This window comes from Hirundo rustica, chromosome 3, assembly GCF_015227805.2.
Source record: "Hirundo rustica isolate bHirRus1 chromosome 3, bHirRus1.pri.v3, whole genome shotgun sequence".
NCBI lineage: Eukaryota > Metazoa > Chordata > Aves > Passeriformes > Hirundinidae > Hirundo > Hirundo rustica.
Genome location: NC_053452.1, coordinates 78,849,009 through 78,990,934, shown reverse-complemented (window position 1 = coordinate 78,990,934; position 141,926 = coordinate 78,849,009). Strand labels below are relative to the sequence as shown.

Here is a 141,926-nt window from a genome sequence, read left to right as displayed (position 1 = left end):
TCATCCAGGATTTCTTGCAGTGTAAACGCTCTTATACGCTTGGTGGGTTTTTTTGTGGTTTTTTTTTGTTTGTTTGTTTTTTGGTTTTTTGGTTTTTTTTTGTTTTTTGTTGGGGTTTCCTGCTTTGTTTTTTGGCTTGTTTGTTTGCTTATGGCTGCTGGTAAGAATGCATTATCTATGATAGTACTACCTCTTGGCCATATTTGATGACACAATGTTCATATTTTTAGCCCAACTAAAAGAGATCACTGTAATGATTCAGGGACAATCAGGGAAAATGTTTTCAGAGTATGTTGGAATACCCACCTACACACAGACACACACATTTTTATATATAGCTCTCCCTCTATATACGAAGATTTTTGTCTTTTGACTGATTTGTCATAGTCCAGAATGCAAGAGCCATGGAGATAAGTATGCTATATTTTGACAATACTAGAGTAATGAAATAGCCAAACAAGCATTCCTTAGTCCTTCACTTCCTCAGCTATTATTCTTTGAATGCTGGAGATAAATGTCATTTGTAAATCCCACTCCTTGCTAACATTAGTACTATGCATATGCACTTCCTATGACAAGTAACCCTGCCAGTGAAATCTGTAAGGCAGCAAATTTTAAAGTTTTCTTTTAAGCGTGGATAATTACTGATTGGGGGCATCTGTCTCTGCTGAACACCCACACTCACTCTTCTTTAAGTGTTCCAGGTTGGTGACTTACAGTCAAAGAACCTTGAAACGTTTGACATCCTTTCTCCTAATTATGAACTTTGTTATCAACTTTCTCTGCTGGAGTGGCTTTTCCCTTTCCTTTCCTCTTTCCTTTTGGAGCACTAGCTAAGCCTATGGCCCTGGGCTATGCTCCTTTTCTCATCCAACCCAGCTAACTGAGCTGACCCACAGGTACAGGACAACTCTGAGCCTGTTGGCTCAGTCACTGCTTGGGCTCCTGCCAGCTCTCCAGCAGCACCATGCAGCAGAGAGCAGAGCCACTCTTGTACAATGCTGTCTCATGTCAGGAAATCTCAGGACCTCACTTGTGTATGGGGAATCATCCCTTCCTCACAAGAAAGATGCTGCTCCTCAGAAACCTCTTTTCTCCAGGTAGAAGTTTGTGTCTGGTTTTGTTACCATAAGAGGCACCTTGAGGGTTATGGCCCACAGAGATAAATCATCCAGTCCCGTGGGTAGACCTACTCTGTCCCTCAGCCCAGAGAGAAGAGTTGTGTTTTGTCCCTGTGCTCCTCTCCCTGGCTTTACCATATCAAGAGAGGGCTGATAAGTTGCCTCAAGCCAGCGTCACTTCTCTGCTGCTGTGCTGGAGCGAAAGGGCTCTGAGGAACCTTCCAGATCTGAAGTCTCTTAAGGCCCCATGAATTGTCTTCTGGAGCTGCCTGCCTTTCTCCATTGTCTCTGGACATGTCCTTGGGAAACTGGCCTCTGAAGTCAGCCCCAGAGAGGAGGCAAAACCTGGTACTTGTGAATACCTCTGCCCCTTGTCCTTCCTTGAGGAAAGGATGGAACCAGAGATTTTTGTGAAAATACGGATTGTTTTCTTACTCTATATGCTTTCCTCTTTATCTTCCACTGCTGTTGTGTTTTTGTTTTACCCTGTTCTATTTGCTGCAAGTTCATCTATGTTCCTTGTAATTTTTTCCTATCAAAAAGTTGTAGGTACTACCAGGAGGAGGGAAAGTGCTGAGCTGCTTTTGGGGTAGATAGAGAAATCCCTGCTGGGTATTTAACCTACATTTGTTTGCAATTTATAGAAGTGTTCAGGTTCTAAGTCTGCTGTTGAAATCAAGTAGTTCAAGTAGTTCAATAGGATTTGGCTGAATTACTATAAGAGCTATACTAACAAAATTTGTAGTGTCTTTTCACGGAGGTCATAAAGCCTTGTAATAGGGAGGAGATTACTGGACATCTTAAATTTCCTTGGAGTTGACAGCTTTACCTTTCCCCAGATAGCAGCTCATTTTAATTGTAAAGGAAGATATTCTCTGTTCAAAGCTCAGAATTTGACTGATGGATCCAACACCACAGTGGCAACATTAGTCCCTGGCAGCCCTAGGCAGGTTGATGAGAGAAGCAAATTCTGCAAAACATGGAAACAAAGGCAAGTGGGAAGCCACACAATGCATTTGTTGTCTGCATGTGTGTGAAGTCCATTGTCAGAAGCCATCCTTTCCTCCAACAGTAGGAGAAGGCTGCAATTGTGGAAAGTCCCAACAATGGTTTTGAAGTAACAGAGGCTCTAGCACATCTAGGCAGAAGTACTGCATGTTCAAGGAGACAAAAGGGAAGGGCTATTAAAGCCCAAGAAACTGCAGCAAGGAAGGATATACACATAATTTCTCTGTATAAAGCTGGCAATTGAGCAGCATCCCTTGTAACTCCCAGCACTCTTCTGGCAGATCAGCTGCATCTTAGATTCTGTGCTGTATCTCATAGTACAGAACTGGTTAAAGGCAGGGAAATCTCTTAAAGCTCTGCTAAAGGATTTTGATTAGAATTTATCTGTTTAAGAAATTTTTTCCTTATACCGTGCTGTCTGTGCTTTCGATGTGAATCTGTAGTTTCACATCTAGACTGCAAGTACAGAATGCCTGTAGAGCCATGTATAAACAGTCACATAAATAGTTGGCAGTGGACAAAGGAATCACTTTGTTGAAGCAGGTAATTGATGGGCAAGTTATCCAAAGGAAAAGCTCATTCTCCTTTCCGTAAAAAGCTGTAACAGGCCTTCTGGCATAAGGATTTTTTAGATATTAATGGAAGCATTTTTTTCTTCCAACCTAAGTAATTAGTATTTTCTCTTAAAAAAACATGCCAAGTTTATGCCCCAAAGATTTCTTGTTCATACTCCATTTACATATAATGATTCCTGGCTGGCTGGCTTTATAACATCTCAACATCCAACATCTCAGCATTTTTATTGCAACAGGAACTTTGCTGCAGTGGTCATTTCCTTTGCCCATTGCTTAGACTACCTAATCATCACTTTTTCTTTGCTGGCTCCTTTCTCTCTGTGGTGATCACATCCCTGTGCTGGCTCGCCTCTCTTTGTGATATCAGGCAGAAATAATTTATCTTTGCTTGCAAGCTCTAATAGAACCTGTCCCCACCCTGCCCATAAACCTTCATTCACTGTCAGGAGGCTGACTTCCACCTTCATCAGCTACAAGCAAGCACCTCTGCTATTTTCTCCTCGGGCTTGGGTGGAACTCCTGATTAAAGATGTGTAATGCTCTCTCCCTTTCTTCCAGCTCTTGTTCTCAGAAGGATTCTCCTTTGAGCACTGCAGGCCAAAATCTTGTCTGTAGTTTGCTGGACCTGCAGGATGGCTGAAATTGTCCTGTGGTTTGTTGTGTCTCTGGATCTAGTTTTTCGTGTTTGTGTTGTAAGCAAGGATTGTGCTCTTGTGCACTGAATAGTACCGTGGGGATCCCAAGGCTGGGACAACCACCAGTGACTCATTGCATGGGAGCGTGCTTGGGCAGAAAGAGAGGAAGGGAGGAGAAGGTACACAGGGATTTTAAGAAGCTCCTTTCCCTCCCTTTAAACGCTCCCTTTGATACACCTCAGCACCGTCCCTTCGGGGGGAATGATGCACAAACCTCACAGACCTTTACTTCAGCCTCCAGCTCTGGCCTGGCTTTCTCCAGGAATGCAGGGAGCTACACAGAATGCTTCCAGATATTGCATTACAGTCTGAAACCAAGGCAGTGCTTTTGAGTGGAAAACCCAGGTCAGCCTCAAAGAACTGGGGATTTGGTCGGTAGCCAACTTCTTCTATGTAACTCTGCTTTTCACATCACCCTGCCCTCCCTTTTCCTTTAGGCTTAGTGCTGAGGAGAGTTAGGTTCTTGCTCTCTCCGGGAGTTTTGCTATTCTGAAGAGTGCAGGATTTTACTGTCAGGTGCATCCTCGCTCTGCAGCTATCCCTATGAGGAGAAGCAGCACACGCAAGGGAGAAAAGGGTGTTGAGAAGGACTGTTTATAAATTACTTCAGCGAGGCAGAGTGATGTGTCATTCTGGCAGAGAGCCCATTAAAGAGGAAACACTACTCTTGAATGCATTCAGCTGGGGTTTCTGAGAACTCCTTTATACCCACTCATTATTCATTTCACATTCTGGAAGTGGATGGTCATGTTTGCCTATGTGACGCAGATCTTAATAGTTTTCTGCAGTACTACATCATTTAGCTCTCAGCTAATACAAACCCAAGCTAGTAATTAACATTAAATGCTGAGAAATGGATCTGATGTGATGAACACTCAGCACATAATGAGAATGCTGTGATTTCTTACTTGGAAGCCACCGTGGTCTTACAACATAACCAGTTGTTACAGATGCCCAAACAAAATTGGGATTAACAATAGGATCTGGTTCCACTTGCAAACCTAATTGCTGCTAGTCTGGTAGAAGTTGCAATCTCGGGCTCCACTTTGACAGATAACAGCTCGGGCATCTGTTGTCATTTCATAATGGTGTAATGCTATTTATGCCACAGAAATCCCAGCTGAGCCATGAATTACACGTAGATCAGGCACACCACAAAAAAATGCAGCTGTGTTGGGGGACGAGGCTTGCAAGCAACAGCTCTGCAAGGCCAATGTGTACACTGTGGAGTGGGACAACGTAAATTAATCATAATAATTATTAATAAAGTTATTAAAGTGCCTGCAAAACTGCGACCTGAGCATGCCAGGCATGGCAAAAACAGCAGCTGGTTTCTGCTGGACAGATAGACAGCCAGGAAAATAAAAAAAAACCCTTAACAATGGGTAGGCTGGAGACTTTGTCCTTGATTACCCCTAAGAAGACAGGTGCCAGGAGGGGGTAAATACACTTCAGCCCTTCTGTCTTCTGATGCTGTCAGGATGCTGGTGGTGGTAGTGACTGTGAGGGCTCCTGTGGGACCGTGGCCTTCTCTGGGTTAAGGATGAGGGTACCAAATGTTCTGGGATGAGCTCTGAATACAAAGCCATGTTCCCAGCATCCCTGTTTTTCAGATTAAGCTGTAGAGGGGGGAGGCACGGTTTCTTGCCCCATGCAACGTGGCTGCAGAGCTCCAACCTCTCCACACTGTGGGGTCCAGGCCCTGAAAAGGCACCCAGGGGAACACTTGTGATGGAGAAATGCAGAGAAAAGCTGTCCCTTGCTGTAAGAGCATGACCTTAGATAGAGACCTCAGCTTCCCTGATTCAGCTGCCCCTGCTGTTGCTGCATTTCTCCCTAAGAGGGGAGAAACTCAGTGGGGCTGAGGCACTGAGGGGACATGGCCCCCAGCCCATGGATTGCCCCATTCCCTGTGTTTCTCCAGCCTGAACGCTCAGTGCTTGTGGTGGGGGAGAAGGGACACAAAGCAGTGCTTAAAAAGAAAACGAGAGTAGGGTGACCTCAGCTGACAAAGTGCCTTCGTCTAGTTCTCAGTCCAGGAAGAAGTAGGCTGCTATGTTTAAGCACAGCAAATAATGTGATGGCAGCAAATACAAGACTACCTGCATGCTTCTGGTGTGATTTATGCCTTGGTTTTGCTTTTGGGGGGGAATTCCTCTCTAGGGCTGTATCTCCAGCTGGAAAGCTGCAATGCAAGAGGAAATAAAAGACAAACGGGAGAAGGGGTAAGGAATGAGAACGGGAGAAATCGGATAAAAGCAGAGGGCGAACCCAAAGTGAACAGATCACAAGGAGTTTGCAAAGACTTGAAGCAAAGATTTGATCGATGCATGCCAGAGAAAAGCCAGCCTGCAGTGTGGAAAATTTTGAGTGCACTGTATCAGACTTTAGCCTCACCCTGACCAAAATATTCCACATCCATATCAGGCAGATAACAAAGAAAGTTCTCATGAAAATTCACACGCAGTAGCAGCTCGGAAAATACAGTGATGTGAATCCTAATGGTGTGAATACAGATAGAACACTGATAGGAATTCACTGAGTTTACCCTGGAAAAATTAAACATTGAATGGATTCCACTAAAATTGGAACTTTTCTCAAGCCCAAAGGCTGAATCACAAAACTTGCCTTCCTGGTGAGTGCAAAGCAATTCCTTGCATATAGTCATTAATCATGTGGCTTACCCTGAAATATCTTATTTTTCTTTTCCTTCCCTGTTGAAAATACATTGTTTAAACTGTTGTAAACTGGGCTGAATAGAAACTTTTGCACCAGATACAGGGTGATCAAAAATACTACTTCAAAGCCTCCTCTCTTGGGCTTATGGCTTTGCTTTGTGTATTTTTAAGATTTTGTGTATTTTTAAGATTCTGTTTGCTTACAATAGCCTTCAGTTGAAACAGCAGTCATTGTAATTGTATCCACAGTCCCCTTCTTGACTAAATTAATCCCCAAAGACATAGAAACAGGTTCTCAAAGGGAAATCCTTCATGTATCCTTTCAGTCAGTCCTTCTTTTCTCTGTGCTTTTATTTTTCAGGTTTTTTAGTGCAGAAATGTCATAGTCATGATCTGTCTTGTTTTCAGGCTGGTAATTCCATTTCTCAGCTTTGTTCAGTTTTCCCTGAGCTGTTGGATCCGAAATGCACAAAGGAAAAAATAAAAATGTTTGAGTCCAGTGGGGTAGCTGAGGTCGGCTTTGGGCCCGCAGTATGAATGGGGAAAGGATGATCTCTTGCAACGTGCCTTCATGCACATTCTACAATGGCATACATTAATTTTTAATCTATTAATTTTCTAAATTATTCATGTCAGAGAGATAGAATAAAAGGAGGAAAAGAAATGGCAGACTACCTAAAAACAGCATTCCTGTGCAGCCAGTGATATCTTTCCTCTCTTGGCATGCTCTAAATCTCCTTCTCTCCCTCCCGATCCTCTTGTGGACACAGCTGTGATTGGACATATGCTACCTGGCAGCTGTGGGGGTACCCAGACCCGATGCTCCTGAGGCTGAGCTTTGCAGACACCCCAGTGCTGGTGTCAGTTCAAATCGGGGACCTCCACCTCACCCTCAGCCACTCTTTTCCCCCCTGCAGGGATTTCTTCCCCATACCTGTGCTGACAATGTTGCTTGTGTGCCCCACTGTAAATTATGTCAGGCATCTCTTCTGTGTGAAGAAAGATGCAAATGTATATTTTTGGTGTTCCTAGGTCAAAATCCATTTAAAATCACTCTCAGAATGGATACAGTGCATGGGCAGCTCTATGATTTGATGAATCTTTTCTTTGATGAAGCTTTTCTTTGACACCACCTTGTTTAATAGTGTCAGCGCGTGTGCCTGCAGATGACACCGTGCAGACCTGACCTCCGGCTCCTTCAGCCTCTGCTCATCTGTCTGCTGGGAGTTGCTGTTGCCTCACGGTGCTATACAGATCAACAGAAGCTAGTTAAATATGCCTACGGATTTTCAGACCTGCATCTACATCTCTCTGTGCATTTGGGTGACACACGGCACGACTGATGCTGATCTCGATTGCACCTTTTCTGCATTACCGTCAAACAAACAATGAAAGAGCCATGAGTGGAATCCTCCAAGGCATAGCTGTCTGCGTGCCATGCCCCCGCTTGAGTTCTTCAGGTCGGGAAGCCTGCGAGAGCAATCCTCTGCAGGAGCTTTTATTTTAAATTAAAGATGCTACAAGACTATTATGTCATGAGGCATCATGAAAAATACCCTTTCAGGAGATCAGACTGACACTTCCACCCTGCGAGCGCACAGCGCAGCAGCTACACACCTTGCTAATGTTTGTGTAGGCGCTGTGTAAGGTCCTCGAGGGCAGGCAGGGAGGCACCGCTTTGTTCTCTCACCTGCGCTGAATAAAGAGAGTTGTCGGTGCGCTGATAAATCCTGCCGCAGACCTTTTTGTTACGCTCGGAAGAAAAACAATGCCATGTGCTACAAAGCCCCCCCGCCCTCCCCCGCCACCCGTAGGTGATAAGAAAAAGTTTGCTTTGCTTTGTTTTTTAAATAGGGGTTGCTTTGTGCATAGGCATCTGCGTAAGGGGGTAGGCAGTGATGAGGATAGCCAATGAGGAGATTGACAGCTGCGTTTAGAGACCTGAATTTCAGCGTCTTACTTTGGGCTTTTCTCTTGAGCCATCGCCAGCATCTAGCCAACACAATCTAACTAAAGTGGCCCTGCTGGAGAATTCAGGGATGTTTTTTCTTCATTGCCTGGGTGCCCAGCTGCCAAAGCGGTGCGCACTTCAGTTAACATCTAGGCATGAAATCTGTAAGAAACCTGGCCTACTGTTTGCCCTCCACAGCATGCACTTTTGGAAAGATAGTGTTCTGCAATACCCTCTCTGGAGTTTGCTCTGAGTCCTGCATGGAGCCCCAAAGCTGTCAGAAAACGGACAGGACTGCACCTTCTCGCATTTGGCCTCCACAGAACCGCTGGGGCACGAACACAAGATGGATCCCTGTGTACGGCCTGTCTGGAATCCTGGCACACCTTTTCATGCTGAAAGAGTACGTACAGGATTGCTGCTTTGGAAAAGCCACCACTGCAAGGAGAAGGGAAGACCCTGAGGAGTAGCAATGCAGGTAAGCCTGAGGATGCTTGACAGGAGGAATGTGACGGCCAGGTCTTGACTCTGCACCACCTCGTACAAAACCATGCAGGCACAAGCCACAGTTATCCCCACACCTCCTCTGTGCATCAGGAGGAGTGTTAGCAGCTGGTGAGCCCAAGGGCTCTTTCTAGAGGCAGCCTCATTTGTGGGCCTTTGACTTCCAAGCCAGGCAAGTGAGCTGGCAGTGCTTCTCCAGGTTGGTAAAGGACAACATGAAAAATATGAACAGGACCCAGAGGAAGACCACCAAGATATTTTGTGGATTTTTCTACCCCTTTGGGTGATTTTGTTTTGTTGTTGTTGTTGTTGTTTTGGGGTTTTTTTTGGTTTTGTTTTTGTGTTTTTTTTTTTTTTTTTTTTTTTTTTTTTTTGTTGTTGTTGTTTTTTTTTGTATGGTAGGGTAGGGTAAACTGTCCTATCTCTGCTCTGATGATGGAAACAGATCCACTTTACCAAGAAGATGGATGGATAGCTCATAATCTGGATTTGACACCTGAGATAGTAAGTCAGAAAGGGCTAGTGGCTCTCATTCTTTATTTATTGAACTTCTTCAGACCCCAAGAAAGTGCTAAAAGGGCAGACTATATTTCTTACTTATTTTTAAGCTTTAGGTTGCATTACAATTTTATGCTTTGGGTTCTTCTACAGTGACCTATTCCAGTCATAAACCAGTGATGGCCTGGGCACATTTAGTCTGAGAGGATTCCAGATGGCTGTCGTAATGGAGAGTGACCAGTCTTTCAGTGTGGGGTCTGTGCTTTGTCTGAGCTGGCCCAAATTGAAAAAAAGAGTGATATGAAAATACCTTTATTATCTGTGCATTCCCCAGTGAGGAAGTCTGGAACTTTTGTAAAAGTTTAGTGTTGTTTTTAGTCATTACTGGTGCAGAGCTATTAAATGTGGACTGGTTTTGGGCTTACCCCTTGGCAGTAACCTCTCTGCAGGGGATCATTACAATTTTCTTGCATTAGAGAACAGAGATTTTTGCTTTTGACAATTGCAGAATAGTTTTGCACTCTACATCTGCTTATTATTTTGATTTAGGGCCTTGGGCAAACTCTCAGTTCATGCAGTGTCTTCCACCTCCTCTATGCAAAAAGAAGTGAGGGTCATGGTCTTGCCCTGAGGTTGACAGGTCTGAACTTGGTGGAAGAAGCCTCTAGAAATTTTCAGAGCTCCTGATGTAGGGAAGAGCAGTCTGCCTGGGGCTCTCTGTGTTTGATCCCAACACAAGTGAAGATATTTTACCCTTTTCCTAAAGGTCCCTCTCTGCTCACCCAAATCAGTCTGCCAGAGCACCGTGGTCAGTGGGAAGCTGAAGGCCTGCAGGGATTTGGATACCTAACATGTCTATAATTCCAGGGATTGGGATCAGAGGATATAAACATATCAGCTGTGGGGGTAGTGTGAGAATGACCCTTTGGGGTGGGTTGCATGGTTAGCCATATCCTTGATCTGATGGAGTGCCCTAGCAGCTTAGACTGTGGTTGTGGCCTTCAAGAGGAACCTCAACAAACCGTGTGGGTATTGCCTGAGCATTCTGGGCCCCTGTTGTGAGCATAATGGAAGATAACAACCCTTCCCTATCTCACAGAGAGATTGCATTTGCATTTGTAAGGTTTTTTACAATGACAGATAAGTAATTATCTAAGTAAGGGAAACTAAGTTCCTAACATAAGTGCACGAATCTTTTCATTTGCTTTGACTCATCTCTGGCTGGACTAACTCCAATTGCCAATTGTAATTCCCCTTCTCCTTATAAAATCAATATTCCACTAAATCATTTTCCTTTCCAACTCCAAACATGAACATTTTATTGCACAATGACATCTATTTCAAATCCAGGCAATCTGTCACCCTGAATGCCCATAAATTTTAGGGACCAATATTCAATGATGTTGAGCATAAGGTAAATGAGCCACATTAGATAATTTGGTTTACGGGTGCCGAAAATCACTGATAGACGTGAAAGAAATATTCTGTTAAATGTAGCACAGAGTGTGCTCTAATACAGCATGAGCACACCACCTGCACTCCCTGGAAATATGACGTGTTAATTTACTAGTCAAGCATGATGTCTCTGCACACAACCGGTCAGCCCGCACCGTATGGGCGTCACCTGGCCCTGTCTTAATCACACCTCATGGTCTGGCACCAGAGCCACCCTCAGCAGGCACCAGCAAGCAGCCCCCGTCCCAGTGCTGTCAGACCTTATCTACAGAATGGGGAGGAAGCCATGGGAAGCAATTGCTATGTTCTGGCAGGAAGGCTATAAAGCAGTGATGGGCACTCGTGGGTTTATCGCTGGCACGTTTCCAGTGCTCAGGGTGGATGTACCTAAGTGTGCTCCCACCATGTCACGAGGTGGGGCAGGGCGGGAGACTGATGTGAGCACCAGAAATGCATCAGAACTTGCAGGCTTGACCTGGGTTTTCATCTGCATCTGTGTGGCCACCACAGCTGCTTACGGCAGAGCCATCTGAGATTCACTGCAGGACTGCCATGACTAAAGGTCTGAGCTCAGCAGCACTGGTCACTGCCAGCGCTGGTCTGGTGGCCCACTTAGAGGGTCAACAAAGCCTCCTGCCTAAAAGCTATGTGACATGTCAGGACAATGGCTTGTTTGCATCTTTATCCATTTCTTTATGTGAAGATGACAAATTTATTGAGTCAAACTGTGAAGCTTTTGTCCAGAGCGGTGGTGTCTCTGCTTGACTTGAGGGGAGCTTTGCCAGAACAAATCCTGATTGAAAAAACAGGCAGGGCTTCAGGTTTTGTGGAGTTCTTTAACTGACACGCTAAGCTGAAACACATTTGCAAGGGGACTCTGACTGAAACAAAGTTTTTGTGGTAAATGTGGCAACTTGGGAATCAAAAGAAGTCGCACAATTGTTGCCATATGCGCTGAATCCTGTTCCATGCAGGAATCCTTCACATAGGCTTTGATTAGTAGAATGGGTGAGACTAATAAGGATTTGAATAATTTGTATCACAGAAATATTTTTTGTGGGGGTTTTGCTCTTCCTAAAGATGTCTCAGTTGGACTTTTAGCTGCAAGGTCTAACAATTTTGAATACATGATTACAAATGCTTGAGTGTTTAACAAGCGTGCAAGGCTTTTGCATGCTATTCATCCATTTCTAGACATCCAGCGTATTAAAACCTGACCAGGGCACAAGGCTTCCTTTCATGAGATCACCCATGTCAGTATCTCCTGAAAACAAAGGCATAGTGAAGGTATAATTGTTTTCACATCACCTGCACAAGTCACAGAGATGGAAAGAAGGGAAATTTTACCAAGTAAGGAGAAAAAGAAAGATTTTAAGTGGTTCCTGAGTGGGACTCTTTTCCAAATTGAACTTACTTGTCACAGTCTTAATACAGAAGGAGAGCAAAGACAAGATCTTGGGGCAACCCTGCCCCTGGGCATGTCGCAAATTAGAACCTGCACACGACAGCTTTGTGACTATGTGTACAGTGACAGGGGTGAAGGATGTGGCACCTGCAAGGCGTGGCCTGGAAAGGCCAGGAGAAAGCCTGTCAGCTGCTGACACTGTGCAATGTCCACTGATAACCCACTTGGTGGCATCACCTCGGTGCTGTGGGTCACACCCTCTTTCCTCTGGCCTCCTGCTCACAGGAAGCTGCCACTGTCTGCATCCTCACGCGCCTGCCGTGTTCACGTTACTGCCCATCAGACCTTTGAAAGAAGGATCTTCATTTGCTGCTGCAGGGGTGTAGTGTCTCATCAGGTTATGCTGGGGTTCTCATTGACACTTATAAATTTAGCTGTAATACAAGTAAATCTTCCTGCTGCTGTCGATAAGAACACCAGCACTGAGTCTGGAGTTGAAAAGGCAAAGGTGCATAAGTGCTGTTTCAGACATCAAAGAAGACCTAGATGAGAAGCCTCCTGCATCCTTGTGAGAGAGCCCTTGTTCCTTGCCATCATCGCTGTCTTGGCAAGACTGCAAGAAAGAGCTGTGTGAAAATGAGCAGACGTCATTAAAATTATCCAGTGAACTTCAGTAAAAATGTACTGAGTGGTCCTGACTGAGAGAAACATTTTTCACACTGTAATGGCCACACAGCTCCCTAAGTGGGAGAAGGAAGGTCATTTACTTCACAGAAGAAAAAAATAAAAAGTCTATGAGATCATTTATAACATTACTCACAACCATTATCTATCCCAAATCATTCTTATGCCTTGTCTGTGATATTGGCTGCTTTGCAGTGCTCTGAGTTGCTCTTCACATTAAACCCTTTCTTATTCCTTAATGGCATACCAGCTGAAATATTTAAAGCATTTGCAGACAAATGGATCTAATTGTATCCTAGATGCAGGAAGGCCCCGGGGACTGCTAACTGCTGCCACAGCCACATTTACCTGCCCTGGGGGAGGCTGTTGTTTCAGTAAAAACCCTGTTGAAAACTAGTTAGTTAATAAGAAAACGCTTTTCCAGAAATAGAGCATCTTTAGGCTCATATCCTGCACTGACCCACTCCTCTGAGTGACAACTTCTTCCTGACCTGATCCACAGCCTGCTGCTTCCATGGAAGCCTGGTGAAAAGGCTTCACTGGCTGTGAAGGAGAGTCGTGCACTGGGTTGTCCTCCCAGAGGCTTCTGCATTGAAAACAGGCTGTGAGCGTGGGATTAAATGCAGGTGCAGAAAGGAAGACCAAAAAACTCATTCAAGGCAATGAAAGTTTCTTTCTTGGTTTGTGTTCTAGTCCTGTTTCCCATCCCCATGTGAGATCCTGGTGTGTGTGGCAATAGTTTTTCAACATGACGCTAACAGATACCTCTGAGCTGCAGCCCACTGTGATGGCTGATCTAGTGAGTATCTTGAGGAGTTTCTTGTATGGTTTTTAGTGTCTTATTTGCTTAGTAGCAATTACAGGATGATGTCCTGTACTCATCAGGGCACACCTGTACAGTGAAGGACTGGTGAGGATCATTCACAATCTCCTGATTTTTTTTTTTTTTTTTTTTTTCTCACTCACTGTCTTTATTTGTCCATAAGTCCCATCCTGTATTTTCCAAAAACATAGATTTTGACTCTCCACGCTGCAGAGCTGCATTCATGAATTGCAGGACCCTGGGGGAGTATCTGGGTCGTCCCTCCAAATCACCATCATGTTTTCTTCAAGGATAGGGTGCAGTGTTTTCCTCTGCCTGGAGCTGGTGAATGGGTCTTATTTACTGTTGCCAGAAAAGTTAGAAATGACAATGTGCTTTTGTGAGGCAGTCAGGTGGGTCATCCAAAAAGAAAAACACTCTTTGATTACCCCAATGCTGAAGAAATCACAGCCATTGTTAAAGGTATCTGCAAACAGCCCACGAACCCTGCTTATTCCCTAACACAATGAAAATTACCACCCTTCGAGTAAGAAGCTATTTGAATAGCAGACAACTGTGGAAACATTTGGCAGGAAAGTGTGTGGGAAATAACAAAGCAGTTGTAAACTTGGACTGCCGTGGAGTGTTTGAAAATCCTGCCCAGAATGTCCTGAAGGGAAAATGTTACACTTGGTGCCCCAGACTATTTTGTATGAGACATTAATATTTGTGCTGGTAATGACTATCACTTTTCCCATGCTACTGGTGGTGCCCTAAACCAAATCAAGGGCAAAAATAGATTGCCTTGCCCAGATCTTATAACTGCGAAAAAGCGTGCCCTGTTTCCCAGAGTAAAAGTGGTTGAATGATCTACTCTGAGAAACATGACTCCAACTATTTAGTGGCTTCTATCTCAGGTCACCGTGGTGGAGTTCCAGTGAAAAAAAATAAAAGTTGAGAGGTGGGTGGAGAGCAGCTGAGAACACCAAGCATTCAATGAGCATGGATTAGTCCTAAACCTGGGTTAAGGCTTTCAGCCAAAGAATAAAAAAGCTGGTGAGATAGGGAACATGTTGTTCTCATTATCTGCCAGTGGTTGCACATCTGCACTAAACGTCAACAAAAGGGCATTTTTTTTTTTTGTACAATTGTACATTGTGTAATAAGATAAGAATAAAACTAATTCACATTTATCTAGAATTTCTCAGAATGGCTGTAGTCCCGGTAGACATAACTGACTTTATAAAATGTGAACGTCTGAGTCACACCAGCAGATTGTACATGGCAGGGAAATTAATCTGATGTAATAGAAATGTTTACAAGCCCAGTAACCCTTCTCCCTCCACCTTCCTCCGCTTTAAAAAGCCACGTAAGGCCACGGATCAAAGCAGTGCAGCAGCAGCAGCATGCTGAACACTGAAACAATAACAGCCCTGACTTCCTCAGACGTCAATAGCACCAGTTACCAGTGGATTTTTGCATTCACTGAAGAAGGAGGTAATATAATCATATGCATCAAAGGCTGGAAGTGGAGTTATCACTTATCACTAAAATATTGCTAAACATGATTAAACACGGTTCAGTGGAAATATCAGAAGCCGACTACCCAGCGGGATCAAAAAAGCAGCAAACAGTTCAGAAATGTGTGCTCAGTTAATGTTTACCAGATGCAATCAATTTAGATAGTTCCAGTACTGAATTCGTATCTTTATGGAATGAGTACAGATACACTCCTCCTATGTCTAATAGTTTTTCTGCCTTTACATTTCTCTTTCTTTTCCAAGCAACCCTGGCTTTTGTTTCTCAAGCTCCTTGCCACTCCCTAGGAAAGCTGTAGGTTCCTTTCAGATAGCAGGTTTGTTATTGCTTCCTGAGCAGATCTCAGGTTTGGTAAGGGGAAATGCGATGACACAACACATTTAGGGTTTTGTAAGACGTGATTTCACTGCGCACGTTGCTGTGAAAATAAATGAGAGCTACAAAGTCAAAAGAGCCCATTCTGAATAGATTAAATGTTACCCGTAAATGAGAATTTGTTCCCCTGGGGGCTGTTCCTTGCAGGGTCCCACAGGTTTTCTTTGTGGTCCTAGCTGAAGATCTGGAGATTAAAAAACAAAAACAAAAACAAAAACCCAAAACAAAAATGGTGAAGCATTAGGGATAGGTCAGCTAGAAAAATTGATCTGGATTACTTGTTAAAGGAAGGTCAGTTAAACAGTACACATTTTGACAGCCAAATGAAAGACCATGAAGCTAGGGATAAATAAAGGCAGCTTACCTACAGGAATAGGGGCTTTATCCTAGAAAGTGGCGGTTTAGCAAAGGATTTAGGTGAATAGGCTGCTAACCAAGCCTATGGGAGCTCTGGGGATAGTTCATAGCATAAAGACCGATTTGAATCTCAAAGAGCAGTGATATATTTAGCTGCCCTACTAACATGCTGGAGAAAGCTCAGACAAAAGCAACAAGAATGATTAGAGGTCTAGTAAATGTGAATTTGGGGGAAAAATTGAAAAATGAGACTGTATCTACTCTGGAAAAGAGAAGGAGACAGTCCTCAAATACGTAAAACACAGCTGCGACAGAGACTGTGATAAAACGTTGTCCATACCTAGTAACAATAGCACAATGTTTAACAAGTTTAATGTGCAGCCAGGAAGGTTTATTTTAGCCATGAGAAACATTTTCTAATGATAAGGACCATGGAGCACTGGAACATACTGCAGACTACCACAGGATTAAGAACTGGTTATGTCAGTGGTTTCCAATATTTATTTTGCCCCAAATTTCAGGTTCAGAGAAAACGGACAGTGTTCTGCCTCCTTTTGTTAAATGGCAAAATTGTTTGGGCATAAAGCAAAGAGCCTCAAAGGCTTTTAAATACTGGAAAGAATGATGGAGATGATGATGACACACGTAAAAGTTATCACACAGGGAACTCACCATCTCTATTAAAAACAAATGAAAAGTTGGTTTGGGAGTTGGGAGTTACTCATCTGTTTGTAATGGGAGTGGGAGAGTGCTTGAAAAGTTACTGGGATGTGACTGGGGTGTGAAGAAAATGGCACAGGGGTAGAAGTTGGGGGGGCTGTGTAAGAGGAGTCATTACAGACAACAGATGAGTCCATCTTCAAGCAAGCAAGAAACAAAGGTGTTTGGGATAAGTGGTGATGAAGGAACGCTAAGGACTCTTGTGGGTGGCCATGGGATTACTGGCGTTATTCAGGGCTGGGAGCAGAGAGGACCATTGAGAGAGACATGACATGATAGTAAGGCAAAAGGCACAGCTGGAGGCATTTGTGGCTGAGTTGCAGCAGCTTTTCCACAGCTGCTGCAACCCCCTGGTGCTCACCTCACTGGAGAGATTCCCAGCGGAAGCGGCTGTGCATCTCTGAGGGAGGCTCAGACCCAGTCTCAAGGTGATGTTATTCAAGCAGACCTTGTTATGATTGCAAGTACCATCTGAACAGTATTTGTCAGATATGTTGCCCTTGCCAAGCACACAGCTTTGACAGCAGAGATGCTGTCAAAGGAAAGGAGGGCATCTTTCTGCTTTTCTGTGCTTCTTGTGCTGTTTAAATGGTACCTTTCCGAAGCCTACAGAAATATATACTGATGTAAATATACACTTGAAATGCTCTGCTGGCTGTTGAGGGTCTGAGCAGATGGTGCCCTCAGTTATCCCTTTCCTGATGTGTTCTTGCACTCTTTCACTCCTACCTCCCCAGCTGAAATCCCATATTGCTCATATTTGGGAACTGGAGTCACGATCTCAAATGTCGTCACTATAGCTGAGTAGAGAAATGCCAAGCCTCCCACTGTGTTCGTGTGGGCAGAACCTTTTCTTTGATTAGCTCAGAATACTTTCTAATAGGAGTTAACCTTCATGACATCCTTGAGGGACTGGCCCACTGTGATTAATCTTAAGATCTCTATCTTACAAATAGGAAAATTAGTACCAAAACTTGCCTGACATCATCCTCTAAATCATTGCTTAAGCCTGGGAAAGATTCTGCTATCTCTCCTTTATTTATATATTTATTTGTCTTCTCCATGGGTTGTTTTAGCAATTAAAATGCACTATTGGCTATAGGGAAGAAGCCAATCTGAAACTCCTTAACAACATCTGTATGTTAGAGGAGGCCTTACTGCTATTGTAAGCCCTGTTTGGATCTCTACATCCTCTCAGTTCCTGACTAACAAGGACTTGAAATGAGTCTGGCTGAAGCCACAAGCCTCCAGTGAGGTCCCAGCACTGTATATAATGTGATTCCTCTTGCAGGGAGTCCCAGCCCATGCTCAGCATCCTGGGAATAAAAAATGCTCAGAACTGCAAAAACACAAATCGCAAAACAAGTTTGGTGAAGTTTGAAGAGCAGTTTTTGAATACCCCAGCATGGACGGTAAACCACAACAACAGTAACAGGAAAAGCAGCACCACAAACGAAAACCCAGTACTCCATTTGAAACTAAATTCATTTAATAAGCTAAAAAAATTGCTCAGAAATGAAAATCTCCAGCACCACCACCCTAACCACATAAGATACATGAGAATAAACAGACTTGTGGGCGCACCTCAAGCAAGCTTAAAACAGCAACCCCTTCCAAAACAGTCTCCACACTCACAAGGTGATCTCACCGTCTGGTAGAAATAATTCTTGTCGGCTAACTGTAATCAATCTATTTCACAGGACTGCTTGCTATATATAAAAACTGCGGTTGGTGACATGGGCAGGACCACTATTTTCAGACCCCAGGGAAGAACCAAACTGAAACTATTTCTCACGGAAACCAGTTTTAGGTTACAGGTCAGGTAATAATTTGGGAACTTCAGCAAAGGACAAGTCCTAACTCAGCTAAGTCCCCAGAAAACACTTGCAGTTATTTTAGATTTGGTACCAGAACACCAGCTGAGGTCTGCTTTTGCAGAGGTTTCCAGGAAATTAGTTTTATTCTTGTACTGGCAAAAACCCCCAAACTTTGAAGAGTGGATGATCCACGCTGGAGAGTCAGATGATAAAGGCCATGAATGTTTACTCACTGTAGTGGATGGCTGGTTACCAGGAGACCCTCTCTGATGCTCAGACACAGGACCAGATGATTGAGTAGGGTAAACATCAAATTCCTCTGATCATGAGCAAGACTGTATGCGTAGACACACAAGCGCCATATGAGAAAAAGGTAGAAGACAACATTTCTTAGAACTGATAGTTCTAGTATTAGTGTCAAGGAGTTGATGGGTGGAAGTGGAAAATCAATAAAAAGTACATAGATCAGATATTTAACCATTTTCTGTTAACAGACAAAAGCTTTGAATGTGCCTGGTGTTTAGTGGGGAAGGCTGGATAGACAAAGTAGCAAAAAAAAAAAAGAGTTTTGTACCTACATCTAATGGATGTATTAAATAAGGGAAGTAGTAACTGTGCTTAGTGAATGGACAGGCTGTTACTGGTCAGTATAAACTAGATATTTAAAGACATATAAAGATAGAGATGAGCTCTCTATGGCATTTTCCAAAGCATCTTGCTTGAAATTAGTGTCAGTTGTGTGAAGTGGGAACTGTACCTGCTTGAGATGCAGTTTGGAAAGTCTCACCCACATCCTTTATGTTTCTAAAATGAACATGTCTTGACCTTGCCCACCTGCTTCTAGTCACAGGCTGGAAGAGGAAATGAGCTTTACTGCTTCTTCCACTCCCAACTGATTTCTTAACTGTGAATGAATGAGTCTAAATGAAGAAAGTGCTCTTTTTCACACCCATTAGCTAAATTGAAACCAAAAGTCACTCTCCTAAACATGTTTCTGCATAACAGAAAACTAAAGTCTTTGCATTTAAAAAGGGAAAATACCAAACAAAAAATATCAATGACACATCATGGTTCAAAACAACCTTAAGAGTTGAAATTAGGCTCCTTTTATCCTGGGCCTTTGCATCTTGACTGTAAACTGGCAAATCAAGGGCAACAGTTGTCAGAGCTGAAGAGAGTGGTTTGTCTGAAACCTCTTCTCTGCATGACCTCTTCTGCTGGGCAGCCTGGACCACGTCCACAAAAGAACAGGGCTTGATGATGCTAGGCCTTCTTCCAGTGTACAAGATGTAATGGAGATTGCAGACGGAAAGGATGAAAACGAACAGAGAAAAGGAATGTGGTGGGAGCCTGGGTGCATTGTCTGAGGCCGCACAAGAAATTTGTGGCTTTCAGGTGAGCCAGCCATTGGCACCTGTGGAGGGGGTGTGCTGATTTCTGTGACTCTTCCCCAGGAAGCCAACTCAATGATATGTGAATTACCAGCTGTCACCCAAGTGTCCCTTCACAGTGACATTATCATTCATCAGCTCCTGGTAGAGTGTGTCCACAGTGACTTTTCAGGGAAAAAGACCCATCTTTTGTGATAAATGACATTCTGATGTATTTTGCACAAAGCAGGAGGTGTCAGACCATCTAGCAAAAAGGGAAGTGACGGAAAACCACTTAGTAATACTGCCAGGATACCTTCGATACCTAGCAAACCCCATTTGTCTCAGATTATTGACCAGTTCAGCCCAACCCAAGCAGATACAAGCAGCTGGGCTGCATCAGCCTGTTTGAGGTTGGCACTTACCATGGCAGGAAACTTAGCCTTTACAGTGGAGATGATTTGGCAGAAGACTGTAAACTACTGTATCTCATGGCAGACAGTGAGGATGGATTCTCTATTCTGACAGTAGCTCTGCTACCAAGAGAGGACACCATGAATACCAATGCAAGCCCAGATTACAACAAATAAATTGTCCTGAAGGAGTTTCACTTTTTATTCTTGGGAAATTATTATCATTAGCTGGGGAAAATGAGGAGGAGGGTTACCTGCCTTTGCTGAGGTCACAGAGGTAGGTAACAGTCTAACCAAATTGCCGTGCCTTGCAGATTCCCCTGGGTCTCTTTGTATCTCCTGCGCACATACTCCACGGCATGGAGGCTGGGGACTAGATGGATCCTATAGGAGAACTTGGCAAAATAGTGGCCATCAGGTATTAAATTATATCAGGCTGGGGAAGGAGAAACAAGGAATGGAAGAAAAACACTATATACTTTCCTCAAGAGCAGTAGGGCAGTGACTACAAATGGAAAATGGTGAATTTTCCTTTGCAACATCCATAAATCTGGACTCCCTTCCTTTACTCCCCACACCCTCCTGGGACTTTCTGCTGAATTGTAGCTCCCTTGACATGGCCTTCAGAGCAGTGTGTGGCTTTCAGCCACAGTGTTTCTAGCTCTCTTTGGGATGCAAACTTTGGGCTTCATTCAAGAAAGCACTTAGGCATGTGTAATTCTTTAAATTTCAATGTGACTATTCATGAGCATAGAGTTAGCACATATTTAATTGCCTTCCTGAATATGAGCCAAAATAGAGAGTATCCCAGGAGTGCGGGGGAAAAAACCCTTAGTTTTCATTGCTTTAATAGACATAGTTGCTCCACTTAGAAGCATTTGCAAATGGTTTGGGAAGGTTTGTGACTTCTGTCAGGCACATCTCTAGAGGGTAAAGCAGGCAGCCAACCTCACCCCCACCACAAATACGATGAGGATCGCTGGTGTCTGCAATCACCCCAAAGGGGAGGACTCACATGAGAATTGATACTTTTTCTCATTTTTTTTTCTGTCTGCCCAGCAAGTGCTCTTCTCCGATTCTCTCTCTATCTATTTTTGAATTTGTCAGTTTTTATTAATGTCCTTATGGAAAAAGCTCTGTATTTAAAGTATTCAATTGTGCAGGTAAAAATAGAAGAGAAAACTTTTCAGGTGCCTCATTTTTAAGACCCTGCTTTCCTTTTTAAAAATAACTAGAAAATGATCAGAAGAAAACTACTCTTTCTATGTTAACTGAAACGTGGTAACAAAACAGAAGTACAAGGCCAGTAAGGATGGTATATTTTCTCCTAAATCCCACAGACATCCTCTGCATTCAAATGAAATATTTATTGAGTGGGAAAACCCATCAAAATCTTTAGTATTTAGCACCAGTTCTTGGCCAAGTACCCCTTCTACTTTTCAAAACCAGCTCTAAAACCTGATGTGAGATGTCTGTGAGTACCAGGATTTTCCATCTGGCTTTTCAGCTGTAAACAGTGAACATCTGAAACACTGATGAAATTTAAAAGGTGAAGCATTTTTCCCAAGATCTACATCCATTGATATATCCGCCTATTATGGTGGATACCTCCCCATCTACGATGAGGATCATCTGGTCATAAAAATAGATGTCTCTTAGATGACTAATTGCGGCTGAGAAATCATTGCTTATTTTTTGGACTCCAGTTGACAACACTGGCAGCCAGCAAGAAAAATCTCCTTTCCTCAGGATCCCTTTGAGTGGTAGCTTGGCCCAGGCCAGCCGTGACCCACATCCGCACGTGCTGGGCCGGCTGAGCCACGCCGGAGACCAGCACAGTGACTGGGGTCTGGGGTGCAGTCGCGTGTGGCAAGGCTTCCCCCTTTATCACCAGGTTATTTTCACTGGCTCCCTGTGGAGGAGGTGGAGGAGGGAGGTTAATCAGGACACAGAGCGTGCGTGTCCTGCTTGTGGCAGCATCGGATGTGACTGCTCAGCACTTTGGGGTGGAGGGCGGGTGTCTGGCCTCTGCACTGGGCTGGAGAGGGCATGTGGTTAATGCCTTGATAGCATGAGACTCCCAGGCTGCAGAAAAGTCCTCTTCCTGTGGAGAGATTCACAGCCTCACAGGGATAGGGCTCTTCCTCTCCTACGGCATTGCCGAATGCGGGAGGTGACGACGGTGTGGAACGGCTGGGATGTGATGGGGTCTTGGCACAGTGCCTGCGAATCCCACCTCTCCTGCCCTCTCTGCAGATGTGCGGCCCTTCATAATGTAGAGGCTGCTCTTCATATTTTAAAAGCTCCTTCATCTAGAGGATCCTGGGCCATTCCCCATTCTGCAGGGGGCAGAGCTCTTTGGGCCATAAGGGTGAAAGCCGATGAAGCCGTGGTCCTTCTCGGTCCTGTAGGAAATGGGGTCAGTGTGCACAGGAGCGTGGGGCTGATGGTGCTACGCAGCAGAGCACACTGCTGATTTTGCAATGCGCTTCTCTGCCTGAGGTGACACGGGAATGTCTCCCTCATGGAGGTCAGAGGAGTGCTTTTGAAAGACGCGTGAGAGAATGCCAGAGGTGATTTCTACTTTAGCTGTTCCTGAGGAGGATGGCCCAGAAAGGGCAAAACACAAAGATGTGCTCACATTTACACACAAGTACATTTTGTTATGCTGTGTGTGAGGATGGCGATCGTGATGGAAAGAGGTAACAAAAAGTTTGCCCCTGAAAACGGCAATTCTAAAGCAAAGCTGTCCTGTACAAAGGACGTTTATTACAACTGAAAGGACTATTTCCAATTAGAAACCCTTGACAGTTCACCGTCTTTTTTTTTTAAAAAAAAACCCCATCTTATTTCTAAATATAAAGCCATGCTTATAGTGGCATCTAGTGGCTATTATGCTTTTGGCGTTCTCTCCAGGATGGGTGCAAGGGTAGGGCCCTTGGCAACACCAACCTTTGTATCCAAGGTTGACTTTCATGTATTTTTCATGTGCTGACACTTTTTATTAGAATATTGTCTGATGGACTAATGCAAAACTCAACACTGAAGTCAGAGGAGGCCCAGTCTTCAGGGTGAATGTTGGGTTAGAGCTCCTTAAAAAAATGAGGCGAAGTTCCAGACTCAGATTTTCACTTCATTTCAGAATTACGGAGGACAACTTTGAAAAGACAAAACTTTAGGGTTGTTCATATTGATGGAAACTGGTGGTAGCTCAGATCCAAGTTCCTATTTCATGTGAACTTTTAGCATGTCAGGAAAGGGAAGTCCACTTGGACAGGTTCACTAAAGGACTTGTGAGCTGGGTTCTGGCTGTGCCGCTCCTCACACTCCCTAGGGTCCACACAGTGGCACAGAGTCAGGGCATTTGTTGAGAGATGGGCTGTGCCTTCTCCAGCTAGTGATCACCCTTAGCAGGACCCTGGCAGCCAGGCTGCTGATAAAATGACCCAGTAAATGCCCTCAAGAGACTAATCTTGTAGGAGAAATCTTCCCACAAGACAGAAAGAAGAAAGAGAGAGGTCAGCTGTGGCCCAGTTGCCTGTCTCCTGCTCCTGTCCTCCATCTGCAGCCACCTGACGTGAAGGGGAGACTCTCCTGCCTCTCCTCCTGGCTGTCTGCTGGTCTTGCCTCCAGGGCAGCCTTCCCCTGACCCTTCTCAGGGGCTTCACCAGGGACCCCAGCTTCTCTGATCCCGTCACCCCAGCTCTCCTCCAGCCTCCAGCCTGCCAGCTCCTCACAGCTCCTGGCATTTCTTTACCCCCCTCTCAACCTGCTCCCCAGCTGTGTTTGTCTCTTTCCAGTTCTGTGGACACCACCAACAGAAATATTAGGGTTGTGCTGAGTTTCCCCAGTTTTCCCAGTTCAGGTTCCTCTTCTGTTTTATCTGTCTTTCCACCCTCACTGAGACCTATACCAGGAATTTCAGCTCCTCCTTTGGCCCAAGCTTATCTCTTCCCCTGTGGCACTTCCTGCTGTCCCTTTCTGCAGAGCTCAGCAGGGTTTGCTAAGAAAGCCAGTGAGCTCTGCTGTGACCTACCATCTCTCCTGTTTGACCCACTCTTCCTTTTACACAAGCACAGCTTTGACTAACACAGGTACAGCGTGGGGATTACAGCCTCTCCTCCTGTGAAGGTCAGACACAACAGCCATGCCTCTGCTACACAGCTCCAGCAGCCAAGGAGCAGGGCCCTGAGCAGGGGCAGGTCATGGTCTGTATGTTAATTAGCAAGGTCTTGGCACACCAGAACTCTCTCCTCAGTGCTGAGGTGTACTCCAGGAGTGTTCCTCGCAGACTGCAACTGCTGGACAAGGTTACCTGGGCGCTGTGAGGGGGTGGGTGTTGGACTCTGAAGGCAGTCTCAGGCACATTTTATTTACTAAGGTAGCTGTAATCAGCCTGATCAAAGCCGTTATGATGAATGACTCACTCATCAGCCAGAAGATGAAACAATTCCTCACTGAATAGCCCTCTGCTCCTTTCCTCTCCGCAAACAAGGGTTGTACTGGCATGGCTGTGCACATCCCATGAGACCTGCCCTTCCCTGACATGCCTGTCAAAAAGGTGTCACACATTTGGGGAAGCACTGGGATAAACTCACACCAGAAGGACCCACCGAGGAGCTTCAGGCACTTCATTCTTTCTTCAGCGATTCCCAGGTGGCTGTGAGGTGAGAGGAGGATCACCTCACACCCGCTCTGTCTCTGGCACGGTTCCCCAAGCATCCCCCACTGGCCAGTCTCAGAGTGAGGAGGTGCCCTCGATGGCTGCTCCCCTTTGCTGGCCCAGTATGCAGCCACAAAAGCAAGCCCAGGGACAAGAGCACTAAGGGAGATGTTTTCTTCGGTGTCAGGACAGATAGGATTATACACAGTAAATGTTAATGTTAAAACAAGTCAGGCAACAACACTGGGGAAGACTCAGAGAGCTCATGCGCTGCAAAAGCCCAAGGGAGTTTTTTCTTATGTGCATACCTTGTATTGTAAAGTATGAAATATTGTAGCTAATGAGCCCCATTTACCTGAGATGTTAATACATCCACATCCTGTGCCACTTTATCTTTTGACATTTTAGAGCTTCCTTTTTTTTTTTTTTTTTTTAATGGAAGCCATAATTTTCTTGAGTATATTATCATGAATTCATTTAAACACCTAAAAGCTCAGCTATACTTTAATTGTGACATAGATATTGGCAATGTGAATCCGATTTTGCAATGCAAATGCCTGTCTATTAGCAGAATATTGTAAATTTGATTTGGAGTCTGGAGCAGCAGCTGTTTATTCAGTTCGCAGGTTTCTTGTGGTTTGTGGTTTCTTGTGGTTTAAACATTTGCAGGGTGTAGACACTAACGAGAGCACTGAATTGTTTATGGTGATCTTTGAAGCAGAATTGCAGATTTGTTATGAATTTTTGCCAGGCCAGCAGAAACATATTAACCTCTCCTCATGCGAAGTCCCACATGCAGAGTAACCTCTCAAATCCAGCACTTTGGGACCATGACATCATGCAGGTCAGTGAGAGTTTATGCTGCTACCGTATGGCAGCTGGTCACGTCATTTCTGCAGATCTCTTATCTGCAGGATGGGCTTTTCCCCAGGATACACCACTCAGGCATTAAGCAAAATTCCCCAGAATTTTTAAGTGCTCACAGCAGAGCACTGGATAAGGCAGCAGGTTAGTGGTCATCTCAGCAACTCATAATCCAGCTTTGTAAAGACAGCCCTGCACTGGGGGTGCACTGGGGGTGCATGAAGGGATCCTCCTCATAGGAAACATGTAATTGTTGAAACAATATTGCCCTATGGAGGAATGGGAAAATTATTTTCACAAACCTTTCCTACCTAATTCTCGATGACATGCTGGCTTCCTGTAGGTACACGGCAAAAGGGAGCCCTCTAGAGTAAGTGTCATATGGGAAGATCTTGGTTTCCAGACGCTTTGCAGTGGGTTTCATTTTGTACTTCGGCAGCTGTTGAAGGTTCATGGAACATGGTGATTTATGTTGAAACCTCCAGCTCAAGGGAAGCACAAACTCATCACATGGGCCCAGGACATCCTGCCAGCAGAAAGATCTCATCATCTGTGCCCCGTTTCTCTAAGCGTCCATCAAAGACAGGCTGGAAGGGTTGGGGGACCTTTGTGCTGGCTCAGACTGGCCATTCTCATGCTCCCTAAAATGAACAGGTGAAGGAACGCTAGGGAGCAGACGCCCCTTTTTATCATGCTAGCTTTCACTTTTTGCACTTCTATGAATCTTTCACAGCTGCCGAAGTCCCATGTCAATGCAATGCCTCTCCTTTTCCCATTGTTATCCATAATCATGCATTGCTCCCAGTCCCACTAACCTATGTGCCAGTACTGCCAGGTGCCATGTCCTGTTTATTTCCTTTTTCTGTAATGACCATGCCTTTTCCTCCCCTGCTCTTGGACTCCTCCAGTAAACCAGCAAATCCAAGCTGCTTGGCTTGTGTCACCTGCAGTGAGGAGGAGAAGCAGAAGGGCAGGAAGAGAAGAATCCTCATGGTATTGGTGCAGTGCCAAGGAGAGACCTAAAGGAGGATAAAGGAACAGCTAGAAGGAGTGGGATGAAAATTGGAGGTAGAACTTTGGCCCTAGCAAATCAAGTGGCTTCTGGTTCATGTATGGTTTCTTCTTTGTTGTTGACTGAACGCCAGACTCACATCTGCTCTGCTCCTGTGACAGCAGCCCCAAGGGCAGGAGGGTGCAACAAGACCCTCAGTGTCCAGTAGAAGGGGCTTCAAAGGGGACAGGGCAGACCTCGGCCAGCTACAGCCCTCCTGAGCTGCCTCTCCATCCCGCCCATCCCAGAGGCACCACATCTGATGGGCCCCGCAGCTTCCTGACGTCTCCTCAGTACAGAACTACTGCAGTGCCAAGGCTAGCAATGCCCTCTCCATTCCCCCAGCCATTTTAGCTAAAGCACAGAGCAGCAGCTCAGGTAAATTACAGGCCTGCGCAAAAATTACAGGGTGTAACTCCCTGGCCTGAGTTGAAAGGATGATGGACCTGGGCATTGCAGAACATCCTTGTGAGCCTGGGAAACCATGAATCGCCTTGTGGGGCCTGTGGCTTTACACAGTATTGCAAAGTCGTCGCTTTTTCCAATCCCTTTTGTTTACAACCCCAGTGGCAGTCCTTTCTCTGTCTTGGGCAGCAGCTATGCTAAAGGCTTACATGTCTGTGTATTCCCTGGTCTTTCTTTCTAACCCCAAACCACCATAGAGGTAAGAAATTCTTGCTCAGAAATTACTGTCAGGGAGGCATTGTAATGCATTTTGATTTTAATGGGATTTCCCATTTCTTCTTTTTCAGCTCTCACATCAAAGTAACAGAAACAAGCAATTTTTCCTTGGGTGCCAGCCTGTGGTGTCTTCTCCAACACATGTGGCAGCTTGGCCTTAGGTTTCCACCAGGACTGAGTTCTCTGTGCAGTGTCTAACTTCAGGCAATGAAATACGTGAGAGAGTGAAGTTGTTTGGGTGAGAAAGACACCACAACTTTTGTTATTGCTGACCTTTTTAATATTGGACTAGAACAAGGGTAACAACAGCAAAATTAATTTCCGTTTCTGTCCTCATCAGATGCCATAGCAGAATCAGAGACTGTTATGTGAAAGCTTCCTCTCAGACTTCACTGCTGACCTCGAGTGGGCTTTAGATTTCAACATTTTAATTACTCTAAAACTTTTATCCTGTTTTGTACTGTCTTAACTCAGGAGGCATCCCTGTGCCAGTGTGCCCCTCTGCTCTGTGCTGGGGTGCCTGGTGGGTGCTGTGGGCTAAGCTCATCATGCTTCACCCTCTGCGGGGATGCATCTCCTGTCACCCCTCACTCTTCCATCTGACTGAATTTCTGAGCTGCAACACAGAGGGGCTCCAGGCACGGGGACATGGCTCACAGGAGCTGGAAGTGCTCCACTGGTATGGCTTATAATGAGATCCATCTGGAAGAGAAGGCAAAGGGAGCACTGACTGGCAGGGCAAAACATTTTCAGTTGTTGTCATCTGGCACTGTGCCCTTACCTTCCCCTGATGGGAACAGCCTGTCTTCATCAGAGAGGCACGAAGGCTTCGTCTTGAGTCACCAATGGCATCAGTCTCCAAAAATACCTTCCTGTTTTTGGCACAGACCTGGTTATTAGGTCAAGCATATTCAATACCCAGTAACTAATACAGGAGTTTGGCTGTGACACATGCTGATTGCAAAAGGCATCAGGCTTCACCTGATGAAGAATTGCTCAATTAGCTAATGAGTTGTTCTGAAGGAACGGAGAGTGTCAAAAGACCAGGTTTTGAGGTATTAGCTGCCGCTTCTGGAGCTACAAAAATCAGAGTATAAAATGGTGTACATAGACAAGTTACACTGTTTTCAACCAGAGTCCTTCTCTCTGGACCAGAGTGGGGGAGAGGGGGATCAGGTATGACTGTCTTTTCATTCAAAAAGGTCTTTCCATCCCAGAAAGTTCAATGTTCCCAGCACTTATGCTCCTTTTTATACAAACACTCTTTCTCTGGAAGAAAAGGCTTTAAAAAGAATTTGGCAAAAACCCACCAAAGAACCAAACACATCAGCAAGCAGAAACTTTGGGAGCTCCCTCAGGACAATTTTTCTACTGCCTGTTGAATTTGTGAGGCTTGTTTCCCATGGCAGTGGGACAGCACTGTAATGCTGATCTTGGTAGGGATGATGCCACTTGCAAATTAGCATCAATCACTGTATTACAAAAATTGGTTTGTCAGATGTTCATACAGATGTTGTAGCTCCAGAGCATTTAGAGACACAAAGCGTAACTCAACAGCTCCAAATTGGCTTTTAGAGGAGGAAGCACTGTGCTTAAGGTTTGCCAAGAAAAGCAGCATAAGCAACTCTTCTGAAAAAGCAATGCTGCTACACCTCGTGATGCTTTCGCCTCCCGCAGTGCCAGATGTAGCTAGTGTTTTACTATTTCTTTCTTCAAATAGCAGTGCTCAGGGGGGATAAACTTTACTTAACCTAATTAATTTTAATCACAGCTTTCAAATCTCATACTGTGCAAAGAATTACAAATTGGAATACATTAATAGAAGCCATGGTTTATGCTGCAAGCTAATCGGGAAGTGTGCATTTACATTTTCTGCATGAGTTTGCAATTACCATTAAAATAAAATTCAGTTATGTCCTTTTAAATTACTAAAATGTGAAGAACGGATTGAGCTGGTCCCATTTGTTGTAGAAAATTACTTGAAAATGGACTAGATTTTGAAGAATTAAGTGATTCTTAGTGAATAAGAGGTTTTAGAAAATGATTTCCAGCCATCTAGAGTTAAGGTACTTCCAGGCATTCTGGCTTAAATGATCTTTCTTTAAAAAGAATAGATTGCCTACCTACTTCAGTACGGGTTCATAGAAGGAACAAAGAGTTCTCCCATGAAGCCTTGGCTGTATCCTCCTTTAAGAGTTAACCAGAGAAGTATCTCAGATGACCACATGCAAAATCTAACTCCAAAAACCACAGTACTGAGCACCAGGTTAGGAAATTTTCTTCCCAGTGGGGAGCTTCCTTTTCATGTTTTGAAAGAGGGGTGGGTTGGGAATAAAGATACCTCCAAATACCACAGTGAAGAAGCTCTGTATTATTGTTATTGACATGAAACTCCTCCATATGTCTTTGAAATAGTAATTCTGGTAGGACCAAGTAAAAAATCTTACATACACCCAATGATTTGAGAGCCCTTGTCCCATTTTAGAAGAATAAATGTATGCTCATGGAAGAGATCCCTCTGGCCTCTGACGGTGACTGAGACCCATTCCCCAGTGCCTGGCTCTGGGATTGCTGGACCACTTTTCAGCCATGCTCACTCTTGTGGGAAGTTGGGAGTCAAACCTCTGTGATCTGTGTCACCCCAGGTCTGGGGGCACCAATGACCACAGAAGTAATAATACTGTGGTCCAGGCTTTGCTGATACATTTGCCAAAAGACCTGCATTTTTTAATGGGACTGTTACTCCGTATAAAAATGATTTGCCCAACTGACACTCATCTTCAAAAGCAGCTTGATCTTTTAGGAATGCAAGTCCCATCCACTTCAGCGAAACATAGGTTTCAGGATGCCAAACATCCTGCTGAGCATGCAGCTCAGATCCCTAAGTCATCTGGTTCTTTGAGAAAGTGTTATCTCATTAGAAATGGTCTCATTTGCTAGAAAAGTTGAATTGTTCTGAGGAGTGTATAGGCGTGCAGTCTGACAGTGTGCAAAACTGGTTTTAATATAAATCTTTACGTCATAGTGACGATGCTCAAGAGGGTACAGCAATGTTTGTATTTATTTTCTGGCATGAACTTGCTGCTGAAATTTTTATTTATTTTTAAATTCAAGATCATGTAAAATGAAGCAGTGCAAACTCTAGAGGGAAAACCACAATGTCATCATAGTTTGTACAGACACAGAAACATTTTATTCTTTTGTATAGCAAAAAGGTCAAAATGCACAACTTGGAGGAAAACACTAGCAGATATATCTATTATAGATGATAACCTTTAGCTAAGTTGTAAGCTCCATGCTTATTGAATAATTGATATTACATCACAACTTCAGGAAACCCTTGTTTAACATGCTGAGTTTAAATAAAATGTTTTGTCATAATACTTTTTTCTAAAATATAATATAAAGAACAAACACTCACACAGAGACCAACAGGATGAAACATTTCCATGTTATTAAACAGATCACTGTACCTAAAATAGCACTAAACCTCACTGAAATCCCTGGAAGAGGAAAATTAACCATGTTTTCATGGTGAAATATCACTTCAAACTTGTATTAGCAAGAGGAAGCTTGCCGAGGGTTTCTGCTCTTTAAAAATGGAGCCTAATGTTCTGTAGAGTGCTCATAACCACAGAATGATATAAGTAGCTTTAAAGGAAATGATGAGCTGATTCTTAACTGATGTAAATCGCCAGAGCTCTGCTAGAGTAAATGGAAATTTATTCAATGGACAATTTTAATTTTAAATAAGATACAGATTGCAGATCCACCAAAATAGTTTCCATATACTTTCTTGAAATTGCAATGAGAAAAGGAAAATTCACTTTTCCACCCCTCTACTTTCCATAGGTGACTGTGAGACTGTGTGCTCATTTGGCAGAAGGAAAGGTAAAAACACACCTCATTTTCCTCTCTGTCACACACTGGTAAATTGCTGGTAAATTTAAAATGTTGCAGTGCTGAAAAAAAGTAGTCAGAGGGAGCATGTAGTTAAAAGCAGAGATGCTTCACCTCCAAGTGATTCATCTGCATCTTTTATGCCAGGTTGGAGAGAGTGGTGCAAAAGTCCTATTTCTGCCTTCTAAAGAGCCCTGCCCACTGCTGAAACAGAAGCTGGACTCCAGCAAGCGCTTTTTTAACTTTTCAGGGTTAAAGGTAAGCAGCCACTATGGATATGGAGGCTTACACCAGGGTTTATGATGGAGCAGGAGAGCCCTGCACTTGTCCTTCTGCTCTTTGGCAGCTGCTGCAAATACTGCAAGCATCCTCTGGTCATTTCAGAGGATACTCTAATGAATCATCTTTGTGACTTAGGTACTGTGCTCTGGTTTGGTTGTTTTATTTTTTTAATGTGGAATTTTATAAACCAGAAGAAACACACAAAGTATTTATTAAAATAAATACAGGCTAATTTCAGATACTGCTGAGATTAATGCTTCTTACTGGCTATAATCCAACGGGGTTTTTTTTGAGTTCAAGCCTGTCCAACTGCAATCAAGGTCAGCCTAGATTTTAAGTAGGCTCTTTGCAGCAGCTGCAAAGCCCAGCCTCTCCCTGAGAGCACATTTTCCTTGTTCTTACATTATTAACAATGTCTGATTTCAGACACAAAAAAAACCCCAAACCATTTTGCACCCATTAGAGAGACTTTGTGCATTGAATAGGCTCCTTGTGATGTTCCTTCCCAACAATACTGGACCATAAGGAGGAAACAACTGCAATTCCCATTTCCAAGTGGTAAAGCAGCTTTCAGCACCACCAGCTTACTACTTAGTGTATTTTAATTAGCTTGAGAATGTTCCCAGGCCACTGTGCTGAAATGAAATGTGCACACAACTGAAGACTTGCTCATTGGCAATCAAATTTTTAAGTTACCAAGCCTGCCGGGTTCTCTTTGCAGAGCAAAGCTGCTTCTTCAGAAGCAGTGATATCCCTCTGGGGGCAAGGGGGAGAAAAAAAAAAAAAAAAGCCATATTTTTGCATAATCACAGCTTTCAGTAGTACAAAATTCACTGCTCTGTGGGAAATGGCAAGACAAAAAGTCTTAGTAACTATGAAGTCCTCAGTGCTCTGGCATGTTAATGCAAGGGAAAAATTGCGTTGCGCAGAATAGATTATGAGGGATATTTGGCACCACTTCTCTGTCCCTAGGTTATTTCTCAGGGTCTCATCACTGTTACAGAGCAGAATGCCATGGTTTGAAGGGCTCTGAGAGCAGTATAGCTCAGAAAAAAGGCTTTGTCCTGCTGCTCAGCTCTCCTTCTGCAAAAGTCTCTCACCTCCAGGAAATCCAGGTTATAGCACGATGTAATTTAGCCCCTGCAGGCAGTCTCAGTATTGTTTAATTATTTTTTTTTTTCAAATTTATTGCAGTTTCTTGCAGATCCAGCATAAATGCTGTGTCTTGGCTACTGCAAAGCTGACACCGAGAAATTTTGCAGAAAAACTACTTGCACTTACGAGCACTTACATAGTAAAAAAAATACTGCTTTTCTGTACTAGTGTGCTCAATTAAAAAAGAATAGCGATTTTTCTTTTTTACTTTTCCTGAATTGAGTGGCTAACATGTGTCTGTCATGTATTTATCTCTATGTATTGGCAAATAAGATCAATGATTAGCTAGTTTAAAACTCATGTGTGCCCATATCCAGTCTTACAACAAAGGCTACAGGTAGAGGGTGATGTGAAGACTCTGTATTCAGACAAGCTTCAGCGATGAAGAATATGGGAAAAAGAAATCAGAGCTGGGCATGAAGAAGACATTGATCAAAAAATTGACTTATCCTTTCAATCAGTTTATGGTATAGGTGGCAGAGTTTGTGAGCATGTTCCTCTGGACAGGCATTGGCCTTGGGTGGCTCCCTGGCCAGGAGTGCCTAGGACGAGTAACAGAACCCCAGGCTGAGCACGCACAAAAATTTCTGCAGGACTCAGAGAGGTCTTCCATGAGAGGTCAACTCTCCCAGCAAAAGATGATAAATCAGATCTTCACTAACACAGCAATGATACACTCTGAGTAAACACAGAACGATGCCGTTCTGTAGTGTGCTGGATTCTGGCCGTGCCTTCCTGAATTCAGCTGGGTGCTTTGAATTATTGTAAGAAACTCTGGCATTAATCTTTTATTTTTACTTTTTTTTTCCAAGTAGAGGGAGTTTGACCTGGTTTCTCAAGCCAAGTAGGCCACAGTTCTTTCAAAATGATGGGGCTCTAGGGAACAAAGTGTAACTGAGCTAAGTCAAGAGACTCCCACAATTTACTGTTCTGTAGAGCCCTAAAGGTTTTCTGCAGATGTAAGGGAAACATTTATTTATTTAATTTTGGTGTGCTCACCCACAAGCATCACAAGAAAGAATTGCATTTTTATTGACAGCTTTGCAATCACTGCTAGATTCTTAAAAGAAAGATGATCTTATGTTTCCTGTGTTCTAAATAGCAGAGAAGATAGAATTTGAGCTTGGTGAGAAATACTCTGTTCTTATGAGCACTGCATGTGGAAATACAGCTTTAGACACATTCTTTCCTAACTGCACAGCTTTTAAATGTAATTAAGCACAGTTACTTGTACCAACCAACGATCATGAAGTGTATAACAAATAAATCTCTGCTAACCTCTTCCATCAACAATAAATGATACCTTAATTTTAAAATTATTTTCAGAATTTTTAACAAGTAACAATGTGTTTGGTTTAGAATATTTTATTCTTTGAACTATAGAGTTCCTTGAAGCATTACCAGAAAGTTTTCTCTTAGGTTTTTTATTTCATTAACAGTTATGATCCTGAAAAAGATTAGGCACAGTCAGTTAGTTTGTAGCAAGCCCAAAAAATCATGGTCTTTTCTTAAACCCTTTAATATGTAGGAGACACCTTATCTCATACTAAGATGTAATTTCATCACCCACCCTGCTCTGCATACCCAAAAGATGTACTCATTCATTCACTGCTATCCCAGTTTCACAACAGCTGACCTGGTATGTAATTGGTTTATTTCCATTTGCATCAGCTTAATCAACTCAAACAGTCGAGTAATGAAAAACGTACCCAATCCTCGCTAGCTAAAATGATGTTTACTGGATCTAGACAAGCTAGATCCAGGAAACCTCTCCTGAACTGTGCTGCTTAACTGATAATTATTCAGTGACAGAATCACTGGAGCCCACCACATATGTTATCAGAATGACAGGCAGGAAACATGAATCTTATTCCCAAATCCTTATTGCTTTCTGGAAGGTCAGCTGCCTCCCATGGGCCTCTGTTTTCCTGTAATCCTGCTTTTTGGAAAGTGATTTGAAGCCTTCAGTTGAGAAATGTTCTGCAAGTGTTATAGATCAGTAATAAAAGTGGGCCTAACGACCACATATTTTCCCTTTAAATGCTTCCTGTGGAGCCAACATCAGCCGTGGATATGCTTCTGCAGGATTTTGCCGGTGTTTTTACTCTAGGAATCATTGCAAGATGGGCTCCAGTTACTGGTTTATCGTTATAAGCCTATGCTGAGACTTATACATCTAAATACTGGTGAAAATTCAATCACCAATGTAAATTTTCTTATTACTTCTGCTCTGTGCATTGCCAAACAAGCTTTTGCCTCCTGGTTGCTGCAATGACATTTTTTACAAGGCGCTGCTGCCTGTGAGACCAGATGACAGCACTAACGACCCATTTCCTTGTTCTCTGCTTCCCTTGCTTACGCCTCTTGTTTCTCCACACTCAATTAAGGAAAAGGAATTGAGGTTAATATCCCCGTCCTTGAAATTAATTCTACCCTTGCCCCACAGTGCAATTAATGAAAACAACTTGGATACAGAGCCTTTCATCTGTAGTTCACTGGTTTATTTAGTAGGAGTTGACAATGACTCATGCCATTAATTTGTCTGCTGAGTGGCAACCGCAGAGTGAATTAGTGACGGTAGCCTGGATTGTAGGCATAAACCTTGTAAAATCACTACCACGAGTTAACAGCCCTGCTGTTCTTGCAGGTGAGGAGTTCTGACGGCTCTGAGACTTTTCCTTGTGTCACAGGTCCTCCTGCAGCCTGCCTGCAGACACACAAAGGGTACACATGGCCTGTGCTGCTCTTGATAATACTAATTCTAGGGGTAATTAGATGAAAATGGCTTTTATACATCAATCATTAGCCTTGGTCCAAGTAACAGGGCAAGTAATGCTACGCACTCATACTATGAGAAGTGTTGGTGGATTATATATTTGGCTATTAAAAGATTTTAAGGTCCAAAATAATGTTCAGCAGTAGAAATACAACAGATGGGTCAAAATGAGCGTAGGTATCATCTCTGATTTTCCTCACTGGCAGATGTTGATGACTGGGGATTATCTACCTGTGTAGCCTCACTTGTAAGGCAGAGAGACCTATTTTCCTCACCATCCATTTCAGGACCCTGAATTATGCTCACAGCTTGACCTGCGAGGAGGAATATGTGTCTCCCTTGCCTGTGAAGCAAGTGGGAGAAAGTGTCTTTGTGAATACCTCTACCAGCCCTCCAGCTACCTCCTTCAATGCTGAGTTCTGGGAAAATGGTTGGAATGGGAAGAGTAGCCACATACTGAGTAGAGACAGCACCTTCCCTCTGTGACAGTGGAAAGGTCTTGGCCAGCCCTGGTTCTCTGGGAGAGCGACAGTATCTCAGACCAATTGACAGAGCAGGACAAAACCAAATGTTTTGGAGCACCATCTCTCTGCACAGGTGTGAGGGTAATACATGATTTACTTCCTTGCCATCCAGTTTCAGACATCTGGATTAACATGCCAAAGTGACTGCAAATTCATTTTCCTCATTGGCATTCTCTTCCCTTTTTCTTGTAAATCTTTGAGATTTCAGCATTTTGTTTGTTTTCAGAAGCAGACTAACTAGGTTTACTCTCTATGATCCGAAAGCTGTGCTTTCCCCCAGTAACTTAAATATCCAGACTTGGAGCAACTGTTCAGGCTAGGGAAGGCACAGTGCTGGTTAAAAACTTCCAACATCACCACCTGCCATGAGACTAGTGTCTTACCTGATAAAGACATCCTAAAAATCACTCACTTGTTGTGAAATCTGCCCTGAAATAAATCAAGTAAGGTCTAAACGTCACTAGAATCATCTTCTCCAAGATTATATTTTGTTACTTTCTTTAACAACTATCTAAACTCTGTACATAGAATCATAGAAGCATTTAAATTGGAAAAGACCTCAAAGATCAAGACCAACCATTAACCCAGCACTGCAAAGTCCAACATTAAACCATGTCCCTACGTGCCACATCTACACAGCTTTTAAATACCTCCAGGGATGGGGACCCAGCCGCTTTTCTGGGCAGCCTGTTCAATGCTTAACAACCCTTTTGGTGAAGAAATTTTCAATCTAAACCTCCCCTGGCTAATCTTGAGGGCATTTCCTCCTGTTACTTGGGAGAAGAGTCTGAACCCCATGTGGCTACACCCTCCTTTTCAGGGAATTGTAGAGGGCAATAAGGTTCCCCATGAGCCTCCTTTTCTCCAGGCTAATCACCCGCAGCTGCCTCAGCTGCTCCTCACAGGATTTGTGCTCCAGATCCCTCACTGAACCTCACTGACAGAGACTAAATTTTAGGAGCTGGAATACAGAAAAGCTGTGTACAATTGGTTACATTTGCATCTTTTCTCACTCTGGGACTTAGCACCAGGGAAAGGAAAAAAAAAAAAAAAATCACCAAAATCTGAGTTTTCAGATGATTTAAGCTGTAGTGGTGTAGGATGTGTTTTCGGTTTTATTGTATGTGCTGTTGATTTATGGTTTGTTCTATGTACCCCAGTTTGTTCCCCCCAATGGCCTTTCCCTGTTTTTCTCCCCTCCAACTGTTATGTGTCAACCCCCACTCCCCCTCCTCTGGGATCTACCTGTCATCTCAGGGCCTTCCCCTGGAGCTAGAAAGTTCTTCCAAGGGCATTGAGAGATAGGTCAGATCCAGAGGGGGTCCCTCCCCTTCAGTTATGCTTGGTTTATGAAAATATCGTTCATCCGTGTGACCCCTCCCTGGTGATCTCTGATTTGCTCACCCACTGCCTCTTCCCCTTGTTCCATCCCCAAATAAAAGCTGCTGGCAAGCAGCCTGGGGGGGGCTCTGCCTGGGCAGTTACCTGGAGGTCAGGGGGTCCCGCATTCGGGCTCCAATAAACTCTTGTGACTCACTCAGCAGAGTGCACCTTTCTATCTCCACCATCGCTGCCTGCACCACCTGTGCCTAGCACCGAGGTCGCGTGGAGCCAAGACCCCACAGGATCGGATTAGCTGGCACGAGAGCTGTCTGTACCTTTCCACGCCGTGGTGCCTGAGCTAGCCTGGGTGAACGTGGAGACCACGCTTAAGGCACCACAATGTAAACCCAAGTCAGGTTCTTAATGTTCATCACTTTTTGCACCATTCATGATTTACCACAATAGGATTTTATTGAAAAGATAGCAAGTTCTATACTTGAGGTCCTGTTCTAGGAATATTTAGATAAAAACTTCTGCTTTACAGAGGGGCAAATTCAGCTGTGAAAGGCCAGGTGAAGGCTGAGGTTTATCCAGGATGTGCAAATTACATGGTCCTAAACCCACTGAATTAAAGCAGCTGAGATTGAAAACTCAGTTTGACCTCTAGCACTTCTTGGGAGGATCATGGCATATGCAAAATTATCAATAAACCATCCACATTCAACTATCCAGCTGTGTTGTTAAGGCTTTCCCCTATTTTTCCTCTTCTTTCAGTTCTGAGAACTCAGAGCACTCAGGGAAGCAACCATGAAATCCTTTATCACTTGTTTCACCACATGGTTCTTTTGGTAGCATGCTCAAGAGAAGGGCTTGACCCAAGGCTATAGGTGTGCTTCCCTGATCTAGATGTGGGATACAGTGCTCTCAATGATCCTCATCCCAAATTTTTTTCTACTCAGAAACAAATAAACAAAACCCCTCCTCAGCCATCTCTTTGGAACCAGGGTTTTTGATACGCATACAGCTATCACCCCAAACCTCACACTTCACAGCAGCTTTGGTGTCTGCCAGCATGCAAGGACACCCAGAGGGGTGGCTAAAGCTGCTGAGGAAAAGCAGCAGCCTGCTCTCACCACCAGCGCTGTAACCTCAGCCATGACACTGTGCTCTGGTGCAAAACACAGCAGCACTGACCGAAGTGGCTCCTGGTGCTGACTCTTCTTCTGAGGTCCCATCTGGTCACTTCCCTGACAGAAGCAGATTGATCATGGCAGCCCGGCAGGCCCCAGGCAATCCTCAGAGGATGAGCTGAATTATCTACACTTCTACCTCATGAACAATTCCTGGCTGTGCCAGGAATTTGCTAATGATGAAGATGATGTAAGAAACTTGAGTAAGAATCTGATTCGCATGTACCAGGTTTAACTTTTTGGAGACATCTGTTCAGGGAGAACTCCAGTGACAGGCACAGGCAGGTTTCTCTGGTACCTTGGAGGACAAAAATGCTCACAGGAATACTTCTACAGCAGTGGCTTCGTAAATATGGATATGCTCAAATGATAGGATGATTTGTTTCCTCTTCTAGCCTAATCTTTGTAACTTTGCCTGGTTTTGGAAGCGGGTCTGACTAGTCTAAAGCATCTACTGCATAGGTACAGCTGCAAAGCTGCATGAACTGTTCTCCTTAAGCACCTTCTGGCCACCCCTCTTTCCACACTGCAGGAGCTACAAGGTCAGTCATGTGGCTTTGCACATCACTCAAAGATGGCCACAGCTGTACGTCCACACTGCTACTCTTAGTGAGAAAGAAGGGGAACAGACCCAGAGAGAGCTCTTTGCCTATCTACCTCATCACAGAATGGTTTGAGTTGGAAGGGGCTTTAAAGATCATCAAGCTGCAACCCCCTTGCCATGGGCACCTTTCAACCAGGTTGCTCACACTCTACCCAGCCTGGCCTTAAGCACTGCCAGGAATGGGACATACACAACTTCTCTGGGAAATCTTCTCCAGTGCCTCACCACCCTCTGAACAGAGAAAATGTAAAGATTATATAATCTTCAAGCTGCCTACAGATAGGAATTTTTTTCTAATTTTCTGGTATAAACTAAGATTTTGTTCTACAGCACATGCCAAGCCCATAGGTTATATGAATGCAAGTCACCACTTGGTCCTTTGCCTAATGACCACAGGAGAGCAGTTTATGTGCATTCATAATTGTATTCAAACATCATCTGAATATCTCCAGTGAAGGAGAGTCCACACTCTCTCTGGGCAATCTTTTCCAGTGCTCAGTCACCCACACACTAAAGTTCTTCCTCATGTTCAGGTGGAACTTCCTGTGCGTCAGTTTCTGCCCACTGCCAGATGGGCAGACACTCACGGACTGATTCTCAGTCACCTCTTCTCCAGGCTAAATACGCCCACCTACCTCAGCCTTTCCTCATGACAGAGATGCTCCGGTCCCATCATCATCTTCATTGCCCTCCACTGGACCTGCTCCAGTAGCTCCATGTTTCTTTTGTACTAGGAGCCCAGAACTGGACACAGCACATCACCAGGACTGAGTACAGAGGAGGAATCACGCCCCTAAATCTGCAATGCTTTTCCTAATGCACCCCAGGACACCGTGTGCCTTCTTGGCCACAAGGGCATTGCTGGTGCACAGCTTATTGTCCACCAGCTTCTTTCCAGTGTTAATGATTCTGTGATTCTATGATGTGCTCCTCTCCATCCATCTGCAAAAAGACATGATTCCCAAGTGCATGGCTGCCCTTATTCGAGTTAGAAGGGGAGTACTGATAAACTGTGGAATTATGCAGACACAAGCCTCTTGTACCCTTTGGAGTATCTCAAATTTTTAGCTACTTAATGTAAAGCACACAGCTATGAACAAAAATCCTTTCTTCATTAATGCTTGTCTATGCTAAAGCCCTAAGAATAGCAGTATTTTAAGTATTTTAAGACAGTATTTTATTAAAAATTAAAAACTATTTGATCTAAATTTGGTTTTGATCTTTCATTAAGTATACTGCTCCATGATCTGATAGACACAGGTTCAAAGTGAAAACATTTTTAGTAAACCTCTCTGTGGTGGTGTGTGATTTGTTTTATTTGTTTTATGTAAATTTATACAGATCTTATGTAGTGGTTCGTTCGATGTACCCCCCTGTTTCTGTAATGGTTCTGACTTGTTTACTGCTAAGTGGCCCCTGTTTGTTATATGTCAATCACCCCTTCCCTCTTGATCCCAGTTGTCAATCCCCTCTCTCTCCCCTTGGGCCCCTGTCTATCACTCCAGGACCCTTCCCTGGCTTCTAGAAAGCTCCAGGAAGGGCGTCAAGTGATAGGCTGGGGCCCTGGAAATCCCCTCCCATCATTTTGTGGTTGGTTCCTGGTTTTATGGTTCACACCCCCGGTTACCCCCTCAGTTTCTCTGACTGGCTGACCAGTTGTTGCCACCCCTGTTTCCACCCCCCCTTAAAAGCTCTTGCACGCCTGCTCTCGGGGTGTCTCCTGGGCAGCAGGTTGCAGCGTGCAGAGCCCCGCGCTCCCTCTGTCTCAATAAACCTACGTTACACCCTGCTCAGAGGAGTCTGCCTTTCATTCAGCTGCCACGGTTGCTTGCTACATCTACGTGCCCGTTGCTGGTGTTGGGATCCAAGTTCCCACAGGGAGGAGGTGGCTCCCCTGCCTGCCGCCCCGACCTTACCACGCTGCCGCAGTGAGAAACACTGAGCTAGCCTGTGGCCGCGCTGGTCAGCGCTTACCGGACACTGCGACACCTCTCCAAGTTCAGTGGGAGATGAGTTGTTTCTGCGAGAAGCAGGAAACTGCTACAGTGGCACAGAAAATAACTGACCCACTCTCACACCTCTATTTATCTGCCTCTAGAGAACGTGACCGTCACAGGCATAGAATATCACCAATCTAGTGACACTACTGAAGTAAATAAAAACTAAAGAAAGCTCTGATTTTGGGGGGAAAAAAAAAAAGACATCTATCAATTCTGATTGGATACGCAGCTCTCTACAGAATCACAGAATCAATGAGGCTGGAAAAGACCTCTGAGATCAAGTCCAACCTGTGACTGAACACCACCATGTCAAGCAGACCATGGCACCAAGTGCCACTTTCAGTCCTTCCTTAGGCATCGCCAGGGACAGTGATTCCATCACTTCCTGGGCAGCCCATTCCAATGTCTAATCACCCTTCTGTGAAAAAGTCCTCCTAATGTCCAAACTAAACCTCCGCTGGCACATCTTAAGACTGTGTCCCCTGGCCTGTTGCTGGACACCTGTGAGCAGAGGCCGATCCCTGCCTGGCTGCGCCCTCCTTTCAGGTAGGTAAGAACACGTGGGTATGTAACACTGTTTATATTTGCATATACATCTACGCGGGTTTACTTTCCTAAGACTGTCCTCGTCAACCAGCTCACCAGGGAAATCTGTATTCTGAAGGCTGGGTGTACCACACCTTTTTTCTTTCCCCTTGTTTTTTCAAACTTTCCTGGCAACTTACAGCAGGGCACCTGAAAGGGTCAAGTTGTTCAGAACAGTTAAGAACAGATCTGAAGCACAATTTTGTGTTCTTCACAAGCAATGAGACACTTCTGGGGGTTGTCTCTCTCTCTGGTATGGCAACAGCTCTCCAGCCATAAAATCCAGTATGAACAAGAGACAAGTTCTGGGGAATGGAATTTTTCTGAACTCAACAACAGAAGACAAGCACTTACGTTTGCAGAACATCCACAAGGAAGATGTGGCATTCTTAAAATATCTTTATACTCAGTTATGAGTAAGACTATTCATCCTACACACTAGTTCTGCATACAGGAAGGGACAAGCTCATAGCAGAAGAATTTTTTTCGGCAGTGGGAACAACTGCAAGATGATTATCTTCCACCCAGTGTGGGATTCCATGAGAGATCACGGATGCTCTGGCAAGTGCTGGGGCATTACTGCCATGTTTGCGGAAGTCTCTCAGCTTTTATTAATTAGACTCCTGACAAAGCAGTAAAACCCTGTAACAGAAAGCCACACTGCTCATTCCTGAGTCATATGAAATCATTCACCATTTTATGTACAAGTTTTGAATTACAATCTTCAACTCCTCATCAGAAAAAATAACAAACCAAAAAGCCTAAAAAAGCATTTTGGGAAGAACTGCACAGTATACAGAAGCATACTTCAATTACATAATATCTTACAGAACACAGAGTTTAACAAAAAGCAGAGCTTGTTACCTTTTCTGAGAAGGCAGTGCCCAGCCAAAACTAGATGTTTCATCTCCATTATTAGAGGAATAGCTTTAACTGAACAGAAGAGTACATGAAAAAAGTTCCTGAACAGTCCAAATAGTTTAACAGGAAAATAAAAGTACATTTGTAAACAACTTTAAAACAAGAGCCTTATGAAAACAATAAAGGTCACTGAAAGTTAAGCTGTTCAACTCTCTTCTTAGCCCAAACTGCTGTGTTTTACCCTTGTATGTTTTTTTTTTTTTCATGTGGAAAACCTCAGTGAGAAATCTGGGCGAGCATTTTTTAAATTTTTCATAAAATTCAGGAAAGGACAATTTGAAGGCAAAAAGTCAATCTCCAAATCCCCTCTGAAAATTAAAAGAGTGATAAAACCAAACTATTGATTGAAGCCAACAGTGGATGGTAGCACACCACTTATTTTATAATCTGAGACCCTTTTTAATGTAAACCCTGAAAAATCATAGGCAACTGCTAGAAATTACTTTTGTCTTATGTACCATTAATTTATCACTGCATTCACTTTCATTATTCAAACCTTGCCATAAAGTGACTTTTCACATGCAACACTGACTTATCTTAAGCATATCTCTTTTACTACACAGCAAAATGTAAAAACTGTCCTGGGGAATGATTTTGTATATGTAACTATCAATGCCTCTCAAGCTGAGCATCAGTATTTATGCTGTTACTACTTAATGCTTCTGCATATGTTAAGTAAGCTGCTGATCATTGTCTCCATTTTGGTAGATAGACAGATGTATGTGAACAGCAATGCTTTGGATAACTTGTGCTATTCCTAATACTAGAGTTATTTTCTCCCCCAATTACATTTTGCTATAAATATGTGTGCCCTTAGGTTGATCCCAATATCAGTTTCAGCTAACTAATCAAATTATCTGTTAAGGTTTTGGGAAATGAGAACCCTTGCTTTATTTAAATAAAATGAGGGATAGGTTCCTAACTCCCAAAGGTTTGCCAGCAATAGATTTATTTTCAAGACAAGATGTTTAGTAAGTTGTTCGTCCCCTTTGCTGTTCACAGATAAGCACAACAGTATTAATGGTTTTTATCAAGAGGGCAGAAAGAGAAAGAGAAAATAGTGTGAAAACCCTTATGGTTTTTCCAAGTTCTGCGCTCATGGGTATTAGCAACCATTCATTTGAAATAAGCGTAATTCAAATTTTAGATTACTTCTTTATTTATAGGGCTCAGCAGCTAAACTTCAATTTCCTATTTCAATTTTGCAAACAAGTGTTATTAAAACCCTGCCTGTAACTGAGAACACCAACACCTTATGTATTAATGTAAAGTGTTATTTATCATTTTATATAGAAGTGCCTCATTTTTGTACCAGTTGAAAGTTAATTCATAATCCAAATAATCAATCTGCAATGTAAACAAATAATTATTTTCTGCTACGTAATAATGGTAAATAATAACACTGAGCATCACATATTCCACTCAAGTTCATTAAATGCAATTCTCCAGTCACAAAGGGAGCAGGCATTCTGTGATGAATTTCCTTTGAGCAATGTTCAAATGAGTAGAATAACTGAGATTCTTGATAGAGATCTAAGCTATTTCCCTCATTTTCCTAATAATTTTCACTATTTGCATACTCAACTCCATTTTATAATTTGTTATTTAAAATAGTCATTTCCCAAAACTCTTCTCTCCCTATCTAAAACAGATTTATTTACATTTATAGTAAATGCTTTTCATCAAATAAGTTTTAAGGAAAAAATTCCTAAAACATAATCAGTAAGGGAGCAAAACCATAAAGGAAGCAAGTATTTCAAGGTATGTATTAATTTTCTCTCTGAATTTCCTTCCAAAGTTTCTACAGGGACGAAAATTTTAAAGGTTTAAAACACGCCTTTATATACTTTTTGATTATATCTCTTTTATACAAGGAACCAACTCTGTCCAGTGATCACCTTCCTAACTTTTGGCCAGCATTTAAATGAAACTACATGTCATTCATCCCAAGAAAGTAAACAAAATACAGCCTTTTACTTCAAATATTTTATGAACGCAAGATTACAAGAAATATATTAGTCAAAACGCAGGGCCATCAAGCACTGAACCAAGAATGTTGGCATCAGTTTGCCTACCATTTTGCATGTTGAAAAAATATACTATGTCTACAGGTGAAAGGCATCACTAATGCATCATGAATTACTCTGATCAGCCAACATCACCTCTGCAGCTTGGTGCATGTTTCAGTTTATTATGAAAATAATAATCATAATAAAAGTTTGAGATGAGACACTGGAACAAAACCATTCTTAAACAGGAAAGTTTTTTTTTTTTTTGCTCTTACTGAGGTTAACACCAAAAACTAAAGAAAAGTTCTCACAATTTGGCAGCCTCCTCAACATTTGTTAGGCTAGTCTTCACACAAGGAGCATGCAAACAGCCACTCTTCTTGCTCTAAATTGAGGGCTATTGGTTAATTCAAGTTTTTCACCCTATTCAATTAACCCGTTGAACTGGATTTCACCTAGGAAAAAGAAAATTAAATGATGTTAAGTGTAGCAGACAAGTACAGATCACACCAAGAAGCTAACACTCATGAGCTGTCATAATAAGGGATAATAATAATAAAAAAATCAGTCCTTTTCTGTGCATGTTTTTAATTTGAAAGGTCCCAGGAAATCATGATGTGCCTGGCCGTTTCTGTTGCTGATTTCTGATGACCTCTAATTGTTTTTTGCATTGCTGATAGTATGTTGAGAGACTTTTATTTTCATCTAACAGCTTTTTATGTTCTTGTACTAGACGGGATGTGTTTTGCTGGTCTTTTTCATCCTGGTCCAGTTCTGCTATTAGTTCTTGTCTGAAATAAAAAAAAAAAAAAGTCATTGTCATTTATATTCTATTTTCATTTCTGTGTAGATGACTCCATATGTTTCAAATCAGTACTCGATTATCAATCTTAACTCACAGCTGGTGATATTTTGTGCAAAAGAAGTTGACAAAAGAATGTTATTCTTTAACGTAGTCTGGGGAAAAATTCCCTTCCAAATCAAATCTACATTTAAACTTTAAAATAGCTGAAAGACTGAGCCTCAGTCTCTAAAACTGTCCTTTAGATAATGTCTTTCAGATGTAGTTTTACAGGTCAGAGTAAAATACCTAAGGAGCTACATAAAATTTCATAAATATATTCAACTCCAATTTTAGGTATCTACATGTACATTTTACATTTCTAAAAGGCAACTTAAAATACAAAATTGCAGTAATTTTTGTAACTTTTTAGTGAAATGCTATTTTCTATCTGGACTTGAACTTATTAAAGCAGTGGAAAAGCAGAATCAAGGAAATTACTTCTGTAACTGGTATTTCACATTATTTATGCTGTAAGTGTTCAGCATGTTTTTTAGCAAAGATTTTAGAGGCCCAAACACACAATAATCTTGTTATAATTTATTCTGCAAAACTGATGTGGCAGTTTGTTTTACTGTTGTGTTATGAGGTGACAAGAAGACAAGCTGACAGCAATATTTTTGCAACAGAATAGCAAAGGAGAAAGGTCATGTTAATTAATTGTTGCCATATGGTTTTTAATTACAGTTAAAGAAAACGTAGTAATTGTATGAGGATCGAACTAATAACTACCTTAACGAGCATTAAATTCATCTATAACAACATCTTTTTTTTGTTTTAAAATGACATTCTGACTAAGAAAAAAGTTTGGAAGAAATGTGAACAAAAACTTCCTAGAAAATAACAAACAACGAAACAGTAGGAATCTAAAAGTAGAGAATTAACAGTTTTGAAGCAAATATATTTTAAATAATTTCTTGACCATTAGTGACAACAAAAATAGAATCAAAATTAAGATTTTAACTCCAGCATAATTTTATCCTCATCAAATCTAAAAATTCTAGTCACATGGGAAAAAACCAATTTGTTCACAGAATAAGGCCAAAGTGATAGGAGTTCAACCTTACAGTAACGTTTTCCCCTCATTCTTGTATGCTATTTCTACTGTACAAAAGCCTTACACGCACACTTTGCTCATTAGCTAATCCACAAACACCAACGCAAGCTCCCTATTAACAGCTGCTTGCCGGCAGTGGCTCAGACACTGGTGGGTCACCAGCTGATTATTTGGTCTAGTGTGTGACTAAGACCTCTCTGAACTGGTCCCCAGCATCAGGAAACAGAACACAACAGAACTTGTTATGAACTCAAATTCTGAATCAGCAATAATTTTTGACCTAATACAACAATACGTGCAGCTGCTTTACTTATACGTGTAAACAATGCAAGAGGAAAGAGTTTATTCCCAGTGCACAAGGAGAAGGTACATAACAGATTTTAAGCATCAGGTCTTAAACCATGGCAGAAAAATATTAGATGAATGTTGATAATATTGTTGTAAATGCAGTGCTTGACAAAAGCCAGATATATGATTAAAACTAACTGCAAAACAAGTAACATTGAGATATTACCCAAAATTCTAGAATCTGTTAACTCAACAATTATCTATAAATTACAACTGAAAATATTTTAATGGACAGTGTAGCAAATAAAATTCCAAGATTCCTTAACAGTTCAGGCATTTCATTTGAGATGACACAAACAAGCATTGCCAGTTTGTCACATTCAGAGATTTGCAATGGCCTTATGTAGGACTTGCCCAGAAGAACAGTCTTGATATTGATTAGAACTTCCAATTACCTGCTCTAAACATTTCATCTGTACTGAGCAGCTCAGTATTTCTGAGTTTAAGGCTGGAAAATAATTATCCCCTATAAAATGTTACTTCATAAAGCCAGAAATAATAGCCACAGTGACTATCATTAACTTTTTATTGTGTATTTTTATTATTATACATGGACGTTGTGTATAGGAAACAAAGAGAAGAACAGAAAAGGTAAAACACATTTAGCTTACTTCCTCTGCAACAGCAATGCGATTTCTGTCTGAACTTTCATATATTCTTGTGCCATTTTGCAGTGCTGTTCAAACACAGCCATAGATTCTTTGGAGTTTGGGCACGGTGCTAGAGGCTGAAAATAAATCAGACATGTTAAAGACTAATGAACTGATATCTTAGTAAATAGTGTGTTAGAATGTCTCTGCAGTGTATTTATAACAGTCTTTTAAAAACCTGTAAGCCTTTAAAAATAAGTGTTAAACCATGCCCTGGAAAGTATTACTGTGATGTCAAAGTTTACTGAAATCTGAAGTTTTTAATCTGACACTTGTCACAAAAATCAAAGCAATGTTTAATCCCACACACAAAAAATAAAGAGTATACAACAATTTGATTCAGTAACACTCAAGCAAATAATGTCTTATTTTGACAGCCAAACTCAGCTTACATTTGGTTTTAGGGATCATGTTTCTCAGGGCTTGTTTTTAATAGCTTGATCAAACCTGAGTCAACCAATCTCAGATTACATAATATATTTTTTTTAGCCTTGGTCAAAAATTAGACAGAACATAAACCCAGGTAAATATATGGTACTATATTTTGCAGCCCCAAAGTCACATGTTAGAATGAAATGAAAACTTGAGAATCTAATAAACTGTATATTTATTACCTGTAACTGATGATCTAATGTGAGATATGCCATTGGGATGGAGTTATCTGACCCATTGGTCTCTGTAACAATACCAAGAAATCTTTAATGTATTTAAATAGAGTTAATTCTATTCTTACAGGACAAAAACAAGAAGTCTAAGTAATTTCACAATACACAATCTGAATGTGGATAAGCAGATGGAAATAGCAGCGTTCAAATCCCAAGGCAGATGAATCATTTTGTTTTTCTGATAGTTTAGAACATCAAAGGTATGGTCTATTACATCAAGAAAAAAAAAAAAAAAGGTTATCAACCTACATTTCTAGAAGCCATGTAACAGCACACAGATTTTAGAAATACTATTTTTGTACAGTTTGCAGTAATTTGTTATAAAAAATTTGCCATTTCATTCTTGTTTATGAAGGATCAGCCAGCCAGCCCATGCATCTAATGACTTTAAAATTAGAAGCTGTGCAAATCAGCTCTGCCAAAATAAAATAAGCACAACCTCCTGCTCAGTATTGAAACCTGCTCCTAGTGAGCTCTCTAAGTATCTTCCTCACAACATGCTCTAGGGCATCTTCTCTGCTCAGTATCGATACTTCGTGGGTAGCAAGGAACCCAATAACCAGTCTGTCTCCTGGGCATGGCTGCTCTCTTCTTACACTGCAGTTACTCTGGATTTCTCTGGAGCTTTCATTCCAGATTTAGTACGTTTCTGCATTCTTATCTTTCAGTAGCCCACAAGCTGGGGATCACAAGTTTACTGTTAAGCTTTAAGACACAGGAGTAAAGACACATGGAGAAACTACTGATTTTACAGCCGCATAATTGCTACTAGAGGATTATATGGAGGAGGGTAGGTGGGAAAAAAAAGGGGCTGCTTACCCATACCCCAAAAGCACCTGCCACAGAGTAGTCGTGGTAGAGAAACTAAGGTGTTGCCCTCAAAGACTATGCTATTTCCAAGAGCAGCTTCAAAAGGAAACAGAAATAAGAGGGTGGGAATGGAGAAAAAGTGGTTAAGTGTATGCTTGTAAGGAAACTGGAAGGTGGTAAAAACAAAAAGGAAAAAGAAAAAGAAAACAACCCTAAAACCAGAGACTTAATCACCACGGTATCTTAAATGCAATCAATATGAGAAGTCCTTCCCCACATTAGACTGTTGTCATATATGGACACTGAGACAATGAAGGAATCATTGCAATGCTTCAAAAATACATCAATACACGTAAATGTTTCAGGTGACACTCCTGAGAGTTTCAGCACTGCCTCACAGAACTGCAAATTTTCCTTGATTGACCAGATTCAGCTGCATCCTTGATTTTTAATCACTTTTCTTCATTAAATTAAAAATGTAGCATCTTTTACTGAAAACCAAAATTATTTCTCTTCAGAAATTTGAACAATTCTTTGTGCATGGCCTACATAAACCTAGCAAGAAAAAATACACATTATGGCACATTCTGTATTTACCAGAGTATAAGGTGAGCAATTTCTGTGGGCCAGAAGATATACTTGACTTTTAGCTCCAGTGCTGTGCTGCGTTTAAGACCAAAAACTTAGCACAAACTTTTGGTGCACTGGCTTACAATTTGCAGCTTTTAGTTCCCAATGAACTCTTGACTGGGTAAGAACTTGCTTCCAGTATGAGGCAGCAATTCCTGTTAGTGATCCCACTGCCTAAAACAACTCGGGTCCATACTGCACAAATGGGCCCAGGGTGGGCTGCAGCAGTGGGCATGGGCTTGGGGAAGTTATGAGTGACAAGGTTGTGGTCAGGCAAAGCAACAAAGAACAGAAAGAAGAAAACAGAGAAGCAAAACACAAGAGTGTGTTGTCCTCCCACTAACAAGGGGGGAAAAAAGGCACATCTTACATAATCACCTTTTATTAGGTAAAATGCAAGTGTGCAAATATACATACATACTTATGTATATGTACATATGCTTGTGCAAGAGTCAGTCATCACGAGTTTCCATTTTGCAGTTGGTTACAGGAAAAGAGTCTGATCATCCAGATGAAAAGATCACAAGAAAAAGATTATAGAATTTGAGGCACTGTGAAGTACCATCTTGAGACTAAGTTTAAGTCTGAACATGTACACTTTGGTAACAAAAATGTAATTTTTATTTATATTCTAAAATGGAATTTGTGGGGATCCATTTTTTTCCTGCAGTTCAGTACTGGTTCTTTTCATAACAGACTGCATTATGACTTTTAAAATTAAACTGAACTATTCAATTATCTTCATTCTTAATCCTGTTTCATAACAAAAGAACAGTGATGCTACAGTAGAAGTATTTACAATGTTTCTACAGACATGTGTTAATGCATTTAAAACCAGTGATTTTGTGGGCATATTTACACTCTGCATAAGCGAAATTCCAACAGAGATGGTAAACAGAAGTAACCTACTCCACCTGATACTCACCTACTTAACATTTAATTCCAGATGTCAAGGCAATGAAGTCTTAAAAAGTGTATTCAAAATACAAAGGGACAAGACTAAAACGTTCCAAGATGTCTATTCCCCTAACTCCTCAACACCACACTATAGTAAAAAACCACTGCTAACAAGATCCTCATTAGATATTACTATCACTGCAATTTACAGTACTTTCTTACAAGCAAAATGCTTACAAGTTCACATAATTTAACAATCTATAAAAAAGTATTCTAAAAGCATATGTGAAAAACAAGGCAGTAATGTAATGACTGGATTTAAGCAGAACTTAAAAGAATCATGATCTTAATTTCTTACTTTTATTAATGTCTGAGCACACACCCCATACCACAATCAAATAAATATTTAAATTTTTTTAGAGGCAAAAAGTTTACATAATAAACAAAGGTTTACCTGCATCATCTGGTGTCCATGGATTACGTGATGGTTTTTCAGAGGTTGGTCCCGAGGTAGTGATCATTCTCACACTAGGACTAGATGATCTACTGCTGTTTCTACTCTCCTGAAAGACAAAATAAAACAGCAAGTTAACAGATGATTTTTTGAGAAGTTCATTAAAAAGAAAAAAAAAAAAAAAATTGAAGAAATCAGAATCTATAATCCTCCAAAATACTCTCCCTCCACAAGCTTTTACCCTTAATGCTCTCCTGATGGTTTGGTCAACTTTACATGCTTTACAGGGATAATTTCATCCCCAGTTCCTTTTTATTGTGTAAAAGAAATTAATACAATTTTGCTATTCAGCATAACAAAAAGCAATGCTGAACAACGTGTTCAAGATCTTTATAAAAAATCATAACAATATGTCTAGTGATTTTCACATCACCATTCAGTGAAATCTAGAAGCTTGGTAACATAAAGAGGAAATAAAGTTTGTTTCCAACATTGAATCAATGAATGCAACTATGTTCAATTAAAGGAATACAGCTTAGTAACTGCACTAGACTACCATGTATTAATCTACAGTTTTCTTCTGGTTCTTTTGTTAACTCAAGAGGTTATGTGATTAATCTTCAGAAAACACGAAAAAAGAGCTTAATAAAAAAGGATCAGTCACTTGAAGCATATCAATCAGAAAATGAGTACATTCTCCCTTGTGAAGCAATCTAAAAACTAAACCAAAATTCTGAAGGATGCTTTTTCATCTCTCTGACTCCTTGACTCCTCAGATCCTTTTGTATACCAAAGCACAAAAACATAATACAGACTTCATTAATCTACTAAGCTGCTTTTTCAGAAATGTTATTTACAATGTATGTTTTTATTTCACATACCCCCTCAATGACATTGAATTAATACAGTAAAGGATTTAAGACTGTAAGACCCAGCAAGTTTCTCAGAAAAAAATGAAGTAAAAAGAAAAGATGCTATTAAAATACAACTATTTTCAAGATGGTGTATTTATCATAAAATGATTCATTAAATGACTCCAATTTTCCAAAAGAAGCAAGCAAATACACATTAACTAGAAACTGTATTTCTTTATGACTATGTCCAAATATCCTACTTCAAGTTTTAAAATTCAGGATTCCAGCCTACACACTGAACATCCATAATTTCAAATGCAAAGTCTTTCTTCTGTGATGTTTATTAAGCATTTTGTGTTTTATGTTAATGTCTAGAAACAAGGCAATAAAACTGTAGAAATAAACTGTTGGGTATGTTCAAGATGATGGCATCAGATATTTTGAAAAATCTTTTGTGTTGGAGTCTTTGTTGACATTAAGTAAGGTTTAAGTTGCTGAGCTTACAGTTAGTGTCCTCAGATATGAATGATAAACACACTCTGCTGATGTAAAAGATCAGAAGACAGAGAAAGCACTTGCAACAGTATAAAAGCCCTTTAAGCAAAAAGAGATTTGTTGAGTATCTATAGTGGATAGTGAAGGGCACCTGAGAAATACTCTAGTTACAGTAACTTCTCAGTGCTTTACCAGATTGTTTTGGTTCACCAACCAAAAAAAACATTTCCTTGATATCATTATTTACATGAAATTCAGTAGATATAGAAATGAAGGTATTACATCTGAAGCATATCTGAAAAGCACTACGAAGCTGAAGAGAAGTTTCCCAAACTGAACGCTGGTTAGAATACAGAGTTTGAGTGTGTGTTGAGTGAGATGCTTTAGGCCACCTAGACGGCAGCCCCTCTGACAGGTAAACCAGTGTCTGGACTTTAGCAATCAGTTTCCGCTACCCCTTCACCCTTGCTTCCTCCAGACCTGCTTAGCAGGTTTCTCTCAAATCATCTTTGCCAGGTGGTGAAACCCACATGGCATTCTTAGCTTCCATTTCTCAAAGACTTACAGTAGTCTTGAAAAGCTGGCATGCTCGGAGGAATAATCCTCCCTGAAGTTTAAATTAAACAGGCAACACAATTTAAAGAAATCATCATTACTAGTTCTGTTTCCTTATCTCATCTGTAAATTTTATCTTGCTGTGAAAGGGGAGGAAAAAACCCGAATGCGCATCTGTGACAAATTTCACAATCTCACGGACAGAATGATTCAGCTGTGTAATATCAGATCCCAAAATTATCTCACTTAGGTTGCATGCATGTGGGTACATACATTCTGACCTTGCTTCTCAACTGTTCATGTCAGTACATGGTTTTCTTTAATATAGTATTTTTTTTTCACTTCAAAGTAAACTGTAAGAGTTATGAAGGCCCAGCAAGTTATGACACGTCCCCCCCCCAAAAACCAACAATCCAAATCAAAACAAAAAAATGTTTAAAAGAGGAAGTAGGTAGTTTTGGTATTTATTATAGTACTGTGAAAGATGGGCACAAAACAACCAAACCAATAAAAGATACACAGGCAAGGAAATGGATACCACACTGGGCATCAGATCACAACCCAGGTTGTGATCACAGATCTTGGGTCACTATGCTAGATATATTTCTCAGCATCCATATAAAACATTAAATTTTGTAAAGACTGCATGCAGCATAAATAGCAATTTTCTGTGTTCCTTCAATCTCCGAAAGCATTAGCAGTTGCAGTTAAGAGACCGCACATCTGTTTCTATGTTACAAAGGTGTTTAGGCAAGAGCAATAGCACTAGACAGATGACACATTAAAATATTTTAAAGTGCATGTACAGGGAAATAGGCAGAAGAAACAATTCAGTTAAAAAAAAAAAATTAACAGAGCATCACAATATATGGACAGGAACTACTGAAAATGTAGCATTTGACTTTAGAAGGGACAGTTGCATCAGTGCTGCTCATGTCACTTGGAGTAAGGACCAGTCTAAGGTCACCAAGTGCTAAGATCTGTGAAAATTCAGACCTAAACATGTGTGCTCAACACCAAATCATTCTAACAGCTGATCCAAAGATGGAAAACCTTTGACCTAGCAAATTTTCCTGTCTAAACTGTTGATGCTGAGTAGTTAAACCCTCTGCAAAGCACTATTGCTGTTTGCTGTTGAGAACACCAGTTAAGAGCAATACCTGAAAGCGCCCTAAGTGTGTCTCAACAACAAAAACATAGTAATTGTCAGCCATACAAAAAATTCTTCTAAGAGCACACAGACATAAGATGGACATACAATCATAAAACATACAAATGAAAACAGACAAACAGGTACACAGGACCAAGAGTCTTGGTACACCCCTTTCAGGTGAGCACCCAAACTTTGGTATATGTATTATTAAGTATTTAATGCGTATGTATTTTTTAGATTGTATGTTATTATTATATATACATGTATTTGAGTATTTATATACAAGACTGGTGTTTTCCTTCACCTTAAGAAAAATTCCATTCTGAATTGGAAAAACCTTTCTAATTAAAATCAGTAATTGTACTAGAACCATTTTCTATTGACACAGCAGCAATTTTAAGGAAAAATATGTTCAATAAAAATATTTCTGATCAGCTTTACTCCATCAAATAGTTAAAAGTCAGAAAAGAGGCACCATGGCAATCCTTCAGTTTGGAGTGGGATAGGGCCTTTCACGGCCTGGGTGAGGGAGCAGAGGCACACGGGGCCATGGCTGCTTGGTGAAGAAGGCTGTGCTGCAGAGTGGGTGTAAGGGAGAATGGAATGCAGGGAAGAAGGATGTTTGCAATGAAGGGAGGGAGGGGGAAAGGGATTTTCACATTAGAAAGGATACCCTATATATGGTATGGTGCATATGGGGAGATTGGATAAACTGACCAGAGCTATGCCACTCAGATGTTTTTTCTGCTTTGGCTTGTAGATCGCTTATATAGATAGCAGTTCAAAATTTTTAATAAAACATCAAGGCACTGAGGTCCAGACCTATAGAAACCAATAAAGATTAATCTGAAGTATTTACCTGTAATTACATTGTGCTCTGTTTCTTGTATTCCAATTTTTTTAATATACAAGCATGAGTACATCAAAAGTTAGCATTAGTTTCAGCAGACTTTTCTCTCTCTCCTCACATCAAAAAGGGGATAAAAATTCATTATTTGTTTATATGGACAGTGCAAAAATGTCTTTGAAACTGCATTTTTTCATGCATGTTAAAATATTATGTTTTCCAGATTTTACTATAATATTTCCAAAGAAACTGCAGGATAGCAACAAATAATTGTAATTCTTCCACTTACATTTCCAATTTATCAGAAACAAGAAAGTAAAATGTGACTCTGGTACCTCTACGGACCCACAGGAGAAATTGACATAAAACAAAATTTCTGTATCCTTCTGCTCACAAGGACAATTTAGCTAAAATGCCCATACAAGCAGTAGAACAGCTTTCAAAAAAAGATTACAATAGTTATTAAGATATGAAGCAAATGATGAAAATCTGAAATATCAACCATTCATTAAAATGAACAGAATGAAAACTTTTAAATAAAAAAGCTATAATTAAATATATTCATACATCAATCAGCACAATTTTGTATAACTGATGTATTGTCACTTAATTTTTCCCCTGAGTCTTGCATAATTTTAATTCTACAATTAAATGAATAGGCTACATTAGTTCTTAAATTTTGCAGATTAATTTCTTTCTAACAAACCTGTCTTCTCTGAAGATATTAGAATGTATTATGTAGACTTGTTATTTTCTGATAGATGTACAGGGTGAATTTACTAATACCTACCTACAGGATTGATGAGGTTTCTGTGCCTATCACACTCCATGGAATTAACAAAAATCAAAGGTTATGTCTCTGATAATTACACCCCCAAGAATTACCAACTACTTTAGGTTATTGCAGTAGGTTGTTCAAGAAGAAAACCTGATTAACCTGATGAATATGCTAAGCACCACTACCCCACACTCAAGTAATAGCAGGGATCTCAAAATTGCCAATTCACACTATTAGCCTCTGTGAACTATGGAAGCAATTAAAACCACAAAATGAACACATCTGAATGACACATTAGCTGTACTTTTCTCATTTAAAACTGAACTCAAACTAGGAGCATGTTAAGTAACATACCACTGTTACTGTTACCATGGCATTTACAGTACCAGACAAATACCTATGTTATTATAAAATATCTTTTTGAGATATTATTTTTTAAACAAAACTTTGTTGCAACACCCTGCTGTAAACCTTTCACAAGAAACAGAGATATCCCTGTAATTTACTATTCAGGATTCAGAGACTGATAATAATCATTATTATACCATTTATTATATTGATGCACATGCTTTTTATTTTCATGCACAAAGTGAGTCTATATACAACTCTTACACAATAAGTAGTAATTCCAAACGTTTTCTACATACAGAGAGATGAAAAGATTTTCCTGTGTAACATGTGCCCTCAGCCAAATTAAGTGGTACACAAAAAAAGTGTACATGAAAGTGACAAATATTGCATAAGCTATACAGAAAATGCTTCTCATCTAGAGCTCATTCATAGCTACACTCACGGAATCTCATTTCAATGCAATACAAACAACACTATAGTCTGTCAAGCTTCCACATCATTTCTATGAATGCATCAAAGGTGAAGGTTTCCAGATCAGCTCCCCGGTACAGATTTGGTGCTGACTTTAGTGAAAGGCAAAGAAGAGATGAGAAGGACATTACCTGACTGGACTCTGTTCCAGCAACACTAAGATCTTGAATGGATCTGCGCCTCTGCTGTCCGTTTCCTGCTGGGAAAAAAACAAAACAAAAACAAACCAGTGAAATATATTCAGAACAAAATAAGAAGGGTGCGACTATTGCAGAGGAGCTTGGAATTTGTACAAATCCACAGAGACAAAGTGAGAGAGGGGGAGAGAGAGACAGCTGCAGAATTTTAACTCAAAACATGCTGGCCTGTCCACAAAAAGTATATCCTAATACAATAACCACTCCTACCACATGAATAGCTGCTGCACTCTACTCCACCATCTTCTGTCACATGTATTTGGTCAGGCTTAGTACTCGGGGCAGGAGCTGATGACGACATCTATTTCAAGTGCGTTACGTTATGGGGATTTCTAAAAGCTAAACCGCGAAGATAACAGGCTGCCAGCTTTAACCTGTTGCTCTTTGGCTTGCTGAAGGAACACAGCAAGGACTTCTGCTTGCATGCCACTCCCCTCAAGAAAACTAAGAAGCGAAAGCGCTTCCTTCTGGTCTCCTGTCTCCTTCAGAGGAACAAAACTATGTCCTGTTCTCATGCTCTTCGAAGTGTGAAAAGGGGACCATTCAGCTAAATCACATCTCACCATCAACCTACAAAGCACAATGCTGTAATCTTTTCCTCTTCTCCTTCCACCTGTTTGCAATTATCCACCAGTGACAGCTATATAAAACAGTTTAAATTTTAGCACTGACAAGCAATCAAAGGCATTTTCAGGAAACAAAATCTCCTTAAAAATAAAAGGAGATTATGCAACAGAATCTCCCTGGCTACTTTGATTTTTATTACAGTGATTGTTTATATTATCTCTTGAGAGCAGGTCAGCTGTCCAAAAGGAAACACCAAAATGTCCTGAGTAACAGCTGACAATGCTCAAAATTCTTGCTCTTAGCTCTGCATTACGTAACTCTGCTACTGGAGGGGAGCATCTGAAACATGTACTGCAGCCGTGGCAGCCCCTCGCCCAGCGGCCCCGCACTCAGCCACCAACACAGCTCACACAAAGCCCTGCAGAAGGCATCACATTGCTGACCTTTTAGATACTTCTCATTCAGCATCATTCCCACGACTCCAAGCCTATCCTGACACGTGTTTTGAATTGCAAGTTACTACAAAAATGTAAGACTACTTCATATTGATTATTTAATAAGCCTTTAAGTTTTTAAATATATGTACCATTATATGTAGGAACACATTACCACAAAAAAAAAAATACAAAATGTTTAGTATCATGTTATCCATTTGTCATGTTTTAAAATTTATAGAAGGTACTGTAAGAAACGAGCATGTAAGAAAATAAAGCAGGATTCTAAAATAGGAATATACTTTTTGCTCTGACTAAAAATCGATTTGAATTGCAACTGTTCTGTGGTCGTGATATTTTGCTTCTGAAATTCAGGGAAAGTACATACTTACCTAAGCAAGAACAGCTAACTTTGTTTAATACTTTGATACTAGGGATCTTGTGAATGACAAATCTATGTCAAAATGTTTGAACTTGTTCATTTGCAGTGAACTTTTTCACTATGTAATTATTTAACAAACAAGATTAGACATTTAATAGAATTCTGTGCTGGGGATACTTCATCTGGCTGCCACAGCTCATCTCAATATTCAACATATGTGCAATCCACCCACAACTGATACAAAATTATGTGCACATTTCATTCAACAACATTGTTATAAAATTAGCTCAGCTGAAATAGGCTTGCAAAAATATCTGAAATTCTCATTTCAGATTAGCAACATTTGTGAATTTAAAGAACCCAGCACATGTGTTGCTGAAATATTAGAACATGGCTGCCAAAATGTTAAAATAATCAGGGTGGGGTGCAAGAAAGAAAAGAAAATGCCTTGCGGGAAGTGAAGGGGTGGGGGGGAAAGAGGGGCCAAAACTACTGTTGTAAAAAATGAACACCTTTAAATGAAATATCTTCAAGTTAGTAGCATGAGGGAAGAGCAAGCTCTACCAGGCAATGCCATTTTAATTAGTATAATACTGCAGACATCTGGCAAATAGCTTCAACATGGCAGAAACAGACTACAAATCAACAAATACTTATTGCTCCAGATTCAAGATAAATTTCAACTGAAAAAATATACTATACAACACAACAAAAATATTTATTTGAAAAGATCATGGGTAGTTCCTTATGATTTCCTCTCCCAGTTTTGATCTTGTTCTTACCTCTATGTCCATTTAAAAATAAATTTTCCTCATTATAAAAACTAAGAGATTTGTACATGGACAGAAATCAATCCACAGTAACTTGATGATGTACAGTGCCAGACTTTTGGAGGTTTACAGGATTTTAAGATTAAAAAGCAAATGTCACAAATATACTTCATGGCCTCAGAAAAACCCATTTCACATAGTGTTGTTTATTTTCTAAAATTAAATTCTAAAGGAACAGGAAACTTCCATCATGTCCTGCCCCACATACTCCAGGCAAAAATAAATTGTACAGCTTATTAAGCTTTTGATCACCACCCCCACCCAGCCGCCAAATATCCAGACCAGCTATGACCTCTTCTCCCTGCCCTTTAGTAGATACTTGCATCTCCTTTTACACTTTCTTATTTACTCACAGTTCTCTCTCTTCCTTACACACCTACAGGGCTCAAGCCTCTCTCACAGTGCAGAATGGTAAGTGACTCTAACAGTGCTACAAAGACATTTTAAGTTAAAACACTGATCTGAATTCCAGAAGAATGAAGTGATCTGGGAAGTCAAGGGTGGAATTTTGGGCATACATTGATTTTAAAAGTAGACAGAAAAGCTACAGACCTACAGCATCCATAATTCCTACCCACCTTCTAAAGACCCTCTACAAAATGTGACTATCTTGAGTAATCATTTATGCAGTGTCAATGCTGTAAAAATTGTAATGCTGTGGCACAGTTTCAGAAGACAAAATTACAAAGCCAAATGCACACATGCTAAATGCACGAGATGGCTAACTTGCCAGTGAAGAGAAGCATACTTGTAGGTACATATACATATTTGCTAGATGCTGCTTGAATGGTTTCCATCAAAAAAGTATACAAACTAGAATTCAGATTTTTTTCTTTAAACAAAAGGATACTTAAACCTTTTGTACTTACTAGGGTTTTTATTTTTATATATAAATATGTATATTAAAAAAAAGTTGGTGCTTACAACCTCTACTATACATGCTAGAAATTAAAAAAAAGAATTGATACGTCACTAGGCTACCTGGTTGTCGGACTCCACCACTGCAAACTCATTTGCTAAATTGTTACACAAAGGAGGAATTATTTGACCCATTTTTCAAGCCAGTAACACAAAATAGCATCTTAAATGAGCAAATAGTTCTATTCACCCTTACTGTACTTACTTAGAAATAAGAGCAAATATATTCTAAAAGCTTCCCCTTCTGCCAATATTTTACCTTTAACTGATAAAAGTATGTATTTTACGGCCTTGGAAGCATAATCGGTTCATGGACGAAATGCGGTTGAGGCAACACATTACGAACACCCCCAATGATAGCAGATGTAGTACTCATACTTCCAAAATAGCCCTGCCCAAAGCAGCTGACTCACGGTAGCATGCCTGCCTGGTGCTTCCCCTCTCTGGGCAGCAGCTGTCCTACCATGTGCTCAGCACAACTCCAGGCAGCAGCACAGACCGGTGCTTGTGCGGCTCCAAAGACAGGGACAAGCTGCTCGCCCCACCAAGGGAAGTGCCCAGGGAAGTCCGGAGGAGCTGGGTCTGTGGCAGATGTAGAATGGAATATAACTGGGTGGGATTGAGATGGTGGTGACAGTTTGGGGGTGCTGGAAGCTTAGGGGTCTAGAAAGCAAAAAGAGTTCAAAGGCCAGAACTGAGAGCCTTGTGCTGAGAGAGTAAAAAAAGGAAAGAAGTGAGGAATACACAGATGAATATAATTAGTTTATTGGGCAGATGGTCACATTCTGTCATGTAATGGTTAATCTCATTTTTTTCTGGCTTTGGGATTGTTACCGGAAAGCCGTTCTGACGACTGGAAAACTTGCAATGTAAACCCCAGATTTATTTGCAGACAATTTACATATTTTTTCAGTAGTGCCAATACGTCTTTTAGCTTAAGTATTTATCTCTTCCTAATTTTTAACTGCAGATTCATCTATAGAAAATAATTATTCATTCTCAGCTTTCATTTTGTGAGCTAAAAAAAGCCATGCCTTCAGATTCGCTTTTATACTCTCTATACCCCTCTTATCCTAGTAACTCTTCTTCATATTATTTGAGTGCATGTATGTGTCTTTTATATGGCTGACCAGAACAGTACGTTCAATTCCTAATTCAAACTCAGCAAGGGCCAGTAATAGTGTCAGTGCTTCTTTATCTTTCCTGGAAATGAACCTTAAGATTTCACTGTTTTTCACAAGTGCATTAGATTCGTGGCTCATACTACCCGGGATAAATCTGCATGCATGTGCTATGGTCCCAAATCATCTTATTAATAGAAACTGCTGTTAGTGCATGACCCTGGATTTTACCCTGTTTCTATTCAGTCACAGCAAAATTCTCCATTTGTGATATTCTAATCCTCCCCTTAATGAATAGTTGCTTCTGATAAAGCATTAACAAGGAATTTTATTATCGCTCATTTGACTTATATACCTTAGGAGAAAATGTTGAGAAAACTCATTAATATGCTTGCTCCAACCCTATACTTTTTATTTTATTTCTATAGGTTTCTATTTCTTTCATACGTATTCCAAATTATCTTGAAATTCCCATCCTGCCAAGTTCAATTGGACCAGGTGAAGAATGTTTAATGACTGCCTCCTCCTAACTAAGAAATCACTAGACTGGTACAATCTGCTTTGTGGAAACAACATGCTATTTTATTTCACTGACTTCTTCATTATTGCCTAAAAGTTTCAAGGTTTCTTGGAACTTGGTTTCTTGGAAGTCTCAGTGTTGCTATGGGCAGTGTACAGAGACAAGAGGCACTCATTAGCTTCTAGAGGTTATTTACCAGGGTATCATCATGAGTTAACACTGAAACTGGACAGATGTCTTCACTTTCGCTTTCCTTGCTTTCTCAAAATTTAATTTCTGTCAGTGCAGGCCAGGACTGCTTGAAAGTTACAGCAAAAAGCTCCTCTAGCAAACTTTTTTGCCAATTTGTTAGACTTAGTGCCAAAGAGGTTTTCTTTTAATAGGTGCTATTTCTCTTTTAATAGGTGCTATTTCTCTTTTCACATTCTGTATTTTTACTGTAATCTTCAATAAAGTTATTTGAAAGAAACTTTTGTACAAAATTATCTTTTGCATTCAACTTGATAATACCTAACAATATAAAGATTTACTAGGAAACTTCCTCAGATGACAGGAATTTAGAATAGGAGGGCCACAGTTTTTAGTGGATTTCTAGATACTATCACTTGCATTTCCTGCCCCTGATATATCATTTTGAAGTGACTTATATACTGTTAATGGTATGCCTATCACAGTCTGGGTGGATTATACGTATTTTTAGGCTTTGAGAAGTATGAAATGAAAGAAAGAAAAACATCTTGCTACTAACTAAAAAAAGACTTGGGATACATAGGAATTGTTCATTAAAGTCTCAAATGATATTCCTATCCATGGCGCCTGATTATATTATTTTTTTTCCTATTAGAAGCCTCCTCTAGTAACTTTAGTCTGCATTAACTTAAATACAACAGCAATACCTTATGCACACACATTTTAGCCCTAGAAAAGTGTAGTCAAATATAAGAATTACAGAGGCTGTTAATGTTTTAATCACAAATATCACATGGATTTAGAGTTCTGTACATAATCTATCTTATTTTTCTGTTCTACTATTATCTGATTAAAAATGGGAGCCCAAACACAACAAAATCAGGGCAAAACAATTACCTAGACAGGAATTTTTCAATTAAGGTCTATTTTCACCAAATCATACAAGACTGCATATATAGTTTTCCTCTATAAGATGACTCTGAACATCAAGATCGTTAAGGGAAAAAGTACTTTATCAGTAGAAGTAAATTTGAATTAGAAGACTGAATAATCAATCTACTGATAAAAGTAAGTCTGTAATAAAATATCATGCTCCTCTTTACTGAAGCATTATGAAAAATTTAGTGGGATAATTTCTGGGCCTGTCCTAAAGCAACTGGAGCAAGAAGTATTTTAGCAGTCTGATCATTATTCCGGCATCTTAACCAATTGACCCGTTCACCTGGTCTGCGATACCTGGTATGATGATCTCAGGGACATCCAGAATGTTGCCAAATGAAGCAGTTTTACGATGGCCTCGTTTAGGCTTGGAATAGGCTGAAAAAATACACATATACAATACACATGCAAAACACTAAAATGGCAAGAGCAAAATTATTAAATTCCTAATACTGCATTGTTCATATACTTGGTTAAACTAGAGTTCATGCAAAAATGTGTCATGCAGAATAAACTGCATTGCCTTCCACTCATGCTTACACATAGTAAAGCAACTGTTAAAAAGCAAAAAATGCAGAACTAGCCATCATTACAACACGGTGTAATTAGTTATAGTTAGCAACACAAAAGTCAAACACAGAAAGCAGCATGGCAACACAGAAGGGAAAACCAAATGTAATTATCCGAACAGAGAACAAATTAAATTATTTCAATTCACCTGTATATTCAGAAAAAAATCTTGATTGCCTGAATTTAACTAATATTTTCTCTTTAGCACTGGGTACAAATTATTTTATTTAAAACTTATAGCTAGGTACTTCTGTTTCTTTAAATCACTTCCTTTCAAAGCAAATCTCATCTGCCTCTGAAAAAATGCTTACTTTTATTACATTTGACAATCAGTCCTGCCAGTTACTCTTTTGTCCTACTAGTGAAGATTTTTTGGTTTGAAAACTGAATATAACTACCAACTTTCTTATTTTTGAATAATGTTCAAGAAATGTTAAACACTTTGAAATAAAATCTAACAATACTTTTTAAATTTTTTTTATTTTACCACTTCTGTAGTTTAAGATAAATTGTCCCTATTTAGAGAAAAATCTGAATACGTCTCCCAAAGGTAAACGATGTAGTATACTCATCGCACTGAGTAATGGTGATGTGCATTACATGACTTACTCTTGCATTTGATCTAGAGGATGATGGAACAAGATTAAATAATTTTCAACCTGATTTAACAACAGCCAAATCCTCACCCAGCCATGCTTTTTTTTTTCAGGTTCACAGCATATTATTTCTGTCACACAGTTAAAAAGATTAAAAAAAGAAACCAAAACCAATAGAGTACTGTTTCATCTCTTTTTGAAAAAGTTACAGTCAGATGTGCTTGACCTCATTTCTCATAGTCCACTACTGCATGAAGTGATTTCGCAAAAAAATACTGAAAGAACCCCAAACCATAAACAGTATGTTCAATATTACCTTTATTTGAAGAAAAAGAAACCCTAAAGTCGTAACAAAAAAAAACCCCAAAAACAAACAACCCAAAGCCCTTAGATTATTCTGAATAATAATTATTATTTCAGAGCAATGTACTTAAAAAAGACAAACTCGGAAAATTAAAAACTCATACAAAGGGGGGTTATCTCTGCTAATGTCAGAAAGTTACATTAAGAATGTCAGTGACTAAAGTGAGCCCTGACACGTTTTAAAATAAAACCTGTATGGTGTTATTACCAGGTAAGTACACAGCTGCCTTCTGTATTAAGAAACCTTTAGAGATATTCTGGGTGAGATGTGCTACACAGTCATCCAGTCAAAGACTGACAATACAAAAGACAGAATTTGGAATAAAGCTTTCAAATAAAAACATGAAAGTAAAAAGAATTTAGGGAAAGATAAATATTATTTCAGTACCTTAGTATTTAATAAAATAAGATCCTCAAGTAATCATAACGCAATGGAGAATGAAAATGAAATAGCCATGGTGCACAAGAAAGCCAGAATTTTGATGTGTAATTCCTTATTAATTGCAGCTCCTCGCTTACCCTAATTTTCATATTGGTAGAAAAATACCCAAACAGCTAAATAACCCTGAACTAACCAAAGTAATTTTGTTTAATTATTTAAATCTGTGGTTATATGCCATAACACAAAAAACTTTCACACATGAAACTTAAAACCTGAAGTTTACATATATTAACAAGCAATATCTTTGATGAAGAAAAGAGACAAGAAAGTGTTTGCCAAGTGTACGCATTTTTATTAATTCACTCCTCAGAGATGAGTCAAAATTGCTTTCACCATAAAATTATATATGTATACTTACAGATGAATTCTAATTCTCTCAATGATTTAATGTTTAGAAATGACAGCTTATATCTGAAGGAAACCTGGCAAAACACCTGTAGCTGTTTTTTTAACAAAAGACAATGCTTTTTTAACCTGGTGAATAAAATCTAATTATGTTTCCCATTCTGAAATCTGTAAAAGTAGATTTTTAAACTTATTTGGGAACATGCTGAACTTTACACCTACCTCTTAATTTCAAAAGTATTACAGAGACAACCATGAAGAAAATGTTATTATATAAATAATTATGCTAGCAGAGATGCAATAACACTATTTCAAATAAAAAGGAGAAAGTTGTGCATTTGGAATAGGACTGATACTTAAAAGTCTCATAATGCAGTTTTTAAAAAGGTAAAAATCTCATTCACCAAAATCTCTAAAACCTTTAAAATACTCAAAATACTCAAGTCTTGCTGAGTGTATAACCATAAATAAAGGCAATTCCCTCCCACAATTAATAAGGGACAATCAAGAGTACAGGAATAGCTTAAGTATTTTCATATGGCTACTCTTGTCAACTTTCTGTAAGGCTATGCACGTTTTACAATTTCCTTCTTCCTTTTTTAATTTCCAACTCCTTAGTCTACTCCCCAAACATCATTAAATTTTACCTGTGATGGAAGCTATTCTTGCTTCTATTTCAGACATGTCAGCACTCATCCTTTTGGCTTCTCCGGAAACAAGGGCTGACGGTGGTCGTGCGCGAACCTCTGACAAGCTCTCAACACTGCTCCCACGAGATGGGGGTAAACTCAAACGGCCAGGATCACCCTGTTTAACAGTCACATTTTGTAAATAGAAAATTATTTCTTCAATGTGCATTTTCAAAGTGACAAGATTTAAAATTTGTAACACAATAAATGGCAATAATTTAGCTATTATTGGTATCTACAAATGAAATATCTGCAGCTTTGAAAATAATCTAACTTCACACAGATAAAAAGATCAGCAGAATTAGGCCAATACTGTCATAAGAGAATCTTTGTGTTTTTGCATTCTACTTGAAATAAACCAAGGTATTTTCAAAGTTCACCTAAGTGTTTAATCCTTTCACATCACACTAATATTTAGGTTATAAATTAAGGCAGCAATTTTCAAACATATCTTTTTAATGTAATAAATCCCTTTAAATACAATGAACTGTTCTTTACATTTCATTGGAGATCTTACTAGAGCCTTCCAGTTTACCTTTTTGGAATCATACAACATTTTTCCGTCTCCTTTCATATTCTTCTCCTATAACTAACTGGATCAAATTTTGCACTGTTTTGAATGAGGACACACATTTCAGAGAAGATACAACACTTATGTCTACCCATGTCCATTTTGTTACTGTGGTTCAAAATCGCACACATTGGCTTACCGGCTGCTTGGCCGTATTTTTGATTTGCTGCGCCAGTTTTGATTCCAAACGTTTAATAGTGTCATTGGTAGAAGCTCCTTGGAAGTCACTTGGTTCCATGTTGGCATCGCTCTTGTTACTTGTGTTTGTAGAAGTGATGTCCATGAATGAACCTAGAAACCAGTAACAAGAAAAAGCATTTAAGAATGTCCAATAAAAGTACTGAAGCACGTCTCTTCATAGGAAAGCTCTCAAAACTATAACTTGCCTTTAAAGCAACACTTCAAAACTTTTAATGAAAGACCAGTTGCAAGATTGCTACGGAGCAATTAGTGTAAGCAGCAAGAAGAGTGAAAAAAGAGTATGTAACTAACTATTATGATAACATTCTGAAGTCAATCTTTACCACTCTTTGAAATTGTTAGGGTAGCTGTTATATTAACAGCAACCTCATTCACAAAAAAATGACAAAGACCATCATTAACCACAGAGGAGCACAAATACCTGAAAATATCAGCCAATATATATTCACAGTTTGAAGTGATAAATTATGTCTTAAAATCACGTGCTGAGAGATGGAGAAAAACTAGTAAAATCAGTGAAATGCTAAAGCTGCAAAGGTTTTGTTAATATAAAGGTCACTAAGCTGCAAAGTAGCTAGTGAGGCTTTATCCAAAGTAGCAGCAATTTCTTTGGAGAGAGAAAATAATCAAACCAAGCAGAGGAAGCTGAAGACACGTAAGATTAAAAACCACTGGAAGCTGAAGACACACAAGATTAAAAACTACTTAAATGGAAAAAAATGTACTCTAAACAATGAGGAAAAGGAATAATCTTTTTCTTTTATTATTAAAGGATTTCTTTGAGGGCAAAACTACCTGAAAATCTAGCCTACATTTTGTTCCATCCACCCTTCTAGTGATTTTTCTTGCACTTATTTTAAATTACTGAGTTTACGACAACTTATAAAACAAATGCAAGCTTAAATTGTGGAGATTGCAACTTAAAGCAGTGCAGCTTTCAAGAACAGTGAAAAATTCTAAACTGACAACTCCTAAACATTACATATGAGTACAAGGGTGTCAATTGCAAGCAACGCTCATGGGGAAAAATGGAGACATTAAACATGGGCATTTGGAGACGGCTTTTATTATAAGCTTTTTCTTCATTACATGTACACTTCAGAAAAACCATTTGACTGAGGACACTAAATATGATGTGTTATGAGGTATTAACAAAATAAATAGGGTCTGCTGATGCTAAAGGTTTTGGAAATCTTTTCCATCTTGAGTTCAAAATCAATGTAAGAATGTGTTTTATAATCTATCTGCATCATTTCATGTTGCTGTTCTTTCTCTCTAACTTATACAAATGTACCTGTGCTAGTGGCAGAGTTGCTTTGGCCTTCGTCTGAATATTGGCAAGGATACTGCAGAGGTTCATCAGCTCCTGGAAAGTACTGTGAAAAAGCAGTAATTATTTGATAAAGTAATTAACAATAGTTTTTAAATTATTTAAATACTGCCTCATAATTTTTAAGTGTAAATTATATATTACATTTATAACAATTTATTTAGAAGAGAAATGAATACAATTATTTTTCATAATTTAATACATTCGATACACCTATGACTTTATTTTTTCAAATCTATTATGAGTTATTATACCCCTCCAAAGAGGGCATATCTATATATTTATACATATCTATATATAGATATAAAAGACAAATTATTTCCCTTCTCTACTACAATAATTTGACAATTTTTGTCAAAAAGAAAGAGGCGCAAAAGAAAATACACAGGCCCACCTTTGGAGTGGGATGAAAGGCATACCTTTTGTAAATCAATTTCTCAGCTCAATACTTTAAGAAATGATTAAAACACTTAAGCAAATTTTTATACCCGCATCAAGTGTGTCATTATTTTAACGATTTCCTCCATGGATGGCCGTTGTGAGGGATCCTTGGACCAACAGCGGGTCATTAAACTCTCAATTGGTTTAGGTAGATTTTTGATCAGTGGTGGCCGAGTACCTGCAATTGAAATTAGAAGACACCTTAAATTTTTTAAACAGACTCTGAAACAACTGAGAGTGTCTGATCTCTTTCCAGTATTGTGCTAAGTAAATAAAGGAAAATGCAGAGTTAATTGCAGTCTGGATGAACTGGCTTGTACTTAATTTTCTCTCTTACAAACAAAAACTGACAAGAAAAGTTCATTTGCACTACACAACAGCAGTAGAAAAAAATTAAACTTTTCCCTCAGTACAGGTTTGAATACATTCACTGACTGACCAAATATAGCATATTACAAAGGCTAAAGAAATGCTACTTCTTTCTGAAGAATGAAGTTCTTGGCCAAACTGGGAAACAAGTAGTAACAGTCTTTGGTTCCTAATGCTGTATTCACAAGGAAAAAAAACCCCAAACCAATCAACCAACCAACCAACATAACAACAAAAAAACCCAAAAAAATCCCAAACAAAAACCAAAACCACCACCAAAAATACAAAAAAAACCCCACAACCCCAAACCAAACCAAAAAACAAAAAGCCAAAAAAAAAAAAAAGAGAGAGAAAAAACCCCCAAAGTCTTGAAGTACTTTTGAAAGCTGATTTTGCTCCTAAGAACATCCAGAAAAATTATTAGGCACTGGAACTTCCAATTTTGTGTGACTTTTTCATGGTCTATACTAATTTTTAGTAACATTTTATTTCGACTAACGTATAACTATTCAGCTGGTTTTTGCTTCAAGTTCCTCCTCTTATTACAATTTCAATGAGAACAATTAATGGACAACGAGATGTGTTTGATATATGAGACACAGTGATGGTTTGCCAAGAAAGCAGTAAGTATTTAAGAATATATTCAAGAGAACAAGTAATACATGAAATAAGAATGCCACAACAGTTTTAAGTGAGATGAAGTGCACTAACACTTCCTTCTTAAGAAGGAAAAAGAAAATGGAAAAAATAAAAAGGGTAAAATTTTAAAGCAAAAGTAGGTAGAGATAGGGAATTTTAAAGTATACTCCCACACCTCACTGAGGCTTCCTGATTTACACTTAGTTTTACAGTTAATGCTTTTATGCAAGGCACTTATCACTCCTAATCTCAATGTCTAGTATCCTTGAAAAAGTGTAGGATCTCTTTCCTCATTCAAAAATGGTATTTGCAAACATCTCTCTGTGCATTTTTAAGACTATAATATTAATTGATTCTATCACTGTCTGTCCCATTCTCTTCTTTGAACAGGATATGCCTGTGCTCACCTTATGTTTCTATCATTTACTACTGAAGCAATGACATTCAGACAGAATACCAGCCTTCACTGCTTGTAAATTTTCTCTTCTAAAATGCTGGCGCTTGCTTTGATGTTGTCTCTCACAAATGGCAGAAACTCTTTGCAGACATTCACTGAACTATTTCACTATCATTACTTTATTACTCAAAAAATTGATCTGCCATGGTACCTAAAAACACAGCAGTAAAAAAGTTACACTTCTAGCATGAAGATACTACAGTCTACTACACTGACCAATGTTACACCACTGGTTGAAAGAAAGCTCCTGAAAATCTGTTCTGTATACTACTTAGCACAGTAGAGTGCAGGTACCTAGCTATAAAGATAAAACCATTCAAAAGCAGAATAAAAAAGAACAAAACAAAACACAAATCAAACTCCAAACCACTACAGATGAAAAACAAAAGTAACATTTTTAATGACTAGTGGCCCTGAATGAGGCCTCATAGCTTCTAACATTTCTAAACACACGTTAAATGACTTAAAATTACACATTTCTTGTAGATGGTTCAATTAAAAAAAAATATAAAAGAACAACAATGTAGCTCATAAAATTATCATTCAGCCAGGTAAGAGCTTTTTCTCAGATTACTTATAAAATGCAGTGTTGTAATAATGAGGACACAGCTCTTAATCTTTCTTTGTTCATAGACCAGTTACAAGCACTGTAGCAGTCAAGTAACCCAAAACCCACACTGACACAAAAGTGGCAGTGTCTAACTACGTCTTTGTGACAAAAATGCATATTTAATGAAGCAAAAACCAGAAACACTAGTAATTTACAACTGTATAGCTAAGGGTGTTTAGCAAATTTATAGGTCATATACACAACTTCAAACGCATTATTTTTCAATAAAGTAAAAGTTGAAAAGTATTTTCAACTCACCATTGTGAACTGCCCACATTATTCGGAAAGCGGGACCACCAATCTCATCAAAAGGTTTCCTGCGGGTGATTACCTCCCAGAGAATAATACCCCAACTGAAAACGTCACATTTTTCACTGTAATTGCTACCTGGAAGAAAGCCATCAATGTCATTTGACTCTTTTCTTTGTAACACATTAAAAAGAAATATAGTTTGAGCAGATAGAATCAGGTTGGAAAAGACCTCCAAGATCACTGAATCCAACCTTTGACTAAACACCACAATGTCAACTAATCAAGTGGCACTAAGTGCCACGATGAGTAGTTTCTTCAATGCTTCTAGGGATGGTGATTCCATGACTCCCCTGGGCAGCTTGTTCCAATAAATAAATAGCTTTACATACTTACTTTCACTTCACATTTATTATGCTGAAAAACCCCTGATTTCTAAAGCTGGCTGATTCATGCTAACTTAAGTCAGAAATCACATGACAGTATGACTGTTAAGAATGCCTCTCTCTGGGAATCCATCCTTGGAGTTATCTTGAAATGATAAAATTCATCAGTTTCCTTAATAATAAACCACAATTTATTAGGTCAAAAAACCCTGTTGCTTTCGTGATCAATTGATTATTTTTGTTTCCTCTAAATATTCTTCAATTCACTTCTTCCAGCCTTAGCGACAATATGCCAGCCCGTAATATCTGCCATCCATTACTCTTTATTAATTACAGGTCTTCAGAAGAACTAAGTTACCATATGAACAAGCTCAGGAGAGTCCTCAATTTCTCACAATCTGATTTCCTCCTAGTTTATTATTCTTATTCTTTTGTAATGTCACTACTTAATTAAAATTCTTTGACCAGAATTTCAGTATACCTAAGACTCCTAAGGTGCTGAAGGCAGCACCTTACGTGACATAAAATAATAAATAAAAATGTTCAGAGGCTACAAAGAAAGAATGTATGCTTTGTAACCGTAACTCGTGCAAACGCTAGTAAGATAGGTGAATGGCTAATGATATGAGAATAAATGTGTGAATATAACTTATAGGAGATTTGCTCATCTATCTTCAAACAAGGATTAAAATTGGCATACAGTGGCCAAGAGATTTTTTTTGTTTATACCTAATCAGAAAGCATTATTTAGACAAATCATCTCAGTGGAATTAAAGAAGTCTAGTTTCATGTGAATACCCATCATACAGCAACAGTTGCAAGAAGCTCCATCCACTACCTGTGAGCCAACTTCCTCTGCCCCCATACCTCTGACAAACCATGCAAGGCAAACAGCCTGTTCTCTGTCTGGCCAGTTCTTGCAGTCTAGCCAGTTTGCAAGACAAACACAAGAAAGAGGCTGCAGCATGAACCACAAGTCCTCTTTAAGTGAAGACACTAATTTGGACTTTACAAAACTCTCTAAGGATGTGGATCTCAAAAACTCTTTACACCTCTATCAAAGTAGCTGAAAGTGGCTAATGAGTTCAAAAGGTAAGAAGAAAAACAAAGTCAGCTTTATCAGTCGGCTTATTTTCAAAGATGCTGGGGGAAAAAAGTCATGTAAAAAATGGCAGATCACAAAGGGAAGCAAAACAGTCTCATCTATGCAGTCACAGCACTTCTGTAACACATAGCTTATGAAACTAAAGTAGTGCTTATTCCCCTATTTGAGCAATGAAATTCTACTTGGCGGCTGAGAAGTCTTGGATGAATTCTGAAAAGTGAGAGTCCAAAAGAAGTGAGACAGTATTCTGTATTGTTCCCTTATGTAAGAGACTTTGATTGGACAGACACATTAATTCCTCAAGTTATCCTATTTTATCAAAGTGATTTTATTTTTTTTTAATGGTTTCTTCTAATGGGAGTTCTGATATTGGAATTGCTCTCTTTTGCTTCATTCTGATCTATATCGTATTATTTTTGCTTAGATTATTTGAGCTGTACAAGGCTTTAGGCGCCCTAATATTTAAAATGGGGGGAAAATCTTTATATTACTGCAACTACTTCAATAAGCGCCATGTTCTGCAATGGATGCTTTTCATGCCTTTACTGTTCTCATCTAGAAACCTCAGTACTAGAACAGCACCAAGTTAATATTAGCCTTTACTCCATTGTTGAATTCTGATGCAGTAACACAAGCAAAGAATATTTTAACAACTTTGACATTTTTATAATGATTTGTCTATTTATCAGTAAATGCTTTCAGTTATAAGTACATAAAAACAACTGTAAACTGAAGGCTTCTTGCTGCTGTCCAACAATAACTGCAGTACAAGATTTCTTCATTCTACATTGCTGGATTCATACACCAGAGAAACTAGGACAGGAACTGTAAATCCCTACTACAATACACTTATTTACATCCATTTTAGATTAAGATTTTTCACCAAAAAAATCTAGCTTTAACACTGATTGTTCAATTGCTTATTGCTAAAAGGAAAAAAACCTCCTTTTTATTTTAATGTTCATAATGTTTAATTGTTTTAATAAACTAGTGTTAAGAAAAGAAACAGTCCTGGCTAAAAAAACAGAGAAAGTGCCTGAATATAAAATGACATAACAGAAAATTTCCAGCCATCAGAGTGAAACAAATAATCCTTGTTTTACTGGGTTGGTACTCTAAGCAATATGTGGAAGAAACTGGCATCTTCAGCAGAAAAGTTCCAAAGGTAATGTTTGGGAGGGATTCTAAAACTGTATATGGACAGTCTCTGGAATAAGGGCAGTAAAAGAAAAGAGGCCATTTGGATCCAGAATCTGGGAAACCACTGCTGCACATAGGCACTTGCCAAATATATCAAATCAAGGACACCAGCCTCCTGAAGAAGGAGGATGATTTTTCCAGATTATTGCTAAATTGCATTGATAATTAAGGTACAGACAGGTTAAACAGTGTTTAATCTGCAATTCAGCATCTATGGGATTTTTTTTTGATAATGCAGCAATTATAGGTATCTAATTATCAAGTATCATCAGTCTTCCCCAATTACACTCCAAGAAATAGCTTGTTTTCCTACTTAACCAAATTAACTGGTATTAACAAGTTCCTCAGTATGTAGGAAAGAGGAAGTACATCAAATCTCTAGATTACACAAAAAGCAGATGAAGATGAGAGTTACAAGAAAAATGGGGGATCAAAAAAAAAAGGCATTTATGTTCAATTTAGAGACTCTAATGGATATTCTAAAATTAAAAGCCGATCAGAGTAGGGAGGGAAAGTAATGGCAGTGTATTTAAATGACAGCAGAGTTTGAAATCATTTAAGAATCTTAGAAACAGGAAAATTGTGGGGAAAGAGCCCTCTGGCTATATTTTACTTACTTACAAAATAAGGAACTGAAGCTGTCTAAAGGTACTCCTTATGTAAATCTCAGCAATGACAAATAAAGGTTCAACATCTTCACGTACTAAATGTCTAATATTAACATGAGAGAGTTGGGTCAGTGCTGCTCTTCAAACCTCTGCACAATTATTTGACAACATACAGATTAAAAAAAACCTCATACAGATTAAAAAAAAAAAAAGTTAGACTTCTGCCAAAACTCTTTCCGTTGTTACCTCAAACTTTAGTAAACTTTATTTTAAAGACTACATGATGTTCTTATTCTTACATCACATTAATTCACATTTGCATCCCTATAAAGAAAACTTAACATTAACGCTGAATTTTTATTACCTTCAAAAACTTCAGGTGCCATCCAAGCAGCACTTCCTTTGTTGTTGGTCATGTGTGTTTGAATATCACAGGCTGTACCAAAGTCACAGATTTTTAGAACTGTCCCCCCAGCTACCAAAAGCAAACTGTCAAACAAAAAAAAAGGATATTAAAATTGTAGAATAAAATAGTCTGATAACAAACCACTGATTTTTTTTTTTAATCCCAACAACTATCATTCTAATACAGGTGAATCTCTTTAGCTTTCTATCTTGACAATTTGTTTTATAATATGGGAAATACAGAAGGTCATTTGTGTCTAATGTGAACATATTACATATTTTAAAGTAATCCAGTATATGCTGTAATTTGTTAATATTTCTACATGGTATATTTTAAATAAATACCTTTAGCCAAAGTAAACCACTAAGAATATATTGACAAAAGCAGACTTTCAGATACCAGGGGCTGAAAACCAACAAGTGCTGTAATAGTTTTACCAAAAGAAGAACAATCATGATTCCCACTAATGTTAGTCAATGTAGCTGTTTATTAAAATGGAAGCACTTGAAGTTACATGTGAACAACTCTCTAAATCAAAACTGGGGAATACAAGAAAGAACTAAAAATTTAAACTGTGGCTTCATGCTATAATTTTACCTGGTAATAACTGCAGATTACTACCAAAAGGGATGATTATGCTGATCCTTAAATATCTGTTTCTATCTAACCTGTGGAGCCAGATCTGAAGCTGTAAAATGAGTCAGATAACAAACTGACTGGGTAGAAAACTATTAAATTTTGTTTCAATGGAAAGTGATGGGAGCATCTTGCAGGGGTAGGAGAGCAGGCAGAATGAGGGGATAAAGGAAGATGGCCATGTGGCGAAAGAGCTCTAATGCAACAGATTAAATATGACATTAGAACCAATCAAGCCCCCACAATGCTCTCTTATCGACCACCACAACCATTCCAAAACTGGAAGATTCTAAATGCCTCTGATAAGAAGCCCTATTCCTAATAAAATCCTCTTCCACAATGCAGGGCAAGAACAGGGTATTTTTCCAGTTTAACAGAAAGTAACTGAATACAGTTAATTTTCTCTATCATAAAACATCATCCCGTAACTGAAGTTTCAAATGCACAGCTTTCATTTGGAACACAGTGCATCCAAAAGTTAGTACCACTCTTTTAAATGCAGTAAGATTATTATAAATGATCTTAAATACCAATTGTAAGAAAATATGAAAAATGAACTATAAACCTACTTTGGTGGTTTCAGGTCTCTGTGAATTAGAGCCTTTGGTTTCATACTGTGGAGATAGGCCACTCCTTGGGAACACTGCAGACACCAACTCATGGCATGTGCAGCAGTATAATGAGGCAGAGGTTCAGCACCATGCAGCACTGCAAAACAAAGGCACAAACTAAAAAGAACTTTATTGCATATTACAACAGATACAATGGAGTTAACAAAATACCAGTCAGAAAGCTCTATGGAATCTAAGTAATCACCAACACATCATTACTGCAACTAAAAATATCCTTCTGCAGGCTGTTAAAATAACAGAAATGTCAAAATATTTCCCATCTTTTTAGTACACTTTCCATAATCATTTATGTTAAAATTCAGTATGAAGTGTTGCTTGTTCTCATCTATCCCTGGTAAAAGCTTAAACAAATGCCCAGGGAATTTACAAATTAAGGAAGAATGTTTTCAGATATTCCACTGGAAAACCTTAAATTATTTGTATAAAATACAAGAAACTGCTATGAAGAACAAACTAGCGAACTGAAAAGAGCTTTTAAAAGGCACACTCCCTTCTCCTTAAAATTATTTTAAGAATTTCAAAGAACCACATAATAGTTGGAAGAGTTCTCTGGAAGTCCACCAAGCAGGTCATACAGGCCACCTCCAGCTAGTTTCCCAGGACTGTGTTCAGGTGGCTTCTGAATAGCTCCAAGAATGGAGACATATTTATGAAGCAACTTGTAGTTCAGATGATGTTTGCCCTAATACTAGCACTTTAACTCCAGGAAATTGAAATGATACTCACCATTGTACAGAGAACCTCCTTCAGCATACTCCATTACAAGACAAACCTTTGGGGGGAAGGGGACAAAAATAGGCATACTTTCAATGCAGAGGCAGAAAACAGCTTTTGTAAACTGAAAGAGAAGTTCTTTGAGAACAATTGAAAGGCCTCCATACCTAGGCTAATGGAAAATACATCAGTCAGTTTGAAGTGCGAGTATTTACATGTAAAAAAAATATCAGTTTTACAATTAGCTCGAGTTAGAAAATAAAAGAATTACCTCCCTCCTCCTTAGCCTTAAAAAGCAAATACTGTCTTCAAACTGTAGTTTAGTGTCTTTTACTTTATTCCTTTAGTGGCTTCCAAAAAAAATTAGTTAAATACCACGCCAAAAGAATTTCACTAGTACCAAGAAAGAAAAGGGATGCAGCACTATTTTAAGCAATTAGATAGCTCAAAGAAGAATTAGCTAAGGATACATCTGTCCTGTCACAGTACTCTCTCTTCTGCTTAGAGAATTTGTGAGACTGTTTGCAGCTGTGGCAGAAAGCAAGCAAATCCTGAAAACTGCATGTATGAAAATAGGAGCTGATTTACAAGACACAGTCATGTACTAATAATGCATTTCCTTTTTGTATTGATTTGCAATTAATATGACTGTAGATATGAATGTAACTACATATGTAAATTTTGAAAAACTGAAGTATAACTGGTGTTTAGGAACAGATTTGGGGTGTTCTTGAAAGAATTTATTTTTCATAGCAATAGAAAGGAAAAACAAATACCTGAAAATATCAGCCAACCTAGATATCTGTGTATTTCCTTATTATGGCTAAAACATGAAAAACATATAAAATAAACATTTTTTTATAAAATACATGTTCTGTGCTTGAATATGTTAAGCTAGTCACTTTTTGTAATACTGACATAAGCTGTAACTTACTGGGTTGAGACAGGCTCCATATAACTTGACAATATTGGGATGGTTTACTCGTGACAGTTGTCGAAGCTGCAATACAAATCATACAGTTTCAAACCATGGGGGAAAAAGGATAATGCTTTATTTTCATAGCTATAAATAATACACCGCAACAGCAAGTAAAGTTTTCTATGTCTGCATAACCTCAGATGCTGATTTTACAAATTACACAACTTATGTCACTCAGGATTTTAATTTATGTAATGAGGTTTGTGTCAAACTGGAACTGTTTTTAAGAGAAAGTTTGAAGAAATTACATTTAAAGCAAGTATTTTTGTCAGGCTATAGTAAAGTCACTCAGGTCACAAGCACTGTGCAACTATGACATCTATAGATTTGGTGCTCTTCCTGAAGCCCTCAGTTTTGGGGACTACATAAAAATGTCTCATTAAATAAAAAAAAAAAAAATCAGAATCATACTGTCTGATCATACTGTCTGTTTTGACATTATAGATGAGAAAAGTTCTAAAATCCTCAGGTCCGCAACTGTATAAAATAATTTAATATTAAAATGTCATAGTTCCAAGAACCTATTATTATTTGGACTGACAATTGCACTATTTTGCATTGTTTTTTTTACCACTATGTAATAGAAGCAAGCAAAAAGGAATTTTTTTCCCTTTACACAGACTGCTGAAATAGTTAATGCTGTCTATGGAGCAAATGCAATTATTTCTATACACTTCAGAAGACCTAAAAAATCAGAATGAAATAGTTCAACTGATGTTTGCACTGTGTAGGGTTTCCTGAATAGCAGTAATTACTGAAGCATTTCTGGAATTATCTACTCAGATCTCTTTCGAACATAAAAATCCCAAGAGACCAATCAGATCTACTCAGCATTAAACCAAACTCAGATGAATAACCTTAAAAACTTTTCCTCTTAATAAACAACATATAAATATTTACAGAAAGGCCTATTACAAAAATGCTTTTTCCAGCCCTTTAGCATGTCACATTTTACTAGAGTTAGTTCTAAATTTAAGAGTTTTATTTTTAATGTATTTTGTGTATCCTGAACAGCCTAAGTTATAACTGAATCAATACTAAGCAGCATGTGACAATATATCTCATTTAAATGAAACTTTTGATTCTAGAAAATATTATGTATCTTGGGACGTCTATCAATTTATCTGAACTACTCAAGACAATTTTAAAAAAGCAAATATTGAATGAAAACAGTGATTGCCTTTAAGGTAGCAATGTACTTATATAAAAGAAAAAAAAATTCAAATTATTAGAACTGATGAAAAAACTCAGAAGTAGTTTCAAATATCAAGCTGATTGTACCAGAGAACCTAAGCTGTGGCCCCTGGAAGTGTTAATCAGCTCCAAGGGTTTGGTGGGTATTCCAGCTACATCCTGGCTTCAGGTTGGGACAGAATTCAAGAACTGTTATTTTCCTACTTGTGTGCCCGTGTCTCTCCCACACTCTTGCTTTTCAGTTTTTATGAGAAGCAAACTAAAGCAGCTGTAATGTGTTCTGCAAGACAAGGGTCCAAGCCTGAACTGGGTACCACAGGCAGCATTTATCTTGTCTTGAAGACATAGCTTTTAGTACACTAAATGCACCCATGAATTCATAAAACAAACTCTACCAAACCCCATATTTTCCCATCAAACATACTGTACCTCTACAATGAAGGCTTTTCTTTCAGATTCACTTTCTATCTGTTTAATGGCTACATCTTTAGCTCGCCATTTTGCCTTGCAGACCACACCAAAGGCTCCTCTTCCAACAACCTAGAACAAAATATAAAACACTAGAGTTAAAACTTGAAATGGCTTCGATCCACTGTGTAGGAATTCACAAACAGAAATTTAATTTAGAAAACTGAAGATTAACAGGCTTGAGTTTTGTAGTAGGAATTGAATACTATGCCACCAAAGCATAACTGGTCTTAGCTAAGCTTGCTCAAGAGATCATGTACAGAAAAATTGGAAAACACACATACAAAACATTTTATTACTAATGTGCAGTGACACTACTTCAGAAAAGTATAATCTCAATTATTTAGAACAAGATTTGCACAGAAGAAAATTAGAAGAATGAGACCAATATTTTTTTTAGGTTTTGCCCATGAAATTTTAACTCTCTGCTGTATTTGCTTATTCTTGCTAAAAATAGGAATTAAGAGTTCTAAAATTTAAATGCATACACGACTGCACAGGACTATGATGAAATCATGACAAGATGGTCAATGTGCTCAAAGTTATCAGTTCATTTTCTCACAGATGATTCAAGAGTGTGATAGCAGTAAATTATCCTGCAAGTCCTCCAAAAAAGCATCATGACTATAAACAAAGCTTCCCCTTTTTCTATTGAAGTCTGCTTTCCAGCTTATTTAGAATTAACATTGCCTACAACTATGAAAAAAAACTAAACAAGAGTCTTTAACCTTTGCTGTGAAGAAGCTTTAACACCACCATTATTTAGAGTAGCTCTTTGAAATCAAGTCTAGAAATGAAAGCAGGATAGAAAGAAGGGCACTTTCAGTTACTAGTGAATTACACATGATGTTTTATTGAAAATTCACTTCTTTTAATTGTTCCTCAGAGGAAAAATGGGATAATAGTCCATTTTTGGAATAATGCAGGAATAATGACAAAACATGCACATGAGATGTAAAATTGAAATGAAGGTGTTTCCAACACAGTGACTGCAGCCACTACAGGAAAGTACAGACAAGTGTGTTGTTACTCAAAGGCTCAAAAGAAAATGCTGAGGAGGAGGAAACCTAGGGCACACATAGGCAAAGAAGGAAAAGGAGCTCCTTCAAATCCAAAAAATGTAAGGCAGGCAAGACGAGAAGTAGGAGAGGGGAGGAGAAAGAAGGGGGGACTGACTACCACTTATGTAATCCATTCTTGGTTAGATTCTTACTATGTGCTTTCCAAAAAAATAAATAGTGAAACTGATTTCCCCTGGGAATGGGATAGAAAAGGCTGCAGTGCATAACTCAAGACCTGCTAAACTGTCATGATGGATATGAGAAAGTCTGCAATCAAGGTCTCAATTTGAAGAGATGAAAAATATAAATTAAAAAAAAAAAACCCATCAAGATCTTTCATTAAGAAAGATCAAAAAAGGGAAATTATGCTTATTATTTCTTAAGTTTCATGTGGATGTAAGAGACAGCTGCCTGTGACAGCCATGGTGATCACAGGCACTTTCATCTTCTGGTTTCCTTATTACTATAAGAAATATTCTTCTCTTTTACATTACAGCATGCACTTAGCCTTCCCGGAGTTCCTGCCATCTCACCTTTACCTTCCACAACAGTGGTTCACAGACCGAGTCTGTGGTAAGATATGCACAGGAGATGCACAGAACATGCCCCATTCTGTTCCATTAAAGAACAGGACCTGCTGATTGTAACCTCATCCCCCAGCCAAAGTGCAGGGCCTTGACTCCTGTCCTGATGTAACACACACTATTTTCTTGCATTCCACAAGTGAGGTTGGAAACACCAAGCCATACGAATGACAGATGAGCAGCCTACAAAAATAGAACATATAAACAAATTGGAAACAATGAGTCACTGGAAGACATAAAAGTCCCAAACATTTTTCCTTGTTATTTCCTTTTCTCTCAGACCACATTTTGAATAAAATTACTCATTTTCTTGGGGTTAGCAGGTCCCCCACCTTCTACTGCTGCAAGAGTTGTCCATTACAAAGCCTCTACCCACGTTGCACAGCATATGACCAGACCTACAGAACAAGGAAAATGTCATCAATCAGTGTGTGTGCTTGTAAGCCTGCATTTCACAGAAATGGTGGTCAGTGAGCACATAAAAATCCACTGGGCAAGCACCTGGGAAATACTACAGAGAGTTAATGAGAGAAGGATGCCACAGAGCAACTTGTACAGGATGAAGTGTATTGACAGCAATACAGTTCCATATCTGCTGCTCCCCTACACTGTGAATGAATCCAAACAGGGTTACCCAAATGAGTGGAAAGAATTCTCCCTTCCACGTTGGTAAAAGGAGAGGGGAAAAAATGAATTCTCCTAGGTGGATACAGTTGGCCTTCTCATGGGTTAACACAGCTTGGTTTTTTAGTTAAAGTTTAGTTCCCTGTAAGGACCTATTAATTTCCTGTAGAAAGGACAGGGACCTATCAGAGGTCATTATATGACCACTGAGGAAGCTGGATGCAACTTTGGGAATACACATATAAAGCTGAGACTTTGTCCGAGCTGGCCTTTTTCCTTCTGGCTGGAGGAACAGGTAACAACCGGCCCCTGTGGCTACTCCGTGGAGCAGCCCAGGCCGGCCAGGCCCACTGCTCCTCCCTGTTGGGGGGAGCCAGCTCTGGCCTGGCTGTACCCTTGAGCCCCATCAGCTACCAGCGGGGGAAGGGCAGGCTGCAGCTACTAATATCTAGCCGACTTTAAAGCCTACCTCACTGCTGGCCTGGGCCGAGGGAAATGTTCCCCTAGGCCCCCGGGAGCAGCCCCGAGCCCGGGCTGGGCCACCCCTGATGAGACCAAGGGGTGGAGGGGAAGGCATCCATCAGCCTACCTAACTACTGAGATCCTGGCTGCCGTTTCTGAGCCTCCCCCATTGGCATAGCTTTGAAATCCTAGCGGCTGTCATCCGGCAGAGATCACATGACCACCTCAGGCCATGGGCAAGATGTTGGCTCTTTCCTTACAGAGATGAAACTTGCGGAGCACTGATCCTTCTCCGAGTGAGAGGAAACGGATAGAGTGAACCATGGAAAGACACTGTATGAGATGGAAGTCAGTGAAGAGAGAGAGTTAAGCCCTAAGTGGGAGAAAGGATTGAGGAGTTGCCTCATTTAGGCTGGACTTCTCTTATGAGGCCACGGAAAATGGACTAAAATTCCCCTGTAACATATAAAATGCTTTTTTGGGGGGATGCAGAGATCTAGTTATAGCTGTGGACTGATATAACTGAGATTTAATGGAGAATTTTGAACAGAGGAAGATAAAGTGATACGAAGCCCTTTGCTCCCAGGGAAAAAGAAACCTCTGCTCCTTGAGATGAAGATGATTTTGGAGATAGAAGAACTTTTTTTTTTAATACTAGAAGAGGCATCCTTAAACAGTACCCTAGATAAGCTGATATGGCCCATGAGGGCAGCTAATGGGAAAAGCTGCTAATGGGAGGGGAAATCACAGTCTGCAGAGTTTTATTCCCAGGTGGCTGCAAGATTCGTGACATGAGAGCCACCAGAGAACCGTTTTCTGGTGGCAATGTCTCCATGGAAGTTCTAAGAGAGACACCTATCCTTAAGAACCGATGAAAGACTATTTTAAGTGATGAAAACGACAGAAAATCACAGGTTTTGTCCCTTTATTTTGTTAGTGGGAAAGTGAACAGTGCTTTTGAAAGTTTCATTTTGATTCTCATTTTCTTCTTCTAGTGTGTCAAATCTATCTTTGCACCATTTAAGTTTGATCCTGCATTGCATTTTCTCCTAATCATATCACACAGTAGGAAAAAGAGTGAATGATTCTGGTAGACACTCAAACCACTACACAAATTGGTGCCCCGGCTGGAAAAGGTCAAAATTAGCGAACGTGAAACCACTACAGCCTTATGGTGCAAGCCTCTGTGAGACATATTTTAGAAGGTTCCTTTTCTTAATAAATCTTTTCTCATACTCTTTCACAGTTTTCAACTACAACTCTGTTACATTTAATCCAATGACAGAAACAAAAAGTTATTTGAAAACAGTGCATACACCTCAGTTAAAAGCTTGGTCTCAAAATTTAATGAAGTAATTTGACTTTTTTTTTTAAATAGTCTGAATAATTTACAACAGTTTGTGATGGGTCAGGCTCACTTTTTCTCTGGCTAGTCGTATGTTTCCCTGCTGAAAAGACTTGTATATGCCCATATGTACAAATAGACTACATGTATTATGTATATGTATATGATTTTAATATTATGCAATATATACTACATATATTTATATACATTAAATATAATTATTTTTCAGATTTATAACCAAAAAAAAAAAAAAAAAGAAAGCCCATGTATCTCTTCCATTTAATTCCACATGGTATTCAGCTCATAAGTCAATATAAATACATACTGTTTCCCTACAGATAAATTCATGACTATTTGCAAGTTTCATCCTGAGAACTGGTTGGTACATGTATTTCCAGTTCATACACCAAAGAAATTATTTGTCAATATTGTTGTATTTTTTAACAATGTTTCTATTAAATGAAGAAACTCACAGAAAACAAGTATATTGCCCAGTGTAGAGTTTTACATTGAGACACAAATGTCACAGTATTTGGGTTTTAGCTGAAAAGTGGAATAAATTTCAAGAATCAGATATACTTTAAGAAGTCCCACTGATGACTGAATAAATAAATAAATAAATAAAATCAGCATCAAGCACCAAGAGGAAGAGTTGACCAGGCAATCTAAATCTTAATTACATAATAGAAAGCTGTGAGACTATCAGGTATGTAAATTTTATTGTTGGTGAAAACAGTTTGATAAATGATTATGCAGTCAAGGTTTCATAACACTTTATCAGTGACTTGGTGCCTGCTTAGGCAGAGGGATGAACTTGAGAAGAGGACATGAATGCAGTGAATATTTACCTAGGATACAGGGAAAACAGAAGAGCAGATCCTCCATTAAAGCAGCTTAGGCTCTTGGATAACACATGAAAGGAGCAACCATCAGAAACAATGATGGATCCAATACAAATGGAACTTTCCCACATGTGAAAACTCAGTGTGTTTTTCCTACTTAACCTGGAGAAAGTACCTTACTTATAGCAAAAACCCCTTTATAATCAACAGAATGCAGCTTGTGGTGGAGTCCATTTACATATCATTTTCTTCCCTTAAATTTATTCTTTAAAGGAGTAAGTCTTAGATATTGTCAGAATGGTTTAAACGCTATGTAGTTTCCTTCAGCACCGTCTGCTGGAACGAAATAACTTAATAATGCAGGAGGGAGGCACTGCCTGAACTTTAGTTTCTTTCTTCATGCTCATTCCTCCTTGTTCCCTGTTTTTGGTGCCACACCATATGTTTGGGCAATACTGCATATTTGGAATTCTATGAAGCACAGTTAATGCAATTACTGACACAACAAATCAATAAACAGCAGTTGATCTGTTGCACTGTGTATATTTGGAAAATCATCTAAAAATAAACACATTATTTTGGTAAAAGATTCTGTTCCTTTAAATATCATCTGGAGAAAAAAGGAAAATATAGGGCAGATGAGACATTCAGAAATAGAGTAGGAACAATTCTGTGCCTACCTCTCCCACAGAAGAGAATTAATTTTGTAAAAAACCACATGACACAAAAACATTTTAAACTGGAAGTAATACTTACAGAAATTCAAAGATTGAAAAGAGTATTAAAATTTATTCTTCTACTTATAAAATACATACTAGTAAAAAGTTACATTTTACAATGTGACGAAGTGACATGGTGAAGGACAGTGCCATTGGCATATTTTCCAGATAATGTATTTAGAGTCTTATTTAAAGAATATGAACCATACAAGAACCCTGGAACAAGCATTACTTCTGTCTCTGTGTACAAATAGTATCAAATGCTGTACATAAACAAAGATACATGATACTGACTTGTAAGTATGTAGACTATACTGACTGTTAAGTTATGTAGACTAGAAATCATGCAGGAAATAGAGACTGCAGATATGTTAAGACTTTAAGGATGTATTTTGTCCTATGGGATGTGACCAAAAATTTCCCCTCCCCCCATAAAACAAGAAAAATGCATTTACCATTTATTTAGATACACCATAATCCCCCAACAAATGTCAAAACTTTGGAAGAAATAATTTCAACTTCGCATTAACTGCACATGTTTTCTATTCACTCAAAAACATAAAAATGCAAAGTTTTTCTCTCTATCCATAAAGTTTCCATGTAAGGTAGTTCTGCATGCTGGATACCTAGTGCTTTTCTTTCTAAAAAAAACCTTGCTGGATATATAAGACAGCAATAAAATATAATAGCTCCCTGGTTAGCAGACATAGTATTCTTTGGAGAACTGACTTCATAATTTGCAGTATCTACTGCATGACATGCTCATTTACAATTTTGGGAAGCAAGACAAACAGTTACAAAAATCCAAGAACAGAAACCCAACAAAGCCTATGCTTCCAAAATGACAACAGGCTTTAAATTATATTTAATATCTATGTTGCTTTTTTTACTGGCATATTTGCTAATGAAATGGTATGTATGCAAGCTGAACGTTTGGATCTCTCAAGCTCCAAAAACTCCAAAAGACAGACTGCAAAAAAATGTTCTATAATGTGTTATAAAATATAATAGAGAATCACACTTTAAAATTCAGTTGCTTCTACTCTCTCTGTCTACCAGAGATCCAGCAGTACTAATAAAGTATACTAATATTTTCAGTTTTTCACATATCTTGTCTGTATGGCACATGGAGTACAAATTAAAAAAAAAAAAAAAGAAAAAAAAGAAAAAAAAAAAAAGAAGCCATGAACAACAGTTTAGAGCTTCTAAAAATATATGCCTACACTTTCTAACATTCATTCAACTAGCCTCAAATTCCAGCATTGGTTCCTCTGTGTGTGCTATGCTTTATTAAGTAGGTTGAAGCAAACCGGCCCCGTGCCACAAATGACTGCGGCCAATACCCCAGCAGCACTTTTAGGAAGGAGTGTGGATCTATCTGCCATTTCTTACAGCTATGTTGTTTGACTGGTTAAGTTTATTTGTACTGGTGTCAGCACAACTCTAAATGCTGCTTTTCCTTTCTGGGATTCATACAGCAACGAAGAAACCTCCAAATCCTCTCCACTCCCCCACCCTGAAAACCCCTGTAAGCAATCCTACTAATTTGAAGTAAACTAAGTCATTTAGTCTACATTTAGTTTCCAAGTTTCAACTTGGAAGTTATGCAAAACACCACAGAGAAAAAATATTTCTTCCTGAAAGAAACTGGTTATTAAAACAACTTACATTCTTAATAAATACAGGCAAGTTCTGCTTGACAAACTCATACAGTTGGTCCCTATCTAGGGTTTCATCTGTTAGAGCTGTAAAACACTGTACAGTTTTCATTCAGTGTCTTGTCTATCTGAATTTAGTTCTGTTTTAAGAATTAATTATCTTTTCAGCTTCTTTAGAACATATTTATGAGGAATCAAAGTATCATCTTTCATGTTCCTGAAATAATAGAATCATAGAATGGTTTGAGTTGGAAGATCATCTAGTTCCAACCCCATTGTCATGGGCACAGACATCTTCCACTAGACCAGGTTCCTCAGAACCCTATCCAGCCTGCTCTTGAAAATTATGTTTCTAGAAATTCTTCCTTTGCCCTGAACATGCAACCAAACCTCCCCGCATTTTGACAGCTGAAGTCATTCCAAGAAATGCATGTATCTCAAAGATAACAGTTTATCAAGTTATACTTTCATTCTGGCTTATAACATACTGAAAAGCTTTTACACAGATACGAGTTTTATACATCTGTCCCAGGAACTGAACTCATTGTAATTACCAGCAATTTAAAAACACTAACAACACAACTGTCTGATGCTCTAGCATGAATCAATTTGTTCTGTTAGAGCAGCCCAGAGAGTGGATTATTGTTTTAAAAACAAGATGTTGGGTAAAGAGGAACTCAGGGTGCAGAACTCTAACATGAGCTTTCTGGGCTGGCACTGTCTAAAATTACTGCTCTTTGAAAAAAAAACCAAACAAGTATTCTGCAACCAGTAAAATACTGGTGACAATCCACTGGGTGGAACAAATAAGGGGTATGTGAAACTTGCTCTGTTGTTCTAGTTTTTTTTCTTAGGAAAAAGTATTAGATATAGAACTATCATTATCTCATAAATATGGAACTTGCTTTCAACACTGGAACAGGAAGACCTGTGAGGTTTCTTTCCTATGTGTTCTTCACAAGAGGGAAGTATGAGTCTCTTTTACAGGACGCAACCTGATTCACTGAATATATCTGCATGTGTAGGAATGAATGTAAAGTGCCACATTAAGAGTCTAACTAGCTTATTAGCCATCTTCTAACTCATCGCACAGTAAATTTCATCCACATGGAATTGGTGTTGCATAACTTCTGCTATAAATTCAACACCCCAGCTGACACTTCAGCTATTTTCTTATGTAAATGAATGAAGAGAATCTTCCATTGGTGTAACTAAACTACATTTAAGTAGTTATTTGAATCAATTCAGAAATATATTTAAAGTAAAATCAGAGAAAATACTGGCATATGTTTTCACCACGCACTTATTTTTTGCCTTTGTTTTTGAATACCCAGCTTTGCACCTTGAAGTCTTACTGAAAAAGGCTGAGAAATTCGACTGATTTCAAATGGATTTCTAACCGCCGCCCTTGGTTCTTGAGAACCAGTCCCTCTGTAATCATGTCAGATATCCAAGAATGCTGTTCAGATCTCAAATCATATCTGGTTCTCCAAAGTTCTTCCAATTTTTCAGATTGGTATTCTGTAACTGGGGATGATTCCCCAGAACACAGAAACAATGGAGGTAATAAACAGCCCCATGCTCAACAGCAGCTTACACAAATCTGCTTTACCTTGTAATGGACATAATCAGTCACTGCATCTCACTAACTTTTTAAAAGTTAACTATATGAAGGGGAGCAAAACCCAGTTGCCTTGCTGTACTGCTCATTCTCCTGCCTCTCAACTGCTTTGCTCCAGAATTGGAAGGAACACATATAGTTCTCAGCACACTAGTCAGTTAATGTAATTATTTAACTATTTCAAAAATATCTAAGGTGGAAATACTTTAAATTGCATCTCCTTAGTTGCTGGAACCTTAAGTAAATTTTCTAAAAGAAGTATTTATAAAGCTTACCTCTTAATCTCAAAGAAAACATTACCCTAATTCTCTTGGAATTAACTATTGCCCATATAGATTGTTGGAAATAAACTTCACTGTAAACTGCAATATGCCAGTAGAGCATTCAACAACAGCTTTCAAATAATTTACTTTCAGACCATCCAAAAGTAACTTGCAATTATGCAAATATGGGATTAGTTTTTTAACTTGTCTACATCAGGCAGTGACTGGGCAGGGTTGCAGTATACATGACCAGACATGTACCTCTGGCTGTGCAATCCAAGGATACACACATCATGTGATGAAGAGGTCTACATTTTGGTCACGTATGGGACTGTTACCCAGCTACCCCATGGACGAAAGCATGTGGAATTTTCAGGAAAGAGTGGCAGGGAGTAGGCTGCCACAACAATTAAAACCAAAGTCTGTTTGTTGCTTAGATGTGGAAATCCTTTTGTGAAGAAACAACAGGAGTGTTGTTCTAGATTTTAAAACAAGGCTATTAGGCTTTTTATTGTTGACTTAATTTCAGTTATATTAGCTGTTTGGGGTTTTTTTAAGTTTCTAATGATTTGTTTATCTAATACTAAAAACTTAAAACAGCCATTTTCAGAATCTAAAACTTGCATAGTAACTTGAATGTTCTGCTGAACACAAGTTTTATGTTGTTTTTTCCCTTACAGCTTTGAAGATGCTCCTGCTGTGTCACATCAATTTTGATTTGACTCCAACTCTTTCATAATAACTGTCTCTATGATTTACCTCATTTTAAGCCCTTGAAATAACAAAAAGGCAGACTGAAGCTGGAGACATGTTTGATTGGTGGGAAGTAACACTACAGTTAGTCATGTGCATGGTAGCTAAAGGGAAATATGGTACATTCTTGTTTTTATCTCAGTACAGTTCAGACAAACCTAAATGAAAGTGCACTTATAGATCTCACATTTATTAGCAAGGTCTCTGAGCCTGCAAGTATTCCAGAACTTCAATATCTATTAATAAACCAGTGGCAGAGTGGGACTGCTATCTGCTGACAAGACAGCCTTGATAATACAACAGCAAAGCTATGATTATAAAAGCACTTGAGTTTCCAGTGCAGATCTCTTAACACTCCATTTTGAAACATCTGAAGTTTGCCAAGCACAAATATGACCATTTTGAGATATTACAGCCACTTAAAATCCTTGAAAATTTCTGAGCCTAAAGTGAGAGCACAGAAAATCCTCAGTAAGGATGTGTGTTTTGTTATGATTACGAAGGTGACTATTCGTGCTGAAACTGCATCATGAGTAAGAGGTCAACACCCACAGCTCAGAAAAGCAAGGTCTAAGTATGATCTCCAATCCATCCGTTTTCTTGTAAAGTAGGTCTTATTTCTTCCTCTGTGCAAGGATATTTAGACTGTGTTCAGCACCAGGGTATCCCCATGGCCTATAAGAACTTCTGGGAGGACAGGGACATTTAAAATGCTATACCAGCTGTGACCAGATTTTTTTCATAGAAACAATATCAGAGTTCCCATGCTTATATCACATGAGTTTTTTTATCTCTACACAGATACTGTGTTGAGAATAATGCAACAACTGCATTAAACAAATTTCTACTTAGGCATTGTCTCTAGACACATTTTTGTGCTGACAGCCCTGTTTCTGCGAGTGCCAGGCACACACGTGTGGGACACAGTCAAGCTCTGAGCACTAAACCTTAGAATGCTAAACTCCAGTTACACCAATTACAAACTATGTAGCTCCACATTTCCTATATGTAAAACAGCAATACAATCCTTGCTAACAACCTCCCCAAGGGTGTTGTGAGGATTAAAGATTTGTATAGCACTTTATTCATTCAAAGGGCTATGTCTAACACAGCAGATGTGGTACTCACTTCTATGAGCCATCACTGGACACCTCTTACCATGGATTACACAATTAAACTTTCTTCATTGGGTGAGAAAAGCTATTTCTCCCAAAACATGTGATTTGATCCCCGGCTATTAGTAAGTGTTGTAAAAACAACAAAAATACCTTCACTTCAGAATACTTAAATGCATAAAGGGAGGCGGAACAACTAGACTTACAGAAAAAAAAATCTTTATGACTGCCAAATCATAGAAAGAGATGAAGGCAATCTTTTGAAAGATACTGTCTTCTGAAAATTTCCAGTGCCTGCTATGGTGAAAGCCAAAGTTATCACAATACTACCTGAATACAGCAGAAAGCATCCTGGTGTTCCATGGAAATATGGATTTTCAGGTCCCCAAACTATCCCCAGGAGACCCAAGCCCAGTAGGATAATTATGAACAGTATCTAGTGAACTACTCTAAAAACCTGAGACGCAGGTTGTCATACTACACTTCCACACAAACTTTTTAAGGAAAATAGGGTAGTAATTACTGAAAGAGAAAGATGGTAAACTACAAATAAAAGCACAGAGACTGTTTCAGCTGTCCTGGATGCCTGTTAGGTCCAGACTCTATAAACTGGCCTCATCAAATTTGTTATGGATCTACATGAAGCAACTTCATACCTGTAGAGAATTTAGCAGGGGACAAAGGCAAAACCAGCAGCAATATTTTTGTGTAATTCTGAGAGTCAAACAACACTGTAGTATATAGAGACTACTGAGCCTGTTATTAAAGCACGCAAGCCATCCTAGATCACACACCCCCTACTTTTACAGGAACCCCAGATGAAAGGTACACCTGAAATAATTTCACTATGTGATTTTCATAGAAGAAAAACTTGCTTCCAGCTTTGTTATAAAATAACTGAATGTCACTTCCTGGGTAACAGGCACAGGTCACAAATGAAATGTTACATATCCCTGAGTGCAACATCAACAGCCTTTGGGGAAAAAAAAAAAAAAAAAAAAGAAAAAAAAAAAAATCTGTTTACCCTTACAGCTCACAGGGCTGTAAATTTAGAAAATCATTAAGAGTGGTATGATCATTATATATACAATGGCTCAGTTTGGTGGCAGAAGGTGAAAGCAGGGGCAAACGGAAATAGAGAGCTGAAAGAAACATCAGAATTAAGTTCCCTCTTGACAAATACGTTTGCCACCCATACTAAAGTGAGTGGCAAAATGGGCGGCGAAACTTTAAAGTCCTGAATAAATCTATCCCGTTTAAACAAAACTCCACAGTAAGGCATCCAGGAGCAGGGCCGGCAGAAGTAAGCTGGCACCTCCGCTCCCACCTAGACGGCCTTGGTTCGCTGGTGCCAGCCGCTGTAGCATCCACGGGGAGCACAGAACGCCCGGTCAGGTAGGTACACTGCGGGGGTGCCAGCATCCCGCCGCACCCGGGACGCCTCCGCGGCCCCTTCCGCAGCGGAGGGACGGCGCCGGGGAGGAAAACCACGGGGGCGCTCGGGGTCTGCGTGGGGAGGGCCAGGCTGGGGGACGGCCGGACCCTCACTCACCTCTTCCACCTCGATCTCTTTGTAGTCGATTTCTTCGAAGTTGAGGACCGGGGGGTTTTCAATCATTTCAGCGGAGGCGGCAGCGGACATGCCTCCTCTTTCACCGCAGGGAGGAGAGGGGGCCTGGGCTACGCGAGGGTCCAACACCAGGCTGCCGAGGGCCGGGGCCGGGGCTACGCGGGCCTCGGCGGCGGTTCCCGGCGCAGGTCGAGGCGGGCCTGGCCGAGGCGCCGCCGGGGCCGCATCCGCGGCGGCCTCGGGCCTCACTGGCGGCGGGCACAGGCCCCGGCGCCGCCGCTGCGCATCCCGCGCCCTCCCGCAGCCCCGCGGGGCGCCGCGCCGACTCCCCTAGGCCGCGGCCTCTGCGCAGCTCGGGACCGCCTCGGCCACGCGAGCCCGGGCGAGAGAAGGCGGCACCCCCGGGGCCGCAGCCGGGCTCCTCCGCCAGCCCCAGCGGCGGCAGCGGGAGAGGGGGCCGCGGCGGGGGTGGGGGAGCCGCTCAGAGCCGCGCCGCGGCCGCCGCCGCTGACATCAGAGCCGCTTCCTGCTGCCCCGGCCGAGGAGGGTGGGACGGAGTCAGAGTAAGGGCGGGAGGGAGCGCCAGGCGGGGGCGGGCGGGGAAGCGCCGGCAGCGGCGGCCTCTCGGGCGGCCGCGGCGGGGCCACGGCCTGGCGGCGGCACCGCCCCCGCCCCGCCCCGCCCCGGCGCCCGCTGCCGCCAGGGGGAGCAGCGCGGCCCCGCGCCGGCCCCGCTTCCTGTTGGTGCCGCCGGCCGGGAGCGCGGGCCCGCCTGCGCGCCTCAGCTGCGGCTGGAGGGCAGCGTCCGCCGGGGATCGCCGCGCTCCGGGCCCATCCCCGGGCCGCGTGTTACCGCCGTGCGAGTGCGGGGCCGCAGGCCTTTTCCCTACACACACACGCGCACAGACACATATATGCTCATGCCTTTTCCCTGTATATATGCATGTATTTGTCCAGGGCAGGAGGTATCGTGTGGGGTCTTGGCGTGAGACCATGAGTCTTGTGCTCTTCAGCGGTTCTTTCTCGGGGTACGTGTGTGTAGGAGGTGGGGGGTAATCGAGCAGTTGATGTAAACACATAGTAATAAAGGGATGGGACTTGAACGTGTACCTTAACCGCTCCCTCTCCAAGGGAGTCTTGACCTACTCTTTGCCTGGGCTGGCTCCTGCTCCTGCTTTTGGCTGCAGCATCCACCCCATTAGTGTTTTGGTGGTAAATGTCTCAGACTGATGATTCAGGGCAGTACGTGGTGTGAAATCAGTGCTGAGATGAGTGAATAAAACTGCTGTGTTCCCCTGAAACAGCTGTGCTTCATTTTGATATGTTTAGCCTTTGGCCTATATATAAAAAGTTATGTTATTGTACAATATTATTAGTAGTATGTAATTTTAGTAGCTCTAGTAAGCTTTCCTAGATCTTCCTCTGCTAGCATGCTAGTGAATGTCTGTACCTCACAAAGAAGTCTCATAAATGTAGATAGATCTGGTTTACAGAGCTAGCCTGAGAAAGCCACTTAAACACTTAACTAGGAAAAAAAAATAAAAATCAAGGATGAATATGGGCAGTGACCTAATCTTATGGTGGCTTGGCTGTTAAAAAAGCCAAACTGAAAGTACCTCTATCAGAGCTGCTGCAGTTTGTGACAGATTACCATTATGGGTTGTTTGCTCCCCTCGTATTATTCTGTCAGCTTTTGTAATTTGTCCAGGATTTTCACATGTACACCAATCCAGAAATCCCAGCCAAGCAGTCACAGTATGTGTTGAGTCTGTTGCATGCAAGATGAAACTCGTATGCAGGGCTGGTTGGTGCAATGACATGCAGGTGCAATAAATGCAGGTGCAATTACATTGCCCAAGCAATCTATGTGCGTGGGGAGCAGACTTGTATGCTGAATGTGCAGAGTTTCTGTTGCTTTTTGATTTTCTGATATGGTTTGGTCTAGAAAGATCTAAATAGTCTGTTAGGCAGGGGAAGTTTCCAGGTACCACAAAATCTGGCTAATATCTACTTCATCCAGCAGGGGGGTTATTCAGAGCCCCTACTTTCTCAGGTTGTTTATAGGTTTGGATGGTCATACTGACCCTGGTACCCCCTTATATCCAGGAAAGCATTTGATTTTAATTTTCTCAAAAGCCACTGTTAGTGCACATCTTGGTCATGCTGTGACGAAGAACCAAGTAATAAAGAACTGTATTTATACCTGGACCTCACAACTTCTTACAGGAAAGTGTATCAATTGTGTAAGTGCATTACAACATGTAAGCAGCTGTTACTGTCTCAGCTGAATGTGCAATATATTGATTATTGGAAGATGAAGAATATGGATTTCTGAGGTATTGAGAAAACTGCAAGTCCAATGAAAACCAGACTCCTTTCAGTCTGGTTCATGCATCTTCACACTGGTTCATACTGGCTTTATACTGCTTGTAGATCAAGACAAGGAACATGTAAAATGAACTAAACCAAGGAAAAGGCGTGAATGAAAAGAAAGGGAGAAAATCTGTCACTGCTGGTCTTGATACCTAGTTGCAATCATGTGCATAGTCTCTGGCCAAAAGCTTAAAATTTTGTTTCTTTTTTTTTTTTTTTTTTTGATACATATGCATTGGGGAAGGTGAGCTACGTAAGTACCTTTTAGAAAGACGATTAAGTGTGTGGTTGTGCTTTCGGGAGTGGCAGTTGATGATCTCTGGTAAATGTAACTGAATATTTGGCATTTTGTTATGTTTCACAGACCTCTCTTGAGGATATGTATCAAGCAAATGGCAGTCGCAGTCTTCTATTTTTCAGTGGAGAGATTTTTCTGTTACCTTTGTTATATTTTGTTGATGGAGAGCAGAGGAGAGCATTCCAATTATAGTTGCTTGTAAGGTTCATTTCCTTTCAGAAATTGATGTGGAAATAAGTATCTCAAAAATAATGAGCTCTTTCTTTGTGAAGGCAGAGGCATCATCATTATCAAAATGTCACTGCTATGAAGATCAGGAGGGGTTTTAAGGATGTGGTAATTTTGATATTACTTTTTTTTTTTTTTTTTTTTTTTTTTTACCCTTCTTTCCTGACTGACAGAGTCTTAATTAGTTATGATTAGCTATTTTGTGGGCTGGATATTGGTTGTACAGCCCAAAATATTTATTCAACAAATACAGGAGAAAAAGGAAAAGAAAAACTGCCCCTGCTATGCCTATCTTGGAGGAAAGCTGCTCTTGTGTTTAGAAGAAACACCTAGAACCTGGGAAGTCCACATTCTGGGTCTTAGTAGCCTCTCTCTAACGTTGGAAAGTGGTTACAATGCTTGGAAAGCGATCACTTGAAGATTGTTGGAAACATCTGGGTACCATGGCCTGAGTGTGCGCAAACACTCAAACCTGAGACAGCTGCTGTGGAGCTCTTTGTCACACCTGTGCTAGAGTGCAGGGCTCTGTTTTTTTCAGAAGAAACAGCTGTGTGTCTGATGCAAAATATAACCAAAATCCACCTGGATAGCTTAACAGAACTGAGATTTAGGTCTAATATCTGCATATCCTAATGAAAATTTGTCCGATATAATATAGAATTGTACAGCTTAGAATTTGGATGCATTTTCATGAATACAGACAAAGGCACAGATACATTATCCTGGCTACCCTTCATCCAGCTCCCTTAAAATTACTCTGACATTTTTTTAAGAGGAGTGAACAAGCATTGTTTTCTACTAACTTAATTTAGAAAAAAGCTAAGTGATTTCTTCTTTCAAAAGGCTCTAACTTGTGTTGTTTTTTCAGTATATGCCATTTTTTAAAAAGTTGGTTAAAATGTCTCACTTTAGGTGATTGAAGATTGATACTAGAAAGTAGTGGTGTAACATACTGGATGGTATCTACAGCTGGAATGTGTACCATAAAAAAAGGTTCCCTTCTAGATTAAGCACAGGAATATGTTTCTGCCAAGTCTGACTCTATTTTGTCCCTGTTAAATATTGTCCTTTAAATATGAAGTTATGTTATTTCAGTTTGTGGGAACCCTTTGTGATTAAACAGCAGGTTCCTGGTGACATGAGTATGAAGAACAATATGAAACACATGTGCCCGACAAATTCATGTCCCAGCTGGGAGGCACCCCAGAGGAGCTCACTGCTTGTTCCAGTACAGGTACAGTGGAAATATCTCATGAGGACAAATCACTGTGACGATATTGAGAGATTTCTGTTTCTCAGCATGGCTGAGTTGTTACCCAATCCACTCTTCTCACACTACTCCTTTGGCTTGTTCATTATTATTTTCCAAAAGCAGGTTGTGATATTATGTGTGTCAGATGCCACTTTGAATCACAATGATTTCTTCAATTAAGTCCTGCATTAACGGTTTGCAACGTCTTGGAAAACGGCACAAGGGTGTCTTCTGCCAAATACACTGAGACAGCAACCCCAGCATACTCCATGTATTTTTATTACTTTTGCTTTCTGGGAAGACTTCCCCACAGTATGCAAAATCTTCTAAATAGCTATTAATTCCTTCAGTGGTGGTGTTCCCTATTATTTGTGATAAAATGCATATATTAAACAAACAAACAAACAATTAAAAAGGCTTGCAAAATAAATGCACAAGCCGCTTTGCTAAATAGCAAGCTCAGCTGCATGCAAGGAATTTTATTGACTTTGGTAAAAGGAAAAGTTCTATTGTATGAGTACTACAGAAACTCAAATGGTCACAGTTGTTTCTGAACCTCCTAATCTGAGGTGTGTTAGATTTCCCAGGGTTTTCCAGCAGTCTAAACCACCAAAAGAGCCAGGAAAGACAAGTAATGAAGCCACTGTACAGTAAGGGCAAAGTAAAGGTGAGAGACTGTCTAGATTCAGTCCTGTAACCAAACACATTTTCTCTGTTGCAGCTGTCAGCAGCTAGGCTTGGCTAAGTGGCCACGGGAAAAAAGATAGTAACAAATTTAGCACAGAGAAGAAAGACATAGATGGCTGCAGACTGGCTGATCTTGAACTGAGAGGTCTGAAAGATACTTCAAACATGAAATTGCTGCTAGATAATGCGTTAGAGAGAGGCGTAAATGTATAAAGTAGCAGAGATATTTTAGAAAGATACATAAACAGATCGAGACGTCTAAATGTCTTTTGCTCTGCTCTCAGTAGGCTTTAAAATAAAATGTGATGGAGAGAATAATAAAGAGCATGGAGGTAAATGGTATGAAATGTCACATCTTTTTTAATCAAAGGCAGATTATCTCAGATTAACAAAGGATCATTTTTGATATATTCAGTGATATTTTTAGGCAAGGAGAATGGGCAGAACTGTTCTATCTTGAATGTATTTGATATATTGTCTTGTGGGAAATCATTAATTAAGCTGGACATGAAAGAAGTCATTAGAAGAAAGTAGGTAAAGAAAGTAGGGAGTGGTTAGGACACAATAGCGACTATCACAAGGCAAGTATTAGAATAAAGTTACTAATAAATTTTTTTTTTCAGGATTGAATTTTGAGAGAAAGCTTCTTAGTAATTTCATTAACAGTGTTGATAAGAGAATTAGGAGTATGACAGTAATTCTGAAGACACAAGTTTAGACAGCATAGTTAATGGGGAGAAGGATAAGAATATAAAATGGGAAAAATTAGATGATAAGAGGAGTTAAGGATAAGAGAAATAAAGAGGCTAGTATTTAAAATATTAGAGAGTACGTTCATGAATTAGTTTGAGAACTCACAACATCTTGTTATCCTGTTAAAAAAAAATGATGAAGAAGAGGTGAAGAAGATTATGACTTGCATGTTTTAAGTGGTTTTAGGAGGACTGTGAGTCTTGTAGGTAATGCACCTAGAAAATGTGCAAGCTTATGTATCCCATATGATATATCCAACAAAGCTATAAAAGTTTATGCAGACCTCATCTGAAAGGCTCTACTGTGTTAGTACCTTTTTTTTCAAGTAGTTACATTGTTAGTACATGTTAGTACATTTTTTCCAAGAAAAATGAATTGAGACCTAATTAGTTGCAGAGAAAAGCTACAAAGATGGTCAAGATAAGAAAGGGCTTACCACAGAAGGGAATATAAAACAACTTGGCATGTTTAATCCTGTGAAACAAAGACAGAGAGGAGGATATATGTTGCCTCTCTTTGGAGAGATTGGAAAGATAAAGACATTGTGGAGGTAAACTGTACTGATGGAAAGTGATATTCAAGTAAAAGGAAATTATTTTTTGCACAAGAACTCTGTTAAACATGCAGATTGAAGACCTGTAAATATTCCTTGCAATTGGGGCAAGTCACTTTGCTGGATGGTCCTGATAAGTGAAATAATTTTTTTGTCATAACTGTCTGTGAAAGCAAAGTATTGTATTCATTTCCTAAGGAGGTATCTTCTAATCACATGTTGAATAAAAATGTTCTATTAAAAATGTAAATAAAGTAACAAATTCTCATAGCGGTATTTCTTTACCTAAATATAGATTGAAGTGAACTGTATGTTCTTAAGATTAAGTAAGAATTATATTGAATTGTATGAGTAAGGTGGTTTCTACAGAAGGAAGTGAAATTGGAAGTAGGAGAAATTTTTGTTTTTTTGTTTCTTGGAGAAGTGTCATTATCTTTCATATTTTAAAGCTTCTAACTAATGAATCAGAGCATGTGAAGGGATTTGTTGCGGGTGTGATTTTTAAACAATATTGGGAAAGGGAGTTTATAGTCTTGTATGTTTTATACAAGACAAGTGGGTAGAGTATCACCAAGCATGGGAGCAGTGGACTGGAAATAAGAGGGGAAACTGTTCATGATTTTCATCACATAATGGGATAAAGACATGTCGTCTGGGAGCACATACACTACGGCTCCTGTGTATAAGGAACATACCTTCAAAGTTTTTCTTCTAGAAGATAGGTTCTGCTATTTAAATGAGAAACAGGAATAGATGCTCTGTGTGCTTATTTTCTCATTTCATACCAGCTAGAACTGACAGAAACAAAGAACATATAAAGCTCTCAGTCAAATGGAAAACTTGCCTATGAGGAAAGTCTGAAGCAATTAGTCCTTTTCTCCTTGAGAAGGGAAGGCTCAAGAGAGAATCTCATCACAAGTATTCTAGTACTTAAAGGACTTCTCCAGAGAGGATGGAGTCTCTCTCTCCATAGGGAAGAAAAGGTGCAATGGGTACTGGTTGTGCTAGGTTTCATCTTGATACAAGAGAATTTTTTTACCATGAGGATAACCATTGCCTGGAACAACATATCCAGGTTCATGGTGAAGTTCCCTTCACTGGATGTTTTCAAGATACAACTGGACAGGATGCTACATAATCTTGTCTAGCCTCCCTTTCCCACACAAGGTTGGACCAGCTAATCTTTCAAGGTTCCTTTCAACCTTGGCTGTACTATGTTCCTAGGAAAATGCCAGCAGGCTGGAAACATATCAGAGAAGGCACCCTGATTCTTGCGTGGTTTGCAATAACCAATGGCACGAGTGTGGAACGTGGACCTGCAGTTCCAACCTGGCTGGGTGCACAGACATGTCCTCTGTGTGGCACTGCATTCTTGTTGCTTCTGGATGTGTTTTGAAAAGAGCCTACGAATGCACAGAGAGGACCCAAAGGTGTCACCAGATGATCATATTTCTAATTGATATGTGAGTCACATGTTACGTGTGCTGAAAATCAGTATTCTGTAATGTAAAAAAAAAAATAAAAAAGATCTAGTTCTTTTAAAGAGGTACTTTTAAACATGCTTTGCCATGCATCAGTAGGATGGTATTTCTTTCTAGAAGGTATCTTTAGAAAATGATCAGTCAAAATCATCTGTAATCAAGACAACACATTTCTATCCGTGGAAGAATAAAGCCAATGAAATTACAGGAAAAGGAAGTAAACAGTTTATATCATTGTATCACTTTTTTGGTAATGAAATATTGTCATTGTCTTCTATTTTATACATGATGCACCCAATTAAATGAGACCATATAGAAGCAGAAGTCACAGTAAACATGGAAGTTATAAATCACCAAAATTTTTTGAGTTTCCTCTAGAAGCTTCTAGTCCTGTTTCAACAGATCAATGTAATAGATGTGATGAGCCAGTTAACTTGCTAAGGCCTAACTTTTGGCATAATCTCAACATTTCATTGTCTAATTCATTTACCTTGGTGACACCTGGAGGCATGTGCCCTCTTGGGAATATCAATCTGTGTCCATTAGTCCCTACTCATGAAGAGGAAATGAATTTTGCAAAAAACCCCACCAACACCACATAGATCTCATGGTTTTGTGGTGGAAAGCTCAAGACAGTTTCAAAGTGAGCCTGAAATTGTAAGTTCAGGACTTGCATATTTTTTGTCTGAGAATATCTGTAAGTCTCCCAGACTGTGGGGAATACTTGGCTAGTGGCACAGCAGGCCCTCCAAGTTCAGTGTGGTGACATCTTATGCTGGTGCTTGCATCTTGTAGAAAGATATCTACTTCTGGGATGTGTGCCAGATCGCTGTGACGGAGACTGGGAATGTGGAGATTGAACTTGGGGAATCTGTGTGATGCCATGACTTTAGGGTGTTGGTTTGTGGAGGTGGAGAACATATTCAGAGGGAGGCATAATTTTTTCTGTCTTTCTGGCAAATTAAATGCACGTTTGGAGAAGAGGGGTGCTGCCTTCACTGGGAAGAGAACATGTGATCCTAAGAGAGCAGCTGGGTGCAGAGGCACTTTTCATGCATATGAACCATCCCTGGCAGTCAGACCTCAGTTGCTGGTACTGCCACCACTAATGGCATCTAAGCTGACTGGCATCCTGGACTAATGTGTGCATTATAGGCCATATCACATTATACAAATTGTATGTACAACCCAAATAACAACCAACAATGCTAATATTGTCAGCATGCAAAAATAGGGAGAAAGTCTATAATCTGTTATACATTAACTTTCAGTTAGTTTAATCCCATCAAGATGTGATTCCCTGAAAGTTAGATGGCTTCAAAGTGCCTTCTTTGATGTTTAAGGAGAGACAGGCATCTTCAGAGGGCATTTCTTCCCGATATGTTAGGATATGACGAATTACTCTTTGAAGATGTCTTTTTCTCTACTGCAAGCCCCTGTGACAAACTTCAATTAGACTTCTAGGGCTTGGTTCAGCTTTCTACTAATAGCCATTTAGTGACTTTGGAGACCCCCAGGGATTCTGTGACCTCTGCACGGGGCTAGTAAGTGTGATGCAGGTCATGAGCTGAAAATCCAGGAAGCATATTCCAGTGAATCTGAGATGATGTTAGGTAGGGATGTATGGGCTGCTCTTCCAATTTCCTACTTAAAGTAAGGTGAGGTGTATTCCGCTATTGGGGTCTGACCCCAGCCCAACTAAAGCCAGTATCAGTCTTAGTAGAATAGCTGGATGAGTCCTCAGACATGGATGAGTCCTCAAACTTTAGAAGTCTAAATGTCACACCCTAACTGTCTGAAGAGTAAACATGAATACATTTTTGTTTAATTTCTTGTGAGTTTGTTCCTGCACTGTTCCCATCAATGGCAGGTTCTCCACAGCAAGAAGACAAGCAAGTTTAAACTTTATTTTTATATTGGAAGAAAATATAAAATAGCCCAACAAAATCCCCAAAAGAATATTCCCCTCCCCATCCCCGCGCCCCTCCCCCCATTGGTCAGCATTAAAACTTGGGAAAGAAAGAACTAGTTGCTCTGCTTTATTAGGGACCTTAAATTCACAGATGCCTATAAGAAGTTATATTTGAAAGGGTGAAAATTGCATTTAATACAGCCCTTAAAATATGATGGCTGGGCAACTATTTCTTTTGACAACCAGCAATTACTTAATCATATAAATTTCTTTCACTATGTGAAAGAAATGGAGAAAAGCAGATGAAAATTCCCTTTGGGGATCTAAGGATTTGAAAACCTTATTTCTTCAGATGTAGTCAGGAATATTACTATCTCTAATATCTACATCAGTTGCAGAAAAGCAATAAAAAAAGTCATCTCAAAGATCCTGGCATTAGTTTATTTGTGTCATAGCCTTTAACTTTATGAAGCATTTTGTGTGGGTGGAATTTGACATGCCTGATACAATTGTTCTCTTGATTCAGTGTAACTAGAGAAATAAATTTGAAGCAAATGGAAGTCAAGTAAAGAATGCAAGCAAATGTAAAAGGAGACATTTTTCTTCCAGGAAGTTTTTACAGTAGAGTTCTGAAAGATATTATCTGGAACATGGATTCTTCAAAAAGAGTAATTTGACACTGGAAGAAATCATGCATCATATACACTGCTGATGTCTGGATCTGTTTCATTTGTCTTAGTTATAATTTTATGTTTATATGATGGGTATTTCCTAAAACTGCAGTGGAAGAAGTCAATACTGAAGCCATTTTTATTTCCCCCACAAGGTGGTACTGTGGTACTGACTATACAGCTCTGTTTTGGCAGTAGTTGATTTATATCTGTACCCCCTTCTGCACATGATTTAAAGACATATTTTTGTTTGCAAAGAAGAAAGTTTCAGTGTTAAAATCAAATGTCATTGTGCAATGTTCTTAAGACTCTTTCCCAAATGTGCTTTTCCGCAACTTTTTTTTCTCATTAAGAATAAATTTTATTTCAAGTTGTGTCAGAAAATCTCCGTTATTTTTGTTTAGACTTTTTCACCTTTTATTGCATTTAAAAAATACTCTGTCTCAAACTCCTCTGTTTTCTAACTAAAACAACAGTTGTAAGTTTGTTCAGAGATTAATCTCTTTTCCTCCCCCTTTAGTTACACATAAGAAAAGCGGTACCTACAATTAATTATGGATGTAAAAAAAAAAAACTAAAAACATTAAGTATTTAGGAGAATGCATTTTTTTTTCCCTCCTGAAAACAGACCTAACCACTTTCAAGTACAGGAACAAAACGTAATTAATCATTTTAATCAGTGTCTGTGGCAGTATGTGGGGTTCTTCCAGGTGCTGGCAGTGGCCTGTAGGATCTATTGTAAACAGCTCTACATGTTTGCACCCTACCGTCACATTTGATAACTTTTCCATGGTCATGTCTATACTTCTATACTATTGTAGTTTGTAGTTTACATTAGGAAGTGTAATAATGCTAGGGGAGACCTCGGCGCTGGTCCTGGTCTGGGGGGGTCTGCATGCTGCTAAATGGTCAGCATAGTCCTAAGAACTCCCCAGACAGAGTTTGTCAGGGTTTGGCTGTAGCCTGTACTTCACATGGAAGAGAGTTCAGCTGTGTTGATATATGCTGTGCAAGGATTATTGGTCTCAAGAGCAGAGGTCAGGCCTTGGTCCATTGCATTCATCAGTATCAATGCAGCCACTGGGATCCAGCGAATAATCCTTATGCTCAAAGCTAAGGATTGACCCAGGTAGGGTTTTGCTCAATTTTAGAAACACAAACTGTTTTTATGGCCCAGCCTTTTCATCCATTGTGTTTCTCTCTGTGGCTGTTTCTATTCACCCCCTGTGCATGGATATACCATAGGTAGCTTGATAAAGCAGTTACCCTACAGATGCTGGTTGTACAAGTTATCAAGTGTCACGCACAATCTATACTTAAAAGCAGGAGGGAACATCAAAATGGGCTCCAGTTATATAAAATAATAATAAAAAAATAATACATTTGGAGACTCACATTTAACTATTCTTTAAAAAATGTTCAATGGTCTGTGCCTTACTTAGTGATATCTAAGAGCTTTCTAAGAATAAGTTATTTAGTTTTATCTGGGTTTTCTATATTTTCTTCATGAATGGAAAAAATACATTGGAGAGCTGAGTGTGGCTAGTACCTTTCAAACAGCATCCCACTCCATGATCTTGTGCTCTGTGGCAGGCCAGGGACAGCAATGTGGATCAGGAAAGTGAGCGACCCAAGCATGTCCCAAATTAAGGGTGTGCAACAATGTGACGCCGTACAACCTGTATGGAGGCAGAGTGAATGTCTTAAATCCACAAGCAGGACTTGTCAATGTTCACAGCTTGGCCTTCATGGACTGTTGTAGTGCGTTAATTTGGTATAAATTGTATTCTATTTTTATATTGGGTTTTTAAATGTTTCTTCTGTCCCCCTGGAAACTGTATCCCGTGGTTTGTCCCTGCTCAGCCCTGCCCATTCTCCCGCACCGGAATGTAACCCAACTCTGTTCCACTCCCACCTTATCCCTGATCGGGCAGTGGCTTGTCCCTGCCTCTAGCCCCTGCCCCCTGGATAAAAGCCCTGGAAAGGCGTGGGGCTTGGTCTCTCTGGGACCGGGACAGGGATGGGGACGGGGGCCGGACTGGGCTCTGGACTCTGCAGGAGCAGGACCCCTGAATAAAGCCGTGATCCCTCCCGGGCAAAGAGCAGACTCTTTCCTTTTGCCATCGACGGACGCATGCTCTCTCTAAATGAGAAGGTTTGCAGGCTCTGGGTAACTTTTACCCTCGAAGGAAGATTCCTTCTGAAGTGGTTTCTCTCTCAAGCTAGCTGAAATGGAGCACGGGCTCCGAGGGAGAGAGAGAGCCACTTCAATGGGCTCTAGCTCAGAGGATAGAGCTGGTCCTGCCAGGGTGAAAACACAACAGGCGATGCTCCTCTTTGTGGAGTATGTGGCTTTCCAGCACTGAGATGAAGGTGTGGGAGGCATGGAAACCCGAGAGCGGGGCTAAAAGAACTGAACGGATGTTGGTCTCATGGCAGGTAGTGCTTGCAAAGCAGATGTGTGGGATCTGTAACCAGTATTTTATGGTCAAATTATTGTGCCAGAGGTAACATGAGAGCAGGCTAGGAAGAGGTACCCAAGGCACTTCTGCTCAGACATTCTGTACATTTACAAATGGGCATCCTTTCTTTAGGCATCAGATCCCAAACAAAGAATTTCTCTATGATTATATCTTCTCAAAACATAAAGTTATGATCTATTAAATGTCTCTACACTCTACTTGGAAAAAGACCTGTCAGCATTTTCAGATTTTGGCTGTGCTTTTGAACAATCTCCATCTATTATTGTTGATAAAGGCTTCTTTCTTCCTACTATTTTCCCTTATCACAAAGAAGTTCCCTGAATTCTGGGACTTTCCTGCAAATGTACCTGCTTAAAATAACACTTTCCGTGGGCTTTTTTTAGATTTCCTTTTTTTTTTTTTTTTTTTCTTGATGGAGATAATAATATTAATTCTTCATGAGAGAAAAATATATCCAGTGCCATGGGAAAAGTGTTCTGGATCTGGTAGCAATGTCTCAAATGTGCTTGAATGAGATCTAACAAGAATAAGCATGTGTCTTTGCCAGGCTCTTGAGACTGCAGGATGGGAGAAATACGCTCGAAGGAATCACACTGAAGTGGTTCGTTGGTAGTACATAGATAGAATTGCTGCTGGGGATATTTAATAACATGGGTATGGTTCTTGTTTCCAGGACTTAGAGTTCATAAAGAACAGGTGAAAAGAGATTAAATGCTTCTCCGACATCATTTTTCTATGTCAGAATTTGCTGTCAGTGCCACAAGTCATCTTTGCAGAGGGAAAAGTGAGCTACATAGCTACAAGCAGGAAAGGGAGGAGTGCCTATGCCCTATAATCGGAGAATCTTGTTTCCCATGACACTAGATCCCAGTAACAGTATTTCTTTGTTACAGAATGCACTTCAGAGATTGAATCAAAGCCATACAAAATAATTTTAAGAATCCTACTTCTGAGAGCAGAGGAATATCACAGAAAGAGTAGCAGATGTTGAAAATATTTGCCCTCTGGCTTCTACTTTTAGTTTCTATTCCTAAATGGTCCTCTTCTGAAGCCTAAGAAAACTATTAAGCTGGACTCACACCTGCACAGGCCAGACACAGCTCACATGCACCCTGAAACATCTGTAGACTCTGATGTAAAGCAGCCAGAAACCCTGTGTTTTATGAGCCATTTTGGGCTTTAGAGAACCTCTACTGAAGCACAGCTTTCATATTATGGAAAGAAATTGAAGGGTTGTCAATTGGAGATGACCACCAAAGGGGAGAGCAGGATCAAGATGAAAAGAAATCTTTTAATAATGTACTTAAGAGGGAGTAGATGCAATAAAATTACCTCTGGAAAGTCCCTTATTCTCCTGTAATTTCTTTGTCAATTGCTTTAACTAAGTCTACAGGATGCTCAAGGGTGAAGTAGCTGACCTTCAAAGCTTGGGAGTCCTTGTACTTTCCTCTTCTGCTTTTATCATTTTTTGGAAGAATTCAAACATATATCTAGTCACCCACTGAAGAATGGATTCTGGTTTATCTAATAAATGATAGAAATTGCTGGTCTGTTCTATCTGGAAATGGAAAAGACCTTAGATAAAAGCTTCTCTTTATTAAGGAGCCAGACATTTTAGATCTCATTTGGCCTTCATGCCCTACTCATTCCTCGTTGTTTTATCTAGTGGTGCTTTGCTGATACAGTTATTATCCTTCTCAGCTACTCTGAAAATATAATATTAATTCTGCACTGTCTTTCTACCTCCATCCCTTTTAATAGTAAGCTCTTTAAAACCCTGTAAGGCTAATTACCTTATGATCACTCTGTGTGTTTCTCACCCGAGCAGGCATACTCTGGTTCCCTCAAAATCGGCTTGCTCCATTTATTCCCTTGCCTTCTTTTTTCTTGTTACTCTTTAGAATTTGGATTGTTTTTCTGATACCATGAAAAACTTTTTGTTCTCATCTTCCGAGTATTTTTTTTTTTTTTTTTTTTTTTCTATTCTTCAGGAAGCAAAATAATCCCAGAAAGATGTGAATAGACATGGAATTGATTTGCACCTGTGAGGTCTGTTCAAGACCTAAGTTGAAATATTTTAGTGAATGTTCATTTTGACATTACAGATCATTTTTGGCATAATACGAAATGGTCGTCCTAGATTATTTTAATGATCATAATCACTAGTTTTAAAATCTGTGAGTTCTTCTTCAGAGACTTGACTCACCACTTCAAATAATAACTTCTCTCTTTCTCTCTTCATTAGTAATCCCCTCACATGCTCTTTGTTACAGTGTTGTTTCGTCTCGTGTTTGTTTGTCCTAACTAATTTAGATATTAAGTCCTTGGTGACTGACAATGTGTCTATCTATGCAAAGCACGCTTAAATAAATACATTTAATAATAATTAATAATAAATATGCCAGCTGAAAGCTGTGCATCTGAGCTAGCAAGGACAACACTGACATTGATGAATTTGGTTTCAGGAACAATGCTTGCTGTCCCCCTGCCTAGGCTCTTTGGGAATAGGTGTTAATGACTGTTGTGCTCTGACGGCTGCCAGGTCCCCCTCTTACAGTCCTCCGCATCAGAGGGTCACTCTGCATTGCCCCTCACCACTGGGCAATTTGAAATCCAGCCTTTGGAGCTAACATTCTCCTAAAGGTGACTGAAAAACAAGAGGAAAGCATAGAATCTTTTGGGGGAGATGATGGTTCCCCAAAAGCCCTGTGCACAACTTGTTCCAGTATTTCACTTTCAGACAGTAAAATTTCTGCATCTTTGCTCTCAGTGTGGAAAATTGTTTTTTCCTCTTTTTCTCTCTCTCCTCCCTTCCCCAGTTTCTTGTGTGCAAAATGTTTGCAAACTGGCAAAGCGAGTTAGCACTTTTGTGAAACAGGCTCTGTAAACACTCGGACAGAATCATTAAAACTGGCAGGAATGAATTCTTGTGGTGTGTGCTAACAGTTGTCTAAGCTCAAACATGATTTGATCTTTTATTCCTGGTGGGCACTACCTTGTAGGAAAATAATATTATTACAGATATAATCTTTTGGTTAGTAATAAATCTCAGGAGTGGTCTGGTGGAGAAGGGGGACAAGTGAGTCTTTCCTAAGCAGAACTAAACTGGGGGAAATCTGTCCTTCCTGTGTCTGCCTGAGAAACTGTGACTTCTGATAGAAACAAGTTTATCACAGTATATATTTCCATTTTATTTCATTATGAATAGAAGAGATTATTTGCATATATACTTTCTCTGGTCCATTCCAGAACTCTAACAGCAATGCAAGTCAGGAAAACAGTAGTTGAAAAATAAGTAGCAAATGAAGAAGAATTACTGTAATTTGTATGGTTATTAATACATCTGAAGATGAAAATTTTTGTCAGAGATGGCAGCATTTAGAACATGCTCACTGTGGTAGCAGTTTTACTGTCATCAAACTCCTGAAGTATTTACTGCCACAAATAACATTTGTTCTCCCAGTTCATCCCTGGGGGAAAGGGGTGAATGGTCATGAACTTTGTTTTTTCGTAGAATCTTTATTTTTTTAGGTAAGTATAAAATACACTTTGGAGGAAGTGGTGGGATGCTTGGTGGAATTCAGGAGCTGCAAATTAGACCACAAAGCAGTTCTTTTTCAGGCAAATAACTTTTCTTCTTACACCATAAGGCTTCATTGTGACAGAACTTTGTGAGATCACGGGATGCTTTGAATATAAACACTGCAATCTTGAGCTTAATTCAATATTTTGTGGAGTCAGTGGAGAAGATAATATAATTTGTTCACTGTAATCAGTTAGTAGGTATCTCTGAAGGTCTGATTACTTCATGTTTAAATAAAGTGCACTGGTACAATCCAGATGGGAGTTGATGATGGCATTTATGACAAAGCTGGACTTCCTTAGGATGGAGTTTTTTAACCAATCAGAGATAAAAGAAAGCATAATCAATGGATATGGCTCCTTGGGAGCTTGGTGTGAGTGAGAAATCCAGACCTAAACTAAATATTGTGGGCATGCAGTGTAAAGAAAGGCTATTGCATAGTAACTAAAACTTTTTGAAGTCTGCCGCAGAGCCTCCAACATAATCCTCTGTGTTTCACAGGTTTCAGGTTGTCCTGTCACCTTTCAAATACAAGTTGTTTTTATCTTATGGGGGTGAGAGGCCAGTATATTTGCCTTCCCCCATTCCCCAACATTTTCCTTAACAATAGCAGAGGTATGGCCGCTGGTGGCATCTTTTCCACTTTATGGTGGTGTTTGACCCAATACCAGTTTGGGGTTGCTGTCAGTGGGCTCAGGCACCATGAAGGTGCAGCCATGATTCGAGCGAGAGTGGTGGATTGTGAAGGCTGCACTGTGCTGTGTGTTGCTGCTGGATTGTTGCCTGTACTGTCTGGTCCAACCATTTCATGGCTGCATGTAGATGCTAACAAAGTCTTGAGAGAGAATTATTTCCTGCAGGGCCCTTACTTTTAAGAATTCAGTTGAAGGATAAGCATTTTTCTCGTTGGTACTGGTTGGGTGCTTCTAACCCTGAATAAGCAATATTTTAGCCTGTCCCTCATGACTTTTTCTTCTAGGCAGGACAGCAATACCTGTCAGACCTTTTAACAGGTTAAATCTGCAGTTTAACCCAGGTTCTCATATTAACTGTATTGAAGATCCCCTGAGCTTTATGTGAAGCAGAGAAAAGCTACATAATGGTCTCCTAATTTTTTGTTTCTTTTGACGGCTGAATACCAAGTCATTGTGAATAAGACTCATCTGCCCAAGCACAGCTGTCTGTAACTGAACTAATTGTCTTTCTTCATTAATTAATGAAGAAAACTAGGCACTTCTGGAATGCAATTTGTTTCATACCAGAGGAGACACCTCAAAAATACCACAGGTCTTATGACTTGCTAGTTTCAAAAATTGTGACCTAATTAGGTCACTATAATTATTTCAGGCCATGGGACAGACTGTTAAGGCTTAGGGGACAACAAATAACAATTTATAGCTTTATTTGCTGGTAATCAATATTTTCGTGTTTTCAAATGCTTTACAGGGATTGTATTTCTTTTTTTTTTTTTTTTTTTTTTTTTTTTTTTTTTTTTTTTTTTTTTTCCCCTGTAGGAAAAAGCAGCAACAGGATTCCTTTCTTTCCAATTCAAATGTGATTTCCATCCACATTTTGAAAAGGCAGTTCTACCCAGGGATCCCTCAGAATGAATGAGCTGAAACTGAAAGGTGTGTGTGACTCAGACAAATGCAATGGGCTCAAGACAGGACTAACTGGATGCCATTTTATGACTAATACAAGAGGTCAGAATAAATGATTCAGTAGTCAATTCTAGCCTTAAATCTATTAAAAAAACTGAACAAGTTAAGTAAAATTACAATACTGTTTTACAGAAATTACTTTAAACCCCCTAAGAATTAATAGTCATTAATAGTCTTTTTATGATGTTTTCACTATATATTTCAAGTGCAACAAATCCTATAGAGAGGTTTATTTTTTTCTTTTTAATTGTTGTGATGGGAAAAAAAAAAAGTCCTCATTTGAATGGTCAGCCCTGGCATAGCAAAAAGGCTTGTTTCCTGGTGTGGATGCCTCATATGCATTTGCAAGTAGGAAGAGCAGTCATTTAGAAATGAGAGGGGGATCTCATTTTATCGTGAATTTTCAAAGCATCACTCTGTGTATCATTTAGACAACCTTTGGCTCTGACTGCTGAGTACAAATGCATCAGCCAGTGTGTGTGGGCAGTGTGAGTCGTTCAATTTTCCTTCTATATAATAATAAAAAAACAAATGGTGGTGAAGCCAGCATTTAGGTCTAGAGAAGGAAGCTGTGATAATGCCATGAATCCTTGCACTCAGGGATCAACAGTGATGGCATACAAAGCAGGCATAATGACAGGCAGATTTTTGCTTAACGGGTGTTGATCTGAGCCACAGGCACATTTATCCAATCTTATTTTTATCTTTCAACTCCTGTACCCTGACTAATACCTTTAAGAAAAAGAGTGGTGCTTTAAAACGTGGTAACTCAAGCCTATAGGAATTAAACATATTTGAAAACAAGTTAATTCTTTTGGGTTAATATCACAGCTTTCTGGCCTTTCTTCCTTCCTCTTATTCCCCTCAGCTATATCTGTTTTATGTTTTAATGTAATATATTGTACTGTAGAGGCTGTAGTTTCAATTCATGTTAGTGAAAAATAATAGAAATCCAGAGCTGCTGCAATACTGTGTGCCTTCTGGGGATCCCTGTAGCCAAATGTGTCTGGAGAACTTCCCTTCATAGAATATAGCTTCTTCATTACTACTAGTAAGAGACATGAATAAACATCCCATAATATAAATACCTATTCTGCACACACAAACAAGTTTTCATTACAAAAAATATATATTTTGTTGCTTTTATTAGCACTACTGCACAAAGACAGGACTAAGAATTGCTCTTACAAATTTTATTTGTAGCAAGATGTGGGTATTTAAAGAAGATCAAGTGTGGAAAGAGAAGATTATTTCAATAATTTTTAATAATCAGGCTGTCGTATTCAAGTTTACACTCTGGTTGTAGATAATGTGATGGTCCAAATTAAGAGAATTAGGAATGAGAACTGTCAGAAACAGAGTATTAAATAGGGAAAGAGTCTAATCCCATTACTGTATTCATGGATAAAAGATAGTCAATTCAGTAGTTCATAAACATGGACATGTTGACTCTGAAGAAACTTGGCAAGGCCAGTCACATGAGTGGAATAATAATTCTGGTGGCATAAACCCTGCATAGTAAATTGGCTCAAGGAAGATTTTTCTGAACTGCTCAAGACTCATAAAAATTTTTCTGCCCAAAGTGCTTAAAGGGTAAAGCATTATTTTTAGGTCTATATAACATACTTGAACTATGGAAGCTCCAAATGCTGGCAAAATTTTTCAGAATATGCTGATGATGATGCTTAGTGATGTGGAGAGAATTGTGACTGTGCTGATAATGATACTGTTGCATAATCTTTTCCTCTGTGTAGAAGGGCCCGGGACTTGAATCAGAAGTGTGGGTATGCCATAGCAATGCCCACAGTACCTTCCAAGACCTGCTAGGCTTGGAATTCTGTCAATATCCCTGTGAGATTTTGATCCGAAATGGAGCACAAATTATGTGAGGTTTGAAGACTGTTTATTGTTGCTGGAGTAGTAAGATACAAATTAATAAAGAAAGCAGCAGCAACAAAATGCTGCTGGTCACAATTTGTGATATAAAATTAAAGTAGACAGCCCGGAGGAGCTAGTGACAATAAGTAAATAACATTTACAAATATGCTGGAGGAAAACAAAACAAAACAAATCAAAACAAAACGAAACACAAACAAACACACCCCCCAAACCAAAAAACCACCAAAACAAAACAACCCCCCCCCAACCCCAAACAAACAAACACAAAAACAACAAACAACCACCCCCCCCCCCCAAAAAAAAAAACCCCCAACACACAAAAAAAAAAAGCAAAAGCAAAAGAAGCAGTCAGTCTCTTGGTAGATGACAGGAGTAATACAAAGCAGAGAGATGAGGCTTTGCACAATTCTCTTATCTTTCTGTCCTTGTTCTCACTCATGCATCCTAAACTGGAAATGTGATCCTCTTGTGTTTAATGAGAACGGACATATAGTATAAAGGAAATAAGAAAATCAGACATATTCCAGTGCCTTCACTGCTGCTTGTGTGAGCTTATCATCATATGGGAAACACAGAATCTGCAACCGTGTAGTAAAGCTCAGCCCAAATGCCTGGCAAGACTCACAACTCTGCAAGAAAATCCTACCTTTTCTGCTGGGTCTTCACATCTGGCCTCACCATCTTCCTACAGCACCTGTATCCTGGTGTAAGTGAAGACATCACAGTCCTGTGTGGGTACTCCATGCTGGACAGGTCAGAAGGGAGCAGCTCTCGAGCTTATTCCTGCCTCTGCTCAAGTTCCTCACTGAAGACTTCATCTGCCTTTCTCCTACCACGTGCCCCTGCACTACCGTTGTCTAAAACTTTTCCACATTTGCTAGAGATGTGCATCACACCAAAAAAGATATGATACGCTTGTGTGGTGGTGCAGAACTGTTTTATTAGGTTTTTATAAGAAGTTTATGTTATGGTTCATTTCACTGTATCCCCAATGTTGTATCCCTTTTTGTGTTGTCTGTATAACAAGGTGTTTTGTGTCAGTCCTCCCACCCCCCTCTCTGGGGCAGCCTGTCTATCACTTTGAGGAGCCCTCCCAGGTTGCGAAATCTCAGGGAGAGGGCTTCAGGTGATAGGCCCCCTGGGGGGAATTCCCTTAGCTGTGGATTTTAGTGGTCCGAGGCTTGGGGATGGGCACACCTTGTTACCCCCTGAATTCCCTGATTTGTTGTCTTGTTGTCACCTCCCTTGAACCCCTCCCCCGCTTATAAGGCGGAGGAGGGAGATTCAAATCCTCTCAGCTCAGCGCTCTCAGCTCTGCTCTCCTCTCTCACTTGCTGGCCCCCGTGGCCTGAGGTTTGGACTAGCTGCGGGCTTCCCGCAGCTGGGCCAGAATAAACATCTTTTAACCTGCTAAGCTGAGAGCCATTCTTTTCTTCTGCTGCCGTTGCTGTCACGACACTATTGGGTCCAGCTGCTAAGCTGAGAAGCCGAAATGAACTGGGACCTTCTGTGGCTGTGCTGACCTGAGCTAGCCGGAGGTCAGCCTCCGCCCGGTGCGGGACGGAAACAGACACGCACTTGAGTGACCTTTTCAACTTCACAGATTCCCTCTGAGTGTAGGTAAGACTTTCAGGGGAACACACTACCGAAACAGTGCTTCAGTCTTTGTGTTTTCCTACTGAGGTCTCTCTGGGTGCCATCAGCCACCTACTCCAGCAGGCTCTCACAGGAATCCCGTCACAATATTGCCACAGAGCCTCATTGACCAGTCTGTCTTCACCTCTTACTTTCCCAGCAGCTCTCTGTTACTGCTTTTCCAGGACTCACAGATTTCTCAGTGACATTCCTCTCTCCTCCCTCCCCCTTTCCTCCTAAACATCCTTTTTTCCCCCCGATTTTCCCAGCAGCAGCCTCTGTCTCCATGTCAGCTTGGTGCCTCTGCCTGAGTTCCGTTGTTAACAGAAGTTACTGGTGTAACATACAATTACATGGCTATGGATTATGGAGCTCTCTTTAGTATTCAAATCCTTGCTTTTCTCAAGTGGCAGAATATAATAAACTAGAAGTTTTGCCTTCAGTAGAAGTTTAACAGTGGAGGCAGGCCCAGTTTAAGTTTCCACTGCGTGTGGAAAGGAAACTGGAAAGATTTATGGAAGGAAGGTAACAAGAGCTTGACAAATAGGGGAATTATCCCATAGAGGATGGCTGTGCTCCTCAGACTGCCTTTCCTGTGAGCTGGAGCAGCACTGGCCTCCGGGGTTGTTCAAAAGGGGTCTGCAGACCCACAGTGCTGCAGGAGTGTGACAAATGCAGCCAGAAATGTGCTGGCAGCTGGAACCTCCCTGGGCCTGTAAGCTGCTTCTAGGCAGAGAAGAGTGGGATTGAAGGGCGAAGGAAATAATGTGGGGGGAGCTTCAGGTGAAAAAGGTGCCCAGGTTGTCTGGGCACTGAATGCTGGGAGCTGATGAAGCCCAGGGAAGCTGTCCCGTCTCCAGGAAAGGGGCCAGTCAGTGTCTAGGCTTCTTGGGCTGACTCAGATGGGGCTTGGTGCCCTGAGGAGTCAGGAGGGAGCAGATTTGGTGTCCTGTCGCCTTCAGGAAGAGCCCCCCAGGAGCCTTTGGAAGGGAAGCAGACGCACTGTGTGTCCCTCAGCAGCTGGCATCAGCCCAACAGGGCTACGCTGCTCTTGCTAATGCGGCAAATGTATTCATTGCAGGTTGCCAGTGTTGTGGCCTGGGTTAGCCCTAGGAGCCTGCTCAGACAGAAATTTGGGAGAGCAGCGGGTGACCCTGGCAGCTGGCTGTTCATGCCTCTGTGGACTGGGGCCTCCATAGCCTCTGTCACCTTCACTCAGTGCAAAGCTTGGAATAATCAGCGAGTGTAACGTTCCAAGGTAGATTAACTAATGCAAAGCGCTTTTCCACCCTGATGCAATTATAAGCTATCGTTCATTCTTCATTCAAATAAATGCATTAAATTTTGTTGCACTAACATGTGATACTTACAACAGAGCGTATGAAAGCTCTGATTTGACCTTGTATTCATGTTCCTCAATCATGTGTTCAGAACATTTATCATATATACACTGCTTCTGTCTAGAGAGAAAAATAAATGTAGAGAAAGAGTTGTAGTGAATTGCAGTGGAGAATTTCATAAAATGAAATTCCCACAGCAATGAACTGGACTGAGAGCATGCACTTTACATAAAAACCATTCCAGAAGAAAATCGTGTCATTTGCATTATGCTACATGATGAAGCTAATACTTCTCTTGGAATCATAAATTTTTGATCTCATGATTTCTGTGTGTATAACATTTTCAGAATTGGTGCTGTGATAGCAATCTTTTCCATTAATTTAGCAACTAGTTGTAAAAACAAAGCACTGCTTTTGTTTTATTAGTTTACCTTTTATTTACTGCATTCCTGCTTAACCAGAGGTGTGTTAAATTATTAACAGGTTATGTCCATGTTCACAGAAAAGCTAAATTGAATCCAGTACAATGTGGACTTATTAAAAGGCTGGCTAACAGGTTTGCTTTGCCCACAAAACTATGCACTGTGGTTTCAAATATTCTTTTTCCAGTTAAAGCTATTTATTTATTTTGATTTCTAGCAGTCATGGTGAATTCTTGACAGTGGTATTTTTTTCCACAGAAATCCTCTGTATTTTTGCAGGAGTAAAACTGCATTTTTAATTGGTTATTTTAACACCTTTAGTGCAATACCTCCGTGCTTTAATAGGCCTATAATTTTTAAATGTCTGTCCATTATTTTCTATGGCATGAACATTGGCAGACTTCTCAAGTGTCTTGCTTCTCATTGCTGTCTCTGATTCCACATTAAAATCCCTCTTTGTCCCTCTTTAGTTCCTGCTGATGACCCTTATTAACCCAAAGGATTTCTAGAGCTGAAAAACTTACCAAGTTAGAAAGGGACATGTTACAAAAATGTGCTTATGTTAGAACTTAAACTATCAGGATAAAAAAAGAAAACCTGTCATTGTGCATTGGGCTGCACAAATCTAAGTATGACGTAAGTTTAGATTGTTTCTTTTCTTAGTATTTTTTCTTCATGATGGATGAAGTGCTAGGCAGAATCAATGTTTTGTTCCACTAAAGAACAGAAATCTGCAGTGTCCTTCTTTCCTAGCAATTAACTGAGCCTCCATGTCAGCAGGTCAGGTCTCCATAATTATTGTCACCATGACAAGCAGATCAACTCCCTACATTCCAGATGTGTTTGAGGGGAAACCAGTAGAACTCTTGTCCTCTTTCTGTCCTATCTGGTAGAAAAGGATGGGAAGGACTGTGGGAGAAATGGCTTTAAGAATGTCTTGTGTTGAATGCATGAGGCCAGATTTTCATTTGTGTCAGCTGATGTCACGCCACAAGTTGGCAAGGAGAGCTCTGTACGTTGATGCTGGTTGGAATATGGCTCATTGAGTTGTGCCTCTTTAATAGCAAAATTTTATCAGAACAACTCATGTGTTAGCAAAGTTCGGCCAATTGTGGCAAAAAAAAAAAAAAAATCAAGTGTTATATCCTAAAATATGTGTGGCTGAAAGAAGCGTAATGTTATGCTTAGACACCGAATGGGAAGCTCACTGGAAAGAGCTAAGGACAGAGGGCAAGCACAATGCTTAGGTGTGAAAGGAAGAAATATCAAGTATGAACATGAAACTGGTGTTCCACATTGTTCAGTGCTGGGGGGATATTTACGGGGGAGAATGCCTTCAAGAAGGATAATGAAAACCAGAGAAATCTTAGAGCCCTTGTCACAAATCTTTCACCAAGATTTAACAAAAAAGTTTCAAGTCTGTAAATATAACATAAATTTAGAAATGTAAGAAACTACATGAGTTTTGATTCTCCAAAGAGGATATCTAGAGTGAATTGATTATTATTTACACTTATGTAAGGAAGATATTTGTAGAGAAAGGTCTTTAATGCAGTGGGAAGGCATAATGGCATCCAATAGTTAGAAGATAAGACTAACAAACAAGATGCGTGGTTTTAGTATTGAGGGTGATTAATCCACAAATCTACTTAACTTGGAATATGATCTTTTCAATTGCCTGGTTCTTTGAATCAATAGTGAATATTTTTCTCAGATACAGGCTATAGCTCACTGAGACGTTATAGACTTTAACAATAGGAATCTATTGTTAAAGTTGTGTGGGGAAGAGTCAGATTAACTTGTCATATCATATATAATATCATCTATGATTTATGAATAATCTTGTTATTAATAATTAAATTATTTAATCTTGGCCAGTTCTACATTTTGATTCCTGTTTTTATTTGTGTTTGGGTATAGAATCTTCATGGAGAATAGTGTATTAGATCAGGCAGAGAATCAGCAACATTCCTTGGGAAAATTTGCGAACTACTAATTTTTCTGCTTTTCTGAAGGAATCAGCATCAACTGTAAAACAAATGGATATTGAAACTCTTACCAATCCCTTCCTGCTGACCTGGCCAAGAGGTCAGCTGACATATGATAACTTGTGACTGGGTTTGGGGTTTACTGTCCCAGCCTACACTGAGATTTAAAGATGTTTTTCTAGCCTAGACCCCTGTGAGAGTAGTTCAGGCTGAGCAGAGTTTACAACAGGATTTGCATTTCTTCTCTGTTTAGTAGAAGAAATTAATTCCTTCGTTCCTTTTAAAGTATGTCCTCTTTCCAACAATGCTATAGTTAGAAGTGGAAATAGTAAAGACCAGTCCTAGGAGGGTTTTTACTTTGTATCCACTTAAACTAAGAATATAAGTGAGGATTAAGCTATCTGAATAAATAGAAGGTTGATTCTCTCTAAGTTGTAACATGAATCAAAGCAAAAGGAAAATTCCTCCTTTACGAAAGTATGTGATTATTTTACTGGTGCAATTGAAAACACTTGTTTTATTAAAAAGCCTTGTTATAAACCTTCATAAGACCAAAGAGATCGCTAAGAAGCAGTCTCCATAAGCCGTAATTGGAGAATCATAAATGTAACAATTATTTTTGTGCTCCTGGAGTCTGTACAATTTCTTTCTCTCATCAAGGATTAAAACGAGAAAATTACAATAATGTTGTCAGAACATGGTTCATACTTTAATTCAAAGTTTGTGGGCTAATCCTGGCAGTGGTATAACTACAGTGAAGTTTATTGAAGTTGCTTCACAGAGGGATTAGATGCTGTTTGTCTCCCCATGCCTCTGCTTCCACTCTGATAATATACCTTTATGTAATCAGATTTTTTAACCATGGCTGAAATACTGACTGTATCATTTTTATCATTTCAAGCTGCAACTTAATTTTTTTTGTTTCAGTAACATCGTTGTAAATTAAAAAGAAACAATTGTGAGTATGTTAAGCTTCTATTTAGGTTCCAAATGGGTGATGAATGTATTAGAGCAATCAGAAGCAGAACTATAGTAACTGTGATTGATACTATTTGGAAATAAATTGTGTTAATTTTCAGCTTAATGAAATTCCAATAGTCAATTTTACACTGAAAATTATTCCTTCAAGTTCTTGAACTAGCCCTCATCTGTGATGAACTCATTCACATGTGCTCTTACATGTGAGGAAATATCAATCTTCATTTGCTTTGGAATGCAATTTATGGCATGAAAATGCTATGTCCCAGAACGGTGCACACCCCCTATCCAAATGATCGATACCTGGTTTGTGCTTTGCAAGTAACATGGCCCAAAATAAGAAAGGGGGAAAGAAAAAAAGTGTGTGTTTATTTCTAATTCTAAAGATTTTGATGTATTACCAGTGAAGAGAAGCAATATATTCTTAGACCCCAAGTGCAGCAATATCTTTTGTGTCATCATGTTCTGGAGGGATTACATGTATTTAGATATCCTTTATGGAATTTAAGAAGATATGTGAGGCTTATGTCATACTGCTCTTAACCCTAAGATGCAGAGGGACTTAAAGAAGCTAAACTGATATCTGTACATTGATATAAGTCTCCTGATGCTTGGTCAGCTACACAGAAGCACGGCACTGAGGGCATTTCCTGGAAAACTTAACTCTCCTGAACTGTATCAGTGGAAGTATCGAGTGTTTGAGCATCCTCTGGGGATTGTCCATAGGAAGTGAAATGGCCTTTCCTGAGGCAGGCCTGCTTAGCTCTAGAGGCAAGTGCAGGGTAACCCACTAGAGGGGAACAGGGGGAAGAACGAACTGTTTGCCGCCACCAGAAGACCATTTATATTTTACCTTCTACTACGGGCCAGGCTGCAGGACATCATAGCCCATTTTCTTGTAGCAGCTTTAGAGCACCCACATCAGGCAGAAAGAGAAATGCTGTCTCACCACGGAGAGATAGCAGGGGGTGGTCCATCCATCTTTCACAGAAAAATAGGATGTTTATGAAGACCTTGGAAATCCAGTTATTAATGGACAGAGAGTGAGATTTCCAGACATTTGAGACTGCATATTTTCTTGACTATATAAGTCTTTTAGTATTGACCTAGGCAGGATCTAGTTCCATGTTTTAACGCTCTGCATGAGGCAATTAAAGTCGTTATTCAGTGTTTAACAGTATAAAGCTCACCTCAATGAATAGCAAAACTCCCCAGGCCATAGGTAGGATCAGGTTATTGCCTCCTGGGCTTTGGGTACTCTCAGTTGGTCGTGGCTCTCTTTTTCCTTTGTGAGGAAGTTTCCAAGCTCTTGTGGTTACTCTAATGTCTATGAAGCACCCTTTACTCCTGGTGGTGTTATTTGCCTGTCCTGTCCCTATATCCCCTTTACCTCAGGCACTTGACAAAGCTGCCAAGTGGTGAGTCTGCTGTGCTTACACTCTTCTATGTTTCACTTTGAAAAGAAGGAATTTAAGTCATCAAAAACATGATTTTGACAATTTGAAAAACTTAATGTAATAAACTATATGTAGAAAAACAATACCTTCAAGTGCAGAAAGTGAATGAGTGAAGTATTTTTTGTCACTGGGGAAGAATTCTTTAAAAACTCTGACAGGAATGAGCAATATTTATTTTGTTCTCATGTTTCATAGTTTTTCAGACTGCAATGCCAAAAAGGCCTATTAGGATCATCTAATTTAGATCCCTCCTGCATAAATAGAATTTCACCCAGTAATTTCTGTGCCGAGCCTGATAATTTCTTTCTCCAAAGATATATTCTTTTAGCAGCTTTGTGCTTCTTAATGGTTATTGATTTAAGCATCCTCTATCCTGCTCTTAAAAATGCTTTGTTTAGGGAAAGAAAAAGTGCACTTTGTTTCTTGTCTGAGCAAAATGAACTTCTTTACTCAGCTTGGCATTTCTCTTCTTTCTCTATAGCAAGAAATTTCTGCATAGCAACTCAGGGCATTTCAGGGAGTATTTTCAACTCTCAGTGGAAAAACCCTATTGATTTCAGGTAACAGCTGGGAGAAAACAAATCCCATGAAAATAAGAGAAGAGAAAATGTGAATACTTAGCATATGGTTATCAGATTCAGCAGCTTCACTCACTACTCTAATTGTTTATAGACAGAAGGACAGGTTGATAGCAATCACTCAGTTCTTCCACAATAATTATATGCTGTCCACATCAGCTTTGCTATGGTTTGAAGAGGACACTCCCTAAAATATTTATTCATCAGTCAAAAAGATAGGAAAAAGCAGTAATACTGGCATGACATGAATTTTCAGAAGTGCATTGAGGAGCAAGGAGGATGATCTGGAAGAATATGTCAGCTCCCTGAGCTGTAGTATCACTGGTGTTAGTGATATCACTTGGTGGAATGAGTCCTGTGACTGGAATGCTGGCATGGAGTGCTACAGGTTGTTCAGGAGCAATAGGCAGGGCAAGCAGGGCCCCTGGAATCTTATTAGTCTATTACCTTGAGAATTGAAAATAAATAAGACAGTAAGTAAATATTATTAAGGGATGCTTCTGTCTCCATAGAGGTTGTGACTAAATCTGTGTTTCAAAGTTGATTATAATGTGCTCCCTCACAGGAAAGTTCACTAAAACCAAGGCAAGGTGCCTAATAAATCACACATGAAGTGTTGTTCAGGAGGTTAATTCACTGTTCAAGCTTAAAGGGTACTTAAACAAGGCTGGACTGGAATGTAGCTGTAGTTTTTTATCTTTTCATGTACTAATTATTTCTTCTTTTTCTTTTTAAACAGAACCCTCGAAATTATTTTCTTGGGTAGTACCAAATTTATGCATGTGAACTAAAGCAGGAAGAGTCACTCTTGCAATAGTGAATGGAACATAAAATAATATAGGTGGTATAGCAGTTAGCACTCAACCTTTTCTTCTCTCTGTCACTTGCTTCACTTTATTGTAAACTAGTCATATTCCTGAAACAAACAAAAAGACCATACTGTCCAGGAAAGGGCAAAGCAAAATAAACTGTTATTTATCTGTTTTTTCCCCCTTTCATTGCTCTTAGCTGCAGCCTTCATTAGAGTATATTTCAGTATTCCTTTATCACTAGTTTATATTCTCATTCACATCACTCTGCGAACGTAATGCTTTAAATGGGGGGGTTTGTTTGTTTGTTTTCCCTGCCTTTTAACCAAGCCTGGTCCATGGCATGCCTGCCCAGAAAACCTGTAGCCTAGATGAGCATCCCTCATTTTTCTCTAACACCCGCCTGGGCCAAAGCAAGTTTTCATTTGCAGTGGGATGGTTCAGGACCCCATCCCTTAGATTGCTTCCCCCATATCACAGTGCAAGGGAGCAGGGAGTGGCTGTGGAAATCAGAGGCTCACCAGAAGAGGTTCTTGTGGTCAGCAGAACACAGCCATAGCCCAGACATCCATAACTGCCTTATCTGTGTAATCTGCTATTGCAGGCAGCAGGAAGGAGCAGGCACCTAGAAGGTACTGTTTATTTAATCTTAAAATAGGTGAAAATTTAAATCAGATAACTCATGCCTGAAAGGGCCTACTTCCTAAAAGGAGGTTGAGGTGACTGGCTTGGATGTACATGGCTGCTTCAGTTCAGTGGCATATAAACACAAAGCTCTGCAGGTCAGATCCTCCATCACTCAGAATAAGCAGAAGGCACAATTTTGCATTTATGCCTTTGGTGTGCCCCATTTTTGACCACTCTAAGCACTTCTGGCCCGGGTTCAAGGACTGGGGAGGTGGGGCGGGGGATGGGGATGTTCTTGAAATCAGGCCAGAAGTGCTTGCAGTGGTCAAAAATGGGGCACACCAATTTTTGAATAGAGGAGCTAGGGGCCATGTAGACAAGGCTGAGTAGAATAATTAATAGTCAGGGGCAGCTGCCTGATGAGGAGGGGTTAGAAGATGTGGAATACTTCACTTGGAGAGGAAAAGGCTGGGGGCTAAGACTGAGGTTTCTGAAGTCACCAGGGTACTAGATAAGATAAAGACAGAACTGCTGCTATTCACCAAACCCTTCACTGTTGGATCTTGAGGACAGTATCAGAGGTAGGAACATTCCTTCTGATATACCTACAGCAACAGCTGTTGGTGCTGGGGCTACGTAAAGAAAAGGCAGTAGGCAGAGCCTGGCTTGTGTGTTTTCCTTAGTAGTGTCTCTCTTCTTGTGCAAGTCAGAAGCATGACGCTGGGGTAAATGGATTACTGGTGAGACTCAGTGGGGCACTTCTTAACATTTCCTTCCACTGACTGCATAAGAAATGAAGAGGAGCTGTGCTCCTAATTTCTCTTTCCTTTCAATTAATGTTGTTTGGCATCAGTTCCAAGCTGGATGCTCTGGAAGCAGCTAACTCTGATGTTGGTCTGACTTTCTTTAACAGCAGGAGTCCACCATGAGCTCTCTCTTTATGAGTGAGGTCAGTCTAAATGACCAGGGAGAGAGCAAGTTCTTTCTCCTTCTGATGAAATCAATGAAAATTACGGGCACTGAGTGTATTTCAGCAGGTGTTCAGCACCCTACAAGGTCAGACACTTGGTTAATAGACTGAGACTGTATAAAATGGTGTATGCTATTAGCAGCCAGGGAAAAATCAAGAGGTAGAGAAGGACATTGGGCTGAGCTGTCAATTACATATTGGAACAAGAAGAGAGAAACTGTCTGTAGCACTTAGAGTAGAAGGGTTTAGACAAAATAGAAAAAGTCGCTAATGTTTGTTGCTATCAAATTTATTCTGCCTTCCAGAATACTGAGTACTTTTAGTAATGAAAAAAATTCTGCAGCATCAAATGTATTAAAGAGTCACCAACATGAATTCACATTGCTCAGTGATACTGAATACTAACCTGCCTCCAAGTGAACATATTTAGTCTTAGGTTAGCCTTACATATTTAGGTAAAGTTGACTTGATTTTGAATGCATACCTATATAAAATAAACAAGTTCAAAAACTCTGGTCAACACAGGTCAAAACAACAGTCCGCAAAGTTTTTGAAATGACTGAGAAACTTCATGGATTTGGTACCTCCAATTTGGTACCATTCACCACACCAATCATACTTGCTAAACTTAATTTGTAGCATCTATACAAGACTGTGTCTCACAGTAGTGTAATTAAATTCATAGAAGCTTTTCATAGTTTTAAATTTGTAGCTGGGTGTAGCATTCAATAAATAATGCCAATCTCATACCACAAATTGACTCTAATGCAAACAGATAAAAGAATCAAACCTGTTCAGAAGAGACTATTAGTCACATAATGGAAACAAAAACTGAGTTAGTGTTGCTTAGCTAATCAGCACAGGTTTTATTATCTCATTCTTTTTTTTTTTTCTTCAAGTTGTAAGAGACTAAATCAGAGGTTAAGTTACCATGTTCAGTTTAATTTTTCTTCAAAAACAAAATCTTCAGCTCTGAAGGACTGTAGGGACCCATTCCATGCCTCACAGTCTGGTGGAGGCTGAGCATCCTCTGTAGTTGGCAGTGCCCAGGTGTTCAGCATCTCACAGCAGTGGTGGAATGCTGCCGGCAATATTTCTCTCTGAGAATCAATTAGACAAGAAATATTGGCAATTAGTAACACAAACCCTGTGATATTGCTGTAATTGGTTTGGCAAGATATGAACATTGGTACATTCGTAGTTCCTTCATTAAAAGTGGCTGTGAAGTGCATGTACCTTTCATCAGAACTGTAGTGGTATCATCTGCATACATGCTCCTCTCCTGAACAGTGGGAAATGTTTTCACCCATCTCAAACTCTCTGGGCCAAAGAGGATATCCCTCAATTCTTCTTCATTTTAACTCTTCACAGTACTCCTTGCATTGTGCTGGGATACAGTTTCTCAAGATCTCAAGGTATTCCTTTAGGCTCAAATTTGATTACTGAGCCTATGAACCCTTCAGGGCATGCAATATCCATTGCTATAGTGGTTTTCTCACTTGTGCTGAGGCTGTTGGATGTGTCTGCGATAGGAAAAAGATGATATTTTTCCAGTTTTCTAATCATCTGATATTGCATTCTGGTATCAAAACTCCTCTGAAGTAATTGTTCATCCTTCTGATCCCTAATTGCATTTATCAACCCAGTATGAAACCTATTGCTACCTGGAGCTTTGTTTTCCTTTATCCAAATATTTCCTCACAACTATTTTCATAATCTGCAGAAGAACCTACAAAATATATCCTCACAGGAGGCACCATTAGTATTCTTCTTAACAACTAAAGAGAAAAAAAATCTCATTGAGTTTTTATGTTACATTCAAAATTATTGTTAATATGAAGGAATTTTTTTTTAAGCATACAAATACGATGTAGTACTATAGGTTTTGAGATAGAAATTGTTTGTGTATTATTAGGTTCATGCTGTTTTGAACTACAGAATCACTTCAGTAATACTTTTCTTGGAAAATCAATTGTATATGGAATTGCGTAGCAATTTAGTTAAATAAACCCAGGTAATAATATAATTAAAAAGAAAATATTTACTCGCTGCACAGGGTATTTTGGATGCATCTTAATTATGTACCTTTGCTTGCTGACTTGTGTTATGTTTATAACCTTTGGGTAAACTTATCATGTGGATAGGAAAATAATAAAAATTGATACCATATTTGGACTTTAGGTGTTATTTGAAAAATTAGTATATAGATATATGCTGCCAGTGGCACTATGAATTAGGGAAAGACATAGAAAAAACATTCCTCAGGATGTAAATCTTACATTATAATGTGAGGCATCAGACTGTAAGCATCCAACTAACCATGTTTTAAGTATTTTAGACTGGATTGGTCTGAGTGGTGTAAATACAATGACTCTGGCAGAGTCCAATTTTTGATAATATTTCTCTGCTGTGAGTCAGCTCTGAATTAGATAATTTGTTTTATTGTTCATTTTAAAGAAAAAGGTTTTGGGAAACATTCTTCCCAGATACCTTGCAACAGTAGGCATGTACAGTGAGTGATTCCATTTTTCCTCATTTATCATAAGTAATTTCTTTAGTTCTTATATCAGGAAGATCCTCTTCATACATCTTGGAGCAGCTGTTTTTTTAGGAGTTTCAGATGATGAGATCACCACAGTCATTTGCAGCATCACTGAAGTAAATGAGGCAGGACTTAGCCAACTAGTCAAGTGAGCGTCGCAGGCTTATATATCAATATTTGTCAAAGTATTTACAGACTTTTGGAGTCTTTAATTAGCTGTTGTACATTGAGGATTCAGTTCAGTGAAGACAAACAGACTATTCCCTTCAAAAGCTGCATAAGGTTTACTGCAGTTCTAACTTGAGGATTTGTCTGTGTTGCAAAACAAATCAAGCACACTGTGATTATAGCTCCCCATTAATCACTTTCTGCATTGTTTCCTTACCAGCCCTAATAAGTTTTTTTTCTCTAAGATTTTCAAATTAAGTCTAAAATCCCTCTAAAATCCCTCTAAGATGACATGTCTCCACTACTCAGTGAGCTTGGGCACGTTCTTTCAGAGAATTGCTTGACTAATTTGTCTGGTTTTAGGTAGGAATGTCCACAACTCAGTAGGTGCCAAGTTTGCTGCTGTGGTTGCTGATGATCTAACCAAGATCATCAGTGGAGTTCATTCATCTGACCAAAAGCAGGACAAACAAGTTGCTTTCTGAACTCCTGTGATAAACACAAATGCACTCATGTCTGCTACGTAGACCTGAGTAGGAGATGCATGCCACTCTGGGTGCAGAAAACATAGGTGAAACCCAGATACACAAGTTAGGTAAGCTTCAAGCTTCACCATTATAAGAAGAGCCTGCTGTTTAGCCTCTTGTAGCAAAGATGTCTCAAATATTGGTAGAGTTTGCTGTTGTTGTCACCTACCCTTTTACTAATTTTGAACCTGCTGCCTCTTTTAGTTCTGTAAAGTTGATACTTGAGAGTTTTGTTCCACCCCCTCGGCTGAAAACCCTTGCTGATATCTTCACATTTGTGTTTTCTTCACTACATTTCTCCGGTCTACTATCCTACTTCCAAGATAGGAAAAAACACAGGTTTGCTTTATGGTCCCATCCTTTGAGAAAAGAGAAGGCAGGAAGAAGAGTTTCCTGTGCAGCACAGCCTCCCTTAGAATCTGTGTTTTGTATACCTAAATTCAAATCAAAGTCTCCTTGCTATGAGAGGCCAATGTCCTTTATACACTACTCTATATTTATATTCAGCTGAAGTCAGTGTCAAATGCCACACTGGGCAACTGCCAGGCTAGCAAGTCCTTGTTTTCTGTGGAGACTCCCATGTATGGTTGACATTTACCAGTATTACAAATGGTTTCCTCTTCAAATAATATTGGATTCCACAGATTCTCAAAAAAGACAGCTTCTCCTGTGATAGCAAATAACCCAATTCAGTTTCATCGAGAATGTCTCACTGACTGTTCTTTGGCAGGCAACATGTTCTGTAACAAAATTAGTTACATCTGGCAATGAAAAAATCAAGGAAGAATGTCAATGCTTGGTTTTAAAATAAGTAGGAGATGGAAGACTTTTTGAGGACCCTCACCTCAAGTCCTGCTGGATAATTTCTTCCTGTCTTTTGATAAAATTGTAGCCTGGGCCACTCCCATAGAGAAAAAGACTGTGATAAGAGTGAATAGACCACAAAAGTGAGAGGTCACCTGGTCTAGATCCCATTGTCATCTCTATTCAAGGAGTTTAAGGTCTTTGGGGGTGTCTTGCCATCAGGGAGCTTTGTGTCTGTGGAATGAAGGCCCATGATGTGATCCTGTCCAAAACCTGCCCTGAATGCAGCCCTTTTTTTTGTCTACTGTTCGTTTTCAGGCTCTGCTTTTTTCACTAGTAATGTTTTTTTTTTTTATCTAGAAGTACTACAATAACTGTGTTCTGAGATCTTTCATTGGAATTTTACCTGAGAAAATTCTCCTAGTTTGTTCAAATTCTTTCCACCAGTATCTTTCTAAAAGGTGTTATCTTGAGCAGTGGTCTGTTTTTTTCTTTAGACTTTAATATTTGAAAGGACTACAAAAAGTCCAGATGTCCTAGATCATTTTTCTGATGTAGGTGTTGCAAGACAGCTTCTTCTTTCCCTACTCATCTCAGTCTTTTATTTGGTATTTTCTTTCTTTACTAAGTATGGTATATCAACTATAATAGCCACCTCCAGCAGTATCATTTTGCTCCATTTCAAGTGGATATTATTGAATTTTCTTCCTTTATCTTCAGTGCAAACTTGTGTACTTTCTTCTAGGGATCTTTCTCTTTTTTTAAAGTCGCACAGTTGCTGGGTTACTTTTTTTTTTTTACCCCTTGGGCCTTTTGAGTCAGCATTAAGATGCTCTCTTGGATCCGTAATGGATCTTAAAATGAGTCAGAAGGAAGAAAGACTGGGACAAAAAGAACTCACTACTGCAACATTTTGGGTGGGTCAGCTTTCTTCCTGATGACCACCTACAATACAGCATCTCTGTACTTTTGTCACCCTTTCTAGTACACGATAAAAACAGTTCAGGATTCATTAACAAATTGCACATGCTTGATGAAAAATTGAATGACTCTATCATTATGTAAAAAACAGGGGTATTAAATTTGGGAAAAAAGTATTTCTCCTTCTGTAAAGCTCTGCTTTGATTACACAGCCTATTAGAAAAAAACAGCTAGAAACTGACTTTTGGTTAAGATAACCAAATACATTAAATTATTCTTCATCTCTTTGTATCCACAGTCAAAAATTCATGTTTTCAGATAATAGAAATGTTCCTCACAACAACCTGAAACAAAATAAACTTGTTTTTTGGCCAGTAGAAAACTTTATTTTTCTGATCCAGAGGAAAGTATTAGTGCAATCAAGGCAGATATCAGGACATAATCTAAAGTTCCAGGACATAATTTTATTCTCTGGTAAACTGTAGATCAGATGCCACTGCATAAGATGAGTATGATGCTAACCTCTTTCTCTGACCTAAACTAGAATGGCAACAGTGGTTAATGCACCCGTGTGCCCCAATTTTCTGCCTGCAGCAGTGAATAAACATTGAATAGGTTTCAAGTGGTTCTCCAGTGTCAGGCAGTTGGGCAGCCCAGTGAGAAATCACAAAATTAAGTAAACTCAAATTAGATTGATGCTGAGGACATTTCGGGTGAATGAGATCTAGTTTATACATGAGGCAGTCAGGTAAATGAATAAGGGAAATTGACAATCATTTATACATGCCAGCATCAGGAGGCATCTCAGTAAAGCTGCTGGCAAGAGGTCATATCTCATCTGCCATTGGGACACCCAACAGCCAAACTAAAAATTATTCATTTCAGACACTATTTAGGTACTTTGTTCACCATGGAGGTGAAAGATCTTCTTTTTTCCCTTCTTCTTCTTTTTTTTTTTTTTTTTTTTAAGCAGGAAGAAGCAATAAATCATCTAGTTTAAGAAGACCCAGCTAGACCAACACAGATTGATTTCACGGGGCAGTCGATGGGCTACTAATAGAATTACAACTACCTGTCAAAATAGGGAAAACATATCTGTGACAGTGACAAAGGGTAAATCAATTGAAGAAGTGTTGTGGGATCTTTTTAGCTTTTTGGGGTTTTTTTGGTGGGGTTTGTTTTTTGTTTGTGTGGTGTTTTTTTTTTTTTTTTTTTTTTTTTTTTTTTTTTTTTTTTTTTTTTTTTTTTTTTTGAGATGGAGATGAGAAGTACAAGTGGGTCTTTTAAAGTCCACAACTGTGACAGCAATGTTTATCTCTTTACAGGAGCCACCAATCCCGCAATACTGAATTCTGTGGTCACTTTATTTCTACTGCAGTTACAAGGCTCCCATAAAACAAAACTAAAGAGCCACATCCAGAGCTGTTTGAGCAGTTTCTCATATAGTAAGAAAGCTATTTAAATAGTTTTTATTAACACCTGTAATAATTTAATCCAGGTGAAAAACCTTGGCATATTTTGTTTACCAGAAACTGTTTTTTATTCCAATTACACACTTGAGCTTGGAAGTTTCAGGTGTTTTTTAGTGTTTTTACAGCTCAAGCAGAAAATCAGTTACAACAATGTTGTTAGCTCAGAAATTGTGTTATAATTTGCAATAATTAGATAAAAATGAGTTATTGAATAGTGAAAAGTTGCCCTTGTGCTGTAAAACTACTCTGCTGCCTGTGTAACATATATATAACCTGTTTTCTCAGTACTTTACATATCTATGTCAGAGATTAAGCAAATTGTATGTAATTGAAAATGTATGTCCTCATACATGTTGATGTAACAATTTATGGTGGCCCTGCAGATGCCATGGTTGAATACTGAAGTTGTGAGATGTTTACCAAGTCATGCCAGCACAGGCTTCTGCTCTGCTGGTACATCTCCTAAGCAATGAAGAAATACTACCAGAAAGTAAGTAGGGTGGTAGTCCTTATTCTCCTCTCACTGCAGTCATTCCTAGGTCTAAAGCTATCTCTGACTTTCTATAGAGAAGACCACTTTTTAATGAGTTTTGTATGCATGTATGGATGACAACTTGGAGTAAAACTGCAATCAAAATGAATTATCTGGGAATATCCCTCCTATATTGTTGCTTGGCTATATAGACCAAAGAGGTATAAGTTATATAATTTCTGTGCATACCAGTTTGGACAAAGATTGGGTGCAGGTGAACTGTACTGCCAAAATAAGAAAAGCGCAAATAATTCTATTTTCAAAAATTTACTCATATTGTTTGTTTAAAATATGTCTATTTATATATACACACACACACAAACAAAACTGGGTAAACTTCCTTGAAGTCAATTGAATTTGCATTTAAATAGTTGATAAAACTTGTATTGATTCCCAACGAAAGCAGGATTTCGTACAGTGCAATTAAACCAGACTATAAGAGGAGTCAGGGTCAAAATTCTCAGATCTGAATATCTTGTTTTTCTTACATTTTGTTCTTATTTTGCCTATATTAATGCCCAGCCATACTCTTTATCATAGGCTGCAACTTCTGTCGACTTTGTAGGGTCCTTCAGGCTTCTGTGAGTACGGCAACAATGTCTCCAGAGGCAGAGTTGTGTTTTAAATTCTTTGGAGCAAGGAATAAACCGTAACATTAATCTTTTTGTAGAACATTCTATGCATTTTTAGAAGTGCGATTTTTAATAGATAGTAATAATAGCAATTTTGAAGTACCCTGCCGATTCTAGTAAAGGACTTTTCCTCAGGAACTCTATCCCCTGCTGCTAGTTTGCAAATCTTCTAATTCATTGCCACATGGAGTGTCCTATGTGTACAACATTTTTTTTTTGCTTCAAAACAGATAAATCTGTATATTTTGCCAGCAAAGTTTTCCCGACAGCATGTTACCATTCCTCCCGTGTGGGACTACAGCTACTTTAAATCATTTCCAAATAATGGTAGTGGATAATTTAAAGATCATGAATAAGTCATTTATTTAAATTAAGCATTTAGATTAGCCATCCGTATTTCACAGATCCATACTAAACTAGTATATTTTTCCTGAATGGTGTTTTTGTGATGTGGGTTATTCAGTGAGTCACAGTATTCCTCAGCAAGATGCATCATCCTTAAGTTATATATATCTGTGAGGAGTGAGTTTCCATGCCCAGTGCGACATGAGTGTGGATCTTTGTGCTGTACAGAGCTCAGGAGCCCAGCAGGGAGTGGCTGGGCTGGCAGTTCACAGATCCTGCAGCAGGGCAAACAACAGGGAAGCTATTGCTGGAGGTCTCGGAACAAAAGGTACGACGTGAGATCCAAGCACCAAGTGATGACAGAGTAAGTCTCTGTCTGCCATCCACCATGGCTCTTTCTGGAGCCTTACTCACTTCAAATGTAGTGGGAGGGCTCTGGGAAGGAGGGCAGATGGTTTGTTGGTTTCAAACAGATATATAAAAATCTGGGTAGCCAAAAAGGGTTTAACAACAGCTTTATATTGAAACTTGGAAAAGAGCAAATGCCCAGGGCTTTGTCATCATGGCTTCAGAGTGCATCTGGTTTATGCAGCCAAGTTACATTGCACGTGTCACTACACCTTTGATCTAAGTTTTAGAAAGCAAGGCTTAAAATTCAAAGCTTTATGTGGGAGAGCTGCCATGAACTTCTAATATCTCACAAATAAGAAACATTGAAGGAGAGTTTGTCCAGAAGGCTAGAATTCTTGGCTGTATATGGCTGAGAAAAATGCATGTGGAGGCAAATGACTTATGGAAACACTGAATCCTAGAGTATCAGCACAACAAATATCCTACCAGCACAGGTCCTGGCCTTAAAAACTTGGCATCTTTCTGCCGAATTAAACCTGGGAGAGAAAGCTACTGGGGACAGAATGCATAAGCAATGCTTTCTGATCAGTGTTAATCACTTTTGCTGTTGCATTTAGCCCACTTTTATAAACTATATGTTTTAATAGGCGTTATGAACACTTGACTAACAAAGGTATTCACTTTTATTAAATAGAATTTCAGTGAAATATGTCTTGAGAGGATATATGACCCTTTTAAGGCGGGAAAAAACTATTAGTTACTCTAGAAGCCTAGAAAATATTTGTTCAGTGCTCTCTTAAGCCCATAGCCTGAATGCCTCACGAACACAGTGTCACTATAAATTAAGTTGAGACAAAGTGCCTGACTGCCTTCTATATTGTTCTGGTGTGATACACAAAGTCCTGTGAAAAAGTCCCAGCTCTTTTCAGTAGCATCTAGTCAGGGCAACACTGGAAAATCAGATTGGAGGGTGGGTTTATTAGTGCTTTTGAGAAGAGGTCATGCTTCTACTCATTTTCAGGATCGTGCTCACTAGATAAAGTTTTAAGGGGGCTAATATTTTAATGTTGTGTTTTAGCATGTATAACATATACTGAAAGTATTCTAAAATGCCAAGGGTAAAAAAACTGGAATCAGCTTTTAAAAGGAATCTTTGGAGACTATTGCACCATTCAGGCTGTGGAAAGATTAAAGCAGTATCTGACTTTCTAAGGTACTCAGCACTTGCAGTATAGTGCTACCAGAACTGCAGATTTACATTTTGTTTTAAAGTAGCTGAATACCTCTGTATCTCCTCTGGGTTGCATTTGACAGGTATTCTAAAATGACCCTAAGCATTAAATAATGGCAAGTATATCTGAAGGATTTTAGGCATCTTATTTGCACATTCAATTTATTTTAGTCATTTCATTGCAATTTTCAGGCGCAACTTAAATAAGATGAAAGAAAATGAGGAAAAGGTTACATTTTTTACTATATGGTTCAGTTTTAGTGCTACTTACTATGAAAAAAACAAGCTCATTCTACTAAAATAAAATTTAAAACAGGCAAAAAAGTATCAAAATTTGAAGAAAAATAAAGTTCCTCCAAAAAAGCCCAAGTTCAAAAGAAGGCAAAGTCGTTCTAATTAGTGTAGTTTCAGGTCTGTCCACAGTATGAAGAATTTGTCTTCTACCAAACTTTCACTCTAATTCATTAATTTCTTTATAGAGTTATAAACTGCACTAACTCTCTTGTGCAGTAATCAGCACTCACAAGCAGATGTGATACAAGAGAGCCTTTTTATTTATTTTTTTTAAACGCAAAGAGTAATGACACCACAATATCATGTGGTGAAGGAGCAATAATTTGATAAACATTGTCTTTCCATTAGATTAGAGCAATTAATCTGATTCTAATTTAGCTGAAACATTACCATACTGGAATCCCTAGAGCCCGCTGAATAATCTCTAAACACATTGACACACTCAGCAGACAAACATTATCTCCACTCATACTGTTGTTCCATATGGTCTCCTCCCATTCTGATGGAAGGTACCCTGCTGTTTCAATCAAATAAATGTCAATTATCTGAGATAGATTTTTTTAGTTTGCAAGTGCAGGCTTACAATTCGGCTGTGGAACAATTGTCTGCAGTTCTCCCCTGATTGCCTCTCCCTCCTTTTTCAGCTGCCCACCTTGCCGGATTGCTGTCAAACTTTGCTGCATCATACACAGTTTCCAAGGCTCTCTCTTGAAAATTGTAGGCACAGGAAATCATTTGTACCTGGGGAGAAAGCAGCAAAACACAGAAGAAATGGCAGAAGTGTTCGCCATATAGGCCTCTTTACCCTGTTAGTTGAGATGGTCTTTTTTGCCTTTTCTATTTGTGGATCTACCAGGGTGCCAGAACTTTATGTATCTAAAGGTTGCTTAGATGATTTGTTAGAGTCTTACTCATCCAAGGCAATGCTTCACAAGCCTTTTGCTTCAGTGGCTTATGGGCATGCTTGCCACATCCCACGGGCTGTCTGACGCTTTTATTTGAAAACACTATAAAAGATGACAAGCTGAAAACTTCAAGCCCTTGCAAGTCAGAGATTTGACCACTGCTACAAGGTTCAAAGCTCATCCAAAAATCTCTTTGGAGTGATAGAGTAAATGTAGATTAGATACCAGGAAGAGATTATTTATTGTGAGGGTACTGAGACACTGGAACTAGCTGCCGAGGTTCAGGGATGCCCCATTCCTGAAGTGCTCAAGACCAGATTGGATGGGGCTTTGAGCAATCTGGTCAAGTGGAGAGTGTCCCTGCCCATGGCAAGGAAATTTGACATAGGTGAAGTTTAAGGTCACCTTCCAACCCAAGCCCAGTACTATCATTCTATGTTTCTGTGGTAATCAGACTGCTTGGTGTGTTTGCCTCTTATACAACTTGCGACTACTGTGGTGTCTAACACGGAGGGTTGGGAAATTCAGGTTGCTACCAGTAGAGATAAACTAATGCCACTGGCAGAGAAAAACAATCACAGCACCTGAGGTAGAACCCTCTGAGTGCTGGTCTGACATAGCACTTTACAGGCAGAATTCATTATTTTATTACATCATACATGACCTCAGTTTTCTTCCCTGGATGTGTCATGTTAAGCAAATACACCCAAAGCTAAGGGTGGATGGAGATGAAAGATTTTGTTGAACTGTACTCTCTTCTGCTTTCTGAGGTTTGGGTGCTTAAAGTAATGTAGCAGAAGATACCCCCTCTTCATCAGTACACCTTAAACTGTGCCAGATAACCCTATTGCACCTGCTACAAATTATATGGCATTAGTTGATTTACCATAGCTGTTTATAGTGATATGCAGCTTCACAAAGAGTGTCTGTATATGTCTGACTTGAAAACACATGTTGGATCACTCGGCAATCTGACATGGAGAAAAATTTTAAATTGAAAATTCTGCAACTTTTCATTGATACTTGGCATTCAACTTGACCTAAATGATACGGCCATTGCAAGAAGAAAAGTTTGGTTTTGAATTTGGGCTGTGTTCTGTGTGAGAAACTGATCCTTTGATCCATATGCATGAGGGCCAGTGCAGCATTCCTCTAGCTGAGAAAACCTTTTAAGTCCAGTAGACTGAGATAGTAAGTAAGGCGTGATTTACTTTTCAACAGCTTTGAATCATGACTGTTCAACTGGCTTATTTTGACTCTCTGAAGTGAAGTATACCTGCTCTTCCCAGCTCCCTTCCTTCTTGTCTTCCTCACCAGGTTTTCTTTGGCACTCATCCCATAGACTTGAAATGCTCCAATATCACTGTTTTGAAAAAGTCTTATTTTTCAAGATGCTGGCTACCTTTTCCTCTTCTAATATCAAATGGGCTTCCAGGTACTTCAGTACCTCAGAAGCAAATTAATTCATCCCATTTCCACCTGATATTCCTCTTCTCTAGCACAGACAGCTGGAAACACAGAGAATCTGTCAATAAAATTGGGTGATTTGCATGCAGCAGTTATCCATACGTTCCCACAGAAGGCAGGGCTTTCAAGCAGAGTGGGATGGTTATAAGTTTCTAATGCAGAATTTTAGGCTATCCATAATTGTACTTTATAGAAGTAAAAAGTGTCACTTACTATGGATTTGGACATTATGTCACCATTAATGTGCCAATAAAGGCTTTGCTTGAGGACACTGTGGAACAACACACTGCTGTTAATATTGCTCAATAAAACTATTAATACAATCAATTTCATTTGAAATGTCTCCTGTCTTGTAAAGTATCAGATCATTAACTTAAGCAATGTCAGAGAGCTGTAACTATCCTATTCAACTAAATTAGTGTCCAAGGATTAGCTAAGACCTCATATTGCACAGTGGAAAGTATTAATGTACTACTGGATGTAAATAAACTGAGAAACCTTCAAATGCTTCGGGAAGAATTTAAGTTTGCACTGATACATGCTTCAAAAAAGGGGCAAAGAGAGATATAAGGCAAAGAAGGAAACAATAATGGTTCTTGAACTGGAGGCATGAGATAAAGAAGATGGTATTGAACACCTGAAATTTTCTTGTAATCATAGTGATTCTCAGGACTTCAGAGTTAGGCATTTTATGTAATTATATTTAACATTCTTATCTGTTTTGTTTCCGTTTGAATGAGGTAAAATGAATAGTTGAGCACAAACCAAGCTCAAGTTGGGGACAGTAAAATGAAACACACGTTGATAGACATGAGATACTATTTTCAGTCAGAATGCCTGTGTTCTACCACAAGCACTTTTCATGCCATACCTGCCTTTCTCCTTTCCTGAACAGGCTGCCCTCTGGTGGAACCGCTATTTCTGGAAGTATTTAAAAGATGTGTAGATGTGGCGCTTAAGGACATGGTTTAGTGGTGAATTTGGTAGTGATAGGTTAAAGGCTGGACTCGATGATCTTAAGGTATTTTCCAATCTAAGTGATGGTATTTTTCTTTCTATTGAGAGACAAGTCGGGTCAGGAAGTGCACAAAGAAGAAACTCAGGTATCTCTGCATTAGCATTTTAGCTGAAGCCAAGACAGTACCTCTGGAGCACAAATCATAATCTTTACAGTTTACAATATTTGGCTCACATTGTAGAGACATCTTGGAGTATATAGAAGTAAAATGAAAGGTGCGCTCTCACTTGTAATTCACTTTGTTCATGGCTGATCAAATCCATAGGAATAGACTGGAGCTAGTCAGAAATAACGTGCCCTGAAATTCTGGCGAAGTGTAAGCTGAGTCTTCAGCATCATTTGACTCAAAAAATCCCCCTTTATTGGGCTGCACTTCTTGCTTGTGTGGACATAGCAGGGAAATATACTGAGGACTCTGTCCCCTTCCCTGCCTACACCCCTAATACACTCTGGATATATGAACATATATAAATAATGATCAAACCAATAGTAGTTTTCCCATTTACATTTGGGAACATCAATGATTTTAAGCCTGTTTCTAAAAGCATCTGTGAATGCTTTGGTACTGGCAGTTCCAACAGCTGAATTTAATAATAACATGGGGCAGAGCCTTGTGTGGGCAGTGTAAACACAGAAGGGAGAACAAGTGGATAATGGGAACTGAACATGTTATTTTTGAACCCCTATGGAGGTGTTTTGCATATTTTTATACCTGATCTGCTCCTCTGCTTAAAATAATCTCACCAATAATTCTGAGAGCTGACTGTCCAAGACATAACTGCTGAAAAAGACTGGGTGGATACCAAAATGAATAGAAGGTGACAGTGCAGCCCCATTGAAAGGGAGGCACATCATGCGGAGTGTATTGGGAAAAGCGTGTTGGGTAGACAGAGGAAAATAACTCTTCCTCAGTCCAGGCAGGTGATGTTGTACCTGGACCAAGGTAGATTTGTTGGAGGCCAGTCACAAAGATGATACAACTGCAGTGTTTTACAGTGATGGCAGGTCATACAACCAGGGGCAGCAACGAGGGACTGCATTCAGGTTTATCATTAGGAAAAATCTTGTGCCATAAGTGCCACACTGGGGCAGGTTGCTTGGAAAGATTGTGTGATCTCTACTGTTGGATATTTGCCCTAGATGGGCAAAGCTGGTCTAGTGCTTGTGGTGGCCCTGCTTCAAGCGGGATGTTGGACAAGGTGACCTTGGGAGACTCCTTCCAACCTGCACTGTTCTGAATGTAGAAGGCTGTCAACTCCAATGCACATTAGGGGACTGACAGAATGAGTAGATTTGTTAACTAGAACATTTGGCCTGGCCTGGCTTTGCAGAAGGTCACAGGTATCATAAGCTGTATCACTCACTGGGACACCAAAATCTGTAGCAGTCTGGGGAGACTCTCTTCACATCTGAGATTTCTTAACAAGGAGAGAGGTAAAACTAAGGTGGAGAAAATAAAGGGAGATGCTTGGGGAGCCTGATTTATCATTGCTGAGAGGAAGTGAGGAATGTTAGTTGTTTCTTGAATAAGGCTCCTCATTCTCCCACCCAGAAGTAGCTGCTGCCCTTCATGTTTCCAGCTGTAGTCACAGCAAAGGCTGATTTCCACCTGGCAGCCTGCTGCCTGAGGCAGCTGCCTACATCACCTCACCTTGATGACTAGCTCTACTCAGGACTTGAAAACTTCCTCTGGGGAACAGAGCAGCTGCACTCAAAATACTGAGCAGATGTGTTGATCTTTACCTCAGTACTGAAGGTTTTTCTCTTTCTCCCCATGGGGTCGCTCAGTGGTACAGGTTAGGAGCAGAGACAGGTGTCAACATGGCCTTAGTGAGACATCTAAATTTTCTCAGTTTTACTGAGGTACTGGGAGATGAAGCTGCAATCTGGCCTCAGAAATGTCACACATATGGACTGGCAACTAGATGTGACCCACAGAGGCATAGCTGCGCAGGTGTCTGCTTAAAAACCAGCTGCATTGATGATGGCTTTTCTTCACTGCCTGTGTCAATTTTCTCATCCAAAGTCAGTAGGATCAGTGACATTGAAAATACTCAGTACAATGTTTCAGCTCTAATTTTAAAATTGAAAAAGAAATATAATTAAAACATTTTTCTTTCAAAATATTTTTTCCTGGAGTTTGACTTTTACTGAGGATGTTTTTCTGTTTAACATCACAATTTACATTATTTTCCTAAGAAATCAGTCACCTTTTTTGGTTCTGAGTTTCTTTTTGAGAGTTTTAGTGAGACTACAGAAACTTTCAGTGGTGGGACTGGAGAAACAGACTCCTTTCACAACACAATAGTCTGTTAGCAAATGGTAAATATGACCTATGCTTGTAGGACTCTAAATGGATTTTTATCTCTGCTCTATTTTCAAGATGTGACAAAATTACTGGGTAGCCTATGTATCCAAAGTCAGAAATATACTGGGAGCTGAATACTGCCAGCAATAGTAGAGAAGCCTGATTTTAACTCCACTGCAACACAGCAGAGTTCTGCTTTCATGGTGCATTAATTCAACACCTGCAGGTGCTCTCTTCTCTTGCTGAAATTACAGGCTGTCTACTGAGTAGACAGTTAAGGCTTGGAACTGAGGTTTAAAGTCGTGAGGTCTTTATTGATCAACACAGGGCCAGATCCTAATAGCTGGATGCAAGCTACAGATGCTCCCTCATATTGCCTAGAATGGAGACAAAGGATGAAACATAGCTGAGATGTTTTACTGCCATGTGCAGCTTTTAGAGTTCTTCACCTTTAAAATAGAAGGTTCTTTAAAGTCAAAATTATAGTGCTGGAAAGGGATCAGCATTCAAATATGTTGGTTAGCTTATCAGTTGAAATTATAATTTAAAAGCCACCTCAGCATCTCAAAAAAGATTTTGAAACACAGGACTACGTGAATCAGACAAAAGCCAACCCAAAATCTTTGCTTTTGTCGTGTGCATTAATACATTAAATTAGAAACATTAGAGAAGCCTAATTTAATTTGAAAATAGGCAGCTGACAGCAATGTATGGCTGTTGGGCTGTTGAACCACTCTGGTTCCTGTGCGGGTAGGAAGGGCTGGAAGTAACAGAGTCTGGAGAGTAGGCTGCAAATAATAAAAAGATGTTTAATTTAGTATCTTATGTGAAAGTTTAACAGTCATAATGAGACTGCTGTGGGACATGTTAATATACTCCAATAAGCAATATGTTATTATTGTTTCTTTGGTTTCCCTAATGCTGCAGTTGTGTTATAAGGTCTCTGTCTGGCAGGGTGGAAAATGGGGATGTTTCTGGACTCAGCAGAGAGCAAGAGCTGCTGCCTCATTCCTGAAAACCCCAGTCCTCCCCTGTGTCTGGGGCAGTGGTGCTGTGAGGTTCCTGAAGTGTCCCATACTGCACTGACTTTCGTCTCTTGGCTGGTTTTCTACCTTCAGGCAGGCAGTATCTCTCAAGGCTCCACGTCTCACCAGAGCTTTGACAAGGGAGGTGCTGCGTCACTGGCAGCACATTTGGTGGTATCAGGTCTCTGCAGTAGAAGACAGTGCTGAATTCCTGCCAGTGTTTGCAGTGAGGCCGTTCCCTGAGTCTCAATGCTGTTCAGTGGGTCAATGGAGGAACGCATGCAGCTGCATATGCTGCTCCACTCTGAATGTTGAACAACTTGAACAGACTTACTGGGGACTCATTGTATGCTGTAAATTTAGGACATAAACCACCAGACTATAGAAGCACCGAATGGGGTTGTACCACATAGCTCTCTAGCTCTTTGTCCAGTCCCTGATGGCCATCAAAAGGAGGTATCTAGGAAAGAGGATAAAAACAAGGTGCACAATACATGATAATTCTTTAGGCACTCTCTCTGTTTCCAATCGTTTGCAGCTTAGAGACCTCCTGACCTGGAGATATTTCTTTGAATTTACAGCCTGAAAAAATTTCTAATCTGTGAACTTGCCCTGCCTTTCCTTGGATTCATGTAAACTTTCAGCTTCTGCAACATCCTGTGGTGTGAAATCCATCGAATTCATGTGCCTTTCTAAGTTCACAGTCTCAGAGGCTGGGCTGACTCCTTATGTCAACAAGTTTCAATCCCTCATTGCCATCACATCAGGACAGTGCTCCAAAACCAGCTCCTCTTCAGTACCTTCTCTCTGTACCTGTTAATACACGTTAATATTGATTAATGCACTCACCACATATGGTGTAGGCACTTATCTTACTCACCATACACCTGGGATACACATTAATCAGCAGTACAGCATGGTATACTATGTCATGTCTCATTGCTTAAAGATTTTCCTACTCCCTTATGTTGTTTATAAATTGAAGAAAACTAAGTGCTCAGACAGAAGTAATAGATCAGTATAACTAGATTTGTCTTAATACACCGCAGATGGATTTGCCCAGAAAAGTTTAACGGAAAATCTTTTCCAGCATACAAAATTTCTGAGGACTTATATCACTGAAGATTGCTTTCTTCAGAAAAAGCCAAAAAGGGTCTTTGTTCTGTTCCCATGACTCTCACAAAATAATGACATTTTTTCTCCTAATCCTCCATTAAAAAAAGCTATAAATTTTTCACTGTGAAGTGTATTTAGATACTGGTCTAAACATTTCTGAACCCAGGGAGTTGGCAGATGTCCCAACCCTGGTGATGTTCAAAGCCAGGTTGGATAAAGCCTTGAGCAACCTGGTCAAGTGGGAGATGTCTGTGTACGTGGCAGTGAGGTTGGGACTGGATGATCTTTAAGATCCATAGCACCTCCTAAACGTTCTATGATTCTGTGATTTACTGGCTTCAGAAAGACAGCATTTCATCTTCCCAAAGTTTTAGTTTCTGATACAGTAATAGGTTATGGGCTAAGTACTGCTGTAGCTTAGTTCAGTTGACCCCAGAGATGGTGGCACTCAGTTTCCCTGTTGCTGGACACCAGAAGTCAGGTGCCTGGTCTAAGTGTCCAGATCTGCAGTAGACACAGAGAAATGGGTGCATCCTGAGACAGATTTATTTTAGGTGTTTAAAATCAACCCCTAGAGATGCTCTACTGATTAAAGGTTATTGATTCATTGAAAACTAGCTTAAGCTGCACATTACCTCTGGGAAAAATTGGACCCTGGGAACTGGAGCTTAGAGAAAAAAGGAGCATGATGCATTTGTATAACAATCTTCAAATATATAAAAAATTCATATTTGTATAAAGACATAAAGGAATTGAATAAGCCAAATTCTCATATAAGCCTAATGCACAGAACACTAGACAAAAGGGCTCATGGGGCAAACAGCAGGTCCTTCCAGTGTGAATGGTTTCTGGTGTGAATTATTCTGTTAAAGGCCATATAAATAGTTCATATGTCTAACTGATCACAACATCATTATTGTTGGTGGTCTTAGTGTAAAATGAGGACAGAAGTGGTAGAAACTATCCTGTGATCTATGTATTTCCTTGGGGTACCAGTGACAGGAGGGAAAGAGTAAGAGTTTAAGGTGATAACCAGAGGTTTTGCATTGTCTGACGTGCATTGTCTGCGTTGTCTGACCTGCCTCTGAGGTGCATAAAGTTTCTTTTTACATCGGTTTTGGAAATTATGGAGAAAAGTGCGTCTTTTATCACTTAAGATATTTCTGAGCTTATGCACAACCTAGTAATAACAGGGTGTATTTTAACAAAATGGGGAGGGTTTTGTTCCTCTTGTAAGTTTTGAAACTTTCTTTTTAAAATTCTGTCAAACAAGCCCACAGATTCCTTGGTTTTTCAAAAGATGCCAATATGCCTTGCAGATTATTGGCACTACATGAATACCAGATATAAACTATGATTTTCTTACATTGACTGCATATCAGATACTGTGTAATAAAGGATACAGTCAGGCCTTCTGAGCATTGCAAATGTGGCGTGTGATGCAAAGAGTGAGTCCAGAATAACTTTAATGCAGGAAGTATTTTGATGCATTATGAAGAGCTTTCTCATGGAATTATACTTTCCAGAGTATTTATGCAGCACCTCCATCTTTAAGCAACTGTATACACAATAAATAATCGTTCTCATCAGTGTCACTACATCCTATTGAATAAGTCCCCAAGGCACTATAAATAAAGGTTATCTTGTAATCATTAATAATAAACAGAAGAAGGATTTCTTCACTGACTTTTATGAAGTTTTCAGTAATGTTTAAATTTGATTCAGCATTTTTGATAGTGGCATCATGTTTGCTTGCCTGCCTGAGATGTTCAAAGGCAAGGAAGTTTGTTAGGTCCACAAATTCCACAAGTTTCTACAGGATTTCAGAGCTTGGTGGGCTTTTTTGTTAATATCACAGCAATCTATTGCTGTCTAGGGTATGTTTGAAAGTGTAATTGCATCAAAATGTGTCAGGATTGTCCCTAGACCTGCCTACAGGATGAAAACAGGGCAACCTGCTCTTGCTCTAACCAAAGAGTACTTATTCAGGTTCAGGATATCTTGGGTGGCTTTTATCCAGCTCAGAGTAATGTAAAAATCACAGAATAATTTGGGTTGAAAGGGACCTCAAAGATCATCTTGTTCCAATCCCCCTGCCATGGGCAGGGACACCTTTCACTAGACCAGGTTTCTCAGGACCCCATCCTGGTTTCCTCACTTGTCCCTCTCAGCTTCACTCACTCACTGGTGATAAAGACCCTCATTTCTTCAGATGTAAAAGCTGGTTTAACTTTTTAGGATCATGCATGCTGGTAGTCTATGTGGAAGGCTTTCCCCAGTCCTACCTGAGCAGTGACTTTCAGGTACCATGGCTGAATCTCCAGCCCCTGCCCAACATCATCCTTCGAGCAACACTTTGCCATTGC

At 39.7% G+C, this 141,926-nt stretch overlaps 1 protein-coding gene across 12 annotated transcripts; it reads right to left on the bottom strand.

Annotated features, from left to right (window-relative positions):
- Positions 1–43,627: 43,627 nt before the first annotated feature.
- Positions 43,628–91,472, bottom strand: MAP3K7 (mitogen-activated protein kinase kinase kinase 7). 12 transcript variants are annotated; one of them, XM_058419719.1, is made up of 19 exons: positions 91,248–91,472; positions 78,610–78,720; positions 76,942–77,007; positions 76,020–76,065; positions 75,231–75,369; positions 73,984–74,108; positions 70,330–70,458; positions 68,044–68,174; positions 67,520–67,601; positions 66,164–66,315; positions 65,412–65,571; positions 62,989–63,027; positions 62,746–62,826; positions 56,483–56,550; positions 50,848–50,956; positions 48,876–48,962; positions 48,006–48,067; positions 47,353–47,468; positions 43,628–45,286 (listed from the first exon to the last, which is right to left on the bottom strand). In XM_058419719.1, exons 1-19 carry the CDS (start codon positions 91,335–91,337, stop codon positions 45,106–45,108), a joined length of 1,974 nt encoding a protein of 657 aa, XP_058275702.1. In that variant the 5' UTR covers positions 91,338–91,472; the 3' UTR covers positions 43,628–45,105. The 12 variants fall into 12 exon arrangements, with proteins under 12 accessions (XP_058275702.1, XP_058275703.1, XP_058275704.1 ...); XM_058419720.1 differs by having other exon boundaries at positions 56,483–56,547; XM_058419721.1 differs by lacking the exon at positions 48,876–48,962.
- Between the last annotated feature and the right edge of the window lie 50,454 nt (positions 91,473–141,926).

Coding starts and splice junctions, on each gene's coding strand:
- MAP3K7 (XM_058419719.1), bottom strand. CDS start 91,337: ATGTCCGCTGCCGCCTCCGCTGAAATGATTGAAAACCCCCCGGTCCTC. Junction 77,008..78,609: donor GAAAAGCCTTCATTGTAGAG/GTACAGTATGTT, acceptor TTTGTATTGCAG/CTTCGACAACTGTCACGAGT. Junction 45,287..47,352: donor GCATTGCTGTTGCAGAGGAA/GTAAGCTAAATG, acceptor TTTTTATTTCAG/ACAAGAACTAATAGCAGAAC.